Raw genomic sequence first — 144179 nt, forward strand, 5'->3', positions numbered from 1 at the left:
GCATCACATCGCGTCGGTCCCGGCGCTCATCAACAGCTGGGACCCGCGGCTAATACCACACATCACCGATCGCGGCAATGTGCGGTATTAACCCTTTAGAAGCGGCGGTCAAAGCTGACCGCCGCTTCTAAAATGAAAGTGAAACTATCCCGGCTAGTCAGTCGGGCTGTTCGGGACAGCCGCGGTGAAATCGCGCTGTCCCGAACAGCTTACAGGACACCGGGAGGGCCCTTACCTGTCTCCTCGGTGTCCGATCGACGAATGACTGCTCCGTGCCTGAGATCCAGGCAGGAGCAGTCAAGCGCTGATAACACTGAGCATGAGAGATCAGTGTGTGCAGTGTTATAGGTCCCTATGGGACCTATAACACTGCAAGAAAAAAAGAAAAAAAAAGTGTTAATAAAGGTCATTTAACCCCTTCCCTAATAAAAGTTTCCCCCTTTTCCCATAAAAAAAAATAAAACATAGGATGTCCCAAAGCAGTCCCTGGCGTGGAAAAGAGCAACCATCAGGAAAAGAGGAAGAAAAGCACCACTGCTGAGAAGTGCTACACTGGTGGAACCGCCACACACCAATAAATAGGAATCAGGGGGAATGCCCTTTCATATCAGCCCATACCTGAACAATCCCCCGAGACAGAGGATCTAGTAGGTTTTGGCTATGTAGGAAACAGAAACCCACTAACTCCAGATAATAGATTGTTCAGAGGGAGGGCTGACAAAAGGAGAAGAGTACGCAATTTACAAGACCAAAAGCCAATGTACCAAGGAACAGAAAGAGCAAGAGACAAAGGCCACATGGAGAGGAAGAAGAAACTGCCTAATGCTAGGGGAAATTAGGAGAAGGTCCACCGTGACATGGGAGAGATGAGATAGACAGCGTATGAGGAAAAAGGCATAGGTTCAGACAATGGAACAATGGAGAGTGTTGTCAAAGGCTCAGATGTAGAATTTCCATGCCAGCCAAAAAGGCAGGTTTGGTCACCAATACTGGGGATCTGAACGTTGTTATGGGAAAATAGAAGTGTACCTGCTTTTAGTAACAAATGAAGAAATTTTTATTAGGAGCAAAAAGATGGCACAATACGCAATCAGTATGGAGTATGAGTTATGACAAAATCATAACAGTACCGAGTTATGACAAAATCAGTAAACATAATTAACCCCTTAAGGACCAAGGGCGTAAACTTACACCCTTGGTCCCACTCCCGTGTCATAGTGAAGCCGGGACCCACCGCTAATAGCGCGCGGCACCGATCGCGGCGCAGCCCCCTATTAACCCTTTAGCCGTGCGCTCAAAGCTGAGCCGCGTGGCTAAAAGTGAAAGTAAAATGTGACGGTTAGCTCAGGGAGCTGTTCGGGATCGCCGCGGCATCCCGAACAGCTATACTTCAGGAGGAAGGTCTCTTACCTTGCTTATTGAAGTCCAATCGCCGATTGAATGATTCAAGCCTGAGATCCAGGCTTGAGCATTCAATCGCCGAAAACACTGATTGATGCATTCCTAAGGAGATGTATCAATCATTGTTAAAGATCAGTACATGCAATGTTCTAGCCCCCCCCTAGGGGCTATAATATGGCATAAGAAAAGTGTAAAAAAATCACTAACCCTTTCAATGATCCCTTCCCCTAATAAAAGTTTGAATCACCCGGCATTTCCAAGAATAAAAAAAAAAAAGTGTAAAATAAGAATAAAAATAAACATATGTGGTATCGCCGCGTGTGTAAATGTCCAAACTATAAAAATATATAATTAATTAAACCGCATGGTCAATGGCGTACGCGCAAAAAAAATTACAAAGTCCAAAAAAGCGTATTTTTGGTCACTTTTTATACCATTAAAAAATGAATAAAAAGTGATCAAAAAGTCTGATCAAAACAAAAATCGTACCCATAAAAACTTCAGATCACGGCGCAAAAAATGAGTCTTCATACCGCACTGTACGTGGAAAAGTAAAAAGGTTATAGGGGTCAGAAGATGACATTTTTAAACATATACATTTTCCTGCATGTAGTTATGATTTTTTCCAGAAGTACAACAAAATCAAACCTATATAAGTAGGGTATCATTTTAACCGTATGGACCTACAGAATAATGATAAGGTGTCATTTTTACCGAAATATGCACTGCGTAGAAATGGAAGCCCCCAAAAATTACAAAATGGTCTGCCATTGGTCAGAACTAAAACATCCCGTCTGAATAACTCAGCCCCGGAACCCCTGCACGTAATGACCGCCATGTTGCGGTTATATACGATCACAGAGCTGGTAAGAAGAGTACGGGACTTGCCTTGCTGAACGCGGAGAGTCTCCAGCAGTTTTCCGCAGCGGCTCCATATATGCTCGGAACCATAGGACGTGGTCACCCCATGGAAAGGTTTAGCCGTGAGAGGCGGTAACCATAGAAACGCTGAACATACAAAGTGAGCGGTGGCAGAGGTGGCAGTTCTTCCCTGCCCAAGGAGATGGCCAGCAGGGGAAATTACATTATTGCCTGCCGGGGCGGGCGTGGGGCGCTCTTGAATGTAAAATACCTGCCATTTGCATGGCTGGTATTTGTAATATGAAATTACCGGCAGCAGGTTTGAAATACCAGCTATGCCACAAATTTACCGGTTGGGTGGCAACCCTACCTGCAGATAGGGATAAGTTTCTACTTGTTTTTTTTGTCCTGCGTCTTTTGGTTTAAAAAAATGCAAGAAAAAATGCCTGACAAAACGGCAGTGCAATTTCCTGCGTCTGGCGTTTTTCTGGCATTTTTTCATTTGTGTGGAAATTACACATTGGCAGTTTTTTTTTTGGTACCCAAAATTTGTTGGGTACCGAAAAGAAAAAGGATGCAGTAGTGATGGAAAAAATTTTATTTAACGAAATTTATATACTTTATAACAAAATTTTAATTAATTGTTAATAAAGTGTGTGTGTTTCACTTTTTTTTCTCAATTTTTTACATTTTTTAGGTAGTACTAATACTCCCAACATGGAGCACACTCTGCTCCATGCTGGGAGCTGTAGTACCTGCATTAATAGACAGATTGCAGCGAGTGTAATTTCTGACACCTGATGCGATCTTTCTATTAGCGCAGGTACTACAGCTTCCAGCATGGAGCAGAGTGTACTCCATGTTGGGAGTAGTAGTACCTGCAGTTAAGGAAAGATCACAGTGGATGTCACTCCTGAGACCCCCTGTGATCCTCCTGTATAATGTATAGATGCGGCTGGAGCTCTTCTATGGTCCCCTGCACTATCGTATATATACACCTATTCATATATCCCACAGAGAGCTGTGATTGGTCAGATGGCTTCAGCCAATCACAGCTCTCTGCAGAAAATATGAATAGGTGTATATATACGTCAGTGCAGGGGACCATAGGAGAGCGGTCGGCCACATCTATACATTATACAGGAGGATCACAAAGGGCGATCTGTCAATTAGTACAGGTACTACTACTGCCATCATGAAACAGTGTGTTCCATGCTGGGAATAGTAGTACTACCTAAAAAAAATGGAAACAATAAAGAAAAAAGTGAAAAACACACATACTACATTTTTATTATTGTCGGCTACATTTGTAGGTCCCCGCCCGCACACATATATTGATCCCTGTTTTAAAAATTTATAAAAATTTTGTTATAAAAAAGATGAATTTCGTTAGATACTGTTACGCCGAGCGCTCCGGGTCCCCGCTCCTCCCCGGAGCGCTCGCTTCACTCCCCCCGCTGCAGCGCTCCGGTCACGTCCTCTGACCCGGGGCGCTGCGATTCCGCTGCCAGCCGGGATGCGATTCGCGATGCGGGTAGCGCCCGCTCGCGATGCGCACCCCGGCTCCCCTACCTGACTCGCTCTCCGTCTGTTCTGTCCCGGCGCGCGCGGCCCCGCTCCCTAGGGCGCGCGCGCGCCGGGTCTCTGCGATTTAAAGGGCCACTGCGCCGCTGATTGGCGCAGTGGTTCCAATTAGTGTGTTCACCTGTGCACTTCCCTATATCACCTCACTTCCCCTGCACTCCCTTGCCGGATCTTGTTGCCATTGTGCCAGTGAAAGCGTTCCTTGTGTGTTCCTAGCCTGTGTTCCAGACCTTCTGCCGTTGCCCCTGACTACGATCCTTGCTGCCTGCCCCGACCTTCTGCTACGTCCGACCTTGCTTCTGCCTACTCCCTTGTACCGCGCCTATCTTCAGCAGCCAGAGAGGTGAGCCGTTGCTAGTGGATACGACCTGGTCACTACCGCCGCAGCAAGACCATCCCGCTTTGCGGCGGGCTCTGGTGAAAACCAGTAGTGGCTTAGAACCGATCCACTAGCACGGTCCACGCCAATCCCTCTCTGGCACAGAGGATCCACTACCTGCCAGCCGGCATCGTGACAGTAGATCCGGCCATGGATCCCGCTGAAGTTCCTCTGCCAGTTGTCGCTGACCTCACCACGGTGGTCGCCCAGCAGTCACAACAGATAGCGCAACAAGGCCAACAGCTGTCTCAACTGACCGTTATGCTACAACAGTTACTACCACAGCTTCAGCAGTCATCTCCTCCGCCAGCTCCTGCACCTCCTCCGCAGCGAGTGGCCGCTCCTGGGATACGCTTATCCTTGCCGGATAAATTTGATGGGGACTCTAAGTTTTGCCGTGGCTTTCTTTCCCAATGTTCCCTGCATCTGGAGATGATGTCGGACCTGTTTCCCACTGAAAGGTCTAAGGTGGCTTTCGTAGTCAGCCTTCTGTCCGGAAAAGCCCTGTCATGGGCCACACCGCTCTGGGACCGCAATGACCCCGTCACTGCCTCTGTACACTCCTTCTTCTCGGAAATCCGAAGTGTCTTTGAGGAACCTGCCCGAGCCTCTTCTGCTGAGACTGCCCTGTTGAACCTGGTCCAGGGTAATTCTTCCGTTGGCGAGTATGCCGTACAATTCCGTACTCTTGCTTCAGAATTGTCCTGGAATAATGAGGCCCTCTGCGCGACCTTCAAAAAAGGCCTATCCAGCAACATTAAAGATGTTCTGGCCGCACGAGAAATTCCTGCTAATCTACATGAACTTATTCACCTAGCCACTCGCATTGACATGCGTTTTTCCGAAAGGCGTCAGGAACTCCGCCAAGATATGGACTCTGTTCGCACGAGGCGTTTCTTCTCCTCGGCTCCTCTCTCCTCTGGTCCCCTGCAATCTGTTCCTGTGTCTCCCGCCGTGGAGGCTATGCAGGTCGACCGGTCTCGCCTGACACCTCAAGAGAGGACACGACGCCGTATGGAGAACCTCTGCCTGTACTGTGCTAGTACCGAACACTTCCTGAGGGATTGTCCTATCCGTCCTCCCCGCCTGGAAAGACGTACGCTGACTCCGCACAAAGGTGAGACAGTCCTTGATGTCTACTCTGCTTCTCCACGTCTTACTGTGCCTGTGCGGATGTCTGCCTCTGCCTTCTCCTTCTCTACAGTGGCCTTCTTGGACTCTGGATCTGCAGGAAATTTTATTTTGGCCTCTCTCGTCAACAGGTTCAACATCCCCGTGACCAGTCTCGCCAGACCCCTCTACATCAATTGTGTAAATAATGAAAGATTGGACTGTACCATACGTTTCCGCACGGAGCCCCTTCTTATGAGCATCGGATCTCATCATGAGAGGATTGAACTTTTGGTCCTCCCCAATTGCACCTCGGAAATTCTCCTTGGACTTCCCTGGCTTCAACTTCATTCCCCAACCCTGGATTGGTCCACTGGGGAGATCAAGAGTTGGGGGTCCTCTTGTTCCAAGAACTGTCTAAAACCGGTTCCCAGTAACCCTTGCCGTAACTCTGTGGTTCCTCCAGTAACCGGTCTCCCTAAGGCCTATATGGACTTCGCGGATGTTTTCTGCAAAAAACAAGCTGAGACTCTACCTCCTCACAGGCCTTATGATTGCCCTATCGACCTCCTCCCGGGCACTACTCCACCCCGGGGCAGAATTTATCCTCTCTCTGCCCCAGAGACTCTTGCCATGTCCGAATACGTCCAGGAGAATCTTAAAAAGGGCTTTATCCGTAAATCCTCCTCTCCTGCCGGAGCCGGATTTTTCTTTGTGTCCAAAAAAGATGGCTCCCTACGTCCTTGCATTGACTACCGCGGTCTTAATAAAATCACGGTTAAGAACCGCTACCCCTTACCCCTCATCTCTGAACTCTTTGATCGCCTCCAAGGTGCCCACATCTTTACTAAATTGGACTTAAGAGGCGCCTATAACCTCATCCGCATCAGAGAGGGGGACGAGTGGAAAACGGCATTTAACACCAGAGATGGACACTTTGAGTATCTGGTCATGCCCTTTGGCCTGTGCAACGCCCCTGCCGTCTTCCAAGACTTTGTCAATGAAATTTTTCGTGATCTGTTATACTCTTGTGTTGTTGTATATCTGGACGATATCCTAATTTTTTCTGCCAATCTAGAGGAACACCGCCAGCATGTCCGTATGGTTCTTCAGAGACTTCGTGACAACCAACTCTATGCCAAAATTGAGAAATGTCTGTTTGAATGCCAATCTCTTCCTTTTCTAGGATATTTGGTCTCTGGCCAGGGACTACAGATGGATCCAGACAAACTTTCTGCCGTCTTAGATTGGCCACGCCCCTCCGGACTCCGTGCTATCCAACGCTTTTTGGGGTTCGCCAATTATTACAGGCAATTTATTCCACATTTTTCTACCATTGTAGCTCCTATCGTGGCTTTAACCAAAAAAAATGCTGATCCCAAGTCCTGGCCTCCTCAAGCAGAAGACGCCTTTAAACGACTCAAGTCTGCCTTTTCTTCGGCTCCCGTCCTCTCCAGACCTGACCCTTCCAAACCCTTCCTATTGGAGGTTGATGCCTCCTCAGTGGGAGCTGGAGCTGTTCTTCTACAGAAAAATTCTTCCGGGCATGCTGTCACTTGTGGTTTTTTCTCTAGGACCTTCTCTCCAGCGGAGAGGAACTACTCCATCGGGGATCGAGAGCTTCTAGCCATTAAATTAGCACTTGAGGAATGGAGGCATCTGTTGGAGGGATCAAGTTCTCCTGTTATTATCTACACCGACCACAAGAACCTCTCCTACCTCCAGTCTGCCCAACGGCTGAATCCTCGCCAGGCCCGGTGGTCTCTGTTCTTTGCCCGATTTAATTTTGAGATTCACTTTCGTCCTGCCGATAAGAACATTAGGGCCGATGCTCTCTCTCGTTCCTCGGATGCCTCAGAAGTTGAACTCTCTCCGCAACACATCATTCCACCTGACTGCCTGATCTCCACTTCTCCTGCCTCCATCAGGCAGACTCCTCCAGGAAAGACCTTTGTTTCTCCTCGCCAACGCCTCGGAATCCTCAAATGGGGTCACTCCTCCCATCTCGCAGGTCATGCGGGTATCAAGAAATCTGTGCAACTCATCTCCCGCTTCTATTGGTGGCCGACTCTGGAGACGGATGTTGTGGACTTTGTGCGAGCCTGCACTATCTGTGCCCGGGATAAGACTCCTCGCCAGAAGCCCGCTGGTTTTCTTCATCCTCTGCCTGTCCCCGAACAGCCTTGGTCTCTGATTGGTATGGATTTTATTACTGATTTACCCCCTTCCCGTGGCAACACTGTTATTTGGGTGGTCGTTGATCGATTCTCCAAAATGGCACATTTCATCCCTCTTCCTGGTCTTCCTTCTGCGCCTCAGTTGGCTAAACAATTTTTTGTACACATTTTTCGTCTTCACGGGTTGCCTACGCAGATTGTCTCGGATAGAGGCGTCCAATTCGTGTCTAAATTCTGGAGGGCTCTCTGTAAACAACTCAAGATTAAATTAAATTTTTCTTCTGCATATCATCCCCAGTCCAATGGACAAGTAGAAAGAATTAACCAGATCTTGGGTGATTATTTGCGACATTTTGTTTCCTCCCGCCAGGATGACTGGGCAGATCTCCTCCCATGGGCCGAATTCTCGTATAACTTCAGGGTCTCTGAGTCTTCCTCCAAATCCCCATTTTTCGTGGTGTACGGCCGTCACCCTCTTCCCCCCCTCCCTACTCCCTTGCCCTCTGGTCTGCCCGCTGTGGATGAAATTTCTTGTGACCTTTCCATCATATGGAGAGAGACCCAAAATTCTCTCTTACAGGCTTCATCACGCATGAAGAAGTTCGCGGATAAGAAAAGAAGAGCCCCTCCCGTTTTTTCCCCTGGAGACAAGGTATGGCTCTCCGCTAAATATGTCCGCTTCCGTGTCCCTAGCTACAAGTTGGGACCACGCTATCTTGGTCCTTTCAAAATTTTGTGTCAAATTAATCCTGTCTCTTATAAACTTCTTCTCCCTCCTTCTCTTCGTATCCCTAATGCCTTTCACGTCTCTCTTCTCAAACCACTCATCCTCAACCGTTTTTCTCCCAAATCTGTTCCTCCCACTCCTGTTTCCGGCTCCTCGGACATCTTCTCGGTCAAAGAAATCTTAGCTGCCAAAAAGGTCAGAGGGAAAAATTTTTTTTTAGTGGACTGGGAGGGTTGTGGTCCTGAAGAGAGATCCTGGGAACCTGAGGACAACATCCTAGACAAAAGTCTGCTCCTCAGGTTCTCAGGCTCTAAGAAGAGGGGGAGACCCAAGGGGGGGGGTACTGTTACGCCGAGCGCTCCGGGTCCCCGCTCCTCCCCGGAGCGCTCGCTTCACTCCCCCCGCTGCAGCGCTCCGGTCACGTCCTCTGACCCGGGGCGCTGCGATTCCGCTGCCAGCCGGGATGCGATTCGCGATGCGGGTAGCGCCCGCTCGCGATGCGCACCCCGGCTCCCCTACCTGACTCGCTCTCCGTCTGTTCTGTCCCGGCGCGCGCGGCCCCGCTCCCTAGGGCGCGCGCGCGCCGGGTCTCTGCGATTTAAAGGGCCACTGCGCCGCTGATTGGCGCAGTGGTTCCAATTAGTGTGTTCACCTGTGCACTTCCCTATATCACCTCACTTCCCCTGCACTCCCTTGCCGGATCTTGTTGCCATTGTGCCAGTGAAAGCGTTCCTTGTGTGTTCCTAGCCTGTGTTCCAGACCTTCTGCCGTTGCCCCTGACTACGATCCTTGCTGCCTGCCCCGACCTTCTGCTACGTCCGACCTTGCTTCTGCCTACTCCCTTGTACCGCGCCTATCTTCAGCAGCCAGAGAGGTGAGCCGTTGCTAGTGGATACGACCTGGTCACTACCGCCGCAGCAAGACCATCCCGCTTTGCGGCGGGCTCTGGTGAAAACCAGTAGTGGCTTAGAACCGATCCACTAGCACGGTCCACGCCAATCCCTCTCTGGCACAGAGGATCCACTACCTGCCAGCCGGCATCGTGACAGATACAATTTTTTTCCCATTTACTACCCACATATAGTTTTTCTTGGCGTTTTTTCACTCCCATAGACTTCTATGGGAGAAAAACACCACAATTTTCACTAAAAAATCGCCAGTGGCTCAACATGCTGTGATTTTGCCAAACCGCCAAGGAGCTGAAAAACGCCAAAAACGAGTGAAAAAAACGCAAAAAGGATTAAAAACAAAAAGTCAAAGTGAAAAACGGCAAGTGGAAAAAGAATTTAGCGATTTCTCATTGACTTACAGCTAACATCTGGCCGCAGTGTTTTTTGGCCGAAAAAATGCCATGCGGCAGAATTGGCGTTTTTCTTGGCGTTAAAAAAAACAAAAAAACAAACAAGTAGAAACTTAGCCTAAGACTGCAGTACTCCTTTAAGCACATTAACTTTCATACAAAAAAATTTGTAATTTTTTTTACCTGTTCAGGACCCAGGTCGTAATTTTACGCCCTGGCGTTTTACGGCGAGGGAAATCGCCCCTGCGATATGCGGCGATACTGGGCTGATCGGGTCACAGACAGCCAGGACCAAGCCTGCCACCTCCTCCTATCCCCTGTGATTCTTCTGTTAGCTAACCGACCAATCGCAGGGGGGGAGGGGGTTACTTCCTCCCGCCCTGCCCGGCCCCTGGAAGTCCGGAGAGAACGGGAGGAAGACCGGAGGACGCGGCGGGGGTCGGGGGAGTGCTGGGGCCCGGCCCCGGTACTTACCTTGTCCCTGAAGACCCGGATCCCGGTGGAGACGGCGGCGGTGGCGACAGGTGAGTGGATCTTCGGCGGCGTTGTGGGACCTTTGCAGCAGTCCAGACCGCCGTAAAGCGAGCTGGACTGCTCCATCTGGTCCCCTTATACTACAACTCCCAGCATGCCCAGACAGCCCTTGGTGTCTGAGCATGCTGGGAGTTGCAATTTTGCAACATCTGGAGGTCCACAGTTTGGAGACCACTGTGCCCTTCCAGATGCTGCAAAACTACACATCCTTAGAATGCCTTTACTGTCCAGGCATGCTGGGAGTTGTAGTTCTGTAACATCTGGCCCTTCAGATGTTGCAGAACTACAACTCCCAGCATGCCTGGACAGTTTTGGCATACTGGGAGTTGTAGTTTTGCAACATCTGGAAGGTCACAGATTGGGAACCACAGTATTAGTGGTCTGAAAACTGTAGTCCTCCAGATGTTGCAAAACTACAACTCCAAGCATGCTGGGAGTTGTAGTTCGGCAACATCTGGCTCTACTTCCAGCATGCCTGAGAATGTTTGGGAGTAGTGGTTTTTTAACAACTGGAGGCACACTGGTTGGGAAACATTGTCTGTTTCCTAACTCAGTGTTTCCCAACCTGTGTGCCTCCAGCTGTTGCAAAACTATAACTATCAGCATGCACTGATAGACTGTGCATGCTGGGAGTTGTAGTTTTGCAACAGCTGGAGCCCCCCCCCTGTGAATGTACAGGGTACATTTACATGGGCAGGGGGTTTACAGTAAGTATCAGGCTGCAAGTTTGCGATGCAGCAAATTTTGCGTGGCAGCTCAAACTCGCAGCGGAAACTCTCTGTAATCCCCCGCCCGTGTGACCCTAAAAACACTACACTACACTACACTACACTAACACAAAATAAAATAAAAAGTAAAAAACACTACATATACACATACCCCTACACAGCCCCCCTCCCCAATAAAAATGAAAAACGTCTGGTACGCCACTGTTTCCAAAATGGAGCCTCCAGCTGTTGCAAAACAACAACTCCCAGTATTGCCGGACAGCCGTTGACTGTCCAAGCATGCTGGGAGTTTTTCAACAGCTGGAGGCACCCTGTTTGGGAATCACTGGCGTAGAATACCCCTATGTCCACCCCTATGTAAATCCCTAATTCAGGCCTCAAATGCATATGGCGCTCTCACTTTGGAGCCCTGTCGTATTTCAAGGCAACAGTTTAGGGACACATATGGGGTATCGCTGTGCTCGGGAGAAATTGCCTAACAAATTTTGGGGGGCTTTTTCTCCTTTCACCCCTTATGAAAAGGTGAAGTTGGGGTCTACACCAGCATGTTAGTGTTAAAAAAAAAATTTTTTACACTAACATGCTGGTGTTGCCCTATACTTTTCATTTTGACAAGAGGTAAAAGGGGGAAAAAAGCCCCCCAAAATTTGTAATGCAATTTCTCCCGACTACTGAGATACCCCATATGTGGGCGCAAAAAGCTCTGGGGGCGCACAAGGCCCAGAAGGGAGAGTGAACCATGTACATTTGAGGTGATTTGCACAGGGGTGACTGATTGTTACAGCGGTTTTGACAAACGCAAAAAAAACAAAACCCCACATGTGACCCCATTTCGGAAACTACACCCCTCACGGAATGTAATGAAGGTTGCAGTGAGAATTTACACCCCACTGGTGTCTGACAGATCTTTGGAACAGTGGGCTGTGCATATTAAAAACTTTGTACAGCCCACTGTTCCAAAGATCTGACAGACTCCAGTGGGGGGTAAATGCTCACTGTACCCCTTGTTACGTTCCTCAAGGGGTATAGTTTCCAAAATGGTATGCCATGTGTTTTTGTTTTGTTTTTTGCTGTCCTTGCACCATAGGGGCTTCCTAAATGCGATATGCCCCCCGAGCAAAATTTGCTCTCAAAAAGCCAAATATGACTTATTCTCTTCTGAGCATTGTAGTTCGCCCGTAGTGCACTTCAGGTCAACTTATGGGGTACCTCCATACTCAGAAGAGACGGGGTTACAAATTTTGGGGGATATTTTCTGCTATTAACCTTTGCAAAAAATGTGAAATTTGGGGGGGAAACACACATTTTAGTGAAATTTTTTTTTTTTTTTACGTATGCAAAAGTCGTGAAACCCCTGTGGGGTATTAAGGCTCACTTTATTCCTTGTTACGTTCCTCAAGGGGTCTAGTTTCCAAAATGGTATGCCATGTGGTTTTTTTTTTTTTGCTGTCCTGGCACCATAGGGGCTTCCTAAATGCGACATGCCCCCCGAGCAAAATTTGCTCTCCTTCTCTTCTGACTCCTTCTCTTCTGAGCATTGTAGTTCGCCCGTAGTGCACTTCAGGTCAACTTATGGGGTACCTCCATACTCAGAAGAGATGGGGTTACAAATTTTGGGGGGTATTTTCTGCTATTAACCCTTGCAAAAATGTGAAATTTAGGGGGAAACACACATTTTTGTGAATTTAAAAAAAAAATTTTACATATGCAAAAGTCGTGAAACACCTGTGGGGTATTAAGGCTCACTTAATTCCTTGTTACGTTCCTCAAGGGGTCTTGTTTCCAAAATGGTATGGCATGTGTTTTTTTGCTGTTCTGGCACCATAGGGGCTTGCTAAATGCAACATGCCCCCCAAAAACCATTTCAGAAAAACGTACTCTCCAAAATCCCCTTGTCGCTCCTTCGCTTCTGAGCCCTCTACTGCACCTGCCGAACAATTTACATACACATATGAGGTATGTGCTTACTCGAGAGAAATTGGGCTACAAATATAAGTATACATTTTCTCCTTTTACCCCTTGTAAAAATTCAAAAATTGGGTCTACAAGAACATGCGAGTTTAAAAAATGAAGATTGTGAATTTTCTCCTTCACTTTGCTGCTATTCCTGTGAAATACCTAAAGGGTTAAAACGCTGACTGAATGTCATTTTGAATACTTTGGGGGGTGCAGTTTTTATAATAGGGTCATTTGTGGGGTATTTCTAAGATGAAGACCCTTCAAATCCACTTCAAACCTAAACTGGTCCCTGAAAAATAGTGAGTTTGGAAATTTTAAGAAAAATTGGAAAATTGCTGCTGAACTTTGAAGCCCTCTGATGTCTTCCAAAAGTAAAACATGTCAATTTTATGATGCAACCATAAAGTAGACATATTGTATATGTGAATCAAAAAAACATTTATTTGGAATATCCATTTTCCTTAAAAGCAGAGAGCTTCAAAGTTAGAAAAATGCTAAATTTTCATAACATTTTGGGATTTTTTACCAAGAAAGGATGCAAGTTACCAAAAAATTTTACCACTATGTTAAAGTAGAATTTGTGGTCGGTGCTCAATCGTATATAGCGAGCCTACCTGACTAACCTCTTACTAAACTCCTACGTCCTGTAACCTATCTAAGCAGTCTGAGTTATGCCATATACTGCCGCGTAGGAGTACACCTGAAAATAGAGGGCATACCCTGATGTGTAATGATAGTCATGAAGTGAAAATGATATTGAGGGAGGGTTGGGTGGGACGTGACGAACCCGCGGCGTCAAGTGCAGGGACTGCCGCGGGTACTTATAGGGACTCCCCGCCCCTCCCACAAATACAGGCTAATAAATTAGCCTTAACACTTGTGGTCGGTGCTCAATCGTATATAGCGAGCCTACCTGACTAACCTCTTACTAAACTCCTACGTCCTGTAACCTATCTAAGCAGTCTGAGTTATGCCATATACTGCCGCGTAGGAGTACACCTGAAAATAGAGGGCAAAACTCATAATGAGAACAAAGCGCTATTAACACGCGCAATAACCCCGTGACCAATGACTGAAATACATCGTGCAATACTTACTATAGCGCATGTAGTACTGAATTCCCAGCACCCCAATTCCTAACCACGTATGCTGGCACAAAATGATGTGACGTCGGTGCAGCAGCCACAATGCTAAGGGAATGACTGGATATAATGGACGGATCACTATAAAGAATTTAACAAGAATACGTATATGTTTGACAAACAACTTAGCAGTGGCTGATCCCGTGGGATGCTTGACATGTGGAAGCGAAGCTAGCCACACTCGAGCTGAGCGTCACTCGTGGGACTCGGGAGAATACCGTATGATGATAACCTGACAATAACATTTATCTTCTATACAACATCAATACGTAACTATTTACATCCTTGCAAAGTTATTGTAACTACAGCCATGCATCTGCATGTAATTCCCCTAAACCTTAGGAAACCATGACAACTGAAGGACAACGCAGCCTCTAATGTTGAGCTGTCCTGATGTCGCCATGGGGAACTACCCAAGCGTCAGCTAACCAACCAACTAACTAAGCCAGCTGCCAGAGCTGATGGCTAGAGGGCTTGCGACCCTCCCTCTTGCGCACTCACCAGGGCAGATTTGATGGTATGGAATACAAACGATGACGCCCTGTCAGAGCAAGACCACGTGATATTATGCTGGATACCTGACAGATATACTTTGATAGTATTATGCTGGATGCAACGAAGAGTGCCAAAACCCGATAAATGCAAATAGGAATAAAATGGCACATGAGACATCCTCTAAGTATCTAATGTAAAATATCGTGAAAGTATTCCAGGCTACCTGTTGGAAGCTCTGAGCAGCAGACGTGAAAAATCCCAACAGAGTACAACCCTATGCCCGTATACACAACTCAGAGTGCCAACAGCGTGTATACACAAAGACTGCGTAACCACCAACCTAAACCTTTGTCAGGTTACCACTGCAACCCCAGCCTGTGGACGTTAACGGCAATGAAACCACTTTTGCAGCAACATGATGATGAGACTCAACCAACATGTGATTACTATCGTCTTCAACCTAAGTCAAGACCAACAAAACCAACCACACAGAACCAAGCTATGTCCCTAATGCTAAGTAAACATATGCACATGATGACGTCGCCGCCGACCTGAAGGCATGTCAGGTCGCAACTGAACCGCCCTGTAGACGAGACAGGCCGAAACATGAATGAAAGACTCAACCAAACCTGTAACTAACAGTATGACCGTCACCCTGAACCAAAACTGGTCGTAACCATGATATACCTATAGACGTGGCAATTAACAATGGAAACATAAAGCTATCCCTGTAGCATAACCCAACTATTGAAAAAACACAATGTATACAAAAACATTATCGCCAACCCAAAGTCTTGTCAGATTGTATCCAGAATGACTTGCAGATGTGACTGGTCTAGCTTAATTAAAGCCTCAACCAGCATATGACTGCTAGTATCGACGTCAACCTGAAACCGAGACAGGTTGTGACCATGATTGACCTATAGACGTGACAATTCGCATTGGAAAATAAAGCTATGTCCCTGTGCATAACCCAACAACTGAATAACACAACGTATGACGACATAGTCGCCAACCTGAAGTAGTGTCAGGTTGTCCCGGACTGATCTGTAGATGTGATTGATCTAGCCGAATTGAAAACCTCAACCAATGTACATGACTATTAGTATCGACATCAACCTAAAGCAGAAACAGGTCGCAACCATGCTTGACCTGTCATCTTAGCAAGTAATAAACGATCCCCAGCTTTATTTACATAAGCACGACTAAATGTTAATAAAATGGTAACCCACGGAATTATCCGTGCAGATTCGCCCAAAGCCATGAAACCCACGCAGTATCATAGACACGGGTGTATAATCTAAATACCGTAACATAGCACAACAAAATATCATGAAACGTGTACCTGGTGAACCTATGAATCTATGCCAAATAGCACAATCCTGCCCCAAGAATATATGCTTTGCATGACTTCTTGATCCACACGCAGACCATAACAATATAAACATGAGCCCGGCATAATCATCAAGGCAAGATGCACCTCACTAACACCACAACCACATGCTCAAACAACTCACGACCGTATACACAGTCAAAACTATATGGGCGTATGTATAAGCTTTGAGCCCATACACCAAACAGACTATAAACGTGTGGCTAGAAAGAACTGCACAAGCGAGCATATGCACTGAACAAACTATATGAACAAATACATGGAGCAACTTATCCACACAGTCAGGAATAATGAGTATGCCACCGCCTATGTGTCAGTAACAACAATTATGCAACGTACATCCCTGCCGCCGAGGCAGGCATAATGAGTAAACAACACCTATATGTCGTAATGTTGTTGCTCTGAAGACGTGTCAGTAACAACAATTATGCCATGTATCCCCCTGCAGACATGGCAGGTATAATGGGTATACACCACCTGTGTGTCATAACGTCGTTGCTCTGAAGGCGTGTCAGTAACAACAATTGTGCAATGCAACGCCCTGCAGACGAGGCAGGCATAATTAGTATACACCACCTATGTGTCATGTTATTGTTGCTCTGAAGACGTGTCAGTAACAACAATGCAATGCATCCCCTGCAGACGTGGCAGGTATAATGGGTATACACCACCTATGTGTCGTGTTATTGTTGCTCTGAAGGCGTGTCAGTAACAACAATTGTGCAATGCAACGCCCTGCAGACGTGGCAGGCATAATTAGTATACACCACCTATGTGTCATGTTATTGTTGCTCTGAAGACGTGTCAGTAACAACAATGCAATGCATCCCCCTGCAGACGTGGCAGGTATAATGGGTATACACCACCTATGTGTCGTGTTATTGTTGCTCTGAAGACGTGTCAGTAACAACAACTATGCAACGTATCCCACTGCAGAGGTGGCAGGTATAATGGGTATACATCACCTATGTGTTGTGTTATTGTTGTGCTGAAGGCGTGTCATTAACAATAATGCAACGTACCCCCCCCTGCAGGCGTGGCAGACATGATGGGTATACACTACCTGTGTGTCGGGTTATTGTTGTTCTGAAGACGTGTAACTACTATGCCATGTATCTTCCCGCCTATATACAGATGTGTATAGAACGACTATGTGCGAAACTGTCGTATAACAGCTATGCATGGCTGTACCACTAAACGTGATGAACCTATACTCAGGCCAACTATATGCGCCTAAGCACCACCAAAGCGTACGCTCGTGCGGCCAACCACAACTGATGACAAAGAATATGAATGCATGAAGTAACTATTATGACCACATACCTGCGCACAGGGCCACACCCCATGCGCTGTGCAAGTGTGTGCGCAGCACAAACGCTGCGAGCGTGTGAACCTCACGAACACCACAAACGAATGTACAGCACACGTCACGAGCACATGCACAGCATGATTCCCGTGAGCCCATATATAAAACAACCCTACGAGCATGCACGGTATAATCTTACGAGCGGGTGTGCAGCACAATTCTTACGAGTGCATGTACAGTATGAATCCTACGAGTGCGAGAACCATATAAATCTATGAACATGTGCACAGTATAATTCCTACGAGCGCGTGTACAGCATAAATCCTACAAGCGCATGTGTAGTATGAATCCTACAAGCGTGTAAACAGTATAAAACCTATGAATGCGTGTACTGTATGAATGCTATAAGCGTATGTACCGCATGAAACCTACAAGCGAGTGTACAGTATAAATCCAACTATAGTGTGTACAATAAAATCCTACAAGCGTGTGTACAATATAAATCCTACAAGCTTGTCCAAGCTTGTGTACTGTATAAATGCTGCGAGTGAGTGTACAGTATTCAAGTCCAACAAAATCCAACAAGCGTGTGTACGGCATATATATCCAACAAGCGTGTGTACAGCATAAATGCTACCAGTGTGTGTACAGCATAAATCCTACAGGTGTGTGTACAGCATAAATCCTACAAGTGTGTGTACAGTATGGATCCTACAAGCGTATGTATAATATAAATCCTACAGGTGTGTGTACAGCATAAATACCAGCATGAGTACAGCATAAATGCTACAAGCGTATGAACAATATAAATCCTACAAACGTGTATAGTATAAATGCTACAAGCAAGTGTGCAGTATAAACACTACAATCATGTGTACAACATGAATCCTACAAGCGTGTGTACAATAAAATCCGACAAGCGAGTGTACAGTATAACCACTACAAGCATGTGTACAATATAAATCCTACAAGCTAGTACACTGTAAAACCACTACAAGCGTGTGTACAGTATAAATCCAACAAGCAGGTGTGCCGTATAAACGCTACAAGCGAATGTACAGCATGAATCCTACCAGCGTGTGTACAGCATGAATCCTACAAGTGTGTGTACAGTACTACAAGCGAGTGTACAGTATAACCTCTACATGCGAGTGTACAGTACAACCACTACAAGCGAGTGAACAGTATAACCACTACAAACGTGCGTACAGTATAACCACTACAAGCGAGTGTACAGCATAACCACTACAAGCATGTGTACAGCATAACCACTACAAGCGTGTGTACTGTATAAATCCTACAAGCAGGTGTGCCGTATAAATGCTACAAGCAAGTGTCCAGCAAGAATCCTACCAGCGTGTGTACAGCATGAATCCTACAAGCGAGTGTACAGTATAACCACTACAAGCGTGTGTACAGTATAAATCCTACAAGCAGGTGTGCCGTATAAACGCTACAAGCGAATGTACAGCATGAATCCTACCAGCGTGTGTACAGCATGAATCCTACAAGCGTGTGTACAGCATAACCACTACAAGCATGTGTACAGTATAAATCCTACAAGCAGGTGTGCCGTATAAACGCTACAAGCGAGTGTACAGCATGAATCCTACAAGCGTGTGTACAGCATGAATGCTACAAGAGTGTGTACAGTACTACAAGCGAGTGTACAGTATAACCTCTACATGCGAGTGTACAGTACAACCACTACAAGCGAATGAACAGTATAACCACTACAAACGTGCGTACAGTATAACCACTACAAGCGAGTGTACAGTATAACCACTACAAGCAAGTGTACAGTATAACCACTACAAGCGAGTGTACAGTATAACCACTACAAGCGAGTGTACAGTATAACCACTACAAGCGAGTGTACAGTATAACCACTACAAGCGAGTGTACAGTATAACCACTACAAGCGAGTGTACAGTATAACCACTACAAGCGAGTGTACAGTACAAGTCCTACAAGCGAGTGTACAGTATAACCACTACAAGCGAGTGTACAGTATAACCACTACAAGCGTGAGTACAGTACAAGTCCTACAAGCGAGTGAACAGTATAAACCCTACAAGCGTGTGTACAGCATAAATCCTGCAAACGTGTGTATAGTATGAATGCTACAATCGTGTGTACAGCAACTACGAGGGCATGTGCACGGAACAACTATATGATCGTATGCGTAGGATAAGTTATTGGGATGAACAAATTGTACAAACATGCACAGACCAACTTATATGCACTGTAGATGGACTAAATAACAAAGTAGATTGACAAAGCAACAATACAAATGCTGTTGTGGCTTGAAACCGGCTCAGTAACACAGTCTTGATGACAAGGAAACAGGCGGAATCATCTGAATCCATATGATTTGGACTATACTGACAACAACTGCCACCTTTTTATTTTTATTTTTATTTTTATTTTTTTTTTACTAGCATGAACCATGGCAAGAAGGGAGGAGCGAAATGAACAGCCTCATATACTAAGACGTGCAATACTGGTGGCCACATACAGTTTTATATTGCCACACATATAGCCTGGGTTTAGGAAAGAGAAGGGGGGGTTTGGGACTGGAAATGCAATGACCCCCGACATGACACACACACCTCTCCCTGAAGAAATGGGGCGTTCTGCTTTTAACTTGATCCAGATATGCAGGGCTCGTGGGGGGAGCGAGGTCTTGCCATAAGACATCCCCTTCTAAATACCTAAATGCGAGCACCCAAGATGGCTCCCGATGCTGATTACATGCGCTATCAGCTGCCAACGGGGCGCACCCACGAGCCATGAAGCACGTGGAACGCCGTGCTAAAACCAGGGCCGGGGCTGACCGAGGGTGCCCTACATACTCCGGCTTACCTCCGGAGAGAGGGCTGCGGCGGACGCCGCCACCACGGCCGGCCCCGGCCGCTTACCATTACGCTGAGCCCGGAACTGCTGTGCATCAGCTGACTCGCGTGTCAGCTGATCCCCTGTCACGTGACGAACCCGCGGCGTCAAGTGCAGGGACTGCCGCGGGTACTTATAGGGACTCCCCGCCCCTCCCACAAATACAGGCTAATAAATTAGCCTTAACACATGTCACGAAAAAACAATCTCGGAATCAGAATGATAGGTAAAAGCATTCCAGAGTTATTAATGTTTAAAGTGACAGTGGTCAGATGTGCAAAAAATGGCCAGGTCCTAAGGTGTAAAATGGCTGGGTCCTTAACCCCTTAATGACCTCGGACGTAAATGTACGTCCTGGTTTGGCGGGACTTCCCGCACCAGGACGTACATTTACGTCCTGTGTATGACTGCGAGCATCGGAAGGGTAGCTAGCAGCAGCCGGGGATCCGCCGGTAATGGTCGACATCCGCGACCACGTGGATGTCCGCCATTAACCCCTCTGATGCCGTGATCAATACAGATCACGGCATCTGCGGCATTTTGATTGGATGATCGGATCGCCCGCAGCGCGGCCGCGGGGATCCGATCCTCCAGCATGACAGCCGGAGGTCCCCTTACCTAGCTCCAGCTGTCTCCCTGGGACTTCTACTCTGGTCTGCGATCGAGCAGACCAGAGCAGAAGATGACCGATAATACTGAGCAGTGCTGTGTCCTATGCATAGCACTGCACAGTATTAGCAATCAAACGATTGCTATAGATAGTCCCCTATGGGGACATAAAAAGTGTAAAAAAAAAAAAGTTGAAAAATGTAAAAATAAAAAGTGAAAAAAAAGTGAAAAATCTCCACCAATAAAAATGAAAATTGTCCTTTTTTCCCATTTTACCCCCAAAAAGCGTAAAAAATATTTTTTAATAAACATATTTGGTATCGCCGCATGCGTAAATGTCCGAACTATCAAAATATAATGTTAATGATCCCATATGGTGAATGGCGTAAACGTAAAAAATTGAAAAAGTCCACAAATCCTGCTTTTTTGTCACATTTCATTAAAAAAAAATTATAAAAAAATTATCTAAAAGTACAGATGACGGTGCAATAAATGAGCCCTCATACCGCCCTATATACGGAAAATTGAAAAAGTTATAGGTGGTTAAAATAGGGCGATTTTAGATTACTGATTTTGTACAAAAAGTTTTAGATTTTTTTTAAGCGGTACAAAAATATAAAAGTATCTAGCCATGGGTATCATTTTAATCGTACTGACCCACAGAATAAAGAACACATATCATTTTTACCATAAAGTGTACAGTGTCAAAACAAAATCCTCCAAAATGTGCAAAATTTTGGTTTTTATTTAAATCTCCTCCCTAAAATTTTTTTTTAGGGGGTTTGCCGTACATTTTATGGTAAAAGTAAAGGTTTCATTACAAAAGTACAATTGGTCATGCAAAAAACAAGCCCTTATATGGGTCTGTACATGGAAATATAAAGGAGTTATGGATTTTAGAAGGCGAGGAGGAAAAAACGAAAACGCAAAAATAAAATTGGCCTGCTCCTTGAGGTGAAAATGGGTTTGGTCAGTAAGGGGTTAAAGTAGTAAACGCCAAAAGGATAAAAAAAAAAAAAAAAAGCCAAAATGAAAAACGCCAAGTGGAAAAAGAATTTAGTGATTTCTCATTTATTTACAGCTAACATCTGGCCACAACGTTTATTGGCCGAAAAAACGCCATGTGGCAGAGTTGGCGTTTTTCTTGGCGTTTAAAAAAAAAAAACTTAGAAACTTAGCCTAAGACTGCAGTACTCCTTTAAGCATATTAACTTTCTTACAAAAATTTTTTATAATTTTTTTAAAGTAGTAAAATAAATTAAAACCTATATAAATTGGGTTTCGTTTTTAATGGTATGGACCAATGGAGTATAGCTACTTTTACCGGAAAGTGCTCTGCGTAGAAAGGGAAGTCGCCAAAAGTTGTAAAATGTTTTTTTTTTCCCCCGACTAAAATTCTGCTACAAAACTACAACTCCTATCATGTCCTGAAAGCATGATAGGAGTTGTCGTTTTGAAGACAGTTTCTTTTTCGCATACCATGTCTTTCCCGCCTCCAGAGCGTCTTCACGTTAGCCCCGCCCAGTCTTGCCTCCTCCAACATGGCGACGTGCCTAGGCCGGCGTCGGCGGTGACGTCACTTTTCTGCGCCCAGACTGTATTCTCCAGCTCCCCCTTGTCTCCTGTCTCCGGACGGATCGTCTTGTACCGGAGCCGCTCTTAAAGGGGCAATGCACCGAGACCGAGCCCCGACAACCGGCCGGGGGGGTGAGACGTGGGGCTGTAGAGTGGGGGGAGGCGCAGGAGAGGGGCAGATGTGGCACTTTTACAGCTGTCACTGGGAGGGAGGTAATAGTGCGGGGTAACGGGGCAAGTGTATGAGCGGGGCTGGCTGTGTGCATGGTGGTGGTCGGGACGGGGGTGGCAGGTGCCAAGGCTGGCACTGGCTGTGTGTAGGTGAGGATGGGCATTGTATACACATTGTATACCCAGAGTTGTGTCCATAACACCTACAACTAGTGCACTGTCTCCCAACCAGGGTGCCTCCAGCTGTTGCAAAACTACAACTCCCAGCATGCCCGGACAGCCGAAGGCTGTCCGGGCATGCTGGGAGTTGTAGTTTTGCAACAGCTGGAGACACCCTGGTTGGGAAACACTAGCATTGAGAAGGGTTCATAATTCTGGTTCATAATTTATTATTTTGTTTTTAGTATTTTTATATTTTTAGTAATATATGCGACCCTTGTTTGCGATAGGAGCCTCTCCTATGTAATGCAGTGTACCCCAACCTGCGGCTCTCCAGCTGTTGTGAAATTACAACTCCAACTATGTCCTGACAGCAGCCAACTGTTAGAACTACAGCTCTCATCATGCTTGGACAGCAGCCTGCAGCTAGCAAAAAAAAAAAAAAAACAATTTCCATCGTGCTCGGACAGCTTGCAGAACTACAACTCTTATCATACCCTCAACAGCTGTCAACTATTAAAAATACAGATCTCATTATGCCTTGGAAAGCTTTAGCAAAATAAACTACAATTCCCATCATCCTCTGACAGAACTTCAACTTGCAAAACTACAGCTCCCATCAGGCCGGCTGCAGCTTGCAAAAACTACAACTCCCGTCATCATCTGACAGCCTTCAGCTAGCAAAATTAGAATTCTCATCATACCCCTGACAGCCGACTATCAAAACTACGGCTCTCATCATGCCTTGAAAGCCTTTAGCAAGCAAAATTACAATTCCCGCCATTTTCTAACAGCCTTTGCCTTTTAAAACTACAGCTCCCATCATGCCCAGTTTTTTCAGCTGCTGGAGTATATATATATATATATATATATATATATATATATATATATACTCTTTATAATATAGATAGAGAGACTGATATATAGTGAGAGATAGAGGTTTGTTTGCGTAAACAGTCATGGCCGTAAATGTTGGCACCCCCTGAAATTTTTCTAGAAAATGAAGTATTTGTCACAGAAAAGGATTGCAGTAAGGCTGGGTTCACACCACGTTTTTCAAGTACGTTTCCCGTATACGTTTCCATTATTGAAAATGTATGGAACTGTATTGAAAACCGTATACATAGACAAATAATTGAAAACCGGATGCATCTGGTTGCGTACGGTTTGCTTGCAATGAGGTTTTCTCCCGTACTCAAAACCGTAGTTGACCACAGTTTTGTCTCCGGTTTAAAAACCGTACTGGAACCACATACGTTTTTTTTTTTTTAACATGGACCTCAATGGGAAACGCACATGTATACGGTTCCATACGGGAAACCGTGTACGGTTTTTACTTTGCACATGCGCATTTGCATCCTAAAGTCTCCACCCAACACCCCTCCCATTAAAAATGGACGAAAATTTCAAAAACTTAGGTTTTTAAAATAAATAAATAAAAACGGACGGAACTGTATGCACTTTTAAAAACGCATACGGTTTACTTTTTACCATACTGTTCCATCCGTTTTTTTGTCATACGGTTTTCTTTAGAAAAACTGATTGAAAACAGTATGGCAAAAACGTGATGTGAACCCAGCCTAACACATGTTTATTCCCTTTGTGTGTATTGAAACTAAACTAAAAAGGGTGGGGAAAAAAGCAAATTGGACATAATGTCCCCAAACTCCAAAAATGGGCTGGACAAAATTAATGGCACCCTTTCAAAATTGTGGAAAAATAAGATTGTTTTAAGCATGTAATGCTCCTTTAAACTCACTTGGGGCAGGTAACAGGTGTGGGCAATATAAAAATCACACCTGAAAGCAGATAAAAAGGAGAGAAGTTCACTTAGTCATAGCATTGTGTGTCTGTGTGTGCCACACTAAGCATGGACAAAAGAGAGGAGAGAACTGTCTGAGGACTTAAGAACCAACATTGCAGGAAAATATCAACAATCTGAAGGTTACAAGTCCATCTCCAGAGATCTAGATTTGCCTTTGTCCACAGTGCGCAACATTATCAAGAAGGCTGCAACCCATGGCACTGCAGATAATCTCCCTGGGCGTGGACGGAAGAGAAAAATTTATGAAAGGTGTCAACGCAGGATAGTCCAGATGGTGGATAAGCAGCCCCAAACAAGTTCCAAAGACATTCAAGCTGTCCTGCAGGCTTAGGGAGCATCAGTGTCAGCGCGAACTATCCGCCGACATTTAAATGAAATGAAACGCTATGGCCGGAGACCCAGGAGGACCCCACTGCTGACACAGAGACATAAAAGAGCAAGACTACATTTTGCCAAAATGAACTTGAGTAACCAAAATCCTGTGACAACATCTTGTGGACAGATGAGACCAAGATAGAGATTTTTGGTAAAGCACATCATTCTACTGTTTACCGAAAACAGAATGTGGCCTACAAAGAAAAGAACACAGTTCCTACAGTGAAATATGGTGGAGGTTCAATTATGTTTTGGGGTTGTCTCTCTGCCTCTGGCACTGGGTGCCTTGAATGTGTACAAGGAATCATGAAATCTGAGGATTACCAATGTATTTTGGGTCGCACTGTACAGCCCAGTGTCAGAAAGCTGGGTTTGCGTCCGAGATCTTGGGTATTCCAGAAGGACAATGACCCCAAACATGTCAAAAAGCCCCCAGAAATGGATGGCAACAAAGTGCTGGAGAGTTCTGAAGTGGCAGCAATGAGTCCAGATCTAAATCCCATTGAACACCTGTGGAGAGATCTTAAAATTGCTGTAGGGAAAAGGCGCCTTCCAATAAGAGACCTGGAGCAGTTTGCAAAGGAAGAGTGGTCCAACATTCCGGCTGAGAGGTGTAAGAAGCTTATTGATGGTCATAGGAAGCCACTGATCTCAGTTATTTTTTCCAAAGGGTGTGCAACCAAATATTTATTTAAGGGTGCCAATAATTTTGTCCAGCCCATTTTTGGAGTTCTGTGTGACCTTTATGTCCAATTTGCTTTTTTCCTCCCTTTTTTGGTTTAGTTCCAATACACACAAAGGGAATAAACATGTGTATAGCAAAACATGTGTTACTGCAATCCTTTACTGTGAGAAATACTTCATTTTCTTGAAAACTTCAGGGGTGCCAACATTTACGGCCATGACTGTATAGATTGTGTGTGTTCCTGTAGAGCGCAGTGGTGTATTCTAATATCTGTACCCTTATCTTTTCCATGAGGGTAAATGCAAACTGTACGGATTTGTGTGCAAAAAGTATGCAGTGGTCTCCAAACTCTTGCAAAACTACAACCCCCCAGCATGCCCGGACAGCCGTGGGCATGCTGGGAGTGTCAGTTTTGCAACATTTGGAGTTCCGCAGTCTGAAGATAACAGGTATAGTGTGTTACAGTGGCAGCAGATCTCATCCTTTGGTGTAAATTGTAGCACGGCCAAAATGTGTTAACTTTTTATTTTTTATAAAGCTTTATGAAGCTTTTTTTTTTTTCACAGAAGCAGATGGTAGTGCTGGGTTTTTTCTACAGTTTTGGTTGAAGAATTGATCTCAGAGGGTTGTTGGTGATGGTGTGTATTATGAGCAGAGACTGGTTATAAGTGGTGGCCACTAGGAATCGACCGATATTGATTTTTAGGGCCGATAACCTGTGAACTTTGAGGCCGATAGCCGATAACTTATTCCGGTATAAGTTATCTGCTATTCCCCCCCCCCCCTGCCTCCGGCCCTGCAGAAGCCACTGCAGATCAATTATTTAAACTGGGCGCTTTAAATCAATGAACTGCAGCGGCTTTTGCCAGAGACCGCCGCCACCACACGCTTCTCTCTCCCTGCCTGTCCTGGGGTCCTAAGTCCAACCACCACCACCGCTGCCCCCCCCTGCCTATCCACTGGCCAGAGACTGCCGCCGCCCACTTCTCTCCCCCTGCCGGTCCTGAGTCCAACCACCACCGCTGCCCCATTGCCTCCCCCATCCCCGGCATTAAAATTACCCTACCCGCACTACTTCTGGCTCCGGCGGAGTCCTGCGCTGTCACTGTGCGCACTGACGGTGACGTCACGTTGATGACTTAATCCTTCCAAATTTATCAGCTGCTGTATTCTCCACAGGAAGTTGTATAGTTCTTCCCAATTTGAACACAGTGCTCTCTGCTGACACCTCTGTTCCTATCAGGAACTGTCCAGAGCAGGATAGGTTTTCTATGGGGTTTTGCTCCTACTCTGGACAGTTCCTGACACGGACAGAGGGGTCAGCAGAGAGCACTGTGGTCAGACAGAAGATAACTATACCATTTCCTCTGGAGTATACAGCAGGTGATAAGTACTGGAAGAATTATTTTTTTTAAATAGAAGTAATCTACAAATCTGTTTATTTTTCTGACACCAGTTAATTAAAAAAAAAACACTTCATAGGGCTGCAACTTACGAACGCGGCGTGTCTTAGGACTAAGTCACGGTGTGATCTAAACTTTTGACATGTCAAAAGCTTTTCCAAATGACTGTCGCGCTTTATTGGAGAAGTCACATGCCAATCAGTACAGAAAAACGTATCCCCTATCCACAGGTTCTTCTGTATGGAGCCCCGGCTCTCCCACAGAGTGGTGCGTCATGGCCCCCGACCCCTTCATATATCTCTATGGGAGAGCTGTTTGTCTATATTAGGCTATATTACAGGAGATCGTGGGGGTACAGTGCTCAGACCCCCCCCCCTGCAATCTAAAATGTGTCCCCTATACGTTTTTTTTGTACTGATCGGCATGGGACTTCTTCTTTAAAGAGTTAAATCTGTACAGGATAGGATCAAAACTTTTACATATGGTAAAAAAGGGCCAGGAGGGAAGAGTTATTAATAAGATGCTAAATACAAGAACTAGGGGGAAAATCTGAGGTTATCAGGGGAAGATCAAAAGTAAAATATTAACTGATAGGATGGTACTTGGAGCAAACGCACTGCAGATTTTGTTGGTAAATTCACAGTATGACCCGTTCAGTCGGACATTTTACAAACAGCAGGTGTAGACAGTCAGGCAGGTACTAGGACCGCTCGGAAATGCCCCTTCTCTGTAGACAGCAATGCATTACCAGGCGTTCTTGCAGAGAGAATGAACATGTAAGGCTAGGTTCACACTATGGAATTTACACCTGCAATTCCGCTTTGAAATGTTTTCTCAGGCTGACTTTATTAAAAGATGAGCCGATGAGCCGATCCATGCGGGATGTGCAGGCTCAGACAATCGTATTTCTTTTTATTTTTTATTTTTTTTAGCTCATTTTAATCTGTTAGCACACAGGTTAATGCACTTATTGATAGATATATATTTATATAGTGTCAATAAAAAAAAATCTTATTTGGGATTTAAACAAAAGTGGGGAAAAAAATAAAAGCCTTGTTAAAGAAACAGAGAAACAGTAAATATAAACCTAATACATGATCTGTAATAAATGTAAGTCCCAATACATAAAATAGCGATAGTTGTCTAAGCAAAGACATCAACCTATAGCTGCACCCACCATAAATCCATCCACCTTTCTATCCAAACTTAATCCAACTTTTGTACTTTCTCAAGGCATTAACTACATATAGTATTGCCATTATAGTAACATAATTTTATAGTACTGTATAGTTTTTGGTTGTATAGCGTAGAAAAATAGCTTTTTTTGCATTTTACAACAAAAATTAAGTAAAATTAATGTAAAAGAAACAATAATATATATGTACCAAATAATAATACGTACAAAAAGTACAACTTTCTCCAAAAAGCAAAGCCTCATACAGCCGCAGTGAAGAAAAAAATGAAGACCACTGTAAAAGTAAAAAAAAAATTGGCGTTAAACGGATTATCCAGCCTTAGAAAACTGAAGGCCTATGTTCAGAATAGGCCATTATTACATGGTGCACGGTGAACTCCCAGAACCCCCTACCTCCACCCTTCAACTATTTAAAGGGGCTCTGGGCTCTCGAAAATGCTGGATCTTCTTCAATGTTTACCAGGGCTTGCACCAAAAGTCTCTGTATTACTAGTAACATGTTGCATGTACAGTGGTGTTGGCCTTTTTAAAGTGAATGGGAAACACTGCAGGTATGAGCATCGGTAAACATTGAGGAGGCTGCGGCGTTCGCGCAGGGGCCATGGTCCCTTCTAAAAGCCGATCAGCAGGAGTGCTGGAAGCCGGGCCTCCGCCTCTGTAATATTGATGGCCTGCTCTGTGAATAGTAGTTATGGGGCTTCTAAAGCTACAATGGCTTGTAGAATAGCCTACAATAGACATACATGGGCTATTCAGTGTGGGTGTGCGAGTACACTCCGGTGTTATGTCTACTCCGGGTTCTGAGGCGATGCTCCAGGACACTTGAGTTCTCTGCCTGTGTCGTGCTCCACCCTTCCAGGCCCCATCACTAGACCCAACATCGCGTATTATTTCTGGCCTTAAAAGGGGTACTCCGCCCCTAGACATCTTATCCCCTATCCAAAGGATAGGGGATCACATATCTGATTGCAGGGGTCCCGCCGCTTTTTCTGGACTGCTTCTATTTATATATAGGAGATAAGAGATGGAAATGATCTGCACATAAGGCACACTATGTTCTCACTGATCTCTCCTGAGGGGCCTTTGGGTTCGTCCATGCCATTGCCGCTTCCTGAATTAATGGACTGCATTCCATATGCATGGCTGCTTCCGTGTAATGTGTCTCAATAGCTGATGTGTGGATAGCATTCTCCTGGCACAACCCAAGAATTGCCAGCAATTATTTTTTTTTTTCTCTTTTAACCTGTATTGAATTGTTGTTTTTTTATTGTATGTAACTTAAGGAAATTGACTAGTTTATAGGCTACTTGTAGGGTTTTACATTATATGTATCTATTAACTCTCTCCTGACATCCATCATATAAAACCTGTGCTTTCAGGAAATACTGTCCATAACCCGCTGTATACTGACTGCACAGTACCTGATGCCAGGAAGCAACAGCCGGGATCAGAGATTACTTTGATTCCAGCCATAGGGGCTGCGGTCCCTAGGTGGCAAGTCAGAGGGCATGCTCTGTCACCTCTTTGGCCCCCGTGACACATTTACAAAGTGCCAAGGGGTTGTCAGGCCTAATGAAGACCTCCAGATCTGCCCTCTTAGTCCTCATGTTAGGCCCTGGTACTAAGTTTTGTATTGCTATAATCGAACTGACCTGCAGAAAAAGTTATTTATAAAGCGCAAGGTTTTAAATTGTAATTTCTCCACAGAATAGGGAATATCTCATCAGGGTTTCTGACTGCTAGGTGCCCTGAGTAAGTTCAGTCGCAGCAAGCCTGCTCAAGATGGTTCCATTCGTTCTCTATCCGATTTCAAAACATTGCTTAGAATCAACTCAGCAACGTTCGGAAGTCCCAGAGTCTTGACTGGAGCAGTCGCTGTACATCTGACCTGCTGCTCCACTCAATCGGGTACAGTTGACCTTTCTTTTTCAGTGGGGGTCCCAGCAGTCAGACCCCCTCCAAACATCTAGTATAGGCTTTTAGTCTTGGGATAACCACTTTAAAGTATCTCTTATCAGAAATTGACCGATTGTTTAAAGGGATAGTCCAGGGAACTGAACATTTTAGACACTTATCCCAATCCTCAGGGGGGGTGTCTTGCCTCTCGGACCCCTTGTGATCTCCTGTACGGGGCCCTATCTGTTTACCTGTTCATGGCATTCTCTGTCCCCCAACTTCCTAGATGAGCACAAGTGATGGCCCGCTCAGCCAACAAACAGCCACAGCCAGTGATTGGCTGAAAGGACCCTCGTTTACACTTGTCCAGGAAGGTGGGGGCCAGAGTGACTGAGGATCACTTTCCAGCAGTCTCTTCCTTATCATTACTATGAAATATGATATGTAGATAAAACAAGATCTTTACAATAGGTGATTCTCTGAGCTCAGCCTCCACCTACCTATTAAAAGACTTCTGCATAGGTCGCAGAGCATGCCTAGAAACCCCTTCCATACAAATGAATAGGGCCTGCTCTAGACGATTGGGCTAAATGTAAACAGCTCCGGCAAAATGGCTGCCACATAATAACGTACAAAAATATGGAATGAAAAAATTTGTCTGAAAATGGAAACAGTTTGTATGAAAAAAAGAAAAAAAACACATGTTTCAGCATCTGGTTCTAATCAGTTAAAATAATAATAATCTAGGTGATATATTAACTGTTAAGATCTGTTCTTCTAAGTCCAGTCCTATATTTCGGGTAATTAGATTACTCCTCAGCTTGGCCAAATACACACGCTTACCCTACAGAAGTGAGAAAGATGTTAGCGCCTGTTACATATCACTGTTTATCTTATGGGAGAGAAAGATCTGTACTAGAAAATCAGAATTCCCTTATCTACCATTCCAGCTGGCCTTGGAATTGGCCTTTTCGTGAACTCTGTAGAAGATTGCAAGAAAATGCTAAGGTGCCACCAACCAATGGCTAAAGGCTATAGAAAGCTTTAGAGAATGTATCCAGGATGTATTTTATGTTCATTTCCCGACATCACAAATCCCATAGTAGTGCATCAGTTTTGATCACTAAAGGGGTAATACACTGGCCAGTGTGGAACTAAATGTTCCGAACGTTGTTTTCCACACCCCCTGAATGCAAGTCTATGGGGGGGGTGACAGACCTCACAAGGGGAAGTGGCCGACCTCCAACACCGAACCCCCCCCCCCCACGCGAAAACAGGGTTCGGAACATTTAGTTCCATGCTGGCCAGTGGAGTACGCCTTTAAAGTATCCCTATCATTAAAAAAAATAAAAACTTCTGACACGTCACAGACACAAGTGAGAAGTTATGATCGGTGAGGTCACTGAGACCCCCAACGACCAGGAGACGGAGCAGGGAGAAGTGTGCTGTTTTGCACTTCACTCCCTGACTCTCTTCGATCTCCATCTGGTTCCATTATAGTCTATGGATCCCGCCTAGTGAAACTGAGTGGAGATCTGTGAAGCACCCACTAGTGATTGTCTCCTTGTCTGTCCATTCTCAGCACTGAGACCCCAACCAATCAAATGTTTTGTCATGTCTCTGTGAGTGTTTTTGTTTTTCTTAAAGGACACTTTAAACTCGAGATGAACCTACCTGGTGGGGTTTGTTCTTTTTCTTTTATAATGTGATATCTTGTCTAGACTAGCCCCATTATAGAAACTTCTTGTTCTGCATTCCAACTGGAACTTGACTCAAGTGCGCTACATACTTCTGTATAAATTCTTCAGGGAAGAACAAGAGGTTTTCCCTTGAAAGGAATAGAATGCACAAAGAAAGCATGAAATTGCCTTGTAGCATAAAGGTTGCCTATACATGTAAGGGCAAAGTTGGACAGACAGACAGACTGACCAACTATATTGTGTTTGCCGACATACACACTCACTCATGTGATGTTGGAGGAATGAAGGATCAGACATGTTGAATTTTTATTGCCCAATCATTTTGCTCTTTAAGGGGTTATCTAATTTTTAACTATGTTCCTTCAGCTACTCGCCTCCTGCACTGCCGAGGTGCTTCTGGTATTGTCCTCCAGTCCCCGGTGCAAACCTCTTCATGGATTCAGCATGTCGCGCTGCATCTCAGCGAATCACTGGCTGTAGCCGTGTCTTACCTCGGCCAGTGATTGGCTGAGCGGCAATATGATTTATTGGCTCAATGTGTTACATTGCAGATCAGCCAATCACTGGCCGAGGTAGGACACTGCTGCAGCCTGTGATTCGCTGACATACAGCTTGGTGTTTTGGGGCTCCGGAAACAGGAAAACCATCACATTGGGGACCAGAGGCACCGTAGTAGTGCAGAAGGTGAGAAGGTAGAGAAATGGAATAGCTATAATAAAATATAATTCACTATAATCGTATATCTCTGTAGACATGATCAGGTTTAGTTCTAATTCTTTGCCTCAGGTATGCGAGACGGAAAGGGGAGGGCACACTAAGAGGCAACTTCACCTGTATACGATGCGGAGTTCAGTCCCGGCGACCTGAGTCAATACCTCCTGCGGGGTGCATATACTACAGATGAAGTACCAATAAGTAGAGTAACAAAGAAGTGTATGTGCACTCACCACTCAGCAGAGGTCAATGTGTCCTGGGGTCCGGATCACGGGGTGCTGTGTCACAGCATAGGTGGGTGTTGTTAACGCATGAAGTCAACCCCGGCAGTTTCGCACATAGGTGCATGCTTCTTACGGCCTCAGAGAGGCTGGAAGAAGCACGCACCTACGTGCAAAACTGCCGGTGTTGCCTCCAAGCGCTACCAACACCTGCCTATGCTGTGACACAGCACCCCGGGATCCGGACCCATTGACCTCTGCTGAGTGCACATACACTATGTTACCCTACTAATTCTTTGTCTATCGTTTTTATAACTTTTTGCTGAAATAATGATGACGTTGATCTTGACCTATCTTCCGAAACAAAGAATATACAGATTGTAACTTTTATTATAGTACAGTGTAGTAAAAAGCAATATAAAGCAAAACAAAAAATTCTAATTTTTCCTATCTTCTTTTTCCCCTTTCCTTTCACTTTTTTTTTCTTTTCCTTTTTTGTCTTCTCCATCATGATCCATCTTGTAGATCTCTCCTATTCTTGACTTTTATTTCACTGTGGTGCTCCGGGACCCTACTTTCTTTTTGTTGTCCACCATTTTGTCTTTCTGGTCTTCCTCTCCTAAATCTTCCTCTTCATGGAGGACATTCCCTCCACATACCTCTCTGGACAGGACGATGTGGATAATTTACCCTACCAACTGACGTCTATTGGGCAGAATGAAGCCTGTGCCCCAATGCCATGCCCGGGAGGTGTGGAGATTGTTCTTGTGGGAAGCGGAGAAGCCAACGTTGGGGCATATCCCGAAGAAGGTGGTGTCCTCACATCCTACCCACACATGGGATATAGAGAAGACAGCCGAGAAGGTGAGTGGTGTATGTCATTTGGTTGACGTTTATTTGTTTTTCCTTATAGTGTTACATTTTTATATGTTGATCATGAATTTCTTTTTATGTTGTTCTCAAACCCTTAAAGGGGTACTCCATTGGCCGGTGTTCCGGCTGTGTTTGGAACATTTAGTTCTGAACATTGTGTGCGCGTTGCGGGGGTCGGCCACACACCCTCAATGCAAGTCTATGGGAGAGGGCGTGACGGCTTAAGGGGAGGGGGCGTAAATGTATGGTGCTGCAGCGAGTAGCTTCGCGCAGTGCCTTACATTTATGGCGCTGCTATGAAGCGAGTGCAAAAACAGCACTCGCTACGTAGGGGGTGAGGTCAGATAGCAGCCGGGAATAGCAGATAATGTCGGACATCAGCAATCACACTGAAGTTTTTTATTAACCCCACAGATGCCGTGATCAATGCTGATCACAGCATCTATAGGGAAACCAGAGGTTCTGATGGGCTTAACGGACTCCTGCTGTGCAATAGTGGGGGTCCATTAAATGCAGATGGTCACTGGAGTTCTCCTTACTCTGGATGGTGGAGTGTCTTTTGCAGCCTGGAGAGCCAGGTTGTTTGAGAAGATCACCATAATACTGATCTGTACTGTGTTATAATATAGTACTGAACAGTATATAGCAATCTAATGATTGTTATTAATAGTCCTCTAATGACTGAAAAAAAGTATTTAAAATAAAGGCTTTGAAAATATATAAAAGCACCTCCCCCAATAAAAATATAAATCACCCCCTTCTTAAATTGAAAAAATAAAATAAAATTAAAAGGGGAAATGTCCGATCGATTAACCCCGTAACGACACAACCCATGTTGAGCTTAAAGGGGTACTCCTCCCCTAGACATCTTATCCCCTATCCAAAGGATAGGGGATAAGATGTCAGATCGCCACGGTCCCGCTGCTGGGGAGCCCCTGGATCCCCGCTGCAACACCCCGCTATCATTACAGCACAGAGCGAGTTCGCTCTGTACGTAATAACAGGCAATACAGGGGCCAGAGCATCGTTACGTCACGGCCCGCCACTTTCAATACAAGCCTATGGGTGGGGGCGTGGTGGTCGTCATGCCCCCTGCCATAGACTTACATTCAGGGGACGGGCCGTAATGTCCAAAGGGCCGGAGCCATGACGTCACGCTGCTCCGTCCCCTGTATCGCCCGTCATTACGCACAGAGCGAACTCGCTCTGTGCTGTAATGATAGCGCAGTGCCGCAGCGGGGATTCCGGGGCTCCCCAGCAGCGGAACCTGGGCGATCTGACATCTTATCCCCTATCCTTTGGATAGGGGATAAGATGTCTAGGGATGGAGTACCCCTTTAAGGACGCAGAAGTTTTTTGCAAATCTGACCTCTGTCACTTTAAACATTAATTACTCTAGTATGCTTTAACTTATGAATTTGATTCAGAGATTGTTTTTTCATGACATATTCTACTTTATGTTAGTGGTAAATTTTTGGCGATACTTGCATCATTTCTTGGTGAAGAATTCCAAAATTTCATGAAAAATTTGAGAATTTAGCATTTTTTTTTTTAAATTTGAAACTCTCTGCTTGTAAGGAAAATAGACATTCCAAAGAAATTATATATTGATTCACATATACAATGTCAACTTTTTTTTTCCTCATAAAGTTGACATTTTTTTTACTTTCTGAAGACATTAAAGGGCTTCAAAGCTTAGCAGCAATTTTTCAAAAAAAATTTCAAAATCAGAATTTTTCAGCGACCAGTTCAGTTTGAAGTGGATTTGAGACCATTCTGTGAGAAATACTCCAAAATGACCCCATTATATAAACTACACCCCTCAAAGTATTCAAAATCACATTCAGAAAGTGTGTTTCTCATGAATACCAGTGAAGGAGAAAATTCTAAATCTTCAAATTTTACACGAACATGTTCTTGTAGACCCATTTTTTGAATTTTTACAAGGGGTAAAAGGAGAACCCCCCCCCCCCCCAATATTTGTAACCCAATTTCTCTCGAGTAAGGAAATGCCTCACGTTGATGTAAAGTTCTCTGTGGGTGCACTAGAGGGCTCAGAAGGGAAGGAGCGACAATGGGATTTTGGAGAGCAAATTTTGCTGAAATGGCTTTTGGGGGATATGTTGCATTTAGGAAGCCCCCATGGTGCCAGAACAGAAAAAAGAAACCCACATGGCACACTATTCTGAAAACTACACCCCTCGAGCAATGTAACAAGGGGTACAGTGAGCCATAACACCCCACAGGTGTTTGAAGAATTTTCACAAACATGCTGGAGTTACCCCAAAGTTTTCATTTCTACAAGGGTTAATAGGAGAAAAAGCCCCCCACCCCCCCAAAAAAAACCATATATGGATGTAAACTGCTCTATGGGCGCACTACAGGGCTCAGAAGAGAAGGACCGCCATTGGGCTTTTGGAGAGAGAATTTGGTTGGAATAGAAGTTGGGGGTCCATGTGCGTTTAAAAAGCCCCCGTGGTGCCAGAACAGTGGAACCCCCCCCCCCCTCACATGTGACCCCATTTTACACCCCACTGGCTTATGACAGATCGTTGGAACAGTGGGCTGTGCAAATGAAAAATACAATTTTTCATTTTCACAGACCACTGTTCCAAATATCTGTCAGACACCTGTGGGGTGTAAATGCTCACTGCACCGCTTGTTACATTCCGTGAGGGGTGTAGTTTCCAAAATGGGGTCACATGTGCGGGGAGTCCACTGTTCTGGCACTATGGGGGCTTTGTAGATGCACATGGCCTTCAATTCCAGCCAAGTTCTCTCTCCAAAAGCCCAATGGCGCTCATTCTCTTCTGAGCCCTGTAGTGCGCTCGCACAGCATTTTACATACACATTTGGGGTATTTCCTTAATCAGAAGAAATGGGGTTACAAATTTTGGGGGGCTTTTTTTTGTTTTACTAATACCCCTTGTGAAAATGAAAACTTTGGGGTAACACCAGCATTTTAGTAAAAAAAAATCAAATTTTTCATGTCCAACTTTAACGAAAATTTGTCGAACACCTGTGGAGTGTTAAGGCTCACTATACCCCTTGTTTTGTTCCATGAGGGATGTCAACAAGCGGCTGTCAGTACATGCTGGGAGTTGTTTTGCAACAGCTGGATGCACACTGGTGGGTAAACACGGAGTTAGTCTGTTACCTTATTCAGTGTTTTCCCCACCAGTGTGCCTCCAGCAAAACTACAACTCCCAGCATGCAAAGTCTGTCAGTTCATGTTTAGTTGTAGTTTTGCAACAGCTGGAGGTCGTAAACTCATTTTACCCCTTATGAAAATGAAAAATTGGGGTCTAAATTAGCATGTTAGTGTAAAAAAAAATGTCATTTTTTACACTAACATGCTGGTGTTGCCCCATACTTTTCATTTTCACAACAGGAAAAAGGAAAAAAAGACCCCCAAAATTTGTAACGCAATTTCTCCTGAGAAGATCTGGAGGGCCACAGTATAGAGAACGCTGCGCAGTGATTTCCAAACTGTGGCCCTCCAGATTCTGCAAAACTACAAATCCCACCATGTCCAGACAGCAAATGGCTGCCTGGGCATGCTGGGAGTTGTAGTTTTGCAACATCTGGCGGACCACAGTTTGGAGACCAATACACAGTGGTCTCCAAACTGTGGTCCTCCAGATGTTGCAAAACTACAACTCCCAACATGCCCAGACTGTCTGGACATGCTGGGAGTTGTAGTTTTGCAACTTGTAAGGGCGAGGGCACTTACCCCCAGTATCATGGACACTGTACCTCCGGACACCTGCCACTCCTGTTGATCCCGCCACACACCGCTGATCTGGTTAATCAAATGGGGTATCGGACGGGAGTGGTCTCCCGTATATATATATACACGTCGTTCTGTGTGAAGGGGTTAAAATATAATGTTTTTGTCTCTGGCAGGGGTACGGTGTGAATGTTAAAAAAAAAATTAAAAAAATAGCTGCATTGCTAATTTTTGGTCATATCAATTTTACATTTTTTATTTTTAAATTAAAAAGATATCACAAAGTCTCATCCACACAAAAATGGTATATATGAATTACAGATCACGGCTCAAAATATTAGCTATCATATACCCCTGTTTACAGACAAATTAAAGGGGTATTCCAGGAAAAAAAAATTTTTTTTTTTATTTATAAACTGGCTCCAGAAAGTTAAACAGATTTGTAAATTACTTCTATAAAAAAATCTTAATCCTTTCAGTACTTATGAGTTTCTGAAGTTAAGGTTGTTCTTTTCTGTCTAAATCCTCTCTGATGACACCTGTCTCGGGAAATGCCCAGTTTAGAAGCAAATCCCCATAGCAAACCTCTTCTAAACTGGGCGATTCTCGAGACAGGTGTCATCAGAGAGGATTTAGACAGAAAAGAACAACCTTAACTTCAGAAGCTCATAAGTACTGAAAGGATTAAGATTTTTTAATAGAAGTAATTTACAAATCTGTTTAACTTTTTGGAGCCAGTTGATATATATATAAAGTTTTTCCTGGAATACCCCTTTAAATAGGTAAAGGGGTAAAAATAGGGCACTTTTTAACATACTTAATTTGATAATGTTTGAGTTTTTTGAAAAACAGTACAATATTATTAGTAATGCATGTAAACGTGGGTATCATTTTCAACATATTTACCCACAGTATAAAGAAAACATGTCAGTTTAACTGTTAAGTGTACATATGGGTCTGTGGATGGGAAAAAAAAGGTATGGCTCTTAGAAGGCGAGGAGGGTAAAACGAAAATGCTAAAATATTGTCTGTGTCCTTAAAGGGGTACTCCCCTGGAAAAAAAAATGTTCTTCTTTTAAATCAACTGGTCCCAGAAAGTTAAACAAATTTGTAAATTACTTCTATTTAAAAATCTTAATCCTTCCAGTACTTATCAGCTGCTGTATGTTCCAGAGGAAATTCTTTTCTTTTTGAATTTCCTTTCTGTCTGACCACAGTGCTCTCTATTTTATGAACTGTCCGGAGCAGGATAGGTTTTCAATGGGGATTTGCTCCTACTCTGGACAGTTTCTGACATGGACAAAGATTTCAGTAGAGAGCACTGTGGTCAGACAGAAAGGAAGTTCAAAAAGAAAAGAACTTCCTCTGGTACATACAGCAGCTGAAAAGGGTACTGGAAGGGTTAAATAGAAGTAAATTACAAATCTGTTTAACTTTCTGGCACCAGTTGATTTTACAAAAAAATGTTTTCCAGTGGAGTACCCCTTTAATGCCAAAATGAGCTGTGTCCTTAAGGGGTTAAAATTACTGTTCTAAATTTGTCAGTTTTCCATAAATTTTTATACATTAGGCCAGTGTTCCCCATGTTGTAGCTTTCCAGCTTTTACAAAATGCCCTGATGCCATAATGGGAGTTTTGTAACAGCTGGAGAGCTACAGGTTGGGCATTAGCCTAGTAAGGCTGCATTCACATAACATTTTGTAGTTACGGTGACCGGATGCGGTTGGGAAATGTGGAAAACTGGGCGCTCCCGTATCCCAGCCAGGTCCGGCCCGCATCTCATTGATTTGAATGAGCTTACCCGAGTCAGATAGTGACTCCGGTTTGCTCATTTTTGCCCAGTATACGGTTTTCTGGCCGGATTCGGTCACCGTAACTACAAAACGTTATGTGAATTCAGCCGTAGATCGACAGAAAACGCATATCTTGGTGTCAAAAATGTCAAGTGTAAGAAGTAGATTCCAATTGTGTGTTTCCTGCTAATAATTCCCTCTATTTTTTTTTTTTTTTTTTTTTTAAGAAGATAAAGTAGTCAGGGAACATCTATATTGTGTCATTGTTTATGATCTTGCTACACATTGGTTTCTTTTATGCTTTAGGCATCAGAGTGACCCAACCAAGGGATTCAGATGACATCAACTGTGGCATTATGGGGCGGTAAGGACTATTGTGTGGCTTTGTAATTTGTGTGAAGTTTATGGCTATTGCCTTGTGGCAAAGTAAGCCTGTGCCTTATTCCAACTTTTGTTGTATTTTCAGTTGTTTCTTACCAGGTTCAGAGGGATTGGCCAATGTACATGGGGTCCTTCTCACTCTCCTTGATGGCAGATGTTGGGGAGTGAAGGATTAGCAAGTCCAATCCTTTTGCTCTCAGTGGCGATGAACTGTCACCAGAGTTGTGTGGCAGTAGCTAAATCCCTTTCCTTATCCAGGAAACATACACGCTCAGCAGAGCCGAGTGTTCAAGTATACAAAAGGAAGGGGGTGTTAGAGAGAGCGGTCAGTAGAATGTAGAGTGTTTTGGCTGACAGCTATATGAAGGTTTATGGTTAAGTTAAAGGGGTACACCGCCCCTAGACGTCTTAACCCCTATCCAAAGGGCTGTCACGCCCCCTCCCCCATAGACACGAATGGAGGGTGCTTGGCATGAGGTCACATCTCCCATCGCGGGAACCCAGTGTTCTAAACATACTGTTTAGAATGCCAGGTGCTACACGGAGATCGTGGGGGTTCTCATTGGCGGTTCCCCCACGATCAGACATCTTAGAAATCTAGGGTGTAAGATGTCTAGGGACAGAGCAACCCTTTAAGTGTTGTCCATGCCTAGTAAAAATGTTCTGTTCTTTTAACACTACCTTTTGCACTACCTTCATCTGGTCAACCTTTAGCCACAGGTCCTCTGACTAAAGCGGAAACCCATTAAAGTGGTACTGTCATTGCATTTAAACTGTTACTGCATAGATCAAAAATACAAGCAAAAAAAAAACATTTTTGCACTATATCTTATTAGACAAAATTGCTTCTTTTTCCTGTTATCAGGCTTTTTCCTTTTCTACCCCCATCCTCCCCAAAACTGTCAGGTAAGTTTTGTTCTCTGTTAAGGCTGCGTTCACACGGCCGTCTAGACCCGTCCCGTTCTTCTCCCGTCAAAAATAGAAACAGACTTTTTTTTTTAAATGAACAATAACGGATGCAAATGGATGTTATCTGTTTGTATCCGTTTAGATCCGTTATTGTTCAGTTAATAAACAAAAAAAAACTTTTTTTTTTTGTTCTGAGCATGCTCAGAAGTAAAAACGGATCAAAAAACCGATTGAAAATACAGATGCAAATGGATGACCTTAAAGGCTCATTTGTTTTCCATAGACTTCAATGTTAAATTTACTGTATCCATTTTTTCTTCCGTTTTTTTTTTAAATACTGCATGTGCCGTTTTTTTTTTCTGCCATCAATTAAATGGAAATGAGTGCAAACGGGTACAAACGGGTGTAAACGGATTATAAAAAAAAATAAAAATCCCATTGACATGAATTAAAACTGATTTTAGTCAGTTTACAGCCTGCAAGAACTGATCCGAAACGGAGACAGATGGCTGTGTGAACGCACCCTTATCCTGCGGCTCACTTAAGTATCAGATTGCAAGCAATATAAGTCTATGGTGGGAGATGGGAGGGGTGTCTGGGAACACACAAGCTGAAGAGAGATAAAGGGGTTATCCAGGGAAAAAAACTTTTTTATTTATTTTTTTTTTTATATATCAACTGGCTCCAGAAAGTTAAACAGATTTGTAAATGACTTCTATAAAAAAAAATCTTAATCCTTTCAGTACTTATGAGCTTCTGAAGTTAAGCTGTTCTTTTCTGTCTAAGTGATCTCTGACACATGTCTCAGGAACCGCCCAGTTTAGAAGAGGTTTGCTATGGGGATTTTCTTCTAAACTGGGCAGTTCCCGAGACACGTGTCATCAGAGAGCACTTACACAGAAAAGAACTCAACTTCAGAAGCTCATAAGTACTGAAAGGATTAAGATTTTTTAATAGAAGTAATTTACAAATCTGTTTAACTTTCTAGAGCCATTTGATAGATAGATAGATAGATATAAAAAGTTGTTTTTTTCCTGGATAACCCCTTTAACCCCTTAAGGACGCAGGACGTAAATGTACGTCCTGGTGCGGTGGTACTTAACGCACCAGGACGTACATTTACGTCCTGTGCATAACCGCGGGCATCGGAGCGATGCCCGTGTCATGCGCGGCTGACCCCGGCTGTTGATCGCAGCCAGGGAGCCGCCGGCAATGGCCGACGCCCGCGATCTCGCGGGCGTCCACCATTAACCCCTCAGGTGCCGGGATCAATACAGATCCCGGCATCTGCGGCAGTGCGCGATTTTGAATGAATGATCGGATCGCCCGCAGCACTGCTGCGGGGATCCGATCATTCAGAACGCCGCACGGAGGTCCCCTCTCCTTCCTCCGTCCAGCTCCCGGCGTCTCCTGCTCTTGTCTGTGATCGAGCAGACCAGAGCAGAAGATGACCGATAACACTGATCTGTTCTATGTCCTATACACAGAACAGATCAGTATTAGCAATCATGGTATTGCTATGAATAGTCCCCTATGGGGACTATTCAAGTGTAAAAAAAAAAATGTAAAAGTAAAAAAAAAATGAAAAATCCCCTCCCCCAATAAAAAAAGTAAAACGTCCGTTTTTTCCTATTTTACCCCCAAAAAGCGTAAAAAAATTTTTTTATAGACATAATTGGTATCGCCGCGTGCGTAAATGTCTGAACTATTAAAATAAAATGTTAATGATCCCGTACGGTGAACGGCGTGAACGAAAAAAAAAGTCCAAAATTCCTACTTTTTTAATACATTTTATTAAAAAAAAAAAATTATAAAAAATGTATTAAAAGTTTTTTATATGCAAATGTGGTATCAAAAAAAAGTACAGATCATGGCGCAAAAAATGAGCCCCCATACCGCCGCTTATACGGAAAATTAAAAAAGTTAGAGGTCATCAAAATAAAGGGATTATAAATGTACTAATTTGGTTAAAAAGTTTGTGATTTTTTTTTTAAGCGCAACAATAATATAAAAGTATGTAATAATGGGTATCATTTTAATCGTATTGACCCTCAGAATAAAGAACACATGTCATTTTTACCATAAATTGTACGGCGTGAAAACGAAACCTTCCAAAATTAGCAAAATTGCGTTTTTCGTTTTAATTTCCCCACAAAAAGTGTTTTTTTGGTCGCGCCATACATTTTATGATATGAGTTATGTCATTACAAAGGACAACTGGTCGCGCCAAAAACAAGCCCTCATACTAGTCTGTGGATGAAAATATAAAAGAGTTAAGATTTTTAGAAGGCGAGGAGGAAAAAATGAAAACGTAAAAATTAAATTGTCTGAGTCCTTAAGGCCAAAATGGGCTGAGTCCTTAAGGGGTTAAGGGACAACTTTGTAACAGATCCCACCCCATGGCTTTATACATAATCTACACTGCTCACTACTGATTTATCATGCCTTCCTGCTGCTAATTCTCATAGTTCAGCAAGATCTCTTCTGTGTGTATTGTGTATGGTAGACACCATAGTCGTTGAGTTCCTTCCACAATCTCTGGGAGAACTGCAAATAATTCATGAAGCCTGCAGAGCAGAAATCTTTTTAAAAATGGCATACGAAAGTTATATAAATGTCCAGAAATAGTGCTTCTTCTAATGTACACTCAAAGTGCAGCTATATCCTGAACATTTTCCTGCAAAAAAAACTGGTGCTCTTTATAAAAAACTTTTGGTACATTTGAAACGTTTTGAATGTTCATGTCTGGGTGCGGAGATGCCCACCGATCAGGAGAACAAGCTTGGGAGGATCACTCTGCTAAATCCTTCTATTCCTATCCTTGCTGCAGGAGACAGGCCCATAATCTTACTATAGAATCAATCTCCAGCATGGAGGAAAGATGCATGGAGAGAAGAGCTTCGCTAAGTGTTCCTCCCCAGTTGTTTTGTGATCAGTGCGAGTCAAAGCACCTAGACCCTCAAACTGCTCATAAAGTTAGTCATAAGTTGTTTTTAAGTGACAGTACCACTTTAAGATAAATGTTGCACTGAACCTGTTGATTTCAGTGAGACTGGTTGTCGAAGGGGGACTTGCATATGTTGGGGATAGGAGGATTGGGCATGTTGGATTTCACTGCTCACTCCTTTGTTTCCACAGGTGCTGCTTATTGTCCTCTCCCTTATTAAAATGACCTTTGGTTGGAATAGCAGTTGACTGAATAGTTGTTGTGTGACAGCTGTTTCAGGTGTATGGGCAGTGTGTGGCTATTTACACTCATTAACAACAAAAATAATGCACCCAGATGGAAATGTTGGATTGCAGAAAAACTTGCGCCCAGTTTTCCGCATGCCATTTAGTCTCAGGCATATATGTAAATATTTACAGATGTGGGCTGCTTAGACACTGGGTAATGCCACAAGAGGGTGTGAAAGTGCATCCTCCCCTGCCCTATAAAACTGCTCTAAGAGGCTTCTTTTGGGTAGTGTACATCTTGGTAAGAGATCATGGACTACTAGCTACTGGTGTTATGATCTGGGGAGCCATCTCAAAGTACAGGCCGTCAACGCTAGTAGGTAGTTATATGAGGGTCAGCGATATCTGTAGGACATCCTGGGGCCACATGTGTTGCCTCTTATGGCTTCAGCTGCCATTTTTCAGGAATGTCTCCCCCACATAGTATCTTTCTAGGCCTGCCTGGATTTATCGCCAATTGAGCATTTATGGGACAAGCTGGGACACCAGCTTGAGCAATCTAAGAGTGTACAGTATAGGATTCACATGCCGGTTGCAACATTTTAGGGAAACTATGCCACAGGATGCCATACGGAAACCTGTATGCCTCCATTTGCAACCGTATCTCATCTTGTATTCAGGCTAGAGGCCCCCAATGGGGTACTAGAAGCTTCTTTGAATTATCACTTAAATATATTATCATTACATTCATACACAGAAAGTTTAACTCTGTTCCAGCTACTCGTTCTTGGTGCATTTAAAAAAAAAATTTTTTTATATCAATAAGTGTACATGAGATGTCCCCACTTTTTACCTAAGCCATTTTCTTGGGCATGACCATGTTAATAAGGACCGGGTATTATGTGATTGGTTAGAAATCTGTAACCGTTTTCAGTATTTTGTTGCTGGGAAAACATTGTAGTTAGCATGAAGTCCTCCTCGAATTACACACAGTTTTGCTTATTTTGTCTGCCTAATATCTTACAGCCCAGATCAAGACCACCGTTCATCTTCTAAATATACTCTTCCACCACCTGACCATCGCACATTACACCATCTTGGGTCTCACCAGGCTGGCACCAACACCACACCTTGGGGGTATTCAGCTTCAGATGCTCATGATGAAGAAGTTGAAAGGGAATCTGATGGAATGACTTCAGAAGATCAGTACAGAAGGTACGAGTGGTCTTCTGGTTTGGATGATGTAGAAGGACATTCACAGTTAATGATGATCCGAACAGACCCACCGCCTATTAACATGCCAGCTTTTAGAAGAGCCCTGCAGCTGGGAAGAGCTCATGAGGCCTGGCAAGGCGGAAACTATTCCGAAGAGGATGCACATGTAGAAGTGGAAGAGGAGGAGGAAGATGGTTCAGTTTACACCTGCATCGAGTGCAACATTTACTTCAAGAAAAAAGCCCATCTTTTGGAGCATATGTTCCAGCACTCCCAGGAAGGAGAAACAGAGGGGGTGCAGGCAAGTGAAGGATCTCACACCTGTGGGGAATGTGGAAAGGCATTTATAGATGAGGAAAGTCTGGAGTCTCACCAACATCTTCATCAGGAGTCTAGACAAAAAATAATGGAAGAAATTAGTAAACTGGAGAATTTAGCAGATGAAGGACGTGATGCCCGTTTGCAGTGTCCCAAATGCCTCTTCGGCACAAATTCTTCCAAAGTTTTTGTACAACATGCAAAGACCCACGTGAGGAAGGTCAGTGGGGAGACTCGGGGAAATCCAACATCTTTCAGACAATCTTCTGAAATTCTAGAAGGAGGCAAAACCACTGAAATGGCAAATGAAGGTATGTGGAAGAGTCCAGAAGCAGAGGCTACAGCTGAACAGGGATGGAGATCCAACTTAGACAAACCTGGAGTGCAGGGACCCAGTAAAATAAAGAGAAAAAATTTGGCTAGAGAAGACTCTGAAAATTCTATACCAGAAAGGCTTTATACCGAGGGAGAGAATAGTAAGTCTACTAAAGCTTTCCGACTCCCAGAGGCTGCTGTAGAGCTAAAAAGGAAGTTTACAAAAGCCCTGCGATCAGCTGGAGGATGTGAGGAAGACAAGAGGCAGCAGTTAAGAGATCAGGTTGCTGTAGTCATCCTGGAGAATATTGGAGCCAAGAAGAAGAAACCTAAGGGACATCAGCCTTTGAGTTATGGAAAAAAGCTTACAGCAGGCAACAAAGGACCACTGTCACGTTTCGAACGCCGCCTAGCCAGTGATGACTGGGAAGATGCGGAAGAGGATGTACCTCTAGATGCCCTCTTAATGGATCCCAAATATGCAAGCCAACTCGAAGCCCTTGGGCTGAGGAGTGAGGAAAGAGAGTGTCCGTATTGTCCAGATCGGTTCCACAATGGGATCGGTCTCGCCAATCACGTCAGGGGCCACCTGAACAGAGTGGGAGTAAGCTATAACGTACGGCACTTCATATCGGCAGAAGAAGTCAAGGCTATTGAACAGAACTACTCCTTCCAGAAGAAACGCAAGAAAGGTAAGACAGGCATGCATGCTGGTCATTGAGCATACCTAAAGTTTTTATGAAGATATTAGTATGTTGATGTAGGTTAATATTGTCAAAGCCGACAAGCTGGCTCTATAAAACTATACATTTAATTTTATTAAAAATACAAGCATTTCTTAAGTTCTGCCCTGTGCTATTCCTCAGTTATTCCTCCTGGAATTGTATGAATAGTTGTCCATAGGATTGTGAGTGTCCATAAACATTGTCCAATCAGCACTGACACACCCCACTGATAATGGGGAAGAGTAATGTCAGACTGTTCACATATTTCCAGGAAGATTAACAAATGGGTAGCACAATACAAAGGTCTAAGAAAAGAAAATTTAGAATTGTTTGAGGATTTAGTTTTTTGCTAAAACGAACTGCTAAAAAAAAAAAAATTAAAATAGAAAAAAGTTGGTTCATTGCAGAAATGGCATGCTTTTTTTTTTATAAAGCTCTGCCTTATTCGAGCAGACTGGATTGGTGCTGTTTCTGAAAGGAGACAGTCATGCTTTTTTTTTATTTATTTTTTATCACAATTATCCCCAAGATTCATATTCTTAAAGGGGAGTTCCACTTTTTTTTAAACTGTTTGCAGCATACCATAGTAAGTACAGCATATGTGTTGTGGAGTCATTTGTGAATACTTACATTTACTTGTCTTTTACCATGGAAATTTCTTCTCCATTTATTTCTAAAGCTAAATTCATGTTCAGATGACTTTTTGTTACCAGAGAGCAGTGCATTATGGGAGTTCAGATAAGTTATACAGTTAGGTCACATGTCTGACAGTGGATATTCTCTTCTGCCTGTTTCCATAGGATAATTTTTCAATGCATTTAAGCTGTTAAAGGGAAAGTATTGCCTAGATTTTCTTTTTGGCCCTTAGGAACAGATACTGAAAAGGTTATTTTTTTTGTTTTTTGTTTTTTAAATCAGATTCAGTTTTCTAATATTTTTTTTAACTTTATTATTTTTTTTTTGTACTTAAGAGAAATGCTTTATAGCAAGCCCCGCCCCATGGACATAGGCAACAATAGACAGGAGGAGATTACTGGGCGGACTCTGTGGTCTGTGCAGAGGTCATTCTAAAGAGAGGGGGAGGCTGAGCTATAAGCTTCATCTATTGTCTGCTCTATCTACGAGTATCACCTTTTACTGTAGTGCTAAACAGATCACTTTCCAGCAGCCTCCTTCTTATCATTACAGACAGAACAGGAAGTCTCAGCTTAGTATTTGGCCTAGTGGCATGATTTCTTGATTTTATAATTCAAGTGTTTTCGGAAGTGGAATTTCCCTTTAACCTATATTTTTTATGAATAGTTTTATAGAGTCAATTTGGGCATTTCATCTGATATATGAACATTTGATATTGTTTTTAGTGTAGTTTGTCTTTTTTTTAAATATTTAATGGAATATTGTTGTATCTGTAAAAAAAAGTATATTTTTCTGTAATGGCTATAATACATATTTATTATAGATATTATAGAAAAATGTCACGTTTGTTGCAGATTGCTGATGATCATTTTGTCATGTTATGCATTGAATACCAAATTAAGTATTATGTATGGGGCTCCATAGAGAACAATAAAATAGATTGTGTAGTCAGGATACCTGTGTACAGGGAGGTATGTGTGCAATGTATGTATCTCAGGGCTAGTGGCTTTTAAAAGTGGAAAAACTAGTCCAGCTACAAAAATGAGCATTTCTACCTTAAAATGAATACTGATATATTGCTTTATACTGGGGGCAAGGACTGAGGGGAAGGTGCATGACACAGGGATCCTACCTGTTCTAGAGAACCCTGACCAACTGTTGGTATGTTTTGTATGACGTTGGAGAGCGAGCATACAAGCTTGGGTCACAATAATTGTTGGATCATTGATTTTATGGTGAAAGTGACTTTCCATAGATGGTGGAGAAATGGAGCGAGTGAGGCAGATAGAAGAAAAGCAAGCCATATGTTTAGAGGTCATGGGTCTGACCTGATTCCATGATCAACATGGAACATCCCCAGAAAATACAAATAGCCTCCAGTGGAGACTTTGGGCATGGGCACATAAGAGAAGATTTATCAAACTGTGTGAGAGACCAAATAAAGGGATTTTTCCACAACAACCAATCACGGCTCGGGTTTCACTTTTCCAGAGCTTGTTAGCTGAGCTGGGATTGGTTGCTGTTAGAAAATCACTCCACTTTTTCTCTTACACAATTTGATAAATCTGGGCCATTAAAAGGGGTACTCCGCCCCTAGACATCTTATCCCCTATCTAGGATAGGGAATAAGATGTCTGCTCGCAGGGGTCCCCAGCGGCGGATCTCTCCTTCAGCACCCCCGTTCATGAGCTGCAAGGAGCCAAGATCGCTCCATGGCTGATGACGGGCGATACAAGGGACGGGGTATCGTGACGTCACGGCTCCATATCTTCGTGATGTCACGCCCCACACCCTCAATGCAAGTATATGGGAGGGGGCATGACGGCCGTCACGCCCCCTCCCATAGACTTGCATTGAGGGGGCAGGGCGTGACATCACTAGGGGGCGGTACCGCGCGTCACTATACTCTGACCCCTGTATCGTGAGTCATCAGCCACTGAGCAAACTTAGCTCTGCACAGCAGATAACTTGGGGGGACTGCAGGGGATAGGGGATAAGATGTCTAGGGCGGAGTACCCCTTTAAGTTTACATTGCCAAAAATGCCAAATGGAAATCCAGCCTAAAGCTGTTCATTCACATGACCTGCCAAGTTTGATGGGATCTGCTTCATACTTATGGGGCCTCCCAACTTTTTCTTAATTGCAGATGTCATGGCAAGGAATGGTCTGGCATGTGGGATTTCAATGTGGCGGACCCTTTTGCTCTTGGGAGAAGTTTTTGTCTGCAGCTTACTCCTCTCTCCCCATTCAGAAACCATGCATGCTCTGTTATACAGAGAGGATCAGAAGAGAGAACTATTGTCAGAACATTTGTGTCTTAAATGTATGTCCAGCTTTAAATCGTGAGAATTCCCCTGGGGGCTAAAGAGAGTGGAGGAAATGGTAATGTTGTGTCACTTTCCTTGAAGAAGGATAATATTGTTAAAGGGGTACCCCAGTGGAAAACTTTTTTTTTTTTTTATAAATCAAGTCAACTGGTGCCAGAAAGTTAAACAGAATTGTAAATTACTTCTATTAAAAAATCTTTACCCTTCCAGTACTTTTAAGCAGCTGTATGCTACAGAGAAACTTCTTTTTCTTTACTAATTTCTTTTTTTGTCTTGTTCACAGTGCTCTCTGCTGACACCACTGTCCGTATCAGGAACTGTCCCGAGCAGCATAGGTTTACTATGGGGATTTTCTCCTGCTGTAGACAGTTCCTGATACGGGCATCAGGCATCAGCAGAGAGCACTGTGGACAAGGCAAAAAATAAATTAAAAAAGAAAAGAATTTCCTCCATAGCAAATAGCTGCTCAAAAGATTTTTTAATAGAAGTAATTTACTAATTTGTTTAACTTTCTGGCACCAGTTGATTTAAAAAAAAATAAAATAAATAAAAAATTTTCCTCCGGACTACCCCTTTAATGCGGATGGAAATTTTTATGATGTACCTTCCAGAATTGTAGAGGTTTTGTCTTGGTTAGACATTGACAAAAGGAATTCTATCCAGCCCAGGGGAGATGGGGAGAAGGTTTCATGTGTGGGTTTGAATGGAACTCATGGTAGAGCAGGAATTGTGTTCGCCACCAATTTATAATGTATAGCACCAGTGTTGAAGGACCTAAGATCAGGTAAAGGGAAGTCTTCCTTTGTCTCAGAATGGCTTAGTAGAGATCTGGGAATTCTAGCAGGTTTACTGTGCCTTCCAATATAATCTTGGTGAATAAAGACCTAAGCGACAAGATAGTTGGGAGAGATGCTTAAAGGGGTACTCCCGTGGAAAACATTTCTCTTATGTCACGACCACAGTGCTCTCTGCTGTCCATTTTAGGAACTGTCCAGAGCAGGAGAAAAATCCCCATAGCAAACATATGCTGCTCTGGACAGTTCCTAAAATGGACAGCAGAGGTCAGCAGAGAGCACTGCGGTCGTGACATAAGAGAAATCCAGAAAGAAAAACATTTTCATTGTAGTATACAGCCCCTCAAAAAATACTGGAAGGATTAAGATTTCTTATTAGAAGTAATTTACAAATCTGTTTAACTTTCTGGCACCAGTTGATAACAAAAAAAAAAAGTTTTACCACTGGAGTACCCCTTTAACATCCCTAAGAATGGAGCAATGTCCAATCGATTTAAGCGATTTTGTCTAGGAGACTATGGGGGAGATTTATCAAAACCTGTGCAAAGGAAAAGTGGTCCAGTTGCCCATAGCAACCAATCAGATGGCTACTTTCATTTTGCAGAGGCCTTGTTAAAAATGAAAGAAGCGATCTGATTGGTTGCTATGGGCAACTGGGCCACTTTTCCTCTGGACAGGCTTTCATAAATCTCCCCCTATATCTGTCCTAAATTTGCTGAGTATAGGAAGAAAACTGCCGTAAACAATCTCTCTCCTCACAAGGATTCCCTGAGAGGTGATTGAGTCTCTTGACCTCTTAAACCTGAAGCAGCCTTGCGTGTCCTCCTCTAGAAAGGAGGGAAGAGAAACCCCCCATATACATTAGACATGTGTCTGCGAAATCAGTCGGGGGAGATAAGGATCGGGTGTGTTGAATTTCAACTGTCTCACCCTTTTGTTTTCAGGAAAATAAGCCATCACCAAAGGAGTCTGGCATTAGCTTACCTATTTCTCTCCATTCAGAACACATGAACGCTCAGCTTAGTGTACATGTACATGAGGGACGGGTCAGGAGAGAGAGCTCCCGCCAACCAAGTATTTGGCCAAAGCTATTGGTTGTGTACGGTCAGCTGTAGAGCCCCTGACTTTTGGAATGAGAATTGTGATTGTTCAGCTCCATGGGCAGATTAGGTATAGAGATTCAGGGAAAGGATATGATCATCTGTATGTTCCACAACTTTTAGATGGCTTTAGAGTATTTTGGCAATATCTGGTTTTTACAGGTCAGACAGGAGGTTCTAGACAAAGTATGAAAATATAGGGGGGGGACACTGCACCGCCCTGCAGGGTGCCAATGGAAATAGAGACAGGTTAAGAGGGATGGCATTTTTTTTCTTTTTGCTTTTTTTTTTATCTCTGTGTCATGCATCTTGCCCCCATGCTTTAGACTAGGTATATTTAAGTTTTGATAAATCGAAGTATGAAGCATGTGATGTCCTTGGTCTGAAGGCCAGGGTGGGCTGGTAGGCTCCAAATCCTCACCTGAGTAGTTTTGCTGCTGAGCCTTTGGCTACCCGTGATTGCATTTAACAATAAGCCCCATATTGCTTCCACTACACTACAGTCATTCGGATCAGAGACCAGGATTGTTTCATAAGTGAACCTAGTCTTTATTTTTAGGTGGAAATGCTCAATTTACATAGAGAAATCAAAGGTTCCATAAGGTGAGGGATGTATGCTTAGGAAGGGGTCTAGTCTGACTAGTTCATTGCTTATACAAAACTGCTGCATGAGGTACATGAGGGCCATTGTGGCACCCTAATAGGCGAGCAAAGGACATATAGAGCAGTGATGAACACTGAAGGTCAGGCAACTGAATAGCTGAACAGTGTCTGGCATCAGCCTGGATGAGGCACAGTTTATCTTGCATATGAGCCACTCTGGTATGTAGGACACTTTTTGCTATAATAGATTGAGTGTTATAGAGGAGGATGGGGACTATGCTAGGTGGAGAGAGTGATCTGGGGAGGAAGGTAGGAGGGCTAATCTAGGTATGGTGAGTTTGAGATGAGGAGGATGGTTGGGGTCTATGCTAGGTGGAGTGAGTATGCACTGAGGAGGATAGTAGAGAGCTATGCTAGGCGAAGTGAGTAAGATCTGAGGCTACACTTCATGGAGTAGTCCAGAGCTCAGGAGGCTTGGGGAAAGTTAGGTGGAGTTAGTGTGAGCTGAGGAGGAAGGAAGGGGGCTATGCTAGGTGAGTCTGAACTAGAAAGATAATGGGTTACACAGTAAAGTTATAGTAAATCTGATCTGACAAGGGGCAGGGTAAGCTAATAGGTAATTACAGGATGAAGGTGACCCCAGCTTTGTAAAGGAGTCTGGTTGCCTCATTGGTTAGCACAGTTAGAATAAGGTGAGCAGGGTCTAGTTGCAGAGGAGGCCGGGTGAGCAACATTGAGACGCCAGGTGATGTCATCTCCCCCTCTGCAGTGGCGAACTTCGACCCCAGTACCTTCAGCCTGATGCGGTGCGAATTCTGTGGTGCTGGTTTCGACACTCGTGCTGGCCTCTCCAGTCACGCCCGTGCCCACCTGCGAGACTTTGGTATCACCAACTGGGAGCTCACAGTGTCTCCCATCCATGTCCTTGCTCGACTGCTAGCCCGCTCACCCGGTCATCCACTGCCACCCTTTCCACCTTGGCACCAGGACACTGATACAGACGGTAAGAAGCCTTTGTGCCTGTTTTACAACATCACTGATGACATCATATTGCATCATCACCAGCCTGCAATCAGACCCAAGTGTGTATCCTGGCTTTTTCCCTTGTACCTTTCTCTAACTACCTTACCTGTTGCCGTGCATTGTTCCCTTCTACCCTTGATCTCCACTTGCAGTGATAATGTCACAAGCTCTTGCATTGCTGGTGGCATCATCACATGGCCGTCCTCCTGCTTCATCCCTGGCTCACAGAAAATTAAAGATTTACAGCCATTTTGGAAATCATAGGCATTTTATTAAATTATTAATATGGAAAGAGTGATAGGATGTCCAGATAAACCCTGTCTTTGCTGAACATTTAAAAAAAAAAAAAAAAATTCTAAAAAAATCAGTGTGGAAAATAAAAATTCCAATTCTTAACACACCCTAAGAAAGTGTTGATCTGCTGGCACTAAAAGGCTTGCCCATTCACACTGTCCCAGTGACTTTCATGACATGGGACAAGGTTTATAGGTTTATACTGACTAGTAGGTCATATTGTTATCCTCATAAAAATCTGTACCACAAAGGCCATCTGCATGGAAATTCTGCAGAACACCTGTGTGCGCATTTTACATTAAACTTTGCAGTGTAGACTGGGAAAGAGTCTGCAAAGGGTAACGGACTTAAAGGGAACCTGTCACATTGAAAAAGCAGTTCAGTCTGCACGCATTTTCCTTTCAAAAACAGCATGATGTAGGTTGGCATTTTTCAGGCAGTTTGTGGTGGTTTTCTCCCATAGTGCTCCATTTTTTTCTTTTGTTATTTTTGTTTGGTGTTGGGGGTGTCGTCATTCTAATAGAAATTCTAGAATCAAACATGATTTGATATGGAGAAAATAGTTTGGCAATTTTTACTGGAAATTTACTAAACAATGCGGTGGTCTTTGTGTGTTATACATTTTTGCTCTACAGTAGAACTTTCTTTTACTCTAAGTATATGTGTGTAAGTTATTGGTTGCCGGAACCTGTCCTAGAAGATCCATAGTTATTTCTCATTGACTGAGATGTCACATATAGTATCCATGTACTTGTGATGAAGGTGAGGGGGGCAGCAGCTGAGCACTGATCAAATAAACTGTACTTGGTATAGGGTAGTAGCTTGCTTTAGAAATACCACTATGTTGCCTGCACCGTAGGTTTACTGCTCTCATGTATTTTGCCTGAAGCCATAGTAGGACACCCATTCGATTGCATGGGGCCTCTGCTGTAACCCTGTATGCTTCAAGTTTTGGGGCATGCCACATCTACCAATTGAGTCTGTCGCCCATTGTACCGGGCAAAGACCTGTAGCTTCTGTTATAAACCAAAGCCGCAATAAAGATGTGAGGAGACATAAAGGACTTTCCGGCAAATACAGTTGATGGCTTATTATCAGGATAGGCTGACACCTGGCTCACCCACCAATGAACTGTTCGGCATAGTCGCACAACTGTGCCGAACAGGTGCCAAGTGTGGGCACCCTACCACTTAGTTATTGCCTGTGCCTGTCTGGAGGATAGGCTGTCAGTTGTATTTGCACAGAAAACCCCTTTTTAACAGATGTCCAAATGAGTCCAGAAGTTATCTAGACAGTGATAACTTCACCTCTACACCACCATAATGATGTAAAGCAATGCCATCAGTAGATGTAGACTTTTAGCTTTAGTTCAACAGGGTTAACAAAAATCTTGTATTATCCATTTACAGCCATTTGTTTACATAGTCCTTCCATTTTCACAGTTCGTTGCATAAACTTTCATAAAAATAAATAAGGATTATGGTTAATACCAGAAAGCAAATACTTTAAAAACAATAGAACAAGAAAGAAACAATGCGGGGGCACTCACGTTTGAGGTGATCAGGTAGGATTCTTTATTTTCTTAATGCAAATAAAATCAATGCATAGCGGGGCGTCAGAGGACGATAGCTATTTCATGCTGCTCCCGGCACTTCTTCAGGTACCCTGAAGAAGTGCCGGGAGCGGCACGAAATAGCTATCGTCCTCTGACGCCCCGCTATGCATTGATTTTATTTGCACTAAGAAAATAAAGAAGCCTACCTGATCACCTCAAACGTGAGTGCCCCCGCATTTTGTTTCTTTCTTGTTCTATGTATGGACTTTTGTTTCCTTTGGCGGGTTGTGCACCAAGGTGCGACGGAGAGAGGGCTCCGAATTATAGCCTCACTGCTGAGACCGGCATATCTGATTGCTAATCAGACGCATACATCCACACCAAAGCAGTGCCAGCCATCTGATGTTCGATTGTTGACTTTATAAACAATGGCTGGCTGAAGTCTGAAATGCGTGGAGATCACCAAATGCTTTGTTTCCTCCATTTGCCTTTACCGCACCTGCCTTTAATCGCTGGGTTTTTCTGCTTCAGTTTTGTCTTCTTGCCCAATCAGGTTGATGTCAGATGATCAAAATGTTCAATTTCTTTAGTTTGCTTTAAAGGAAAACGGTCACCCCTTCATCCACACTATAACCCGATACACCTGGTCACGTGAGCGCTCGTGCCTACTGAGTGTTCACCTGAACGGCGCCTAAGAATATTTAAATCTAGCCGACGGGCCCGTCTCCAGAGCGCAAGTCAGAGCTGGAAGAGGGGGACCTTCGGAGGATCAGGGCTCTGGACTGCAGGTAGGTATAGCAGTCCGAGACCCCGCATCGGTCTCCTGTTCACCCGCACTATAACCCGGTGTATCAGGTTATAGTGCGGGTGAGCGGTTGACCGTTTCCCTTTAACCCCTTAACGACGCAGGACGTAAATGTACGTCCTGGTGAGCTGGTACTTAACACACCAGGACATACATTTACGTCCTATGCATAACCGCGAGCATCGGAGCGATGCTCGTGTCATGCGCGGGAGGTCCCAGCTGCTGATAGCTGCCAGGGACCCGCCCGTAATGGCGGACATCGGCGATCGTGCGGATGTCCGCCATTAACCTCAGATGCCGTGGTCAATACAGATCATGCTATCTGCAGCATCGCGGTACTTTGAATGGATGATCGGATCGCCCACAGCGCTGCCGCGGCGATCCGATCATCCATCATGGCAGCGGGAGGTCCCCTCACCTGCCTCAGCTGCATTCCTCGGGTCTTCTGCTCTGGTCTGCGATCGAGCAGACCAGAGCAGAAGATGACTGATCATACTGATCAGTGCTATGTCCTATGCATAGTCCCCTATGGGGACTATTAAAGTGTAAAAATAAAATTAAAAAAAGTTTTAAAAAAATTTAAAACCCCCCTGCCCAATAAAAACGTAAATTGTCCCATTTTCCCTATTTCACCCACAAAAAGTGTAAAAAATAAAATATATATATATATATATATTTTATATACATATTTGGTATCGCCACGTGCGTAAATATCCCAACTATTAAAATAAAATGTTTATAATACCGTACGGTGAACGTAAAAAAAAGGCCAAAATAGCTGCTTTTTTTAAAACCTTTTATTCCCCAAAAAATTTATAAAAGTATTAAAAGTTTTATATAAGCAAATATGGTATCTATAAAAATTACAGATCACGGCGCAAAAAACTTAGCCCTCATACCACCGCTTACATGGAAAATTGAAAGCTATAGGTCTTCAAAATAGGGGATTTTAAACGTACTAATTTGGTTAAACAGTTTGCAATTTTTTTTTTTTAAGCGCAACAGTAATAGAAAAGTATGTCATCATGGGTATCATTTTAATCGGATTGACCCAAAGAATAAAGAACACATGTCATTTTTACCGTAAATTGTACGGCGTGAAAACGAAACCTTAAAAAATTGCAAAATTGCGGTTTTCTTTTTAATTTCCCCACATAAATAGTTTTTTTTTGGTTGCGCCATACATTTTATGGTAAAGTGAGTGATGGCATTATAACGGACAGCTGGTCATACAAAAAAACAAGCCCTCATACTAGACTGTGGATGAAAATATAAGAGTTATGATTTTTTGAAGGCGAGGAGGAAAATACTAAAACATAAAAATAAAATTGTCTGAGTCCTTAAGGGGTTAAAGGGGTACTCCCCTGGAAAAGATTTTTTTTTTTTTTTTAAATCAACTGGAGCCAGAAAGTAACAGATTTGTAAATTACTTCTATTAAAAAATCTTAGTCCTTCCAGTACTTATCAACTGCTGTATGGTCCAGAGGAAGTTATTTTCTTTTTTAATTTCCTTTCCGGTCTGACCACAGTGCTCTCTGCTGACACCTCTGTCCATTTTAAGAACTGTCCAGAACAGGAGAGGTTTGCTATGGGGATTTGCTCCTACTCTGGACAGTTCCTAAAATGGACTGAGATGTCAGCAGAGAGCACTGTGGTCAGACAGAAAGGAAATTCAAGAAGAAAATAACTTCCTCTGAAACATACAGCAGCTAATAAGTACTGGAAGGATTAAAATATTTTTTTAATTTACAAATCTGTTTAACTTTCTGGCAACAGTTGATAATTTATTTTTTATTTTTCAAGTGGAGTACCTGTTTAAGTACCGGTATATCACAAAACAATTCCTACGCAGAGGGAAATAAGTAAAACAGAAAACTAGGAAAAAGTCATGACAATAGGCGGCAGGGGGCACCAAAAGACCCCTTGCCAAGAGGGCCACAATAAAATAACATAACGCAAATGCCATCTGTAAAACGGGAAAATCCAGGCACAAAGAAAGGATTAGAGCGGGGATCGAGGGAGACTGGGTAATTTTCCATCTATAAGTGCCGTTTTATCAGTATTTGGCTGAATGTGAGCATAAAGTCTCCCCTCTATACACTTCATAATCCATCCTGCTCCATCTATACACAGCCACATCATCAATGAATACCAGTGAGCCAGTCCCATTGGCACCATACATGCCCATGTCATAACATCACCTCCACCATGTATAACACATGATGTTTTATACTTTCCCACCATTCTGGTCAATGTCATTTTGGTTCCATTTGCCCAAAAAATCTTGCTCCAAACCTGGGTCGCATTTTTTTTTTGTTTGTTTTATAGATGTTTTCTGGCTTTTCTGTTCTTGAGTGATACCAGTAGATTGTATAAATAATAGGAAAGAGCTAGGCTGCTTTAGGCCGCGCCATCTTTCCTCTAAGCCCCACCCACTTTCAAAAAATTCCAAGTACAATGTAAAACTGCTTTTTATAGGTTTGGAACTTTGTATACAAGCCATAATAATTATGCTCCCCCCTGTCTTCTCTTGGTTGAATCTTCCTGCCCTTTTCTTCCATGTCCACTTATGTACTGAGTTAACCCTTTAACAACCCAGGACATTAACATTTTTGAATTTACATTTTTTTTCCTCCCCTCCTTCTAAGAGCCATTACTGTTTTTCTGTCTACAGACCCATATGAGGGCTTTTATTTATTTATAAATGTGTTTTTTTTTGTGGTAACCACACCCTTCATTTTACCATTAAAGGGGTACTCCGCCCCTGGCATCTTATCCCCTATCCAAAGGATAGGGGATAAGATGTTAGATCGCCGTGGTCCCGCTGCTGGGGAGCCCTGGGATCGCCGCTGCGGCACCCCGCCATCATTACTGCACAGAGCGAGTTCGCTCTGTGCGTAATGACGGGCGATACAGGGGCCGGAGCAGCGTGACGTCATGGCTCCACCACTTGTGACATCACGGCCCGTCCCCTTAATGCAAGTATATGGCAGGGGGCGTGACGACCGCTGCGCCCCCTCCCATAGACTTGTATTGGCGGGGGCGGGCCGTGACATCACGAGGGGCGGAGCCGTGACGTAACGATGCTCCGGCCCCTGTATTGCCCCTCATTACGTGCAGAGTGATCTCGCTCTGTGCTGTAATGATAGCATGGTGCTGCAGCAGCGATCCCCGGGGTCCCCAGCAGCGGGACCGAGGCGATCTAACATTTTATCCCCTATCCTTTGGATAGGGGATAAAATGTCTAGGGGCGGAGTACCCCTTTAAATGAGGTCAAATTGAAAACAAATGCAATTTTATAATACCAAAGTTGTGTCGTTTTTGTTATATTTTACTACAATTGAGTCTTGGCATTGAGACCCGACTGCTAAAAACTTTTTACATGTCTCTGACACTTATTTAAATTGAAATTTTCTTACCCCTTTAACTTAATTTTATGTTTCCATCTACAGAGCTATATTGGGACTAATTTTTTTGTGCCTTAATTTTTACTTTTAGAGGTACCATTTTGCCATTGATCTGACCTTTTTTAATCGCTTTTTATTCCATATTTTAGTGACTTTGGATGTGGTTAAAAAAATCCTGCAACTCCTGCCATTTTGATACTTTATTACGTAACGTTTTGATTACGTGTTATTTTAATAGTTCAGACATTTTCACACGCAACAAAGTGATTGTGTTTTAGTTTAAAAAAAATAAAAATGGGGGTGACTTTAATTTTTGATATGGGGGTATTTAAAACTAAAATTTGTGTTTACACTTATGTACAAGCATACATATATACTAAAAGACCATGATTGGTTCTGTGAGGTTACACATCTGTAACCTCCTGATGGCCACCCGCTGAGACCGGACAATGGGGGACACCTCATACCTGCACCTGACAGTGTAGATGCTGTAGGCGCTCCCTGCTGGGCCCCAAATTATTGTAAACATCCAGATCTGGGGGAGGCCTCTAGAAACTGCCCTTTTCAGGTACTTAAGGACCTGAGTTAGGAGTGTGAAAAGAGTATTCAGGTAGAGCTAGTACGGAGGTCATGCTCGAGCCATTGCTTTCTTGGAATAATTGAAACGCCATTGCCTTAAAGGGGTACTCCACTGCCCAGCATTTGGAACAAAGTGTTCCGAATGCTGGAGCCGGGAGCTCGTGACGTCATAGCCCTGCCCCCTGAGGACGTCACACCCCGCCCCCTCAATGCTAGTCTATGGCAGGGGGCATGATGGCCGTCACGCCCCCTCCCATAGACTTGCATTGAGGGGGCGGGGTGTGATGTCATGAGGGGGCGGAGTTATGACGTCACTAGCTCCCGGCTCCAGCATTCGGAACAGTATTTTGAGCAGCGGAGTACCCCTTTAAGGCCGTGTAAGTTTGAATATACAGTTGATTTTAAAGGGGTACTCCGGTGGAAATTTATTTATTAATTTTTTTTTTTAAATCAACTGGTGCCAGAAAATTAATCAGATTTGTAAAGTACTTCTATTAAAAAAAATCTTAATCCTTCCAGTACTTATTAGCTGCTGAATACTACAGAGGAAATTCTTTTCTTTTTGGAACACAATGCTCTCTGCTGACATCATGACCACAGTGCTCTCTGCTGACATCTCTGTTCATTTTAAGAACTGTCCAAAGTAGGAGAAAATCCCCATAGAAAACATATGTTGAGATGTCAGCAGAGAGCACTGTGCTCGTAATTCAGCAGAGAGCACTGTGTTCAAAAAAGAAAATAATTTCCTCTGTAGTAGTCAGCAACTAATAAGTACTGGGAGGATTTTTAATAGAAGTTATTTACAAATCTGTTTAACTTTCTGGCACCAGTTGATTTAAAAAAAAAAAAATAAATAAATAAAGTTTTCCACTAGAGTACCCCTTTAAAGCCAACATCCCGAAAAGGTTTGAGAACTTTGCCATCTCCTGTGGCCAGTAGGTAGAGTTTACCAGTGGCCTGGTGTGCTGCAGCATTAAATGCCCCACTTATATTGCCACCATCATGTGATCAGGTGACACAGTACAACAAACCACTAGTTTTGTATGAAGTCTTATAATAATCCATTTTTAGGCCTCATTCCCACATACTAATGAAGCATTAGGCCAAAACCACTTCCTTTTGCGTTCACCAATGGCCATGCGATGTTGCCAATACTTGATGAACGCATAGGGGCACAGTTTTGGCTGCATGTGGGAATGTGCCCTTATTTTATTTTGGTATACCGTAGTCTTTGTGTTGTCACATTATGGCACTGAGCGGTCTAATGCTTTTTAGCAATGACCTACACCTTGTAGGCCCCCAGGTTATGGGACATGTCTTGACCTAGGCTTGGGAATGTAAGAATCCCAGAATCTGTCACCTTATCGGAGGTGTCATCTGGTTTCATTGTTTTATTAGTAAATTTTTTGATGGTTTTTAAATGGGTTTTGGCTCAAGTGCCCTTGGTTTTTGAACTTCATAAACATGCTGTTATCTTATTTAGTTGTGTACAGTTCTATTGTGTGTTGGTGAGCTGACTGCGAGTCGTATGTTTACACAATTGTTGAACCTCGTTCATATGTATTAAGTGGCGTTAGTTTTTTACATCATGAGATAAAGCCCCTGGATTTACATTTATGAAGACATCTCTGGATTTTAGGCTAGATTGTGACAACGATAGGCCTTCCTCCTTGAGGATGTTCTTGAAGAATTGAATTCATTGCACAAAAAGTAAAAGATAAAAATATTTGTAAATAAAATGTGTGCAAAAATATAGTGACCAATTCATAAATACTCAACACTAATAAATAAAAAATATTAATATATTAATTGTATGTCAAATTTATACCTGTATAAACTACAATAAATGTACACATATATTGCCCTAGTGACCAGTTCATAAATAAATATTAAATAAAAAATTAACCATGACCCACAATAAACATTATGACTAAACGTTTCACATAATGTGATCATAGATGAATATATATCAGAATTCTTGAAATATAGGTGAACCAAAAGTCATCATGCATAATTGGTATGAATATTGGTGTGAATATCCTACGATGTGTCATCTGGAAATAAAGCTGCAAATGTATCAAATGTCACAGGTTGTCTGAACAACAATAACAAAAAGAAAAAAAAATAATTTAATATACCGTATATACTCGAGTATAAGCCGAGTTTTTCAGCACGATTTTTCGTGCTGAAAACACCCCCCTCGGCTTATACTCGAGTGAACTCTCCACCCGCAGTGGTCTTCAACCTGCGGACCTCCGAAGGTTTCAAAACTACAACTCCCAGCAAGCCCGGGCAGCCATCGGCTGTCCGGGCTTGCTGGGAGTTGTAGTTTTGAAACCTCTGGAGGTCCGCAGGTTGAAGACCACTGCGGCCTTCGATATCATCCAGCCCCCTCTCACCCCCCTTTAGTTCTGTACAGTACTCGCCTCCGCTCGGCGCTGGTCCGGTGCTGCAGGGCTGTCCGGAGAGGAGGTGGTCCGGTGGGATAGTGGTTCCGGGCTGCTATCTTCACCGGGGAGGCCTCTTCTAAGCGCTTCGGGCCCGGCCCCAGAATAGTCACGTTGCCTTGACAACGACGCAGAGGTACGTTCATTACCAACGTACTTCTGCGTCATTGTCAAGGCAACGCCTCTATTCCGGGCCGGAAGCGCGGAGAAGAGGCGCCCCCGGTGAAGATAGCAGCCCGGAACCACTATCCCACCGGACCACCTCCTCTCCGGACAGCCCTGCAGCACCGGACCAGCGCCGAGCGGAGGTGAGTACTGTACAGAACTAAAAGGGGGTGAGAGGGGGCTGGATGATGTCGAAGGCCGCAGTGGTCTTCAACCTGCGGACCTCCGGAGGTTTCAAAACTACAACTCCCAGCAAGCCCGGACAGCCGATGGCTGCCCGGGCTCGCTGGGAGTTGTAGTTTTGAAACCTCTGGAGGTCCGCAGGTTGAAGACCACTGAGGGCGGATGATGAGAAGAGGATGATGAAGGGGGGGTGTGGGATGATGACAAGAGGATGATGAAGGGGGGGTGTGGGATGATGAAGGGGGGGTGTGGGATGATGACAAGGGGATGATGAAGGGGGGTGGGGATGATGACAAGGGGATGATGAGGGGGGATGTGTGGGATGATGACAAGGGGATGATGAAGGGGGATGTGTGGGATGATGACAAGGGGATGATGAAGGGGGGATGATGACAAGGGGATGATGACAGGTGATGATGATGAGGGTCTGGATGATGACAGGCGGTGATGATGATGAGGATGTTAATGACGGGTCTGGATGATGACAGGGGGGGATGATGTATTTCCCACCCTAGGCTTATACTCGAGTCAATATGGGATTTTGGGTTGAAATTAAGGGTCTCGGCTTATACTCGGGTCGGCTTATACTCGAGTATATACGGTAATACATTTTCATAACTAACCCTAAAGGACTTAAGCCCACTCACTTCTACCTGAAAATTTAAACCTAGCCCAAGTATGTAAATTAAAACACTATTAGCAGTGAACCTACAGAAAGCATGAAAAATTGTATCTTCATTTAATCCCAAAGGTGATGTAGTCTTCAACAACGCAATCCACTCACATTCTGAATGAGTTGTCTCCAATGGCCAATATATCCTACCCAGAAATGTCGAGGTATAGGTTGAAGTTTTTCTATACCTTCTTGATCCTATAGTTCCACTCTGTATGTTCACACGAGGAATAATTTCAGTCAGTAAATTATTGCCTTCTGTCATTTTATCCATCAAGTGGAATTCGAGCAGAATTTCCATGAGGGAATGCAGAGGAATGAAGGAGGAGGCTATTCAATTCCACTTTTCTGGATTCTGCTTGAATTCCACTTGAAATGGATTTAGTCAGGAAAAAAAAAATCCCATTGACTTCAATGGGCTTCTACTCAAGGATTCCGCCTGAAGAATGAATTCTGCTAGCAGAAATTCCTCAGTGTGAACAGGGCAGTGGGAAGTCCATTAAAGTAAATAGAACTTTCATTGTAATATGATTTCGAGCAGAATTACTCGAGTAATTTCCTCTCCAGTTCCTCAGTGTGAACATACCCTTAGGCTGAGTTCACATTGTGGAATTTCTGGGCAGAATTTCTACTGGAGATCGAGCCGGCAGCACTAGGATCACGCTGACTACATTGCCGTCCCCATAGATGGCAATGCATTTCTGAGCAGATCTCCCAAAAGATCCACCCGGAAATGCATTGCAGTCTATGGGAGCAGCAATGCAGTTTGCTCGGTCCTAGTGCTGCCAGCTCGATCTCCGGCAGAAATTTTCCAGGAAAAACCCAGCTTTGATGGTCACAGGGGACAAAGTTTTTATCTACAGCTTCTAAACAAAAATCACAACCAATGTGGCAAAGGACATTCTAAACCTGTTCGGTAAACTGTGTATGGCTTATCTAGTTATAGAAGAATCTCCTGACCTCATGCAGGATATTAGAACCATGATTAAGGATGGAGCCTTTCAGCTTTATCAAATACTTCCCCTGACTCTATGCCAAGTCCCCCCCAGTAAGAAATCTAAGACTGTTTCCTTCTCTGAATCTAAGGACAATTGTTCGTTGTTCGAGGTGGAGGAGAACATAATGAAAGTCCCACAGAGGAGGAGGATGTGGACTTCAAAACATATCTTTTTAATGTGGAAGATACTGAGGAACTTATGGCTACCATAGATTTTTAAGGAGTCCAACTATTCACATGCTTGCCTTTCCTGTACCTAAAAATATTCACAAGGTTATCATAGGTGAATGGGCAAAATCAGAAAAGAGTGCTTTTCTGCCAAAGAGTTTAAAAAGTGCTACCCCTTTTTAAGAGTGAGAAATGCCAGGTTGGGATATCCCTGTGGCAAAAGTTGCCAGACGTACCATCCTGCCCTCTGAGCATTCTACCCATATTAAAGACCTTATGGACAAAATGTCTTCTCGTTCTTTGGCTTAAAGGGGTACTCCGGAGTAGAAGAAATGTCTTCAACTCAACTAGTGTCAGAATTTTATACAGATTTGTAAATTATGTCTTAAAAAAAAAAAAAATCTTAATCCTTCCAGCACTTATCAGCTGCTGTATACTACAGAGGAAGTTGTATAGTTTATTCAAGTCTGACTACAGTGCTCTTTGCTGCCACCTCTGTGTCAGGAACTGTCCAGAGCAGGAGAAAATCCCCATAGCAAAGTATACAGAGGTGGCAGCAGAGACTACTGTGGTCAGACTGGAAAGAACTATACAGCTTTCTCTGGAGCATACAGCAGCTGATAAGTACTGGAAAGATTAAGTGATCTACAAATCTAACTTTCTGGCCCCAGTTGATTTGAGAAAAAAAATTATTTCCTCCGGAGTATCCCTTTAAGTCATTGTCTGGAAATATGGCCTCGAAGTATAAGCTGTGCTTCCTCTCTTTATGGTCTTCAAGATCCTGGAAAAGGGTTTCCTGAAGAAAAATCTAGGGATAGAAACCCTTCTTTTTGCTTTTCTTGACAACCAGACCAAATGGGTAGAGGAGGTTAGATAGGCGTTGGCCCTATAAAAAGGGAGGAACGGAAGGAATTTTATTTTTGACCCCAACAGTAGAGGTGCTGCCTCAAAGTAGTGACTCAATGTGGGTAGAGTATCTTTTTACCCCTACTTGAGATGACCTAATCCACAATCCTTGGATAGTCGAGGTAATCTGGAAAGGTTATCACATAGCATTTAATTCTCCCCACCTTCAAACTTTGTGATAACACTTCAAACGTCAACAAACTTGTCTGGAGTGCAGGATCTGATTCGGTAAGGAACAATTCATTCAGTTTACTGAGGGAAGGGCATTAAAGGGGTACTCCGCTGCTCAGCGTTTGGAACAAACTGTTCCGAACGCTGGAGCTGGGAGCGTCGTAGCCACACCCCTCATGACGTCGCGCCAGCCCCCCTCAATGCAAGTCTATGGGAGGGGGCGTCACGCTATTTCTATCCAGGGAGGATATCAAAAATTACTTAGTCATGCAGCCTCATCCTAGTGGCTCCACTATAGCTTAAGAGGGCATAGTCCTTCGTTCTGAAGGTTCTGTCCCAGGATGATCATCTTCCTGGTCTTTCAGGATGTCCTATCTCAAGGCCCAGTTTACACTTACACCCAGAACCTACACCTCGACGTTGAGAAGTCCACGTTTGTAGATAGGGGTTTCACACAGAAGGTTATTTATCAAGGCCACAGAGAGAATTAGGCCAAGGTAGAGGAACCTTTGCCCAGCTAGGTATTTCAGTGTAGTTCTGGAAGGTCGTTCTTTTTAACCTTTTGAGCTCCGGACTCTTAAAGACAGTATTCTTATAGGCAGTACAATGTGCCTGCAGAGATAGTAAGACCCAGGTCTTGTCCATCCAAGAACCATAACTGAGGATCTTCTCTTTTAGTTAGATCCAAACTTACTACCCAAAGTTTAATCTTCATTCCATAGATCTCAGGACATTGTAATTCCTTCTTACTTTGGTAATCCTAAAAAATTAATGCGAAGGAAACTTCCACAGCTTGGACGTAAGGCTAAGTTTCCGCTTGTTTTTTTTTTTCCTGGCAGTTTTTTGAAAACAGCCACTACAGTTTTTGAGCCAAAGCCAGAAATGTATTCAAAAGGAATAGGACATATAAAGGAAGGACTTGCACTTCTCCTCCCTTTATGGATCCACTTCTGACTTTAGCTCAAAAATTGCGGTGGCAGGACTCCAAAAACTGCCAGGTAAAAAAAAGAAGTGGAAACTTAGTCTAAGTGCAGCAGTTCTCCATTACAGTGGAGGAAGGACACAAATCTTTTTCTTCTGGTTGCAGGTCCTATTTAAGGCTTCCACAAGCTGTATATCTTGATGGGTCAGGTCTATTATTACTGAGGCCTACAGAGCCTGGGGTAAATCTCCTCCCCCAAGGTTAGAGCCAATTTGGTCAGTTTCTTCCTTTTTGGACAGAAAGGGCTTCTGTTGAGCAGATTTATCTTTCAGCTACCTGGAAAATATCCATACCATTATATATTGAATGTATTGTCCAGGATATGGATGTAACGTTTTCTCTGATGTTGTCTCTCCATAAATGTTCTTCGATACTTTCTCAGAGGCTGTTTGTTAGTTTCTCACATGGGTTGCTTGGCTCATTATAGTGTTTTCACCTGTTAACGTTCCCTTACCAAAGACTGCTGTATGACCATGTCTGAATACAGCCTACGGCTTGGTCCATAGACTTATGCAATATTTTAAGGCAACTGGATAATGCAGTCAGTTTTGAGTCTGCTGAAAAGAGCATATGGCCCGAAAAGTGTTAGCAGTGATTCAGTTTGGCCTATTGGAATGAATGGCATCCAGTGCCCTCTATTAGGATGCATTCACACATTTCAGCCAGACAGCAGTCGGATCTGTCGGGCACCGGACCTGTGCTGCATTTCATTAATTTGAATGTGGAGTCAGATTGATTTAACTTGAGTCGGATAGTGACTCTGATTTACTCTTTTTTGCACCATGTCCGGTTTTGTGGCTGGACTGAAAGCCATGGTACGCCGTTGCACATTTAAATGAATGAGATGCAGCGCAGGCCCTGCAGGGATACGGCCACGGCCCATTTTGAAAGTTCCCCACCGTCTGGCTGAAACGTGCTGTGAAATCAGTATTTGTAAACCAGAACCAGAAGTGGGTTCACAACAGGAAAAAGGGAAAATCTTTCCATTACAGTTTTACTCTGGGTAGGCTTCACTCCTGCCTTTGGCTTACAAATACTGATAAGAAATACTGGCCGTATACTGCTGTGTATATGCAGCCCAAGGCTAAATTCATATTGCATTTATTCATACATTGCCATAGCCTTGCTCTGCTTTCCTATCCAGTAAATAGAAGGTATGATGTCGCCTTTTACCCTAACGGAGGCCACACAGGACACACTTTAGTTTGTGGCCTATGGCTTCGTTCAGCATATGATGAACGTGTTCTCTCAAACATGGTATGAATGCTGCCTTAGTTTTCCTCTCATTGGAACAATGGACACCTAGTGGACCCATTGCATATAAGTGAGTTTCATTGGGTGGTGTGCAACAGATCCATTACTGTGTTGTGGCTTCTGTTTATAACAGGCAAAGAAGTGGATGGGGTGAGACCTGTGCACTAGGGATCAACCGATATCGATTTTTTTAGGGCCGATACCGATAATCTGTCACCTTTCAGGCCGATAGCCGATAACTTATACCGATATTCCGGTATAAATTATCGGCTATTTCAACACCCACTCACCCCCCCCCCCCCCCCCCCCCCCGGTGGGGCAGAAGCTGTTGCAGATCAATGATTTAAAGCGGGTGCTTTAAATCAATGAACTACAGCGGCTTTTGCTGTGCCATGGACCGCCGATGCCCGCTTCTCTCCCCCTGCCTGTCCTGGGGTCCTCCCTAGTCTAACCACCACAGTTGCCCCATCGCCGCCGCCGCCCCCATCCTCTGCCCACATGCCCCATTGCCCCCTCCCCGGTGTTATAATTACCTGTTCTCGGGGGTCCGCGATCCTTCTGCTTCCGACGTCACTCATCATTCCACAGCGCAGAGCAACAGCTCAGGAACCAGAAGGATCGCATTATTGGCATATCGGCAAGGTAATTACCGATAATGTCCAAAATCGCGATTATCGGCCGATTAATATCGGCAAAACCGATAATCGGTCGATCCCTACTGTGCACTATATATCTGTGTCTCCCTTTTTAATTTGTATTGGATGAGATAGAAAGGCTTTCAGTTTTTGGATAGCTTCATGGTAGTAAGGGTAGGTCCACACTGCATTCCTACCCCTGTTAATTGAATCTGTCAGCATCCTGGGAAAAACAGGATGTGACCTATACTGTTTAATGGGAGCAGCGGACCTAACTTTTGAAATAGGGCGTATGTCCTGAAAAGGAGTTACTAGGTGACCGCGTTCAGCCATAGAAGTGATTGGGGTTGGCTACTTATGTTAACAGTATATGTCGGCATCCCGTTTTTGTCGGGATGCTGGCTGATATGGTACCCGGTGGCAGGAATGCAGTGTGGACCTACCCTTAGGCCAGTGGTCTCCAAACTGTGGCCCTCCAGATGTTGCAAAACTACAATTCCCAGCATGCCTGGACAGCCGTAGGCTGTCCAGGCATGCTGGGAATTGTAGTTTTGCAACATCTGGAGGGCCACAGTTTGGAAACCACTGCCTTAGGCAGTCATTTCGTTTTTGAAAAGCTATAGAAACAAAAGGTAACTTCAACCAAAAATAATAGAGACAGTTTTAGATTATGCCAGACGAGTACTGGTGTAATAAAAGGTTGTGTATCCCATATAACCTAACAATATGTAAAAAATACTGGGGGTACACACTCCTCAAGCCTGGGCTTGAATAGACCGGTGGTATAGTGATCTAACCATATGAGGTATAAGATATAAAATGACAGATAAAAGGCGTCCACTACTACTTTACAACAATTTATTATACAATGTATATCACTTATTGTGGTGTCTTCTGCAGGGCCCTTGCATCAGACAAACCACAATTATATGAAATAAGATAAAATCATATAGAATTATTATGTAAATGCTCATTAAAAAAAAATCTTGTAAATGTCCATAAATAAATGCTCTTTAAAAGTTCATATGATAAGAGTACCCCAATTGGCAAGTCCATTAGTAAGTGATACACTAGTAGCCCTATATATGTACAGAACGGGGCTTCACCGCACTCTACTAGCGGGATGTAGTGTCTATCAGTTTGAGATAACAAAGTATTTGTTCGGTAGTCTCTTGCAGAGATACTAGCATTGAGCAGGGCCGATGAACGTCAGGCTAATGCGCTCTACAGCGCTGGAGACCCCTTATCAGTTGCCCACTGTACCCTGAAGTAGTGCTGGGCGGTATACTGGTTCATACGGAATACCGAAATTTTTTCCCCTCACAATATGACATTTTCCCATACCGCAATACCAGTTGCCCTCCCTCGAATTATTTATCTATCAGCCACAGCATGCTGTCCCCACATCGGGGAACCAATCATATGTGACCCGCGGGCGCTGTGCTGCTTCTCTTCCCAGTGAAGTCTCTCTTGCCTGTATTGCTCAGGGTGTTTTCAGATGTTACATCTGCTCATACCCCAATACTGGCAAGCCTGACTATCCCCACCACTACAAAACGGACAGCAAGAATTGAAACGGCACTCCTGGGATCGCATATACCTCACTGGTAACATCTTCCCCGGTTGGAGATCTGAGTCCGGCGACAACTTACATTGGCAGTACTGGTAAGAGGCACTGTGTGCCAACCCACTTGAGACTTTACACCTATTATCCCTGTGCTATCAGGGTAAAGTGGTCAGCCAATAGGGGGTCTCCAGCGCTGCAGAGCGCACTAGCCGAAAACACCCTGAGCAATACAGGCAAGAGAGACTTTACTGCAATCCCCATCCCGCTCACAACTTACCGTCCCTGCGCCGTCAGGGTAGAGTGGGCAACTAATAAGGGGTCTACAGCGCTGTAGAACACATTAACCTGACGTTCATCAGCCCTGCTCAATGCTCCTAATTTCTGCACGGTGCCATTCAAAGCATCTCTGCAAGAGACTACCTAACCACTCCTTTATTTCGAACTGATAGACACTAGAGATGAGCTAAGTTACAGTAAATTCGATTTGTCACGAACTTCTCGGCTCGGCAGTTGATAACTTTTCCTGCGTAAATGAGTTCAGCTTTCAGGTGCTCCGGTGGGATGGAAAAGGTGGATACAGTCCTAGGAGACTCTTTCCTAGGAATGTATCCACCTTTTCCAGCCCACGGGAGCATCGGAAAGCTGAACTCATTTACGCAGGATAAGTCATCAACTGCCGAGCCGAGAAGTTCGTGATGAATCGAATTTACTGTAAGTTCGCTCATGTCTAATAGACACTACATCCTGCTAGTACAGTGCGGTGAAGCCCCGTTCTGTACATATATAGGGCTACTAGTGTATCACTTACTAACGGACTTGCCAATTGGGGTACTCTTATCATATGAACTTTTAAAGAGCATTTATTTATGGACATTTACATGATTTTTTTAATGTGCATTTGCATAATAGTCTATATGATTTAATCTTATTTTAGAGATGAGAGAAGTTACAGTAATTCGATTTGTCATTAACTTCTCGGCTCGGCGGTTGCTGACTTTATCCTGCATAAATTAGTTCAGCTTTCAGGTGCTCCGGTGGGCTGGAGACTCCTAGGACTGTATCCACCTTTTCCAGCCACCGGAACACCAGAAAGCTGAACTAATTTATGCAGGATAAAGGCTGCAACCGCTGAGCAGAGAAGTTCGTAACCAATCAAATTACTGTAACTTCGCTCATCTCTCATTTTATATAATTGTGGTTTGTCTGATGCAAGGGGCCTGCAGAAGACACCACAGTAAATGATATTGTATTATTCGACACCTTTTTATCTGTCATTTTATATCTTAGACCTCCTATAGTTAGATCACTATACCCCTGCTCTATTCAAGCCCAGGCTTGAGGAGTGTGTACCCCCAATATTTTTATTTTTTTTACATAGTTTTTGAATAGCTTCATGGTAGTAAGACATTTTCTAATTGTAACGTTGAAGCATTTAGGCTAAGATTAAATTTTACCCCTACTCCCAGGATAGGGGACAACTCGCTAATCCATGGGGGTCCGACCAGTGGGTCACAAGAACAGAGGCCTAAATGAACAGAACTCGCTGTGCTTGCCGGGCCAGCGCATCATTTATTCTCTATTGGGCACTGCAATATTTGGAAGTCACATGGGTAGCGGCTTTTGCAGGCTGCTATTCCATTCACTCATTGACTTCTATCCTAGGGATTGGTGGGCAACCAACCCATCAGTTGGACCCCCTCTGATCAGCTAGTTATACCTCCCCTATCCAATAGATTTTAATTTTGATATATATAGATTTTAATTTTGATATAATTCCCTACATTCTTCTCCTACTAAAATTTTGATTTTCAATTCACAGACAGCAAGCAGGGATGTCGTAAAACGGTGAAAAATTAAAGGGGCATTAGGTCACCAATGACTACGATTTCCGAGACCCCCTGTAGATTGTGAGGATGGATCTCTGGATCTATCAGGGGGTTTCCCAACCAGGGTGCCTCCAGCTGTTGCAAAACTACGACTCCCAGCATGCCCGGACAGCCATTGGCTGTCTGGGCATGCTGGGAGTCGTAGTTTTGCAACAGCTGGAGGTATTCTGGTTGGGAAACACTGCATTATAGGGATGGCAGTTTCTGTTCAACAGGTGCCAAGGTGGTGGGGTGTGATCTCTAGGGGGTGTCTAGTATTGATATCTGTAACCAGCCTCAGCAGGAGAGACGGCCAGCCAAGCTCAGTGCATTCTATACGGAGACTATAACGCCCACTCTCCGTGCTGGGAGTTATAGTCCCCCAGCAGCCGCAGCTCTTTGATGCACTCGATTGCTCTGCGCTCCATTGCTCCCGCCTGCTTTGCTGTGTTGTATATGTCAGTCCTGCATTCTCCATCCGCGCGCCCTTCCCTCTGATTGGTTGCTCCGCGCTCCCCCCCCCCTCGATTCTCGGCGCTCGGCTGAGGGGGCCTGTTCTCGCGCCCCGCCTCCTCCTCCTTCCTATAACACATCATGTCTGCGCCCTGCGAGCGGACAAAGGAGGCCGGGCCGGGCCAGTCACGGGAGAGCGCGGCCCTGCGCGCCACCGGCGGGTCAGGGGGGAAGCTGGGGACACCGCCGGAAAGGAGGGGCCAAGAGGAGGAAGAGCTCGGCGCGGCGGGAAGAGGCGGCCGCCCGTGGCAGCGGGAGGAAGCGGGGCCTGCGCTCTGGGGAGAAGCGGACGAGGCCGACGGGGATGAAGGGTCTGACGGTGAGGAGGAGGCGGGGGGAACGGGCAGCCATGATTGGGGGAACGGGTACACGTGTGATCACCTATGTGAAATAAACTCACTGCGACATCCTGTAGTATATAATATATATCCATCATGTGATATGGACTGTGACCTCCTGTAGTATATAATATATATCCATCATGTGATATGGACTGTGACCTCCTGTAGTATATAATATATATCCATCATGTGATATGGACTGTGACCTCCTGTAGTATATAATATATATCCATCATGTGATATGGACTGCGACCTCCTGTAGTATATAATATATATCCGTCATGTGATATGGACTGTGACCTCCTGTAGTATATAATATATATCCGTCATGTGATATGGACTGTGACCTCCTGTAGTATATAATATATATCCGTCATGTGATATGGACTGTGACCTCCTGTAGTATATAATATATATCCATCATGTGATATGGACTGTGACCTCCTGTAGTATATAATATATATCCATCATGTGATATGGACTGCGACCTCCTGTAGTATATAATATATATCCATCATGTGATATGGACTGTGACCTCCTGTAGTATATAATATATATCCATCATGTGATATGGACTGTGACCTCCTGTAGTATATAATATATATCCATCATGTAATATGGACTCAGTGACCTCCTGTAGTATATAATATATATCAATCATGTGATATGGACTGTGACCTCCTGTAGTATATAATATATATCCATCATGTGATATGGACTGTGACCTCCTGTAGTATATAATATATATCAATCATGTGATATGGACTGTGACCTCCTGTAGTATATAATATATATCCATCATGTGATATGGACTGTGACCTCCTGTAGTATATAATATATATCCATCATGTGATATGGACTGCGACCTCCTGTAGTATATAATATATATCCATCATGTGATATGGACTGTGACCTCCTGTAGTATATAATATGTATCCATCATGTGATATGGACTGTGACCTCCTGTAGTATATAATATATATCCATCATGTGATATGGACTGCGACCTCCTGTAGTATATAATATATATCCATCATGTGATCTGGACTGACCTCCTGTAGTATATAATATATATCCATCATGTGATATGGACTGTGACCTCCTGTAGTATATAATATATGTCCATCTTGTGATATGGACTCAGTGACCTCCTGTAGTATATAATATATATCCATCATGTGATATGGACTGCGACCTCCTGTAGTATATAATATATATCCATCATGTGATATGGACTCAGTGACCTCCTGTAGTATATAATATATATCCATCATGTGATATGGACTCAGTGACCTCCTGTAGTATACAATATATATCCATCACGTGATATGGACTCAGTGACCTCCTGTAGTATATAATATATATATATCCATCATGTGATATGGACTCAGTGACCTCCTGTAGTATACAATATATATCAATCATGTGATATGGACTGTGACCTCCTGTAGTATATAATATATATCCATCATGTGATATGAACTGTGACCTCCTGTAGTATATAATATATATCCATCATGTGATATGGACTGTGACCTCCTGTAGTATATAATATATATCCATCTTGTGATATGGACTCAGTGACCTCCTGTAGTATATAATATATATCAATCATGTGATATGGACTGTGACCTCCTGTAGTATATAATATATGTCCATCTTGTGATATGGACTCAGTGACCTCCTGTAGTATATAATATATATCCATCATGTGATATGGACTGCGACCTCCTGTAGTATATAATATATATCCATCATGTGATATGGACTGTGACCTCCTGTAGTATATAATATATATCCATCATGTGATCTGGACTGACCTCCTGTAGTATATAATATATATCCATCATGTAATATGGACTCAGTGACCTCCTGTAGTATATAATATATATCCATCATGTGATCTGGACTGCGACCTCCTGTAGTATATAATATATATTCATCATGTGATCTGGACTGCGACCTCCTGTAGTATATAATATATATCCATCATGTGATATGGACTGTGACCTCCTGTAGTATATATATATGTCCATCTTGTGATATGGACTCAGTGACCTCCTGTAGTATATAATATATATCCATCATGTGATATGGACTGCGACCTCCTGTAGTATATAATATATATCCATCATGTGATATGGACTGTGACCTCCTGTAGTATATAATATATATCCATCATGTGATATGGACTGTGACCTCCTGTAGTATATAATATATATCCATCATGTGATATGGACTGCGACCTCCTGTAGTATATAATATATATCCGTCATGTAATATGGACTCAGTGACCTCCTGTAGTATATAATATATATTTGTCATGTGATATGGACAGTGACCTCCTGTAGTATATAATATATATTTGTCATGTGATATGGACTGCGACCTCCTGTAGTATATAATATATATCCATCATGTGATATGAACTGTGACCTCCTGTAGTATATAATATATATCCATCATGTGATATGAACTGTGACCTCCTGTAGTATATAATATATATCCATCATGTGATATGGACTGTGACCTCCTGTAGTATATAATATATATCCATCTTGTGATATGGACTCAGTGACCTCCTGTAGTATATAATATATATCCATCATGTGATATGGACTGTGACCTCCTGTAGTATATAATATATATCCATCATGTGATATGGACTGTGACCTCCTGTAGTATATAATATATATCCATCATGTGATCTGGACTGACCTCCTGTAGTATATAATATATATCCATCATGTAATATGGACTCAGTGACCTCCTGTAGTATATAATATATATATATCCATCATGTGATCTGGACTGCGACCTCCTGTAGTATATAATATATATCCATCATGTGATATGGACTCAGTGACCTCCTGTAGTATATAATATATATCAATCATGTGATCTGGACTGCGACCTCCTGTAGTATATAATATATATTCATCATGTGATCTGGACTGCGACCTCCTGTAGTATATAATATATATCCATCATGTGATATGGACTGTGACCTCCTGTAGTATATAATATATATCCATCATGTGATATGGACTGTGACCTCCTGTAGTATATAATATATATCCATCATGTGATATGGACTGTGACCTCCTGTAGTATATAATATATATCCATCATGTGATATGGACTGTGACCTCCTGTAGTATATAATATATATCCATCATGTGATATGGACTGTGACCTCCTGTAGTATATAATATATATCCATCATGTGATATGGACTGCGACCTCCTGTAGTATATAATATATATCCATCATGTGATATGGACTGTGACCTCCTGTAGTATATAATATATATTCATCATGTGATATGGACTGTGACCTCCTGTAGTATATATTATATATCCGTCATGTAATATGGACTCAGTGACCTCCTGTAGTATATAATATATATTCATCATGTGATATGGACTGTGACCTCCTGTAGTATATAATATATATCCATCATGTGATATGGACTGTGACCTCCTGTAGTATATAATATATATCCATCATGTGATATGGACTGTGACCTCCTGTAGTATATAATATATATCCATCATGTGATATGGACTGTGACCTCCTGTAGTATATAATATATATCCATCATGTGATATGGACTGTGACCTCCTGTAGTATATAATATATATCAATCATGTGATATGGACTGTGACCTCCTGTAGTATATAATCTATATCAATCATGTGATATGGACTGCGACCTCCTGTAGTATATAATATATATCAATCATGTGATATGGACTGCGACCTCCTGTAGTATATAATATATATCCATCATGTGATATGGACTGTGACCTCCTGTAGTATATAATTTATATCAATCATGTGATATGGACTGCGACCTCCTGTAGTATATAATATATATCCATCATGTGATATGGACTGCGACCTCCTGTAGTATATAATATATATCCATCATGTGATATGGACTGTGACCTCCTGTAGTATATAATATTTATCCGTCATGTGATATGGACTGTGACCTCCTGTAGTATATAATATTTATCCGTCACGTGATATGGACAGTGACCTCCTGTAGTATATAATATATATCCATCATGTGATATGGACTGTGACCTCCTGTAGTATATAATATTTATCCGTCATGTGATATGGACTGTGACCTCCTGTAGTATATAATATTTATCCGTCACGTGATATGGACTGCGACCTCCTGTAGTATATTATATATATCCGTCATGTGAGATGGACTCAGTGACCTCTTGTAGTATATTGTATATAATATATATCCATCATGTGATATGGACTGTGACCTCCTGTAGTATATTGTATATAATAAATATCAGTCATGTGATATGGACGGACACTGACCTTGTGTAATATATTGTATATAATATATGTCCATCATGTGATATAGACTGTGACCTCCTGTAGTATATGACTGTATATATGATATATATCCCCTCATGTTATATGGATTCACTGTTACCTACTGTAGTAAATGACTGTGTATGCCACCAGATATATGACTGGATTTTTATATCTTCCCTCATGTATGTTATGGACTGACTGTGACCTCCTGTAGTATATGACAGGGTGTGTGCGTGTGTAGAGAGATATATATATATATTCTGCTCATGTGATATGGGCTGTAACCTTGTGTCGTATACTATATACAGTCATGGCCATGAATGTTGGCACTCCTGAAATTTTTCTAGAAAATGAAGCATCTCTCACAGAAAAGGATTGCAGTAACACATGTTTTGTTATACACATGTTTATTCCCTTTGTGTGTATTGGAACTAAACCAAAAAAGGAGAGAAAAAAGCAAATTGGACATAATGTCACCAAACTCCAAAAATGGGCTGGACAAAATTATTGGCACCCTTAACTTAATATTTGGTTGCAGACCCTTGGAAAAAAGAACTGAAATCAGTCACTTCCTATAGTCATCAATAAGCTTCTTACACCTCTCAGCCGGAATGTTGGACCACTCATCCTTTGCAAACTGCTCCAGGTCTCTCTTATTGGAAGGCGCCTTTTCCCAACAGCAATTTTAAGATCTCTCCACAGGTGTTCAATGGGATTTAGATCTGGACTCACTGCTGCCGCTTCAGAACTCTCCAGCGCTTTGTTGCCATCGATTTCTGGGGGCTTTTTGACATATGTTTGGGGTCATTGTCCTGCTGGGAAACCCAAGATCTCTGAGCCAAAATCAGCTTTCTGACACTGGGCTGTATAGTGCGACCCAAAATCCGTTGGTAATCCTAAGATTTCATGATGTCTTGCACACATTCAAGACACCCAGTGCCAGAGGCAGCAAAACAACCCCAAATCATCATTGAACCTCCACCATATTTCACTGTAGTTCTTTTCTTTGTAGGCCTCATTCTGTTGTTCGGTAAACAGTAGAATGCTGTGCTTTACCAAAAAGCTCTAACTTGGTCTCATCTGTCCACGTTTTCCCAGAAGGATTTTGGCTTATTCAAGTTCATGTTGGCAAGATGTAGTTTTGCTTTTTTATACACACAGCAGTGGGGTCCTCCTGGGTCTCCTGCCATAGCGTTTCATTTAATTTAAATGTCGGCGGATGAGCCTGCAGGACAGCTTGAATATCTTTGGAACTTGTTTGGGGCTGCTTATCCACCATCTGGACTATCCTGTGTTGACACCTTTCATCAATTTTTCTCTCCTGTCCACGCCCAGGGAGATTATCTGCAGTGCCATGGGTTGTAAACTTCTTGATAATGTTGCGCACTGTGGACAAAGGCAAATCTAGATCTCTGGAGAGGGACTTGTAACCTTCAGATTGTTTATATTTTTCCACAATTTTGGTTCTCAAGTCCTCAGACAGTTCTCTTCTCCTCTTTCTGTTGTCCATGCTTAGTGTGGTACATACTAGGGATCGACCGATATCGGTTTTTTAGGGCAGATACCGATAATCGGTGGAGGTTAGGGCTGATAGCCGATAACTTATACCGGAATATCGGTATAAGTTATCGGCTATTTATCCCCCCGCGACACCGCTGCAGATCATTGATTTAAAGCGGGCGCTTTAAATCAATGCACTGCAGTGGGTTTTGCGGTGCCATAGGCCGGCCCCGCCGCCACCACCACCCGCTTCTCTCCCCCTACCTGTCAGGGTGGTCCGGGCCATCCATCCTTCCTGTAGTGTCCGGGGGCCTTCCGGGTGAAGGGTGAACCGGTCCGGGCTGTCCTTCTTTTCCGGCGGTCATCTTCTCCACTCCAGGCAGGCTCCGTTGGCTGTCCAGGCATGCTGGGTGTTGTAGTTTTGCAACATCTGGAGGTCTGCAGGTTGTAGACCACTGTCCTATACTTTCCATTGCACGGATCCCTCAACCTACGATGATCCATTTGGAACGGATTACCATCGTATGTTTAGGGACCACTGTACCTGGCCACCTCTTATATGATGTTATATACACACAGGGGGAGATTTATCAAATCCTGTCCAGAGGAAAAGTTGCTGAGTTGCCCATAGCAACCAATCAGATTGCTTCTTTCATTTTTGAAAAGGCCTCTGGAAAATGAAAGAAGCGATCTGATTGGTTGCTATGGGCAACTGGTCAACTTTTCCTCTGGACAGGATTTGATAAATCTCGCCCCAGTGACTGTATAATATACCTGATCATCTCGTATATCACGTCATATACAGACATATACATTGCTTGACATTTAGCCCATCATACCGCTCTCCCTTAGTATACAGAAGTTATTTATTGAAGGCTGAGGCTACACACTGATGGTAAAGATGTGAAATCTGTATTTTCCGTCATTTTAGTTTTTTTTTTCTAGTTTGACAGATTGGGACCCACATACTACAACTGGGGGAAATCCTTCTAGTCTCCCTTAGTGATCCTCTTCGGTATTGTTTTGTTCACCCCCTCAGCAGGTCCCGATATGTTTACACCATGTATATTGCACAATATGTGGTGCAAGATCAGGACTGTGCAGTACAAGAATGTTTTTTGTGTATTGTTGTAAAGAAAGTGGTGACACCCGGATACATTGTTACACAAGTGATAAGATCTTTGTGAAAACTGGTTGTACAGCCTCTTTGTTCTACACTGGGGGGGAGAGAGAGGACAGTTTGTATAGGATAAGGGAAGGTTATACATATAATAGCTAAACCGCTATTCCTTTTGATTACCCCCCCCCCCCCCCCCCAATTCTTGTCCCCTCTCAGGATGGTATTTTAAATAGAGAGAGGAGTATAAGCTGCTGCCAGACTCCTGGTTGCTGCTCATCTCCCACAAGAACAGTGGATTGGGGTTGGTAAAATTAGGGTAACCAAAAAAAAAAAAAAAAATGTGGCAGTACATAATTGTATAAATAATGATAATGTGCCAATATTCCAACATACAGTGACCAAGTAGTGTTATCTGGTCTGCAGAGCTTGCACGCGGCTCGTAAGTGATTACAGTGACTCTCGGGTGTGATGTCTTCTCTGGCCCAGACCTCCATGAAAACTTTTCCCAGCCAAAACCTTTCTCCACAGATTCTGTCAGACAAGCATTTTGGGCTACATTTTCCAGCACAATGCCCCCTCTTTACAAGCTCCCCATGTGCATTCGCCCACACAGTAATAGTGCCCATTTTGTGCCACCATATATAGTTGAAGGCCTCTTTGTGCCCCTATATATAGTAGTTAGACCCCCTCTCTGCCCCCATATTTAGTGGTTAGGTCCCCTCTGTGCCCCTGTATAGTTGTAGGTAGGCTCATCTGTGTCCCCTTCTAGTTTTTAGTTGTAGGCTCCTCTATTTCCCCATATTTAGTTTAAGACCACCCCCCCCCCACCTTGGACTCATAGTATAGCCCCCCTCTGTGCCTCATATATATAGTTGTAGGCTCTTCTGTGCCACTTTAAGAACAATGACTTTTAGAGCAGTAGCAGGGGCTGCTAAAGAAAAAAACAGAACATCCCGGAGTCCTAAAAAATAATTTTGGGATGCAGGGGAAGTGAGGGAGATTTTTCAAAACCTGTGTGGTTGCCCATAGCAACCAATCTTATAATTTAATTTTGTTATAGCTGATTGCTACAACAATAGTAGATGCAGTCTTCTCCCCATGATAATCCGGTGACTGAGATAGAAGGTGCAGGTAGTAAACTATCTCAGGATGTACCGCCTACAGTTTACAGCTGTTTAATGTAAAATAATGCGTTTGAAATTTAAATTAGTGTCACATGCTAGGGGAAAAACTAACAGATGAATGCTGTTTCTTTTCCCTGTGGGTCACATTGGTAACTGGTTTCTTTTGGTTGCTGGGGGTGTATACATTTTGTGGTCTCTGCGTGTCCTACCTTTGGTGAGGGTGTGAACTCACTTATAGCTTTTAAGTATTCCGCTATACGTAACTGAATGGGAGGGAGGGGGTTACATTATTCTAGTCCCTCGTCTGTGCATTTCTTGCATTAGGCGATTCTGAGTTAATAGAGGGGGACTTATGCTCTTCTAGTCCTTATTCTTGCACCGGTGAACTCGGCACATCAAGATATAAAATGACTCTCACAAAATATAAATCTATTAGTTATCCTGTGGATAGGAGATAAATATAAGTCATTGGAGAACTCATCGCTAGAACGGTGGGGGAGTCCTCAGTTCCTGGTACTTCCCAGTGTATGACCATTTTATTCAGCCCCGTTGAATCAGAATGGAGCAGCAGCATCCATGCTCAGCCAGTACTCCACTCAAACTCGTCGCATGACCCTTCTGGGGCTCTGTTGGTTATATATTTACCACCTATCCCCTGGTTAGGTGATGAATGTCTTTTGTTGGGAGCCCTTCCTTAAAATTGTTTCGAAGAATGAAGAGTGTTCATGGAACACAAAGAAGGCGACACAGTACGACGCTAGACCCTTTTATTCTCAGGGTTGGTGGTCAGACCATCATCAGTCATAAAGTGATGGCATATCCTAACAATATGCCAATAGTACCGGAAATAACGATACAGGGTATGTCTGTATTGCGATGGGGTGTGTGATCTGTAAACTGTTTAAAGGACATCTATAGTACTAAATAACTTATCCCCTGTCCTTCCGACAGGGGATAAGTTATAGATCGCGGGGGGCCGAGCGCTGGGGGCCCCCGCAATCTCTGGTACGTGGCAGCAGCAATATACAGGAAAGGGGGCGTTCCATCCCCACATGACGCGGCGGCCGAGACGCCCTCTCCATGTACCCCATAGAGATACATGAAGGGGGAGTGTCTGCCGCGGCTTTCTGCTGGGGACGAAACTTCACTTCCTGCAGACTGCCGCGGCCCCGTCCAGGAGATCCCGGGGGGCCCCATCGCTCGGACCCCTTGCCATCTATAACTTATCCCCTATCCTTTGGATAGGGGATAAGTTATTTTGCGCTGGAGTACTCCTTTAATGTAAATGCCGTCCATCCTGGCTTGCCACCCATCTGCTAGTGGATAGGGAAAAAGTGTCAGATCGCGGGGATCCGACTGCTGGAATCCCCCTGCAATTTCCTGAACGGGCCCGGACTCTGAGAGGAGAGCGCGTTGTGGTCATGTGCTCTGTTCATTCTCTGTACTCATGCGTCTCAGGTGCTCCTATACAAATGAATGTTGAGGCCCGTTCAGGAGATTGCAAGCAGTCGGACCCCCTGCCATCTGACACACATCCCCTATCCTCTGGATAGGGGATAAGTTACTTTTTCACTGCAGTACCCTTTTTAAGACTGGAGAAATCACTGCAGATTACGGAGTGTGATCTCAGTAGTTTGCCTTCCATAGGATAGGGCAACATAAGTTTGGTGACAGATTCCCTTTAATGGTCGCTGCCTATTCCATTACATTAGTGGGAGCTGTGAATTTTTAATTTTTTTCTCTGCATGCCACATGCCATTCAAATTTAGTTGTTTTTGTGTTATTTTGTGTGTTTGTTTTTCCTGAGCGCCGAGAATTGTGGGAAACCAATCACTAACTCCCCTTGCCCTCCTCTGTACTGATTCCTGGCGTGCAGCTCTCTGTTCTTTACTGCTGGTGGTAATTGTATTGTCTATGTTCTTTCTCACCCCTTCCACCCCCCTATCCTATATTTACGTGTTTCTCAGCATTGTCGGATGAGGATGATGGGACTCCATTAGATCTAGGACGACCGCAGATCTCAAAAGCAGATCAGGGCCGAGTAGAGAAAATGGCATCGGATCAGAGTGGAGAGAAAACCGAAGAGTCTAAAGGTACGTGATCTGTGTGTCTTATGTAGTGCTGATATAAGGCAGTGTCTAACAGCATGGCCCTAAGATTACATTCACACTTCATTTTTGGAGCAATTTTTGAGCCAAAGTGCCTCATGATTACCTGATCCTTCTGAGCCAGTCAGCAGCTCCGATCATGAGACATACTTTAAAGTTGTGTTTAGAAATCAGGGTGTGAGCGGCACTGTGCAAGGACTCCAGGTCCAAATGGCGTGCTCAGCTGGCCTAGGGCCCACAAATGTCCAATATCCACAAAAAGGAGAAAAAAAGCAGCACTCCTATATTCCAATCAAAAAAAGTGACTTTTATTTACACAGCGCAAAGTGCAGTGTTTCAACTTTCTCAATGAGGTCTTAGGCTGGGTTCACACCTCGTTTTGTACTTACGGCTCCCGTATACGGCTGGGAGGAGGGGGGCGGGGCTTAATTGCGGCGCCTGCACTCAGCAGTATAGGGGAACCGTATTTAATGCATGTCTATGAGCCGACCGGAGTGAACCGCAGCCTCCGGTCGGCTGCGTTTTCGGCCGTATGCGGTTTCCCGGCTGTAGGCAAAAACGCAGTCGACCACGTTTTTGCCTGTGGTCGGGAAACCGCATATGGCTGAGTGCGGGTGCCGCAATTAAGCCCCGCCCACCCCTCCTCCCAGCCGTATACGGGAGCTGTAAGTACAAAACGAGGTGTGAACCTAGCCTTGGTGAACAGTATCAGGTTTATATAAGGACCTCATTGAGAAGGTTAAAATGTTGTAGTTAGACTGATGTGTGAATAAAAATCACTTTTTTGATTGAAGTACTTAAAGGGGTTATCCAGGAAAACACTTTTTTTTTTTTTTTTTTATCAACTGGCTTCAGAGAGTTACAGATTTGTAAATTACTTCTATTAAAAAAACTTAATCCTTTCAGTACTTATGAGCTTCTGAAATTAATGTTCTTTTCTGTCTAAGTGCTCTCTGATGACACGTGTCTCTGGAACTCTGCAGAGTAGAAGCAAATCCCCATAGCAAACCTCTTCTACTCTGTGCAGTTCCCAAGACAAGCAGAGATGTCAGCAGAGAGCACTGTTGCCAGACAGAAAAGAACTCAACTTCAGCAGCTGATAATTGAAAGGATTAAGATTTTTCCATAGAAGTAATTTACAAATCTGTTTAACTTTCTGTAGCCAGTTAATATAAAAAAAAAAAAAAAAAAATTTCCCTGGAATACCCTTTTCAGTGCCGCTTTTTGCTTCTTTTTGTAGATTTTAAAGTTGTGCAAAAGTATCTTTTCCCCTTAATCCTTTTTTGACACTTTGGGAGGCTGAATATTGGGTGGTGTCCCCAGTAGTTATAACCATCATATTCATGTCCTTTAACAGCTGTTCTATAATAAAGTTTTTTTTTTTTCATTGCACACATTATGACCTATCCAAACAATATACATAAGTAATAGTGAGCGTGCAGGCACATCTTTCCCAAGAACAGGACTAGAGATGAGCGAACTTACAGTAAATTCGATCCGTCGCGAACTTCTCGGCTCGGCAGTTGATGACTTTTCCTGCATAAATTAGTTCAGCTTTCAGGTGCTCCGGTGGGCTGGAAAAAGTGGATACAGTCCTAGGAGACTCTTTCCTAGGACTGTATCCACCTTTTCCGGAGCACCGGAAAGCTGAACTAATTTATGCAGGAAAAGTCAGCAACCGCCGAGCCGAGAAGTTCGTGACGAATCGAATTTACTGTAAGTTTGCTCATCTCTAAACAGGACCTAGGCCTACTTATAATTGGGCTTGCGATCACTCTCCCCTCACACACTTATTGTTAGCGTCATTAACATAAACGTTTGAAGTGTCATCCAGATATGTCAAAAGTTAAGATTGCATCAGGTCTCAGGCACACTGCGATCATGAGTAGTTTCTGGCTGAAGTGCATGACAGTGAGCTCTTAACCCCTTAAGGACGCAGGGTTTTTCCGTTTTTGCATTTTCATTTTTTCCTCATCACCTTCTAAAAATCATAACTCTTTAAATTTTGCACCTAAAATTCCATATTATGGCTTACTTTTTTGCACCACCAATTTTTACTTTGCAGTGACATTAGTCATTTTACCAAAATATCCACAGCAAAGTGGAAAAAAAATAATCATTTGACAAAACTGAAGAAAAAATGCAATTTTGTAACTTTTGGGGGCTTCGGTTTCTACGCAGTGCATTTTTCAGTAAAAAATATAACATCTTATCTTCTGTAGGTCCATACGGTTAAAATGATACCCTACTTATATAGGTTTGATTTTTTATTACTTCTAAAAAAAAAAAGAAATTATAACTGAATTCAGGAAAATGTATACGGGCCGTTATGAGGGCTCATTTTTTGTGCCGTGATCTGAAGTTTTTATCGGTGTAATTTTTATATTGATCGTACTTTTTTTTTTAACGCTTTTTATAAATGTTTTCATGATATAAAAAGCGACCAAAAATACGCAATTTTTTCCCCCTGGTGGCTATTTCACTGCACATACACAGATCATTGCTGTTCATTGACACGGCAAAGATTAGTGTAATCGGAGGTCGATTGCTCAAGCCTGGATCTCAGGCTTGGAGCAATCAATCGCCGACTGAGCTGCCGGGAAGCTTTTGCTTTCATTTCAAGACACCGTGATCAACTTTGAATGCTGCATCTAAAGGTTTAATAGCGTCCTGGCTGTCATTAGCCACCGGGACCAACCCGGTATGACACAGGGTCACGGCGTAACTTCGCATTTTATACCGGGCTCAGGGCGTACTGGCACGCCCTGCATCCTTAAGAGGTTAAAGGGGCATTCCAGGAAAATACTTTTTCTTTTTCTTATCCACTGGCTCTAGAAAGTTAAACAGATATGTAAATTCTATAAAAAAAAATATATATATATATGAATCCTTCCAATAATTATCAGCTGCTGAAGTTGAGTTCTTTTCTGTCTGGCAACAGTGCTCTCTGCTGACACCTCTGCCTGCATAGAGTAGAAGAGGTTTGTTATGGGGATTTGCTTCTACTCTTGACAGTTCCAGAGACACGTGTCATCAGAGAGCACTTAGACAGAAAAGAACAACTCAACTTTAGCAACTCATAAGTACTGATAGGATAAAAAAATAATTAATAGAAGTAATTTACAAATCTGTAACTTTCTGCAGCCAGTTGATATATAAAAAATTTATTTTCCTGGATAACCAGTCAAATCCTCCAAGTCTATGGAGGGAATCGGTCATATATGGCAGCTGCCAGGCTCTTCAGCCAGCTGTCACCCACAATCGCAACGCATCTCAGGGCTGGGACCCGATGTGATCTAAACTTCTCACATGTCTGGACAGCGAGGGAGATTTATCCAAACCTATGCAAAGGTAAAGTTGCCCATAGCAACCAATCAGATCGCTTCTTTCATTCTGCAGAGGCCTTGTTAAAAATGAAAGAAGCGAGCTGATTGGTTGCTATGGGTAACTTTTCCTCCACACAGGTTTTGATAAATCTCCCCCAGCATGTCGAAAGTTTTATATTTTAAATGTCTCTATTGACAATGCTCCACTTTATGCCATATTATCTGTATTTAAAGAGGACCTGTGGCCAACCCAATAAATATGATCTCGCCCCTTTTTACAGTTTCTTGATCCTCTCGTTTCCAAGATATGAGGGTTAAGTTTGTCTGATAATTCAGTGAATGTCAGATGAGCATGAACTTAATTTAAATAGGCCTGACTATCAGGTGATGGGTGGGCTTACAACAGTGTTTTCCAACCAGGGTGCCTTCAGCTGTTGCAAAACTACAACTCCCAGCATGCCCGGACAGCCTTCGGCTGTCCGGGCATGCTGGGAATTGTAGTTTTGCAACAGCTGGGGGCACCCTAGTTGGGAAGCACTGGCTTACATAGTCAGGGGTGTGAATGTTCTATATTGAGGTGTGTATGCCTAATGTGCACCCTATGACTATAATCCTGCCCATCACCTGATGTCTAAAAGGCATATAAAAAAAAATAAAAAATAAAAAAAAACCTGTGAAAAGGTGTATCAGGGCATCCTGAACTTTTTAATAGTGACCTCTCCTTTTTGGAGAGGGTTGGCCAAGGGTCCTCCTTCAATATTATTTCGGCACTAATGAACACCTTGCAGGCACTTGTTTCACCAGGACTCTTACTAGAGCCGTAACTTTACTTTCATACTGATCTTGTGTGTGAAGTTTTCAGGCCATAGCCCACAGCAGCAGTACACAGACTCATCAGGTGTCACCCATGTGGCTTCTTCCCATAGCAGTGAATAGGGAATGAAGTAGTGATTGTGCAGATCCCTAGGAGCTGCCCCTTATATACAACCAATATGGCTAAAGGTAGTGCACTGCTGTAAATATGCTGAGAAAGGAAGGGTATGCCAAGGCTAACGATATATATATATATATATATATATATATATATATATATATATATATATATATATATCTATGATTTTTTTTTTTTGCTCTGTTTGTTGCTCTGCATTAGTTGACTCTGTGGGTCACTTTGAGCAGATAAGGGCTATTACGTTTTTTTAAACTGATGCCCTATTTTTACGGTGAAAGACCGCCAGCACACCCACCAAACAGTTCACAGGGGACATGACATTCCGGCAAGCTCAGTGTCGTCTTTATTCACCAGCCAGAGCTCCCTACTTTCGGTAGCAGCCATATTGGATATTACAGATATCTTTGGCTAAGTTCCATTCAATTATGGTAAATAAGATGGAGCTGTAATGTCAGACTATAAACAATTGAGTGGGATTTATTTACCTATTGGCAAATTACACGTTTAGGATCGGAAAAAAAAAAATTTAAGCGAGAGGGTCCAATTACTGGGACCCCCACTGATGTGAGGATGGAGGTCTCTTGTGTCTGCATTATTTAAAGGGTAATCCACTGGAAAACTTTTTTTTTTTTTTTTTTAAATCAACTGGTGCCAGAAAGTAAGATTTGTAAATTACTTCTATTTAAAAAATCTTAACCCTTCCAGTACTTATCAGCTGTTGTATGCTCCACAGGAAGTTCTTTTCTTTTTGAATTTCCTTTCTGTCTGACCACATTGCTTTCTGCTGACACCTCTGTCCGTGTCAGAAACTGTCCAGAGCAGGAACAAATCCCCATAGCAAACCTCTCCTGCTCTTTACAGTTCCTGACATGGACAGAGGTGTCAGCAGAAAGCACTGTGGTCAGACAGAAAGGAAATTAAAGAAGAACTTCTGCGGAACATACAGCAGCTGATAAGTACTGGAAGGCTTAAGATTTTTTTTTAATAGAAGTCATTTACAAATATGTTTAACTTTATGGCATCAGTTGATTTAAATAAAAAGTTTTCCAGCGGAGTACCCCTTTAAGCTTGTGTCTGCTCTCTCCAGCAGTCCCATAGCATGCATGCTGCCACTCAAGTCACCAGGGACCCCATTCTTGCAATGTTTGGAGTAGCTATAGATAGGTGATGAGATTTTTTTTTTTTCTTAAATTTTGGGATAACCCCTTTTAATATATATTTGTTTATCTACTAACAATTAACAAGTTCTTTTTTTGGTGGTTTTGTTTTCTAGTAAACAAAGGAGTCATCTTTGCATGCAAAGTACATTCTTACCTTATCTCTTGGCTATGATGTGTTAGGAAATGCTGGGTTGCATAGAAGAGCTTTGATCTGTTCCATCAGGATTTCTGTCACTTTTGACTGCATAAGGCTGCATTCACACCATGTTTTTGCAATACAGTTCCCGTATCAGGTTTTTGATGAAAAACTGATTCCTCAAAACCTGACTAAACTGTATCAAAACATGTGTACAAATTTTAACCCATATACAGTTAAAAACCGTATACGGTTTAAAAAAATTATTTCCGGTTGCATCAGTTTTTTAAGGAAAAAAAAGTATACGTTTTTAACTTTTCACTCCATTATGAATAAAGTTTCACTTGTTTGATTGAAATTCCAAGAAAAAAAAACTGCAAAGTCAAAAAACCTATGGTGAAAACCGGATGGAACTGTACGCACATACAGTTCTGTACGGATCCCATTGACTCCCATGTTAAAAAAAAAAAATAAAATAAAAAAAGTGTACGGTTTAATAGTTTTTCACCCGGACCAAAAACCGTGGTAGACTACGGTTTATGGGTACGGGAAACAAACTGACAAAACCGTACAGGATGCAAAACGGACACAACCTGATGCATCTTTTGGCATACGGTTTTTCAATACGGTTCCGTACGGTTTACACATAGAAAACGTATACGGGAACTGTATTGCAAAAATGTGGTGTGAATGCAGCCTCAATTGGAGTAACATGCCTAGTTCTCGCTGTCAAAAATACTGAAAACTCTGAACTGACCAAAACCACTGACTAATAGGTGCATTGAACGCTCTGATCTATAAAATTACAGCTAGTGATAAACAGGGCCTAAAACACCTTTTTTCTTAGGGTGCATTCACATCACGATTTTACCATCCTACTTCTTCTTCTCACGATTTTTAACTTTGAAATCGTACAAATCTGCACGCCAAGTCGTATACATTGACTTCCATTCATTAATGATAGACAACAAATGAATCAGTTTTGATCCGCATCCGAATTTGCACAATTTAAGATCGGAGGTAAAATCAAGGTTGACCACGATTTTTCGTCCAGATCCAAAATCGGATCGAAATAGTGTCCGATTTTTTATTTTTATTTTTTATCCTTGATGTCTATGTAAATCGCATGGAATCGGGATTAATCGCGCACACTTTTTTTTAAAATTTAATTTAATTTATTTTTTTGTACGCATGCACATACACTTCAAATATATAAAACTTTATTTCCATTGGCATACGTATTCATTTTAAAAACAGGATCAGATTTTTATTGAAAATTGCATGGAATTTTAATCGCTACGATTTTTGGATACAATTTTAAATCTGATAGCAAAATATTTTTTTACGTACGATTTGTATACGATTTTTTGCAATCCCATTTCGTCTGATAATGGGATGGTTAAATCGTGATGTGAACCTAGCCTTACACATACACCCACCATAAATAAGTGTGAAAGTGTTGGCTGCGTGCACTCATTTCTGTGTGGATCTAAGCTTTGTGACGCGCTTGTCTTGAGGATACCACTAAAGTGTTAACTTTCCCAGCAAGCCCCAGTGTTCCCAGGTATTGCAGCATTTTCCCAATCAGCAGAGGCTGCTGTGCTCTGAGGAACCCTGTAGCCCCTTTATGACTTATCCTGAGGACAGATAATCAGGCTTTAGGGTAGGGCAGTGTTTCCCAACCAGGGTGCCTCCAGCTGTTGCAAAACTACAACTCCCAGCATGCCCGGACAGCCGAAGACTGTCTGGGCATGTTGGGAGTTGTAGTTTTGCAACAGCTGGAGGCACCCTGGTTGGGAAACACTGGGGTAGGGTCACACACATACGCAGCATATTTCACACTGCACACAATCTGCTGCACAGCAGGCAATACGCTGCGTAGTCTTGTCAGCAGACACACAGGCCACCTCCAAACCTCACTGCGCACTAAGGGCTGGTGCAGGTAGCCCTGTGTGTCTGCTCATAGAATAATATGCTGTGTTTTTTGCGCACTGAATTACACTCCGCATACGCTACGTGTGACCCCACCTTAAAGTTGCACAGTTTTATAAAACTCTTAAGCTGCATTCACATCTCGTTTTTGCAATACTGTTGCCGTATCCAGTTTCTGTTAAAAAAAACGTATGTAACCGGACCGAAACGTATGCAACCGTATATGCCTCCTCACGTTTTTAAACTGTAACCGGTTTAAAAACTGATATACGTCTGCATACATTTTTATACGTTTTTCTTGAAAAAAAATATATACGGTTTTAAAGTTTGTCAACATTTTAAATAAAGTTCTTAAAAAAAAACCAAAAACTTATTGTGCAAACCGGATGTAACCGTATGCACATAGGGTTATACGGTTACCATAGAACTCCATTTTAAAATAACCGTATACAGGTTGGATACAGTTTTTGACCGGGACACAAAACCGTAGTAGACTACGGTTTTGTGTACCGTTAAAAACCGTATCCAACCGTAAATGATGCAAAAACGTACACAACCTGATGCTACGGTTGGCATACGGTTTACAATGAAATGTCTATATATATATATATGTATGTATGTATGTGTGTGTGTGTTTGCACTACGGTTCAATACGTTTTTTAAACCAAACCGGATACGGCAACCGTATTGCAAAAACGAGGTGTGAATGCAGCCTAACATGCTTGCTTTTCCAACCATCTTCCATTGTTAGATACCTTAAACTGGTAGTGTTAACCACCTTTTTGTATTGGAAAGGGGTAGTTGTAGTTTTTGCACAGTTGTTTATTTGTATAGTTTTATTAATATAATTGCAGACACCATTTGGATAGCTGCTTGGGTATGAAACCAAACTACTTTTTCCTGGAGCTGATGGTGGTTACCTTTTTATTTCTCAGCCAAGTGCCAAGGTGGTGGGCCCAGCTTCTCAAGTCCTTCTTTGCGCTCCTCTATTAGCACCTCCTTAAAGGGGTTCTCTGGTGTAAAACTTTTTTTTTTTTTTTGTATTTTTTTTTTTTTTTTTTAATCAACTGGTGCCAGAAAGTTTAAAACTATTTGTAAATTACTTCTGTTTAAAAACCTTAATCCTTCCAGTACTTATTAGCTGCAGAATAGTACAGAGGAAATTCTTTCTTTTTGGAACATGGAGCTCTCTGCTGACATCAGGAGCACAGTGCTCTCTGCTACCTCTCTGTCCATTTTAGGAACTGTCCAGAGCAACATATGTTTTCTATGGGGATTTTCTCCTACTCTGGACAGTTCTTAAAATGGACAGAGATGTCAGCAGAGAGCACTGTGCTCTTGATGTCAGCAGAGAGCTCTGTGTTCCAAAAATAAATGAATTTCCTCTGTAGTAGTCAGCATCTAATAAGTACTGGAAGAATTAAAAATGTTAAATAGAAGTAATTTACAAATCCGTTTAACTTTCTGGCACCAGTTGATGGTTAAAAAAAAAAAATTTCCACCGTAACCCTTTAACTAATGTACAGGAGTTGCACGTCAGTCAAGGAGGGGCTTAGAGGTAAGGGTGAGCAAGTAGGCCAGAATTAGAAAAACGCTGCTTTTTTTTTGTTTAATTTTTTTTTTTTTTTTCACAACAGCGTTACTCCTGTCCGCAGGTTGTGTAGTTCTGTAAAGGAGTCCCTTTCACTTCAGTGGAGCTGAGCTGCAATACCACACACAACCTGTGGACAAAAGTGATGCGGTCTTTGAAAGAAACTGCGTTTATTTTTTTTTTATCCTGGACAACCCCTTTAAGCAGCTTTCTGTGCTTTCTTCCTTGACACTTGCTTAAGAAATAAAAAAGTGAATTTATAAGTTTGGCGACTTCCATCAGCTTATCTGCAGCAAGTCTATAACAAAATGAGCAGACTTCTACTTTGTTACTCTCCAGCCATTGCAAAACTAGAGCTCCCATCCTAATGGTACTTGTAGGTTTGCTCACGGCTTTTAGATATTGTATTCCCCTGCAGATTATACCTTTTACGAATCCCCAAGTAAAATCAGCAGCACAACTGTCCCATGTGAATTCACCCCTAGTTCCAAAGCATTTAAAAACCTTTATATCTGACATTTAATGTCTTGATGACTCTTGATACATGATGCATGAATTGTATGAACTAGTGATCGGCATGTGTGTGTTCTCATCAATTAGAATTATTCTGATTAGTCTTGCACTTATCACAGGATTAAGAAATATAAGCAGAAGCTTTATAGTAGAAATATTGAGCCCCCTTCCCCCCCGAATTCTTATGTGCCCACTTAGTAATTCAGTTTGTGATTGGTACCCCTTGCCAGGCCCAGGTTCCACTACGTGTGAGTTATGTGGAGCATGCTTCGAGACACGGAAGGGCCTATCCAGCCACGCACGCTCCCACCTGCGGCACCTCGGGGTGCCTGAGTCGGAGAGCAGTGGGGCTCCCATTGACCTGCTGAACGAGCTGGCTAAACAGGGCAAGCTGCCGAAAGACGAGAGTTTATTGGGGGCCAAGAAGGTGGCGAGCCCCCAGCCAGGATCCCCCAAGGCCCAATGGGGGGAGGAGGACGGGCCTCTGAATCTGAGTGAGTGGTGTTGGGGGTCACTTTGTCCACAAGGGAAGGGTTTGTCAGGCTTTTTTCAGGGCTTTTGGGTGGGTTGATAGAGGCACATCTTGTACTATATAGCCTATCTTGCCCCTTTCTTACTTCATTCCTTTCTTCTTTCCTTGTTTCCATCCTCTCATGATCTCTGTTGCATGTTACCTCTTTGGTCTGTTCTTCTCTTGCATTATTTTCTTCCTTCCTTATATCCATAAACTTTTATAATTTGTTAATCTTGTATGTATACATTTACCATGCATCATCCTTCATTACTCACCCATTTCCTCATTTCGTTTGTGTTGTCTGTGCTCCCCCCCCCCCCTCCCCCTTTCCCGTTTTTGTGTGATTCCTTCATTTCACAGCTGTAGAAGGTGAAACCAGCAGAGAAAATGACTGTCAGTTTTGTGGTGCTTGGTTTGAGACTCGAAAGGGCTTATCCAGCCATGCCCGTGCTCACTTACGACACTTGGGAGTGACTGACCCGGATTCTAAAGGTCACCCAATTGCAGCTCTCAACTCTCTAATCAAAAGCGAAGAGTTCAAGAAGAAACTGTCTGGACACATGCCGGCCAGCGTTGATGATGGTCTTACCAAAGCTGCAGAGGGCACCTCCAAAGAACCGGCTACAGAAGAAAGCCTGGTAAACAGTGCCAAGGTCAAAGAAACCAACATTTTCACAAAGATGGCTGAAGGAACCGACAAAGGGAATGATGACACTTCCTCCGATGCATCTGAAGGCAGTCCTCGCTCTATGCCAGGAGAAAGCTCTGTGAAGTTAGCTGACAGCACAGGACCAATAGAGACTTCTGCACATTTCAAGTGTCCTAGTGGCTCAGGAAACAGCACCCAGATAAAGATTGTTGAAGCTGGTGCCCCACACATACTTTCTTCTGATGTTGGTCCCCGTACAAAATTAATGGAGTCTGGCAAACCCCATGTAAAGCCAGATACTGTCCGCCTTCATGGCAAGATGGAAACCACCAACCGACCTACATTAACTGGGCTCCCCCATCCCAGGCCATCCCCATCTCACACCCCACCTACCAAAAAGTTGAAGATGTCTCCTTCACCCTGTAAACCCAACATGGAGTCTTACTGGTCACCAAAAAATGTCCAAACTCCACTCAATTTGTGTAAGTATAATACTGTCTGATACATGGAGGGAATAGGAAAGAGAACTGGGATAGGCGGGAGGTGTGTGGGCTCCTCAGTGTATTATATTAGTCATCATTATGGGGTGGATGAGAAGTGCTGATCTGTGAGATCAGCACTTGTTTACAGTGTGGGTCCGACCTCCCCTAGAGAATGCATGGAGTGTGTGCTGACCTCATGCTCCACGCAGCAGGGTTACTTGGGGGCCCTGTAGATAGTTTTAAAATTCTGGAGTACCCCTTTAACTAGTTCTCTGGATCAATAAAGGTCCAAGCATTTAGACCCTAACTAGTTGGATAGTAAGGACTTCAGTTCCTTTACAGCTATCTTGTGGTTTCTAATGAATGCAGACGACAGTGCAGAGCTGCATGTGTCACAACACAGCAAACCCCTTTAGCTTACAAGGGGGTATGTTGGGTGTGATCATCATACCTATTTTGATGGGGGGGGGGGGAGGATGCAAGAGATTTCACTTCCATGCAAAGGAGGCCCCTGAGGAAGATTTGAGCAACTTATTCTAGCCATATCTTTAAAGGTTAAATTTGGGAAACTGTATCTAAACAGTTCGGTTATGTTTACACAATGACATTTTCAAGCAGGAATTCCGTATTGGAATTCCACACGGAGATTCCAATGCAGCCGCAGAGTCCCATTGATTTCAATGGGATTCTGCTGCACTGTTTACAATGCAGAATTTCCACACCAGATGTTTTTGGAAAAATGAAATTACGTTGTCCGCAGAAAGAATAGAATCGAAATGTCTAGTCTTTCTGTGGACTCCGCAAGATGCATAGCCGTTTGAGACTAAGCATTTCCAAGCGGTCCTAGCGCCGGCATGTTTTGTCAGGGTGATGTCCGCACGATCATTGTGTGAACATAGCTTATGTGTCTGACTGCACAATGACAGTGCACATGCTTGGCTACTGCCCCATTAATTTGCAGTTGAACTTCCAAAGATTGCACAATGCTATACCGGCAATCTTCAGCAGTCCCAAAGTTAGTGACTGGAGTGATGGCTAAGCAGGTGTCCTGCTGCTCCATTTACTAAGAGCACAAAGGTTCTCATGATCAGTGAGTATCTCACCAGTCAAACCCCTCAAAGCCATTAGGATGCATATCAGGGAATTACTCACAATGCAGTTTACTTTAAAGGGGTACTCTGGTGCTTAGACATCTTATCCCATATCCAAAGGATAGGGGATAAGATGCCTGATCGCGGGATTCCGGCGCTGGGGACCCCCGGGATCATGCACACGGCACCCCGTTTGTAATCAGTCCCCGTAGCGTGTCCGCTCCTGGACTGATTACCGGCGACTACAAGGCGGGCAGCCTGTGTGACGTCACGCCCCTGTGTGATGTCATGCTCCGCCCCTCAATGCAAGCCTACAGGAGGGGGCATGATAGCTGTCACGCCCCCTCCCGTAGGCTTGCATTGAGGGGCGGAGAGTGACATTACACGGGGGCGTGACGTCACACAGGCTGCCCGCCCTGTAGTCACCGGTAATCAGTCTCGGAGCGAAACGCTCCGGGGACTGATTACAAATGGGGTGCCGTGTGCATGATCCCGGGGGTCCCCAGCGGCGGGACTCCCGCGATCAGGCATCTTATCCCCTATTCTTTGGATAGGGGATAAGATGTCTAAGCACCGAAGTACCCCTTTAAAGAGTAGCTGCTGGGCCGTCACATACCAATGGAAGCTTCACATAGTTTTCATGGAGTCCCATACTAGTGTTCTTGTACGTATTGGGTGTATTTGCAACTGTGTAACTTTGTACCTTTTCTCTGTTCCACTTTATTCACACATGGCAGCTTTGTAGCAGAAATTTCTGCAACTCCCCAATTAATCTGTACGGAGTTTGCAGGACTCTGTTCACATGCTACAGAAAAGACTTCATCCAGATGTATCAAGCTGACTTTTCAGTACTAGAAATTTCTGCAACAACTCTCCCCGGTGTGAATTTATCCATAGAGTTTACCATCCACCAATGGCTTAGTAATCAGATGGCAGCAGGTTCACGTAGCCTCAGAGGGTTAAAGGAGTATTCCGCCCACAGTCCTCTTATCGCCTATCCAAAGGATAGGGGATGAGATGTCTGATCGCAGTGGCCTGCCGCTGGGACCCCCGCAAAATGTGAATCACGTCTCCCAGAGGCACAAACCCGGCATTCTAAACTTTATTTTTAATTTTATTTTTTTAAATCATACAATTTTCATTGAATTTTTTAAAAAGAAAAAAAACATAAACAAGCACCACACCAGAAAGCATCCATTGTAGAGAATAAGTAGGGTGCTCTCATACAGACAAACATCAACCCGTACACAGGAACCCAGCTCATACACGATCAGAGAATATGGAGACCAGCAACTGTCTAACCCCCAGTAGGGTCAAATTTCCGCACCTAAGGACCCCAAATACAGTCAAACTTTCTTTCCACCTTATGTTTAAGATAGATCCCTTTCTCCAGCTTAACTATAAACTTAACCCGGGCAATCAAATCTGTCACATTCGGAGGAGTAGGCCTAATCCAGTATTGCACAATCCGTTCGGGGCCTGATATAAAACAAGTAGCATGCCAATCTCCACCAAAGAAGGCTCATGACCACAACCAATGAGACCGAGCAGACACACCTTAGGGAGCCGGGATAACATCATACCATACACCATCCGTATAGGATTAAGCACTGCACTCCAATAAGCATCTAAAAGGGGACAATCCCATATCCTATACCGTATGTTTAGAATGCAGGAAGCAGCATGGATGCTGCACGGCGATTGCCGGGAATCTCAGCGACGGGACCCCCGCTATCAGACATCTTATCCCCTAGCCTTTCTGTGGGCGGAATACCCCTTTAAAGGGGTACTCCCGTGATAACCTTTTTTTTATTTTTTTTTAAATCAACTGTTGCCAGAAAGTTAAACAGATTTGTAAATTACTTCTATTAAAAAGTCTTAATCCTTCGAATACATTTTAGGGGCTGTACACTACAGAGGAACTGCTTTACTTTTTGGATTTCTCTGATGTCACAACTGCAGTACTCTCTGCTGACCTCTGCTGTCCATTTAGGAACTGTCCAGAGCAGCTAATGTTTGATATGGGGATTTTCTCCTGCTCTGGACAGTTCCAAAAATGGACAGCAGAGGTCAGCAGAGAGCACTGTGGTCGTGACATCAGAGAAATCCAAAAAGAAAAGCATTTCCTCTGTAGTATACAGCCCATAAAATGTACTGGAAGGATTAAGATTTTTTAATAGAAGTAACTTACAAATCTGTTTAACTTTCTGGCACCAGTTGATTTAAAAAAAAAGTTTTCCCCGGGAGTACCCCTTTAACACGATTGGTCAGTGTTCCAGCTGGTAATGAGGAAGAGTCATTCGTTAGTATTATATTAGCAATATTTAATGCTAGGTTAGGGGTTAACATGTCAAAGGTATGTGATGGTCAGTAGCTAGCAATAAGTGTGCCCTATTTTATGTCTGTAGAGTAGGACTGTTCTATCTGCTCTGTTATGTCACATGGCACAGTCGCCAAATCTTTGCATTGAGGTTTTGCTTTTTCCTCCTTGCTGCATGGGCGTTTTAGGACTTTTTTTGTAATGTTTTATGCATGGGAGCTTTATGGCCTGTGGAGCATTACATATTACCTGCTGCTGACACTAACATTCTTATTTCTGCAACTAATCGTAATGCTTGTCTGATCCCCAGTACATGGTCTTGGCTTTCAATGCTTCCCTACTCCATACAAAGACCTCAAACTCTCAGGGAAACATACATAGGACTAGCGATACAGTATCCCCTTTTAGCATATCACGTTGATGTGATTGCAAGGTGGACTTGTGGTGGGGGAGTTCTTTAGTATTCACATTTACCATTCATAAGATGCGTATAGTAGTTTAGCATTGCATCCACTAAACTGGATGCTATCTTAGGCCACATTTAGACATGTTGGGGGAGATTTATCAACACCTATCCAGAGGAACCAATCAGATCACTTCTTTAATTTTTCAGGGGCCTCATTAAAAATGAAAGAAGCGATCTGATTGGTTGCTATGGGCAACTTTTCCTCTGGACAGGTTTTGATAAATCTCCCCCGTTGTATTTGACCAGATATAAGCACAAATTTAGCTCTGAAATCTGCTTCATATTTGACAATAATCCTCATCCCAGTCGTCTCCAGGATCTTCAGGTCACATGCTACTTTTTCGTTCCCATGGATTCCACATGGAAACACATTAAATGCAATAGGGTTGATTTGCCGCACCTATGCCAGTCAGGCATGCAGTTTGCTGATACCTGTAGGCTGTATTCTCATAGCGTAGTTCATTTTAAATAATTAAAAACGTTGAAAAAAACAACTGAACATCCTACATTGAAACGATTAAATTACCCACTATTCCTGTTCAGAAAACACCCAGGACTTGATGTGCAATGGTGCTCTTGTACACAGCACTACCAGCCACAGCTTGCAATTGCAGGCAGGTCTGGGACTTGCTGCTTAAAACAGTGGTAAACCTAAGTGGAGACCGCCATTATCGGTAAATAGCAAGCACTAGCCATGGCCGTTGGCACTTGTGATGCGCCAATATTTGTTTGCTACAGTTGTCCCTTGTCACTGCTTAAAGTAGCAACTTATTGCCGGTAGCACTGTGTGTAAGAGAACCCTAGTTGCTCCAGAAAATACATAGACTTCTCTAATAATTGTTTAGGGTTGCATGCTTGCCTATATATTCAAGGGAATCGGTCATCAGTAGCACCTGCACTAACCTACTGGGACAGGTTTATAGTGATTACAATGATCTTTACTCTTTTCTGATCTGTGCCTCCATTCCTCTGCTGTTGCAAACTGTAGTTATGCAAATTAGGTGGCTTGATGCACCCGGGGCATTCCCTTTTCCAGAGTGCCCCATGACATCCAGCCTACATCTTTCATGTTAACTCCCTCTTCATGCATTTTCATGTTGGCTCACAGTGACCATCAGGCATGCGCTACAAAGATAGCCACTGCTCTGAAGCTACATCCGGAAGCAGCGAATACTAACGGTACGTGAGATTTCTCTGCTCGTAGGAGAGATCTTACATGAGGAACGTGAAGAGAGCATTAATCTGGAAGATTAACTCTGCATTAGGGGCAAGGGAATGTCTTGGGTGCACCTAGTCACCTAATTTGCATATTCAAATTTCTGGGCACGGCCGAGCAACTGCTGTACAGATTACAGAACTGCAGAGTCCATTGTAATGAGCATCATTAACCTGTACCAGCAGGTTAGTGTGGGTAATGACTATGAGATTCCCTTTTAAGCAATTAAAGTATCAGGCTATGTTCACATTGGCAATATTTTACAGCTATTTGCACTAACACTGTAAAATAACGCAATCAGCAATTTTGCCAAAATTTTGGGAAACCCATGTAAATACAAATGCAGAAGAAACACACTGCGTGAACATAGCTTTGAAGTGAAACTGACAGCTGGCCCACCTGCACTAAACCCAACATAGTGTTAGTGTCGGTGAACCAGACTAAAATGAGATTAAACTTACTATGATCAGTGGCGCAGTTCAGAAGATATAAAGAAGTATTAGGGTCCATTGCTAAAATACTGTCCTACTTTGTGCAATGGAGGCTGAAGCCAGTATACAGAGCTTCCCTGCCTCCTCCTTTGCTAAGATATACCCATCCACCTTGGGTGGGCATATGGGAGCAGAGAGGACGGAGCCAGGGAACCTCTGTATGCCAAATTCCAACTCAGTTGCGCAAAGGGCGGCATTAGCATCAGACCTTTACTTGTATCTCCTGAATGGCAGCATCGATCAGAGTAAGTTATATCTCATTTTAATCAGTGATCCAGCTGTCTGTTTTCCTTTTGAAAATACAACTTGGCACAAACACAGCCTAAAAGTGGGTGAAATCTGCTCATTATGGAGCTTCCACGCCAAATGGGAAAGTGCCACTATGTGATCACTATTACAGCACCACTTAGATCACAAGGCTCTGTAATTGGCCACCAAAGCATATCACTATGAGCATCTGATGATTCGGACCTCATATGGGGGGAAGCCATCGCCTGTGAATCTTGTTGCCAAGGCATAGTGTCACTATATAGGCCCAGCTTCTCCATTAGTGGCCTTGACTAAGTTGCATTGCGTGATCACCTGTTTATATGAATGGGTGCCATGTGACACTACAGGACTAAACCATTGAAAACTGTTAATTCTAGGAGTCAGACCTGTGGTGATTTGGTTTCTGGTGCGGTCAGTTCACTTTACCCCTTTTAAATGATATCCAGTAACTTTTTAGTCACCTGCTATTCAACACATTCTGTAATGTATTATGGAAGATATAGCAATACAAGCAGCAGCTCCTTTTCAGTTATTTTCAGTGTATTTTCTTTTCATATGATGGCTCCATATTAGTTGTCTTGCATGGCTCAAGCGAGCGCCTTGGCTTTATCCTACAGTCCTTGCATCACTTTCTCTGCTTGTAGACAGCTTGATTTTACTCACTTTTTTATTTTTATTATACATAGCATTAGGATGCTAGAGAGAAATAAATTACCGCATTGCTTTGCTACTGACCATTGAATCTTTGAACCTGTAATGTTTTATGGTCTTGCTTGGTGCACACCTAGATGTTCTGCTTCAGACGGCTAGCTGTCCAGCCTGCGGGTGATGTGGGCACTGCAAATTCCTGATCAGTTACTGTGGTGCCAGACTAATAGAAATGTCTAAAATGATTATTAAAGAGTTTTGTGGACATCATGTTATATTAGCGTAGGCTAAACCACATGAGTTTGTGGAAATCCTGTTACTGCCCCATGCGACCCCTTTTGTTTTTCAAGGCAACCATTTATTTGTCCTCCCCTCCTTCCTCAGCCCCAAGTTCGGAAGAAGTCCGCTGCGAGTTCTGCGGCGAATTCTTTGAGAACCGAAAGGGCCTGTCGAGCCACGCACGCTCCCACCTGCGTCAGATGGGTGTCACAGAGTGGCATGTCAACGGCTCGCCCATCGACACCCTGAGGGAGATCTTGGCCACAGGGAACTGCCCCAGATCGGCCAACAGAATTGGAGGCCCCAACCAGGACAAGCTCCTCTCTCATCATCCTCCCTCTTCCCCCTCTGGATCACACCCGTTCAGTGGGTTATCTCAAACAATGCAACGCAAGCCTCAGCTTCCCACCTTCACAGCCAGTGAATGGCCCGGCGATCTGTCACCTCTGAACTTGTGTAAGTGGGCCAGCGATCCTCAAGCTCTACATGTACATTGCTCGTCATCTTCATCGCTTCCCATCTTGTCTGTTGCATTCATCTTTTAGTCAAAGATCCCTTCCTCTATACCAATAATGCTTACCTGGAGTAAGGCTTGTGACTTCAGTTGTTAGCACAAAGTTGGAGAGATGTGGTGGTAGCCCGTGGGCATATTTTGCTTGTGAAGTTTATAGCTGTTTTGCGTTTTTACTGTGCTTTTAAGACTATTAGTAAACTTTTAGGGCAGGGGTGGGCTTGCTTTGCATTCTCCAGTGGAAGTAGACCTTATATGTATAGATAGTTTATTGTTGAACATACTTGTAGTCTATTATGCCAATTTTGCTCATATAGTTGAGCCCCAAAAACAACCAGTCTAATAGAAGTCCGATGAGGGTTCAGGGAAGTGAGCAGTGAGGTGGCTGCATCATGGCATCCCACCCATGCCTTGATATTCAACAATATAACATTTTCTGCTTTTATAGTCGAAAAGTTGGGTAAGATTTGCAAAAATTGGCAATGTAATTTAACCCGATTCCCTTTAGCCAACTCCACAAGGCAGTAATAGCTACCAGAATGTGTACATTTTTAAGGTGAAAGTAAGATTTCTGTCTCTTCGTTGATGCTTTGCTAATCCCGATCTGACTTATTGTGATTGTCGGACCCCTTCGGGGAGCGTGTGTGTGTGTGTGTTCTGAGCTGCATTAGGGAGACTATCTGGCTGCTTTGTGTCAGTCCTGGAGCATATTCTGCTATAGCCCTCTGTATTTTTTACCCTTTTCAGTGTGATCCTTCTCATTTTGCTTTTTCATTATTTAACTGTATTTCGGTCTAATGTCTCTTGTCCTTGCTAAATTTTTATCTTTTCCTCCCTCCAGCCTCTCGGGCAGACCCCACTCGTGACATCCGCTGTGAGTTCTGCAATGAGTTTTTTGAGAACCGCAAGGGACTATCTAGCCATGCCCGCTCTCATCTGCGCCAAATGGGTGTTACCGAATGGCACGTAAACGGCTCACCTATTGACACGCTGCGAGAAATCATACGCAAAAGGCGCCCAACTCCACAGCAGCATCTTAACATTAAAAAGGAACCGCGAGGGGACGACGAACCACACAGTCCATCACAGAGACTGTCTCCCCTTGGCATTGGATCTCAAGGAATGCCACGAGATCTGTCAGTTTCTCCTCATGGACGTCCCCATAACAACTTCCTGTCTCCAATGCCAGCTAAGAGGCCATTGTCTCACGGACCACGACAGCATGATCCTAGGGGATTTGTGAATTTAGAGCCAAAGACTTGCAATCAGTCTAAGTCTTACATGCAGGGAGAGCCTAGGCCAAAAACCTTTATTCATGAGGATGATAGGCCCAGGGCCTTCATTCAAAGTGACGGGAGACCCAAAACATTTCTACAGAGTGCCGATGGAAGGCCAAAGACTTTTATTCATGATGGGAGACCAAAGGGCTTCTTGACAGCAGAACACAGACCCAAGACATTTGTGCACGGGGATCACAAGCCCAAGGCATTTTTACAAAATGACGGTAGACCTAAACCTTTTCTTACTGCAGATGGAAAGCCCAAACACTTCATGCATAGTGATAACAAACCCAAGGTTTATTCTCCAGATGGCAAGCCAAAGGCATACATCCAGACAGAGCTTCCTTTCAAGGTGAAGGTGAAGTCCTCTCCAGAGAAAGCAGTGACATCATGTAAGTAAAACATTTTATGAACCCAGTATTTATATCCTTTATTTCTGTCATCTTTGTAACATCCACATGTCCTCCCACCTCCTTTGTCCTGCCTTGTCTGTCCTTCGATAGTGGAGGCATGCTGTGAACTATGCGGGCTCTTCTTTGAAAATCGAAAGGCGCTTGCTAGCCATGCTAGGGCTCACCTTCGCCAGTTTGGAGTCACAGAATGGTGTGTCAATGGATCGCCCATAGAAACACTACGTGAGTGGATGAAGCAGCGGCCTCAAAAGGCTGGAGCTTACCTCAGTTACATTCAAGGAGGACGTCCCTACACTAAAAAGTTCAAGCGTGCTCTTCAATCACCAAAGCCTGGAGGACCTGAGAGGGAGAGTCCAGCTGTAACCCCAGGGAAGGTAGTGGAAGCCGAACGCGTTGTGGGAGCAGCACACGGGCCAGCAGCTGAAAAGCCGGCAGAAGTACACGGGCACAGTAAGTGCATTGTTAAAGGATAGTCACACTTTGAGAAGTTGGGGGAAAAAATTTGACGTTTTGAGTAAAAAAAGAAAAAAAACAAAAACAAATGCCGACCTATGAGTTTCAGATGAAGTTTGAACCTTGTTTGCTGAACCTCACAAGATTTGATCAATTTATCACTGTTGGCTGCACATCATATGTGCGGCCAATAGCGATCATTTTAAATGGCTGCAAAAAATGTTGGCTGATCTCACTCACTTCCACATGGGCAGATTTATGGGGAAAGTATTCCTAGAAACGCTTGTTTGCCCAATGATCTGCCTGTGTAAAAGGGCCTTAATGTGTACCTGTCATTTGCAAAAGCTTTTAATGTAATGTAGGTAATATTTTGTGTATGCATATATATATTAACCCCTTCATGACCCGGGGTTTTTCCGTTTTTGCACTTTAGTTTTTTACCTTTAAAAAAAAACCATAATTCTTTTAATTTTGCACCTAAAAATCCATATGATGGCTTATTGTTTGCGCCACCAAATCTACATTGCAATGACATCAGTAATTTTACCCAAAAATCTACGGCGAAACGGAAAAAAAATAATTGTGTGAAAATTGAAGAAAAAACACAATTTTGTAACTTTTGGGGGCTTCCATTTCTATGCAGTATTTTTCGGTAAAAATGACACCTTTATTCTGTAGGTCCATACGGTTAAAATGATACCCTACTTATATAGGTTTTATTTTGTCGTACTTCTGGAAAAAAATCATAACTACATGCAGGAAAATGTATACGTTTAAAATTGTCATCTTCTGACCCCTATAACTTTTTCTGCATAAGGGCCGGTATGAGGACTAATTTTTTGCGCCGTGATCTGAAGTTTTTAGCGATACCATATTTGTATTGATCAGACTTTTTGATCGCTTTTTATTCATTTTTTCATTATATAAAAAGTGACTATAAATACGCTATTTTGGACTTTGGAATTTTTTTCACTTACACCATTAACCGTGCGGTTTAATTAATGATATATTTTTATAATTCGGACATTTCCGCACGCGGCAATACCACGTATGAATGTTTTTATTTACACTTTTTTTTTTTTTTAAATGGGAAAGGGGGGGTGATTCTTTCTTTTATTAGGGAGGGGTTAAATGATCTTTTTTTATAATAAAAAAAAAAACTTTTTTTTTTTTTTTGCACTGTTATAGCTCCCATAGGGGGCTATAACGCTGCACACACTGATCTTTTACATTGATCTTTGTTATCCCATAGGAAACCATTGATCAATGATTGTGCCGCTTGACTGCTCATGCCTGGATCTCAGGTACTGAGCAGTCATTTGGCGATCGGACACCAGGAGGCAGGTAAGGGGACCCTCCTCGTGTCCTACAGCGGTTCGGGATGTCGCGATTTCACAGCGGCGGTCCGGCTGAACAGCCCCCTGAGCTAATCGGCATTTATTAACTTTCACTTTAGACACGACAATCAACTTTGAATGCCGCGTCTAAAGATTTAATAGGGCACGGCACATTGATCCTTGGCGCACGCTATTTGCCATGGGTCCCGGCCGTTACTAGGTGCTGGGCCCGACCCGCTATGACGCTGGGCCACGCCGTGGCCCCACGTTATAGAATGGGAGCCAATCCATGATGTACATGTATGTCATGGGTTGGGAAGGGATTAAAAAAATATATATATATTATAAAATGTTTATTTTTGGATTAAATGCTGTGTTGGCCCTGCAGCTTATGTGTTTCTGTGCAGAGTTAAAATTCAGGAAGTGTGCACTGAGGACTAGCAGGGCTCTGACACATCCCCTGCTCACAACAGGCTGGCTGACAAGCCAGGAGCCTGCACCATGCCCTGCTTTTTCCTGTATTTTGCCTCCAAACAGACACACAGACAGTGGCTGAGGGGACAAAACTGACTTTTTTTTTTTTCACCCAAAAATACACATTTTTAACCATTGTATAGTACAAATATGCATATAATGTTATCTACATTATATAAAAAGTTTTTGCTAACGACAGGTACTTTTACACAGCAGTTGAGGGGGCAAAAAATTTAAGTGGCTTTGTAGTCTGTTACCATAAGAGATACATAGGAGCTATATGCACAAATTGGTAGTCTTGATTTAAATTTGGCAATTTTTACTATTTTACGTATAGTGAAGAGAAATCAAGTGTGTGGTCTTTATGGTTGATTTTCTGCACAGAATTTTGCTGAAAATTACTTTAAGGGCAAAATCCCTTCAGTTTTTCTCTCACACAGTTTGATAAATTGGGGTCAAAATTTTTTATAAATATAATGGTGGCTAAAAGGGTAGATGGAGAAGAGTACAGCCTAATGTGTGTTCTCACTCCATACAGAACCTGAGAGGCGTCATCCTAAGCCTGCCGAGGTCCCGCCTCCTCGGGATGAGACAGTCACTGACCAACCATCCAAATCAGAGGATCCACGACCCCCTGTAAGAGCTCGTCCTGTCCCCTCTTTGGTGCCAAGGCCTCCCCAGACTTCCTTGGTCAAGTTTGTGGGGAACATTTACACGTTAAAATGCAGGTGAGTAATCTGTCTTCTTTTAGCATTTTATCCTGTACACTAAGGCTGCACGATAAAAGGAGTACCACAAGATAGGGGATAAGTGTTAGATCGCAGGGGATCCGACCGCTGGGACCCCGTGTCTTCTCCTGTATCGGCTGTCAACCACCGCATGATGCGATGGCCAACACGCCCGTAGATTCCCGAGTGCACTGCTCCGGCTCTCCCTTAGAGATGCATTGATGGGGCATGTCTGCCATCGCTTTGTGCAGTGCTCGACACGCCCTTTTTAGGACATCCAGTACAGGAGATCTGCCGGGTCGGACCCCCTGCGATCTGACTCATATCCCGTATCCTTAGGAAAGGGAATACATTTTTTTATCCTAGAGATCTCCTTTTAATGGTAAAAACAATCGAAACACAATATTACCCATCTCTGATTATTCTCACTGCAAAGTGCTGCAAATATCACCTTGTAATTTGTTTTGCTGGCCCAACCCTAGACCTGACTCCCGGACTTGGCATATTGTACTTGGCATATTAGATTATTGACTAATGGCATGAAGGGGGGGGAGTGATACATGAAATTGTTGAATCCAACATGAAATTTAGGGTATTTTCACCATTTGTTTATCTGGCAATAACATATCAAAATTGATATATTTACCTCCGTAATTACAATATGACACTTCCCCGAAATCGTGCAGCCCAACTATATACTGTAAATTAAACTTCACTCTTCAGAACTCTTAGCACCTTGACTACCAGACTCATGTTTGTCACGTTAAAACTGAATCTAATTTTAGGGTCAACATCATTGTCCGAAACCAAAACCTTAAATTTTAGAGCCAATAAGGCCATAGTGGCCAAGGTGTGGCTGCAAAATCTGCAACAGTGTTGGCATAAGTCAGTGTTTCCCAACCAACCAGTGTGCCTCCAGCTGTTTCAAAACTACAACTCCCAGCATGCCCGGACAGCCAACGGCTGTCCGGGCATGCTGGGAGTTGTAGTTTTGCAACAGCTGGAGGCACACTGGTTGGTTGGGAAACACTGGCATAAGTACCGAATACACAATCAGTCTGTATATATGTGGCTTCACCCCCAATTCTATATACATAGCATCCTGCTGTAACATGATATACTTATAAAATGTTGAACTGGTTGTTCAGTGTTTTTCTTCTTGTTTCTGCTAATACCTTTTTTTTTTTTTTTTTTTTCCTCTTTCATTCAATCAGGTTCTGTGATATCCAGTTCCAGGGTCCACTTTCCATCCAGGAACAGTGGGTCCGTCACCTCCAGCATCACATACTGGAAACGAACTTCTCGAAAGCCTCCAGCCCACCACATGATCTGTCCTCACAGGAGCAGCATCCTGAGCCTCCCAAAGCTCAGTAACATCCAGCATCAACCCTGCATAGACCCAGATGGACTAATGAACAGGCTGTGTGCTATGGGCTATGGTGGTATGCAATTGGTAACAGGATGGGACTTACGTAAATAGTAGGACCCAATGGACATTTTAGAAGAGTAATATTGGAAAGGTCTGGGCTATGTGTACAGATACACAAAGCAACGTTTTCATGTGACGTTATTGCAGTATGTAAGGAGAGGGGTCATGGTTATGGAGCGGTCAGTATGGGAGGAAGACTAAGGAAGGTTTTGTTTTAATGGCAGGGTCTACTATTGAACTGGTAAGTTATGAAAGCCCCGCTACTTGGCCTCAGGCAATGAAGAATGTTGTTTAATACAATGTGGAAGAATAAAGCTGTGATCTGGTGACTTCTATCTCCTAAGTGGGTGTTTCACTGCCCTTAGAAAGCTCCTTACCATCCTACAGGTCCGTTTTTTTTGTCTTCCCTAACCCTTGACTTGTTAACACATCACCACCTTCTGTATTTTTTTGGGGGAGGGAGGGGAACTTGACGTTAAGACAATTGTATTTTCTGACCAGTTGTAGAACGCAGAGCAGACTGGGATAGGATCTGTAGTAACTTCAGTTCTTAATATGTGGGTTTTTTGCTCATTATTGGAGGGCTGGGTTTTTCATTGCAAATAATTGATATTGTGTATATTCCCCCAGCCTTGTGTGAGGAAGGCATGAACTTAAATTATTCAGTACAGGGTTTGCCCTATACCCTACTCCAGTGTTTCCCAACCTGGGTGCCACCAGCTGTTGCAAAATGACAACTCTCAACATGCTAGGAGTTGTAGTTTTGCAACGGCTGGAGGCACCCTAGTTGGGAAACACTGCCCTGCTCTATAGTTTTCTGCTTGAAACATGCTTACTAGAGCTGAGCGAACTTACAGTAAATTGGCTCGTAGCGAACCTCGCAGCTTGGCTGTTTACTTTAGTCTGCGTAAATCAAATAAAGGGCTCTGGTTGCCTGGAAAAGTCCAGGATGACAGCCTTGGGGTGCATTCACACGATATTTGTTCTTGCGGGTTTTCCGCTGCGTATTTGAAAGTGGGCGGGCTCTTCTCGGCTGTCCGTAGCAGATTTTCTGCGGCAGAATTTACGCTGCGGAAAATCCGTCGCAGTCCCTACTGACTTCAATGGGGCTTGCTGTGGACAGCCGAGAAGAGCCCGCCCCCTTTCAAATACGCAGCGGAAAACCCGCAAAAACAAATAGCGTGTGAACGCACTCTTTGGTCTGTATCCACCTTTTCCAGGCAACTGGATCCTTTGGAAAGCTGAACTAATTTATGCAGACTTAAAGTAATCAGCAGCCGAGCTGCGAGGTTCGCTACGAGTCAATTTACTGTAAGTTCGCTCAACTCTAATGCTTACCCAGTAGTCAGTGTGTGCCCACGTATACTCTTTTTTTTGCAAACACGTGTTAATGAAATTAGGGAACTGGGTCAGCATTTTTTATGGAGAGAGCAAAAAAGTATACAACTCCTATGCAAATCTTTTTATCACAGACGACAAATAGACAATGTGGAGTCTGATCCTGCTCTATTCTACCTTAGCGCCCTCTCTTGGTGGAAGAAAGTAACGTAACTGCAGGATCTGACCACACAGGTGGTAGTCTGTAACCATGGAGATACATCCATCAGCATAGGAGCTGTAAACACAATGTAGGATGTTTTTAATTTGTTATAATCTACAAATTAAATCCATTGCACATTTTCTTTAAATGTTAAAAATAAAGACCCCCATCTCCATGTTGGGACTGCCTTTTAGAGCAGAAATAACTTGCGTAGTGAAGCCGTGTGCCCTACAGCTAATCTGTAGGCAGAATTATCTGCTGTGACCAGACCATGCGAAAGTCACATGGCATTGTACAAGCAACAGCACCATCCCAAAAAGCAGAATGCTGTGTGTGCGGTCACCAATCAGAATAGAACATACAATCCCAACACAAAGAAGTCATTTAATTCATGGAAGTTAAATACCGGTATTTCATTGTAATGTCTCGTTTCTTACAGAATCTCCTTAAGAAATAAAGTTGCTTCCCCCCCCCCCCCCCCCCGGTTTTTCTGTGCAGCAGGGGAAAAAAATCACAAGATTATGGTCTACAGTCAGGGTCTCCTTGTCTTATTGACCAAAATCACAGCTGTCAGTGAAAGGAAAACATTTCACTGGGTGATGTAGAAGCGACCAGGGAGTCTGTCATCAGGTTGGTGATCTCCTAACCATAGGCAGCATGAACCTGTAACAGAGACTCTGATATCAAGCTGGTATTATTTCTGTCAAATCAGCATTTATTGCCTGAGACTACACAGCAAGTTTTGTATAATTGATATTGATAAGCTGTTGCTTTGGCCATCTACTGTACATCCTTTTGCCTGTGCACACTATTGACAGATGTAACCCAGGCTGTTTCCTGTCTATGGATGCTCCTTCTCTAGTCCCAGCTAGTATGTGTTTTTGTTTAGTTTTGTTGTTGCAAAAATAAAACCAAAATGGGCAACTAACATGGCTCCTGAATCAGGACCTCTGTCACTGGGTTTTTGCTGCCCTTAGACAGCCGATAGAGATGAGCAAAGTTACAGTACTTTGATTCTGCACGAACCTCGCGGCTCGGCGGTTGCTGACTTTATCCTGCATAAATTAGTTCAGCTTTCAGGTGCTCCGGTGGTCTGGAGACTCTCCTAGGACTGTATCCACCTTTTCCAGCCCACCGGAGCGCCTGAAAGCTGAACTTATTTATGCAGACTAAGGTCGGCAACTGCCGAGCCGCGAGGTTCGTGCAGAATCGAAGTACTGTAACTTCACTCATCTCTAGCAGAGTTAAATTTCCTTTTTAAAAGGAATGGTGAATGTGTCATCAGAAATGACCTATTGTTTAAAAGTCTTAACTATATTTTTAAATAATTTTGGTGACTTTTCTAATTCTCAATTTTAGTCTTTTTTTTTTTTTTTTTTATAATAATCCATTATTTCCATTATGGCCACAAGGCCTAAAACTAAGCTGAGACCTCCTGTTCTGTACGGATCGCTTCCCAGCAGTCTACTCCTCATCAGACAGGATTACTGTGAAAGGTGACACCAGTAGATAAGACTATAGCTGAAGCACAGCCTCCCCCTCCCTATATAATGACCTTGGAAACATTACTGGGCGTGCTTTATGACCTTTTCAAATTCTGTATTGCCTGTGTCCAGGGGTCCTGCTGTAAAGCATATCTCGAAATGCTGGTAAAAACAGATCAGGCAAGATGGCAGCCCCCATAATGACAATTACATTTTAAACTTTAAAGGGGCACTTCACTGGCCAGCGTTCGGAACATTTAATTCCGAACGATGTGTGCACGCCCTGCCCCCTTAATGCAAGTCTATGGGAGGGGGCGTGATGAGTCACGCCCCCTCCCATAGACTTGCATTGAGGGGGCATGTGCTGATGTCTCGAGGGGACGTGGCCAACCACCGCAACATGCGCACACAGCGCTTGTAACTAAATGTTCCGAACGCTGGCCAGTGGCCCCTTTAATAAAAAAAAGAAAAACTAATTTGAGAAAAAATTGTGCTTGGCTCCTGCCTGGCAGTAAGGTTGTATGGTGGATACTTTTCCATGGTGGAGACTATTCCTTCTCTTATGGTGCAATGTTATTTAGAACGGAGCTGCAATACCACACACAGGAAACAAGTGGCGCTGTTTTTGGAAGAAAACGTTTTTTATTGATTTTATTTTTTTTAAATACTGGATAGCCTCTTTAGGGTACGTTCACAAGTAAAGTATCTGCTGCATATTTTCTGAAGCTGGTTTTGTTACCCATTGAAGTCAATAGGTAGCAGAATCCACTGCGTAAAATATGCAGAAGATACGGTACGTCCATCAGGCGTTATTACAGAAAGCTTTTTTTTTTTTTAACTGTTTTACACTGACAGTGTCTTTGAGGTCATGTGCTGCATTGCACCTGGTGATGTGAATGGTCCCTGTGTAATGCTTTGTTTCTTCTGAAATTGAACACCTACAGACAGATTTCCATAGATTACAGCAGAGCTCTGGAGGTTTTAAATTAGTGATCTGCTGACTAAAAATGCATAACTGAGAACATCTTTACGGTTCCCCCTTCAGTTCTATTCTTCTCCCAGTGGGGATAGTAGTGGTTTAGACAGTATTATGTTGTTTCCATGTCCAGCATGCACTTATGTCTCTCCATGGCCAATCTGAAGTTGAAAATTGAGATGAAACCTTTAGTAATGGTTCGCAGTAGAGATGAGCGAACTTACAGTATGTGAAGCGTATGGACAAGGTTTCTACAAACCCCATCCACCCTTCTGCTACTGTAATTAGAGATGAGCGAACTTACAGTAAATTCGATTTGTCACGAACTTCTCGGCTCTGCAGTTGATGACTTATTCTGTATAAATTAGTTCAGCTTTCAGGTGCTCCGGTGGGCTGGAAAAGGTGGATACAGTCCTAGGAGACTTTCCTAGGACTGCATCCACCTTTTCCAGCCCACCGAAGCACCTGAAAGCTGAACTAATTTATGCAGGAAAAGTTATAAACTGCTGAGCCGAGAAGTTTGTGACGAATCCAATTTACTGTAAGTTCGCTCATCTCTAGTTAGCAGCCTAGGAGTGAGGGAAGAGCTGCCTGACGACTTTAGTAAAGACATGTTGGGTAGTTTATGGCTAGTAATCAAATGTAAGATTGGCAGAGAAGTCAGCAGTCACCCCTTCCTCTTCGGTAAAGATCCTTTCCCAGTAATTCCTTCCTTCTCACCACATACAAGGGAGTACAATGAAAGTTGACACCAGTAGGCTACACAATAGCTGCTGTTCCCAGATTAGCTCCCCTCCTTGTAGAATGACCTCTGAAAAGGTCACAGAGAATGCCCAGTGCGGTCTCCAATTGGGACATTTCCTGTCCATTGTTGTCTTTGTTCATGCTTTCTGCCATAAAGTATATCTCTGAATGCTGTTAAATACAGTTCAGGCAAGATGGCAGAGCCCCCCCTCCATAGAGTTTTAGTAGTCATTTGCAGGTACCAGAAATTTGCTGCTTTAAGCAAAATAAATCCAATTGTAAACCCCAAACTTCCATTCTATATGGAACATTAAGTATTTCAGTGAGAAGTCTTTACCAGTATAAAGGTTGGTGTCTGGTTATTAGGTGGAGCTGTCCTTTGAAATATTATGTATTCTTAGAGGACATAATCCAGTGCTGAGATGTGACTGCCGGTTAGAGCCCAGACTTATGTGACAATGAATGGTGCCCGCTAGAAACCTGTAAGGTTGTTGAAGAGCCGGTACTGCTGTGTCAAGGCAGTTTCTTGCCCTCATTCAGTTGTTGACATGGGGACTGGTGTCCTATAAAATACAGGGACAGTTATTAGGCAAGGAGCATATATGTATATAATATATACGTTGTAATATTGTGGTTGTATATCTTGTCACTACACCTTCCCCCACCTTATTTGGGGCACCACATCCATGATTTTAGTTACTCTGCATTTTATAGGATCTACATCCCAAATCTGTTCACCTTTTTTTATATCCAAGGCAAAATATAACCACCACCCCTACCTGAATGTATTCACGGCTCACAAAACAATGTTTTTTTTTTGTTTTTTTTCTAATTACTATCCTAATGTCTGGTTGGGGTGTGAGGATTATAAATTCTCGAATGTGGAGGGTTCTTATTTATTGGGGCTAGATCACGACGATGTTCTCCAGGTCAGACCATGGCACAACCTCCTATATGTTGGGGTAGATGTGATTTCAGCTTCTTTTCTATCATGTGTCTTCCACTGTTCCTATGTTATCAAAGGAAGCTGTTACTGGACCTTTCCTACTCATGACTACAGGGGCGTCCTATTGAGCGGGATGCCCAACACACCCATGATGTAGCTACTTTATACAGGCCTCAAAGTAGGATTTGTCCTCTTTATCACCCCATGAAATGGGGCATTTCATAAATTTTTATATTTTTCTCTCCCTTGGTTCACATCATAGGCTTCAGCTGAAATATTATTCACCTCTTACCTGTTCTGTATGACATTCTTCTTATGATATCCTGCTGTTTAATTTCCACATTCCACAGATCACTTTGATTTACTATGTTAATGTGTAGAATTTCAAGTAAAGCAATGCAGTTTTTACCCTCCACGAGGTGTCTGGTTATTTTCACCAATATACATGTGTCTGTAATACATTTGTTTTATTCCTGTACAATATAGAAAAGAAAAGCTACCCGGAAAACATTAGCAAGCTTGCTAGTTGTAGCAAAGAACCAACAAGATGGTTTACCAATTTTCCAGAACAAATGTAAAGCCTGTCAATACCTGGTTTCCATGTTTTAAAAAAATATTGATTGACCAACACAAAGATGATGATAAATGGATTAAAAGTAAAAACGTCTTACTCATCCTAATCAGCTTCAAAAATTTGGCCTATTGCCTAGATAGGCTATTGAAGTTAGATCAGCAGGGGTCCATCTCCTGGCACCATTGCCACACAAATAGAAATCAAGCCCACCTAAGCCGGGAGGAAAAGATCACAATGGCACTGGCTTGTTCCTCCAGAATATTGGTGGGAATTTTCACGATCAATGGGGAGAAATATATGTACATGAGAATACCTTGTCAGCTGACCGACAGGCCATCTGGATAGTCCGGGTTGTCCCTCTAAAATGGAACAGAATTACCTGATTTTGAGATTGTCCCTGGTTGCCATAATGTCCAGATTTGGGACATCTAACTTTGCTGAAACAGTCACAGTTCTAGACTCCATTCTGCTAGATTGATGGCTTTCTTGCTTAGCCATTCTGCAGTGGTGTTGGATCAGCCTGGGATGTGCACAGCTTTTATGTCAGATTATTTTCTGCCCACTTCTTATACATGACATTCTTCTCTGAGATTAAGCAACTTCATGTCCCCTGTAAGGGACCTGGAACCAGACAGAAATATATAGTATGAATAGATTTTAAATATATAATGCACTCTATAACTCAGGTCAACTTTTAACAACACATTACATTACAGCATATTACTGCTGAAGGTGCTAGATAGGCTCTTACAAGCCTCTCCTTTGACCAAACCTTAGCTTTCGACCTTTTCGTCTCATATGCTAACTTGGCTGATACTACTCCCCTGTGCTTAATGTCCTGGGAGAAAGAGAGCAGAGTGTTACGGAATTCTCATGGTTTTTCAAGATGTATCAAAATACAAGAAAACCACTTTAAATTGGTGTTGCGGTGGTATTGCACCCTGTAGTTGCTCCATCACTAGGCATTCTCTAGCTCAAACAAATGCTGGAGATGTGATGATGTGGGATCCATATCTCACATTTGGTAGCATTTTCCTGCGACAGCCATGTTCTGGGAAGAGGTGGGAAAACTCATTAAACAAATCTTAGGAACTTCTGTGACTTTTAACTTCTTCCATGGTGTTCTTGGGTTTGCCATAAGTGACCACCCCGCTTAATAAAACATCATTGCTAGCCCACCTACTCTCAGCAGCGAAAATGTTCCCGTTGCATTGGAGACAACCTGAACCTCTCACTGTTCAGGAATGGATTCATAAGGTGGCGCAGATATGTAGGTTAGAGGAGCTCTCTAGCTGGATCATTCTTATGACAAATACTTCAAAATTTGGCACCACTGGCTCTTATGGGGGACGGTGTCCTTGCGATACATGCAGTGGCCTTTCTCATGCCTTCCCTCTCCTACCAAATAACTGCACCCTACCACAATCCACCCACCCCCAATTTGACTTTGTTCTTTTCTCCTTTCGTCTTTATCCTGTATAATTTTCGTTATTCTTCTAATCTCCTCTTATCCTTGGCTTCTACAGGGATACTCCGCTGGCCTACGTTAATAAACTATGCTCATGCCGCTACTTGCGCTGACTGTAAAGGCTGCAGTAGCCTTAATGGAGGAGCGGTGTAGATATGCACCTGCGTACAACTCGCATGGCGATTGGTTCGGGAGCTGCTAACAAGAAAGGGCACGTCAGTAGGCCGCAGCCCAAGAAGGAGTGTCCCTTGACTAAGCTTTGATTAATAAAGAGATGGGTGGTGCTAAGCATGGCCAGAAGAAGACTGAACAGTGCACATCAGCCACAGCCTTCCTTTTTTTTTTTTTATCAGAAACTTTTATTGGACTTTTCACATTATAGAAACAAACAACAAAACCCCAAACCCCACCCGCACAAAATAAAAAAAAATTTATGGGAAATTTTTCTTTTTTATGGGAAAAGGGGGGTGAGTCAAACTTTTATTAGGGAAGGGGTTAAATGATCTTTATTAAAGGAAAACTGTCATATGTTTTCTCCTGCACTATCCACCGGTACCGGTGGATAGTGCATGAGACGCTGAACATTTTGAGTTCTACCTTGCCCGGATGCGCTGCGCCGTTCGCCTGTTATAGCAGTTTTTCCTCTATATTTAAATTAGCTGCTAACTGGCACGGGCGGCGTTACTGCCTTCATCTGGCACTGTGACGTAACTGCCGCCCGTCCGGCAGCACCGCCCGGCTAATGAATATTCCTATAATGTCTTACGCTCTCCTTCTCATCCCGGCCGATACTGCGCATGTGCGGGATTTACTTCAGCGCTGCTCCGGACTAATGAAGCAACGCTGAAGACTGCTTCCGGGTATAGTAGGAAATCACGCACATGTGCAGTATCGGCCGGGATGAGAAGGAGAGTGTAAGACATTATATGAATATCCATTAGCCGGGCGGCGGTTACGTCACCGTGCCAGATGAAGGCAGTAACTCTGCACGTGGCAGTTAGCAGCTAATTTAAATTTACAGAAAAACTGCTATAACGGGTGAATGGCGCCGTGCATCCGGACAAGGTAGGGCTCAAAATGTTCAGCGTCTCCTGCACTATCCTCGGGATTCTGTGGATAGTGTGGGAGAAAACATATGACCGTTTTCCTTTAACACTTTATTTTTTTTTACTTTATTTTTGCAATGGTCCATAGGGACCTATAACACTGCACACACTTATCTTTTACACAGATCACTGGTGTGTATTAATCTCAGGCATGGAGCAGTCATTCGCCGATCGGACACCGAGGAGGCAGCTAAGGGCCCTCCCGATGTCCTGTAAGCTGTTCAGGATGCCGCGATTTCACCGTGGCTGTCCCGTACAGCCCGACTGAGCAGCCGCGGTTAGCTTTGATCGCCGCGTCTGAAGGGTTAATACAGGGCATCACCGCAATCGGTGATATCCTGTATTAGCTGCGCGTCCCGGCCGTTGATGACCCCGCGGCACATGGCGGGAGCCAGCGGAGGATGTAAATATACGTCCTTCGTCGTTAAGGAGTTAGACCCAGAGACCACAGGAAGCCCAACCCCAGCAATTATAGGGTTGAGGGGAAGAAGTGCGGGAATGTCCCAATTTATAGCTAGGCCCGAATAGTTGCCAAATGATTCACTAAGACCAATGAGAGGAGTTAGCGAACGCGGTGTGTCACCTAAAAAAAAAAAAAAAAAAAAGGAGCATGTCATCTGCATAAAGAGCAATACGCTCTTGTAGATTTCCATAGCAAAATCCTAGTGGTTCTATTGCGATAGCAAATAAAAAAAGGGGACAAAGGGCACCCCTGGCGAGTGCCACGCCCCAACGGGACAACAGGCCATTGGCCCTAATTCGTGCACGAGGGGCAGCGTATAATAGCTGAACCCAATTTAAAAACACCGGACCAAATCCCATGTGGCGCATAACACTCAAAAAGCTATCAAAAGCTTTGGCAGCATCGAGGGAAAGTACTGCCCTACAGGTAGCATCCTCAGGTCGCAGTTGCAAATTTAGGTAAAGCCTCCTAATATTATCAGTGGACTTTTCCGGCATGAATTCCCATCTGGTCCTCATGAATCAAGGTAGTAATCACCTTCAGCAATCTGTTGGCCAAGACCTTAGCAAGTAACTTAACATCTGAACACAACAAAGAGATCGGTCTATATGAACCCGCAAATAGCGGGTCTTTGCTAGGTTTCAAGAGCAACACTACGATAGCTTCCAGCATAGATCCCGGCAGTCCTTCTCCCTCAACCACCACCCACCAGACATCTAACAATTTAGGCAGCAACACCTCTCGGTACTGCTTGAGATATTCATTAGGCAGGCAATCAACACCCGGTGACTTCTCAGAAGGCAATGCACCTAAGGCCACCTCCAATTCCTCAATTGTAACAGGCTTGTCCAACATGTCTCTCTGAGTCTGTGACAGGGTTGGGAGTGAAATACCAGCTACAACCTGGTCGATATCAGCAGAGTCGCACACCAATTTAGAGGAATAGGTCTCCTCATTTAAGGAGATTAGGGTCGTTAGGATGGTCCAATTATCCTTAGCTAGTACCCCGACACCATCACAGAGACAAGGAATACACACAGAGCCCGATTGAGCCCGGACAGTACGAGCCAGCAGGCGACCCGTACATTCACCACTTTAAAAGTAACGCTGTTGTTGAAAAAAGCGCTTATTGTCCGCCATTTGTAACAAATGTGCGTCCAACAAGGATTGTGGATTCTGCCAGGTCTCCCTATTTAGGTCAGAGGGGTCCTCAAGGAATCTGCGCTCCTCTGAGAACACTTGTCACTGCAGGGAAGTCTGAATAGCCCTAGTTTTTGATTTGCAAGTAGAGATATCTCAAACAAAGATACCCCAGACATAGGCTTTGAGAGAGTCCCAAACCATATACATGGAAGTGCTCCCCACATTAATCTCAAGGAAGGCAATGATGTCGGACATAAGAGTATTACCCACTGAAGGAACCTGAAGCCAAAAAGGATTCAAGCGCCACAGAGAGCCTTGCATTCTGGGATGGAGATCAGGAACATAACGTATAAGGATTGGAGAATGATCAGAAAGAGTACGGGGAAGATATTCCACCGACCCAATTAAGGGAAGAAGCAATTCGTTGCCTAGCGCAAAATCAATGTGGGAGAGCGTGCCATGAGAGCTGGAATAGCAAGAAAACTGGAAATCATTAGGATGTCGCCGCCTCCATAAATCAACCCATCCCACTTCCTCCAGAAACCTAGCTAAGCCTGTATCCCCGGCTGTCCCTGTTCGTGCCCCAACAGGAAACCTGTCTAACACATTATTAAGGTCCCCCCGTTACCAGGAGTGGTGCCTCAGGCAGAGAAGAAAGAAAGGATACCACTCTACGTAAGGCATCTCCCGAGTATGGGGGAGGTATATACAAAGCAACGATCACACAGGAAGGACGGTTAAACGTGCCATATAAACACACAAATCTGCCCTCTGGATCAATCAGACTGGAGATACAAGTAAATAAAATACTAGCATAGATAAGCACACTGACACACCTAGCGTGGGAAGAAAAGGTGGCGTGGAAGGTATGACAAAACCACGGCTTGTTCAACAAATGTATAGTATCTTTGGTGAGGTGAGTCTCAGAGAGACACAATGGCCCTCATTTACTTAGAAAATTAGGTTGTAAGTCTATCCTGCTTTCTTACCCGATTGCTTTTTCCCCCAGGTATTTATTATTATTTCGCATCCTGTTTGTCGCACGTGGGTTTTGTTGGTTCTGGTTTCCAACTCCTCTGAGTTGTCGGGGAAAAATCCACAACAATTCAACAAATTCGGGTTGGAAACCTTTATAAATACGTGGGAAAGCTCAGAAATGTCGGGTTATGCCCCTTTTTCGGGTTTGGGAGAATCCACATCGGGTCCGTAGGGAAAAAATGACACAGACTGCCGCACAATGTCTGCGACATGTCGCAGACAAAGATGCGCCAAAAAACCTGACAAAACAAGTAGGGGTTTAGAATAGTAAATAAGGGCCAATATGGCAAGCTGATGAGGCTTGAGAGCCTGGAAGACAGCTAGACGTTTAGTAGGGTCATTAGGACTCCGTACATTCCACGCCACCACAGTCAGCTGGTTAGCCATGACACCACCAAGGGAATATAAATCACAACCGGAGAAAACACATGGCGAGACCACAGAAAAAATGAAAAACAGGATAAGGCACCAGAAGAAAAGGACTGGGCGAAAGCCGTGAAGAGACAATAAGGCAGAAAGTGGAGGCAGTAACACAGCGCACAGTCCACCAATACACAGAGAAATTAGAGAGGGAGGTACTAGAGAAAAAAGGCAGAGACAAACAGGAACGGGCTGATGTAGAGTTTGAGCAATCACAAGGAGAGGACAAGACTGCACCAAAGAGCGGAAGGGAGGACACCGTTCCACAAAAACACCCCAGACAAACAACGAACCAAACAATCGCAACTTGGGATACATGAGGCAAACAAATAGCCCAGGTAGAGTGAGCAGGTAGCATAGGTAACAAGTAGGTCACGGTACCAACATTCCACGCCCAGGGCCGAGCTTTGAAAAACATAGGAAAATATACGGGGACAAATTGGCAAAAATACAGGGTACCTGATGAATAAAAACAAAATACAACCAGTGAAAATAGTGAAAATGGCAGTAAACATGAAAGAGCATGAGATCACAGGATAATATGTCTGAGATCCAAAAATCACAGCACACCACCACGACCAATAAATTCCAAGAACAGTCCCGAAGAGGCGTCAAGGTCCAGCACGTCTGATCTAAGCCTCATGACCATCCAACCATTCCGCAGCTGCCACAGGAGTATCAAACATATGAGTAGTTCCAAGAGCAACCACCCGGAGGCGTGCAGGGTAAAGCACAGAGTACATCACATTCAATGCTCGTAAACGTCGTTAGACATCAGTGAATTTAGCACGTTTCTTCTGGACTTCAGCCGAAAAATCAGGAAATATGGAGATACGATGACCATCAATAGCAAGAGAATCAATGTCCCTGGCCTTGCATAAGATAATGTCCCGATCTTTGTAGTGGAGAATCCGGATAAGAACGTCCCTCGGCGTTGCCCCAGGTGGAAGAGGGCGGGTAGGCACTCTATGAGCGCGCTCCACAGTGAACAAAGGGATCAGAGTCTCCCGGTCAAAGGTATTAAGGAGCCAACTTTCAAAAAAGTCCCCAGGATTGCGACCTTCTGCCTTTTCCGGAACGCCCACCAGGCGCACATTATTTTGTCTGAGACGGTTCTCCATATCATCCGACTTAGCGGCAAGAGCAGTCAGATGGTTAATCACTTGATGCATGTCCCTCTTGAGCGGGGGGACCTGATCTTCAAAATCTCCCACTCTCTCCTCCACTGCACTAACCCTCTCAGACACTTTCTGCATGCCATGTCGGATAGGGTTAATGTCCTCACGCAAGCTGCCCAGCAACAATTTAACATCCGCATTGCCCTTCGATACAGCCAGGAACACATCCTTCAAAGTGGGGCTAGGAGGAGGATGCAGGAGCAGGCAAATGGACACTGTCCACCCCAGCAGTGGAGGGATTAACACGCACAGGAGTGGAGGGGTTAATAGTCACAGGTGAGGACACAGCACCATCATGGATCTCTAGCAGGGAATCAGCAGTAGCATTTGAGTGCAGGGGAGAAAAGGCAGAGGAGTCCCCATAGACAGCACCCAGATCTCCAGTACAGGCAGGGTTAATGGAGGAGCCATGCACAGCAGCATGCTGCCCAGCTCCCTTACTCACTGCGGGCTCTAAAACTGTAGGGAGGTGCATAGGCGCAGCCAACCAGGCAGACCCGTCACGTTCTTCTGCACTCCAGGAACACTCCTGCTCCATAGCAGGTCTCTCGGCTCGGAGATACGCGTGAATCGCTGCAGGCGCTTCACCACCTGTGTCAGGCAAGATGGCACCGCCCCCCCCCCCCCCTGCACCACAGCTTCCACGTTATTCATCGGCCCCAGGGTCTCTTTAGGCTCTCTGCGGCCAACCATTTGTAGCAGAGCAGGCTCCAAGCATCCTCCGGTGAGAGCAGGTGGGTGTACAGAGGGGAATATGCCAGGTCCCAGGATAAATAAGAGGATGAAAGCGGTGCCTGAGTCAGTGTGACCGCTCACATGCCGCGCTAAGCCACCCCCTAGCCACAGCCTTCCTGACATCATGATCACAAGATGGCCGACAAGATTTATAAAACCTGTGGTCGCCGGTCACAGGAACTGATTAAAACTAAAACTTCCTCCATACAGCAACGGTAAGAGCAAATGTACTTACATACAGAATCCCCCAAAAAACGTACATCACTGTGTTGCAATACATAAGAATAGAAAACGATGGGAACACAAACTCACCCGGAATGGGAGTACCCCTTTAACCCCTTAAGGACCAAGCTAATTAAGCCTGTATGCCCCTCAAAGACCAGACTTGTTTTTTCAAATCTGGGATGTATGTCTTTATTTGAGAATAACTCTGGTAATGTTTTGTCAATGAAAACAATTCTGACATTGTTTTTTTTTTTGTCACAAGTTGTACTACATGAAAATAGTAAAAGTTAATCAATATCATTTGTATTTTTTTATTTACAATGCAAGAAACCGTCAAATTTAAAAAAAACGGATTTTTGTTATTTTGACGTTAATAGGTTGCATATACATAATGTTTATTTATTTTTTTCAAAAATTATAATATGTCCACTTTATTTTCTCAACTTTTTTTTTATTTGAAAAGCACATCTTATTTTTATGTGCTAAGCAAGGTTTGCAGCAACTGAGAGGAGAAGGAGAGGAGCGCCATTTGGCTTTCAGGGCAGAACAGTACCCCCACCCCCCCAAGTGACCCCATTTATATACCGCACCCCTACAAGTTATTGGCTGGACCAGGGACCTCTCTGATTGGTCCTTGGTTGGCTAGCAGTATAACGCATCTGTCTGTGACAGTTAAGGCTCCTGATGGATATATCCGCCATGTTGTGGGAATAAGCACCCGCTCATGGCGAATATATCCATCACTGCTGCGGCTGGGTAGCTCAGTGTGTCCGCTCATGACTGCCAGTGGGAAATCCGCCGCTATGAGTGGACACACAAAGCTACCCAGCCGCAGCAGGGAGCTCATTACCGTGACTGCTGCATAATGTGTAGGATCACATGGTGGACATCCACAGCATATTACATGCTGCGGATGTCTACCAATGCGATCCTACACATTATGCATTTTTTTTTATTAGATTCATTTAATAAATCTATTTTTAATATTTTTTTTTACACTTTTATTACATTTTTATTTATTTTTACACTTTTTAATGCTTTGGAATACTTAGTATTCCAAAGCATTGCAGTTATATGCTGCCTGCCAGTTTTCACTAGCAGGAGATGCTCCGGGGTGCTGCAGGAGAGAGAGAGGGAGCCCCCTCCCTCTGCCAGAACTCCTTTCAGCGCGCGGTCACTTCTGACCGCGGCTGTAAGGGTTAAACTGTCGGGAGTGAAGTGAACTTTACTCCCGGCAGTGCGACAGGCCCCCGCCAGCCGCGGCCACACACAGCACCCCGCAATGCGGGGTGCTGCAGAGGAGACAGAGGGAGCCCCCTCCCTCTGTTATAACACTTACAGCCCAGGGTTAAAACTGCCGGGACCGAAGCTTCAGTCACGGCATTGCAGCAGGGTCCTGGCTGTGTGATACAGCCGAGTCCCTGCCGCGATCTCGTGGGTGCAATAATGGACGAGTATAGACGTCCATTTGCGGGAACGGCCGCCAGACTGGACGTCTATACTCGTCCACGGTCGTTATCAGGTTAAGGTCAACAGTTCTACAGGATGCAATGCATCTCATTGGAGCATTCTCACATTACACCAACAGACAATTACTCCCCCTTGGATTTGGGGTGCACAACGATTTAAGCATGTTTATTTAAGCATTTACCAACCCGTCCTTTGGTGGCATAATTGTTTGTTTCCAAATGTTGCTTGCCTTTATGTGCCTTACGTATTCTTTCATATGTCAAATTTGGATGGATTTTGCTTGTTCACTCATGCATTCTAATCTGTTTATAAAATGTTAATTAAAGATTTGATAAAAAAAAAAAAAAAAACATAAATGCAGAACCACAATCAAATAGCATAAACCAGTAAACAAGTCACAAAAAACATGTAGTCAGAATAGCTGGAGCTAGGAGTATGGAATTCCGCCAATTTGGAACAAATGCCAGGAACCAACAGGTTCTCAGACAATGCCAGGTCATATACAGGAACTTAAAAACAGAAGTGTGCACACCGTAGAAAGAACAAAAAGAGCCAGGAGGGTCCTTTATAAATTGCTCCAGCCTTCGATTAAGTGGAATAACACAATTACCTGCTTTATTAGGTCCAAGACGTAGTGTTACTGTCATTAAATACCACTTTTTTTTATCTAATACTTCTTTATAAACTAAGTATTTTCTTAATTGCTTAAGATGTGAATTTTTTTTTATAAAGCCACTAGGTCTCTGTCTCTTTAATTTTGCAAACAAACCCTGGTCTCCTAGTCCCTTGTATCCTAACAAGAAGTTTGGACCTGTTTACTGACAGGGGTGTGGTTATCTCCGTGTTTGTGCAGGCCTCATGACAAGGGAAGTAAAGAGCAAGTTCATCATGATCTTAAAGAAAAGCCCCCAGCCTCAAGGAGTACCTCCAGAACAGTGAGCTTAGTAACACACAGATCAAAAGGTATTTTACATATAAAAACATACATTGCTCAAAAAATTAAAGGGAACACTAAGATAACACATTCTAGATCTGAATAAATGAATTAATCGTATGAAATACTTTCATCTTTACACAGTTGAATGTGGTGACTAGAGATGAGCGAACTTACAGTGCTTTGATTCGTCACGAACTTCTCGACTCAGCAGTTGCTGACTTTAGCCTTCATAAATTAGTTCAGCTTTCAGGTGCTCCGGTGGGCTGGAAAAGGCGGATACAGTCCTAGGAGAGAGTCTCCAGCCCACCGGAGCACCTAAAAGCTGGACTAATTTATGCAGGCTAAAGTCAGCAACTGCCGAGCCAAGAAGTTTGTGAGGAATCACATTACTGTAAGTTTGCTCATCTCTAGTGCAGACAACAAACACAAAAACTTGAACAGATTTACAATAAAACATATAATTAAATAATTGCCATAGAAACACGAGGGTCTGGTCTTAAATAAAAAGTTGACTCTGAAGTCCAGTTAGCAGCTTTAAGTATATCTGATAGGGATACTCCAGATTGTTTCAACTTAGTACACATGGCTCCTCTAGAAGAGTGAGCTCTAAAGATAGAAATGTCAACGCCTGCCAATTGCATAATTTGTTTCATCCATGTGGCTAAAGAAGGAGATGAAACTGGACAGTAGGGTTTACAGAAAGAAATCAATCCTTTTCTGAAAGGTTTTTGAAAAGATTCAGTTCGTTCATAGGATTGTAGGCAAGAGACTACACAGAGGTGTTTTTGTTGAGGGAAGGGGTAAAACACTGAGTGAAGTTTTAGTACGTGTCTTAATAGAAAAACGGACACCGTCAAGTAAGTACTGTCTATGAGAGATATCAAGAGCTCTAACATCAGAAATCCGTTAAACCCCTTAAGGACTGAGCCATTTTTCACCTTAAGGACTGAGCCCTTTTTTGCAATTCTGACAACTGTCACTTTATGCATTAATAACTCTGGGATGCTTTTACCGATTATTCTGAGATTGTTTTTACGTGACATATTCTTCTTTAACATAGCGGTAAATTTTTTCGTTACTTGCATCCTTTCTTGGTGAACAAATCACAAAATTTCATGAACATTTTGCATTTTTTCTAACTTTGAAACTCTCTGCTTGTAAGGAAAATGAGAATTCCAAAAAATTTTTTATATTGATTCACAAATACAATTTGTCTACTTGGCATCATAAAATTGACCTATTTTTACTTTTTGAAGACATTAGAGGTCTTCAAAGTATAGCAGCAATTTAAAAAATTTTCATGAAAAATTCACAATCTGAATTTTTCATGGACCAGTTAAGTTTGAACTGGATTTGAGGGCCCTTTCTGTGAGAAATACCCCATAAATGACCCCATTATAGAAACCACCCCTCAAAGTTTTCAAAATGACATTCAAAAAGTGTGTTAACCCTATAGGTGTTTCACAAGAATTGCAGCAAAGTGGAGGAGAAAAATCAAAATCTGCATCTTTTACACTAACATGTTCTTGCAGCCCCATTTTTTTTATTTTTAAAAGTGGTAAAAGGAGAAAAAGCCCCCCAAAATTTGTAGCCCAATTTCTCTCGAGTTCGTAAATACCTCATATGTTGACAAAGTGCTCTGTGGGCTCACAAAATGGCTCAAGAGGGAAAGAGCAACTGTAGGATTTTTTAAAACGAATTTTGCAGTCATGGTTTTTTGGGGGCCATGTTGCATTTAGTAAGCCCCCATGGTGCCAGAACATACTATTTTGGAAACTACACCCCTCAAGGAACGTAACAAAGGGGTACAGTGAGGCTTAACACCCCACAGGTGTTTGACGACTTTTCGTTAAATTGGATGTGTAAATTAATTTTTTTTTCCACTAAAATGCTGGTTTTTCCCGAAATTTTACATTTTTAATTTTAATGGTAATTTTTATTAACAACAAACAGGAACCGCCATGGGAACCAGGTTCGCACCTAGTTACGCTCATTTATTTATGTCCACGTGGGAAGAAACATTTGTCACCCCCCATCTAGGTGCGGGCCTGGTCCTATGGTGTAGGTATATAGATGACATCATTTTAGTCTGGCAAAATTATTTGGATTATCTAAACCTGTTTTTAAAAGATATTAACAAAAACTATTGGAATATCTCTTTTACTGCATCCAATGACACTACATCTATTGAGTTTTTACATCTTAAAATAAGAAGCACTGGTAGTAAACTTAAAATAAGTACTTTTCACAAACCAACGGCAAAAAATTGTTTAATTCTTTTCTCCAGTTGCCACCTCCCTAGATGGCTTCTGAATATATCATCAGGCCAATATCGACGTCTTAAACGTAATTGTACTTATGATGATCAATACCAAATAGAAGCACAATCCCTTACAGACAAATTTAAAGAAAGAGGCTATCTCAATTCAATTCTTGAAAAAGCCAAAACTAAAATAGCAAACCAAGATAGAAAAAAAAAATATTTTTTTTTAAATATCAAAGGAAGACAACGAAACACGTCTCATATTACCTTTTAACCAAGAATATCAAAAAATGTAAAACATCCTCAACAAACATTGTCATCTTTTACATCAAGACAAAATTTTTAAATGCTATTTTAACCCCAACCCCCTCCATTATTTATTCAAAAGCTCCTAATCTAAGTTTACAAGTAGCCCCAACAATCCAAAACAAACTAGGGCCATAAACCGATAACACATGGCTTCATTTAAAAGGCTTTTTTAGATGCAACACATGTTCATACTGTAAACTAACCAAATTTCAAAAGAAAACAGAAAACATTTGCTCCACAGTCAATAATTTCTGTTGGGAAATTACAGATAATATCTCCTGCAATACTAAAGGTATCATATATATTATACAATGTGGTGGCAACAAACAATATGTGGGCAGGACAAAAAGAGCAATTAAAACAAGGATTTCAGAACATATTTATAACATAAGAAAAGGAAACACCAAACATCCATTATCATTACACTTTTTACAGCACCATCAACAGGACCCATCTAACATGACATATACAGGCATTCAAAAAATAAAGAAAGATTGGAGGGGAGGCAATTACATTGCCAAAATGTCGAGGGCAGAAGCCAGGAAGATCTATGAATTCAAATCTCTAGTACCCAGGGGCTTAAATTCGGAATTGGAAGTTTTCGGATTCCTGTGATGCCTCCATGTTGGGCCTTGTCCATCGCCCCATCCAGTACCAGGCTGTTTATCAGCGTCTGGATGGGCCCAGGGTCATGACTCACATGGATCATTTCATCTGCACCAGTAGTCCACATTTATGGTCTTATTTATTGTCTAATCTATTATCACATCTAAATTATAGCACCCTATTTTCATTTGGTTTTTCATATACATTTTTACAAAATCAAAATTCTTTCCATATAATTTTTCATATACATTTTTTTTTATAAAGTTTTTGTAAATTTTATATACATTTTTTAGAAATGTTATCCATAATCATTTACTAATTTTTTATATAACCATTGTACCATTTTTTAATACTATTTTTACACTTTTATATTTAGCATCCATTACAATACACAACGATATACTAATTTTTATATGTTTTTTGTTTTTTTAAATATTTTTTATATATTTTTTTTATATATTTTAACATATACAACTTTATATTTACTAATTTTTAATTTTCATATTTCTATATCTCTGTAGCTATATATTGTACATATGTTCATGGTTTCCATCTATGCATATATTGATATTATTTATTAAACGTACTATCTATGTTATCCATTCTATCAACATACTTTATTCATCCACATAAAATTCACACTCTAGATTCTAGAATAATTCATTCTATACCCATATAAACCAATTTTACATCGTTATAATATATCTCTACTTCCATTTCACTTTTCACATTTTTCGTATCGACTAGCAGTTCCTAAGTTATTTCTAAAGACTATGTTTAAATTGTGCATGATCTAGTCCGGGTTTTATACATCACTAACAACCCAGTCCACAGTTTGTAATGAACCTTAAATCAGCCACCAATTAAAGCAACATGGACTATATAAAAAGGGGTCAGTCCCGAAACGCACCCCCAGCATTCAGATCACCATTGGAAGCCTAACATCATCCTACCATTTGCAACAGCTGGAATCCCTTGCTTTTGGGACCACTGTGCATACATGCGCTCTCCAACAGGAGGACGACGTCTTCAGCATTGCTAATCTGCACCTGCATCCACTCACCAGCTACACACCGCATCCTTGTTGCCGTCAGAATTGGGAAATCCTCAGACTTACCACGCAGACATCCACACTGAGCCGGCCACCAAGCCGAGCCAGTCTGCGATACGGAGCCCAGCGAAATAGGGGCTTCCATCCCTGGTTTCCTGCACACAGCGGAGCAGTGAGTGGTGCAGAAGCACCGGCATATACTTTATTTGATACTTTATTTGTTACTATTTTGCTAAACTTCAGTGGACTGCAACACTACCAATATACTTGAAGTATACCCAACATTTGTAAAAGTATCTCTGTGGACTACAAAGCGTTATAACTGTCCACAATTTCCTATACCATTGGTGACTGCCCCATTATTTTATTTTATTATATTTTAATATTTCTTATTTTTTATTATACTTTTCACAACGTTATATTATTTTTAACTGTTTTTGTAAACATTTGTTATTAATATATTTAGTAGATCCATAGCAAGGGCCCTGCTAGGACTCCTATATTTTACATTAATAAACTAATTTTTACTCATGTCATCTACTGCTAGTCTATTTGCACATACACACCTACCTCACATCTCAATTCTAATATTTATCTAATACAATTTATTTAATATATACCTAAAGGTCTGTATACCACTACTTTTTTGTGTGCCCTGGCCGCTGAGTTCTCCCCCACTAAAGTTGTGTTTTCGGTCTTCTCAGTGGCGCTTTAAAGGCAGGTCCCCTCCGCCGTCCGTCTTGCTTTGGTTCCTGTAGGAAGGGGCCTAAGCCCGCCCTCGTTGTTTGTATATTCATTTTCTTCAACCCCACATCCTAATGACATGGAGTCACATGCCCCCTGAGTGCAGCGCCCTGTCTGGACGTGAGAGCCACCTGAAGTTTTTACGCAGTTCTCACGTCCTGAAGTAAAAAGTAAAAGAAAAAAAAAGTTAAAAATTCCCTCCCCCAATAAAAATGAAAATTGTCAGTTTTTCCCATTTCACCCCCAAAAAGCGTAATTTGTTTTTTTTATAAACATATTTGGTATCGCCGCGTGCTTAAATGTCCGAACTATCAAAATATAATGCTAATGATCCCATACGGTGAATGGCATAAACGTAAAAAATAAAAAAAGTCCATCAATTCTGCTTTTTTGTCACATTTTATTCAAAAAAAGATTAATAAAAAATGATCTAAAAATTTTATATATGCAAATGAGATATTGATAAAAAGAACAGATGAAGGCGCAAAAAAAATTAGCCCTCATACCGCCCTATATATGGAAAAATTAAAAAGTTATAGGTGGTCAAAATAGGGCGATTTTAAATTACTGATTTTGTACAAAAAGTTTTAGATTTTTTTTAAGCGGTACAAAAATATAAAAGTATCTAGCCATGGGTATCATTTTAATCGTATTGACCCACAGAACAAAGAACACATGTCATTTTTACCGTAAATTATACAGTGTGAAAACAGAACCCTCAAAAATGTGCAATTGTTGTTTTCATAAAAATTTCCTCCCTAAAAATTTTTTTTTGGGGGGGGGTTGCGTACATTTTAGGCTAAAATGAGAGGTTTCATTACAAAGTACAATTGGTCATGCAAAAAACAAGCCCTTATATGGGTCTGTAGATGGAAATATAAAAGAGTTATGGATTTTAGAAGGCAAGGAGGAAAAAACGAAAATGCCAAAACAAAATTGGCCTGGTCCTTATAGGGGTACTCCGGCGCTTAGACATCTTATCCCCTATCCAAAGGATAGGGGATAAGATGCCTGATAGCGGGGGTCCCGCCGCTGGGGACCCCCGTGATCTTGCATGCAGCACCCCAGTTAAAATCAGTCCCCAGAGCATGTTCGCTCTGGGTCTGATTACCGGTGACCACGGGGCCGGCGGCGTGTGTCGTCACACCTCCGCTTGACGTCACGCTCCGCCCCTCAATGCAAGCCTATGGGAGGGGGCGTGACAGCTTGCATTGAGGGGCGAAGCGTGACATCACACGCCGCCTGACCCGTGGTCGCCAGTAATCAGACCCGGAGCGAACATGCACCGGGGACTGATTTTAACTGGGGTGCTGCGTGCAAGATCAAGGGGGTCCCCAGCGGCGGGACCCCCGCAATCAGGCATCTTATCCCCTATCCTTTGGATAGGGGATAAGATGTCTAAGCGCCGGAGTACCCCTTTAAGGTTAAAATTGGCTTGGCCCTTAAGGGGTTAAAGAAGTGGATAGCCTCTCAGCTTAAAGAGCTTAGTACTATTTTATAAAAAGCATATACAAACTTTTTACCTCCCGGCCCTAAACCCTGAGGATCTAGCTCTCTTAAATGCACCTGTTACCAGGTGGAGTTAAATAGGGTGATGAAGTCCTTCAACTCTGATAAAGCCCCGGACCCGGATGGCTTTCCTGGAGATTTTTTACAAGATTCTCTGGCAAGAAACAGTCCCGGTCCTCTTAAATCTTTTCAATTCTTACCTGCAGGGGGCAATCATACCAGGCTCTATGAATATCGCCTATATTAGGGTTCTCCCAAAACCCAGGAAAGACTTGTTGAGTCCGGGTGGATATCTCCCTAATTAATATAGATCTAAAACTTATCTCCAAGATAATGGCGGATAGACTCTCGACTATTTTACCTCGTTTGATTTCCCCCCCTTCACGTGGGCTTTGTCAAGGGCAGATCAGAGGTGGCAAACATACGTAGGGTAGTCGCAGTTTTGGACGATATCAAGTTAAGATCCCAACTCCATAACACTGACGCAATCTTGTCAGAGGCATTTTGCGGGCCCTTTTTTACATTAATTACGTGCCCTGTACTCCACGCCCCTTGGCAGGATACATACTCCTGGGTTCTTGTCTGACAGCTTCTCCCCACAAAAAGGCACGCGCCGAGGGTGCCCGTTATCGCCCTTACTCTTCAACCTCGCCATTGAGCCCCTTTCCCGTTTCTTATCTACATCTCCAGATATTTGAGGAATATCCGTGGGAGGCACAAGGGTGTCTCACGCATTATTTGCTGACGACCTTCTTATCTACTTAAGTGACCCGACCGCTGACCTAGCTAGAGTCTTTGACTACCTAAGAGATTTTGGGCTAACCTCAGGATTTCGGGTCAGTATAGAAAAGAGTGTACTGTTGGACCTCTCTCCTCCAGAGTGTGCTTTTCTATTGTTGATCTAATCCTAACTCTGAGCAACCCAGTTTTGTCCCAAAGCAGAGGAGCACAGTCCAAGAGAGAACAGTCCTAACACAAACCCAGACAAGAAGGGAACTGACTACAAAAAAACACCCCTGCATCACAGGCGTGGAAACTGGCTGGCCACAAACAAACCAATGGGTGGGTGCTCTGTCCCCCAATAGAAGCTCAGAGAAAGAGATTTTACGGTAAGTCCAAAAATCTACTTTTCTCGAGCGCTTCATTGGGGGACACAGGACCATGGGATGTCCTAAAGCAGTCCCAGGGGAGAGAAGACCACATCCCAGCCAGAAAAGAACTCAGGCAGACGTCTGAACTGCCGCCTGTAAAACCTTGCGGCCCAGACCTGCATCGGAGAACACAAAGCTATGAACGCGGTAAAACTTGGTAAAAGTATGCCGAGACTACCAAGTTGCCACCTTGCAAACCTGTAGAGCCGAAGCCACATGGCTGACCGCCCAGGAGGCCCCACCACACGGGTGGAGTGAGTTGTCACTCGAAAGGGGGGCACCTGACCCTTGCAGCGATACGCCTCCAAAATGGTGGAGCAGATCCAGTGGGAGATAGTAGCCTTTGAAGCCGGGAGCCCCTTGTGTCGCCCATCAGGGAGCACAAAGAGGGAGTCACACCGCTGGAAGGAGGAAGGGACGGAAAAATAGGTTCGAACCGCCTGAACCAAGTCCATATTGTGAAGCTGGCGCTCCCGTGAATGAGAAGGGGATGGGCAGAAAGAAGGCAACACAATCTACTCGTTCAAGTGAAAAGAAGTCACAACCTTGGGTTGAAAAGAAGGCACCGGCCAAAGAACCACCTTGTCTTGGTGGATCACCAAAAAAAGTGGAACGGCAAGAGAGGGCAGCCAATGCCGATACACGGCAAATGGACGTGACTGCAACAAGGAAGGCCACCTTCCAGGAAAGGAAACAAAGGGAAACCTGGCCCAGAGGCTCAAATGGAGCGCTCTGAAGAACGTCCAAAACAAGGTTAAGGTCCCAAGGCGCAGTGGGGGACCGAAACAGAGGGACCTCATGAGCCACACCCTGCAAAAAAGTGCAAGCATGAAGGTCGGATGCAAGAGGGCGCAGGAAAAGGACAGAAGGCACCAAAACCTGCCCCTTGATGGAACTGAGGGCAAGGGGCGTCTCCAGCCCCGATTGCAAAAAGGACAAGAGATTCGGCAGAGAAAAAAAGGTGGGAGAGAGAGAATGAGCCTCACACCAGCGGAAATAGGCCCGCCAAGTCTGGTAGTAAATTCTGGTGGATGAGGGTTTCCAGGCTTTCCTTTTGCAGCGTGATGCGAAGAGATCCACATCTGGAGTCCCCCAGCGGTGACAGATTTGATCGAAGACCTCTAGGTGAAGGGACCACTCGCCCGGATCTGCAGTGGAGCGATTCAGGAAATCCGCCTCCCAATTGTCGATCCCGGGAATGTGCACCGCCGATATGGCTGGAATGTGAAGTTCCACCCAGCAGAGGATCTTCGACACCTCCTTCATGCCCACCAAGCTGCGAGATGTATGCCTCGGCGGTGGTGTTGTCCGTCTGCACCCGGACGGGAAGGCCCCGAATCAGGCGACTCCAGAGAAGAAGGTACAGGAAGATCGCCCGGAGCTCCAGGACGTTGATGGGGAGACAGGACTCCGACAGAGTCCAACGGCCCTGGACAAAAGACACCTCCCCAGCCAAGGAAACTCGCGTCCGTGGTCAGGACATGCAAGAGGGAGCGACCCTCCCGGAGGAAAGGGGACTGAAGCCACCAAATGAGGGAGCGGCAAACTCTGGGTGGGAGCCAGATCCTGCGGTGGAGACAAGGGAGATCTCTTTCACTGAGATAGGATAGCCCATTGGAGAGCAACAGTACCGAAATTGGGCAAAAGGGACCACTTCCATGGAGGCCACCATCTTGCTCAGAACTGACATGCAGGGGCGGACGGGAATCAGACCCGGCCGCCGAAGTAAGCCAATTCCCGACAAGAGCTCCTGGAGCCTGTGCTCCGGAAGCGAGAGGGGAGCCACTGCCGTGTCAAAGCAGATCCCGAGAAACACCAGGGGTTGGGACGGAGCACAGGTTGGATTTTGCCCAGTTCATGATCCAACCGAAACTGGAGAGGGTCTGTAGCGTAAAGTTGAGGCTGACCCGCTTGAGAGAGGGCGCCTTGATGAGTCATCCAGATAGGGGAGTACCGAGACACCCAGAGAGTGGAGGAGAGCTACCACTGCTTCCAGTATCTTGGTGAAGACCCGGGGAAGCCTTGGTGCCAGCCTGAAGGGTAGAGCAACAAATTAAAAAAGACTTGCAGGAACAGCGAACTTAAGAAAACGTTGATTGGCTGAAAAAATAGGGATGTGTAGGTAGGCATCCCGTATGTCCACCGGATCCATGGAGGCGACTACTGACCGTAGGGATTCCATCCGAAATGTCGGAGCCCCACACGACGGTTCGAGAGACGGTTCAAATCGAGAATGGGACGAACTGTGCTGTCCTTCTTGGGCTCTACAAAGAGATTTGAGTAGAACCCTGAAAACTGGTCCCAAGGAGGGACTGGCACGATTACGCCCTGAGATAGGAGAGTGCGAAGGGCCTCCTGAAAAGCTGCAGCAAGAGCGGGAGATCGAAGAGGGCAGGACCGGAAAAAACGATCCCGGGGAATAGGAGAGAATTCTATTTGATATCCCTGGGAAACTACTTCTCGAACATCTCAAAAAAGGGACAGGCGACCCCTCACCTGACGGAAAGAGTCGAATGGAGGTGCACCCTCAGGCAGTGGGAGGCTTGCGAGTCCCGGATTTGGAAGAGGGGCGGTTGGAAAGGGACCCCGACCTCCAGGTGCGGCGAGTCTTGAAAGATGGAGTCCTCCTCTCATGCTTGTCCAGGCGGCCTGAGAAACGAAAGGGCCGCAAGGAAGAAATCTTCCACCATCTGAGTCTGAACGGCGTGTATGATTTTGGGGCAAGAGGGAACTCTTCCCCCTGGTAGCCTCCGAGATGATCTCTTCTAGGCGTTTGACGAATAGACGAGATGCCAGAAAAGGGAGTTCAGTGAGGGAAAGCTTAGAGGCTGCATTGGCGTTCCAAGCCTTCAGCCACAAGGAGCGCCGAAGAGCCACCACATTGCCCAAGGCAAAGGCAGCGCAGCGAGCCGACTCCAAGGAGGCCGAGTAGAGGTAGTCCCCCGCATGAGCCATTTGTTGCGCTAAATCTGCCAAGTCCCCGGGGGAAGCAACTTCTAAGATCCCCTGGTGGAATTGACCAGCCCAAACAGATAGGGCCTTGGAAACCCAAGTGGAGGCAAAAGCTCGGGACAATGCCAAGCCTGCCGCCTCAAAGGTGAATTTCGCCAAATTTTCTATGCGCTTATCTGAGGGGTCTTTAAAGGAAGCTGCGTGAGCCAGCGCTTATCCGGATGCTTCCAAGCTGCCTCTAACAGCTTGTCAAATTCAGTGAGTGGGCTGAAAACCTGGGGAACCCGACAAGTCCGGCAGAAAGACACTTCAGGGGCTGCGCCAGAAGTTCCTGGGTCCTGTAGATGGAAGGTGTCGATGACTGCAGAGACCAGACTGGCCACCATATCTGACATGTGGGAAGACTCTTCCGAGTCAGAGGGAGGCTCCGAATCAGAGTTCACAAGCTCCCCAGGGGACTGGGAGTGTGCCGTAGGAGTTCTGGAACGAGTGGAGGTGGATTGGGAGCGGGGGCGTGGAGATCGGGGGCGCCTGGAGGAGGTGGTAAGAGAGCGGAAGCGACAGTGAGAGGACCCCTCAAGGCCTGACTCAGGGGAGGAAGCAGAGGAAAGGCATCCCAGATGGCGACGGGAGGGGAAACCCACTACCATCTCCCTCCCACGGCAGCCAGGGGAGGACTGGGTTGCAGGGACGCATAGGTAGGAAATGTAGGTTCAGAAGAACCACCCGGCATTTTGGATTTACAGCTAGAGCAGGCATAGTAAGTGACCAGCGCAGGGGCCGCTTGCCGGGCAGGGGGGGTTGGACTTGGGATCCAGGGTACGCCACCAGGCGCTGGTTGGTGGCGAGGAGGGGTTAACGGTCCATCCAGCAATGCACCGTGTTCCTATCTCACATGTAGGGGGATCAGGCAGTGCCATGCTCCTGTCACCCCACACTAGAAAAAAAACAAGAAAGGAGAGAAAATCTAACCAGACACTGATACTAGGAAAAAAACCCTGAAGAAATAAGATCAGGTCTGGAGCGCTCCAGACCTTTGTCTGCCTCCTGTTGACACAAAGCTAAAACTGGGTTGCTGAGTCAGGAAGCGGGTATATCCTGCTGGGAGGAACAGACTTTCTTTTTTTTTTTTGCCTAGTGTCAGCCTCCTAGCGGCAAACAGCATGTACCCATGGTCCTGTGTCGCCCCATGAAAAGCTTGAGAAAAATTTATGTTACCTAAAGAAAAGGGTAGGCTTTCCGGATATACACCATTATAATTTAGCATTGGAGGGTAATTATTACGCGAGGGTAATTATTACTCTAATTATACCCTGGAATCCAGCCTGGTTCACCCATGGACTTTAGCTGGAAACGGGCAGGGATACACACAGTTGGTTCCATGTTTCGTGATACCGAAACAAGATACCTTACTTTTATGGAACTATGCACTAAATTTTCTCTAGGGCCGGTCACTTCCTCTCCTGCTCACAGGTGATAGGGTTTCTTAAGCCTAGTCTCACTGATCTGACGAGGGAGTGGGCAAGAACATCTTTTGATACTTTTGTGTTATCCAATGCTCCATGCCATTCTCTATTGTACTTATATCGTCATGTTAAGAGGCGGGGAGGTGACCTAGTGGCTTCTTCTTTGTTCACACACTGTGAAGGTAAATTGGGGTCTTCTGATTTAACAATACCCGTACTAACTGGTTTGGCTAAGATCAGCAAACCAGTCAATGAGACCTGGAGGGAAACACAATATAAGATACTCCACCATGCCACATACGGTTTTTCCTTCCCCCCACACTCCTGATCATCCTGATCGTATAGAACACTGTCCCAATTGTGGGTCCTATAAAACAGAATTGCTACATGGCTTTGTGTCGTGCCTATGGACGAAAAGGTTCTGGAGGGAACTTTGCTTCATGACAAACTAGGTGTTTCTCTGCCTTTTGAACCTCATTTTCTTTTGTTACACATTGACCCAGATGGCATGACTTATGTTATTGATCCATACTTTTCTTCTGATAGCTAAGAGTTGTCTATTATACCATTGGTTGGTCCACACTATGACCACACTATCTGAAGTCCTCCAATCTGTGAAGAAATATGGGGGAGATTCATGAAAACCTGTCCAGAGGAAAAGTTGCCCAGTTGCCCATAGCAACCAAACAGTTCGCTTCTTTCATTTTTAACAAATCCACTGAAAAATGAAAGAAGCAACGCAGCGGAGACCGGAGTGGGTTACCGGAGGCATCGGGGGAACGACGGAAGGTATGTACCGCTTTATTTATTTTTTACTGCCGGCTGTATGATGGGCAATTTTCCCATCCCGGAGTACTCCTTTAACTGAACTTAGTCGGAACGATCTGCGAAAGGGTTTTTTCATAAGTGGAAAACCGTCATGGTCCATTTTCTAACTGACAAGGAAATCTCTAAGGTGGTGACTCCCTTTCGAGATACTACCTGGTATCTAATGAGGAGCCTAGTGGGCTCTTTAGGTTACCTTCAGCTCCCAGGATAATGTAGATCTCTGAATGATAGGGGTGGGAGGCGTGTGCTTTGAGTGCCGGGATCACAGCTCCCTATATAAATTTTGTTTTCTTTGGTGTCTTCAAATCTGCAGAATGATTGTACGCTGAAGCCTTTATATGAGGTACCACGCAGGCAGTTATAGCTATATATATATATATTTCCATTTGCTCTTTAGGGTATTGCTGTTTTGGGATGGAGGGGTGGGAGAGCAAGGGAATTTTGTTATGATATGTAATAGTACATGATATTATTACTAGGCTGAATTGTGAGTCGCTCACCCTGTGCACGCCCACCTCGCCACCTGTGCCGCAGACCGGCCGGTACCGCCTCTGGCTGCTCACTTGTGAAGGAAAGAACAAGGTCCGGCACTAGGTTGAAGGTAAAAACTTCTTATTTCTTTATTTGAAGATTCTGCAGTACAGGGTAGATATATTATTACTGTATACCTTTTATGAATTCCATTGTTTGAGTTTATCTATTCTATGTACAGTATTTGTATACCTATTCTGGGTTATTACTTTATTTATTTACTTTATATATTGAAAATTCAATAAAATTATGTTAAAAACAAAAACAGAGAGACCCCGATTGAGGGCAGCGGAGGTTACTGACTCCTGCCCTCAGAAGAAGTCGCTTGTCCCTGGGCAGACACATTGGCTGAGGCTGTATTGAACTCAAGGCCTGGGAATTCCAGGGATTAGGATGGAACCAGGGTGGACTTGGCAGTGTTGACAATCCAGCAAAAGTGAGACAGAGGGTCGAGGGGGTTCTGAAGACTCTCCCAATTCTGCGCACAGGAGCCTTGACAAAAAGGTTGTCCGAATAAGAGAGGACGGTCACCCCCTGGAATGCAAGACCACCACAACCGCCGCTAAAACCTTTGTGAAAACACGAGGAGCAGTGGCAAGCCCAACAGGGGAGGGCAACGAACTGGAAATGTCCCTCTGAAACGGTCAAACAGACCCATCCTTTTTGGGAACCACAAAAAGGTTGGTATAAAACCCAGAAAAACATTCTGGAGGAGGAACTAGGACAATGATGCCCTGCAGCAGAAGAGAACGCAGAGTGGAATGATAAAAGGTAGCCACATCGGGAGAGCACAGGGGGCAGGAGTGAAAGAAACGGTCTCAGGGCATAGACGAGAACTCTTATTTTGTAACCCCGCAAGACCGCCTCCTGAAAAAGATGATGACGACCACCCACCCAAGATGGTGACTAGGGAGGGGGCGACCCTTAATACTGAAGGCTGCTTAGCTGTCTTGGAGGAGAAACAGCTGGATATGAGACGTCTGGGCCTTGTCCATGTGGCCCGAGGGCTGAAAGGAGCAAAAAGAAAAAGGCTTACAACGGGCATAAGAACATAGAGTCCCATTCTGAGGCAGGAGAGGTCTGACATAATCTTGTAAAGACGCTTATCAAACAGATATTAAGATCAATTAGGGACTGTTTGGAGGCAAAGTCCGCATACCAGACCTTAAGCCAGAGGGAAAGACGGATGGTGACCAAATTAGGGGAAGCTGTGGCGGAGCACTTAGCTGCCGCCAGAGAGGCATTGCAAAGAAAGTGTCAAGGATGGCTTGAGGTGAGGCATTCAAATTTGAGTGACTGCTGCTGTATATAGCTGAGTGTCGACATAAAGAGATATACACCAGATAGGATGTTGGTATAAAAACTCAGCAAGAAGCTCAAATAGTTCCCAAGTGCTATCCGAGAGTTCTCAGAGAGAGTTCTATTTTAATCAAGGAAGTACATTTAGTTTTTACATTTGACAAAAAAGGGTGGTTAGTTTTGAAGTAAAAATCAGCATGTTACATTTTGATTGGTTAGTTGAGCTTTATCTCTGTATATATAAGCATATTTAGCATCCATTTCTTTCTTGGCCAAAGTTCATTTATGCAGCTCTCTCACTCAGAACTGGAAAAAAACCAGATTGTTGTCCTTCCATAAAATCTGTATCTTCCTCAAATGTTTTGTCTTTTGAGGTCTCTATCTTAATTGCAAGCAAATAGCTGGATATAGGTTAAGAGTAGGTAAAAAATATATTTTTTCAATATTAGAAATGGCATATAAATATTTAAGTATTATATAAGTATTAATATATATATATATATATATATATATATATATATATATATATATATATATCGATCGGCAGTCAGAATAATTTTAATCAACTTGTCAATTCCCCCCTAAAAAGACATCTTTCAGTAGACTATACTCCGACTAACAGTCTCAGGGTTAAGGGGGAAAAAATAAAAAAAAATGGGTATGGGATACTTCACTGGTTTGAGACGAGCGGCTCCTTGTGAACCACCCCCCTTTGTGAGGCGTCTATCCATGTTGATTTTCCTTCCAGTTTCACAGAGGTCGGAGTTGTCAGTAAAACCTGGTAAGGGCCTTCGAATCTAGGTTCCAGCGGCCCCCTCACATGTCTTTCCACGAGGACAAACTCTCCAGGCTGCAGATTGTGACTTCCTGGTTCAGTGTCTGGATCTGGAATGGAAAAGTAAACTGCAACATGTGTTACTCTCAGCTCAGCTGATAACAAACTATAATTTCCTGCACTAAGCTGCTGAGGGTAGTAACATCCTAGCTTAGGGACCCCCCCCCCCAAGAGTGTCTCATATGGGGTTAGGCCTGTTGGCTGTCGGGGTGTGTTTCTAACAGACTACAAAGCTATGGGGAGTACTTCTAACCATGGAAGGGACAGTACTCTACTGGCTTTTAGGATTTTGTTCTTTAGGATGCAATTTAGTCTTTCAACTTTCCCAGTGCTCTGAGGAGGATATGGGGTATGGAGTCCAAGGTCTGCTCCCACCATTTTCCAAAGTTCTCGTAATATCCGCAATGAAAGCCGGTCCTTGGTCGCTTTCAATTACTTCAGGGACTCCAAATCTGCATACTAGCAGTTTCTTTACAGTAGTCTTTGCTGTAATATTAGTGACCGGGTAGGCTTTTGGCCATCCTGAGAACATGTCCACCACTTCTAGCACGTACTCAAACTTTCCACTTTTGGGCAATTGCATGTGGTCAATCTGGATCCTCTGAAATGGATAGCAAGGTTTGTCCATCTGAGTTCAGCTCCTTTTTTCTCCCACATACTCTTTTCCTTGTCCAAGGCTTGAGTCTGGAACTGTTTCAGTGTCCCCAGGGTTTTCATTTTCTTCTGATTCTTTTTTCCGTTTTCTTGTCACCACGTATACCCCTGCTTCCTCTCGAGTAAGGGGCAGTATTGCAGCTTCTTTAGCTGCCTGGTCTGCCAAGAAATTTGCTTTGGCTTCTTCAGAGTCCAATCTTCCGTGCGCTTTGATTTTGATAATCGCCACTTGTTTAGGCAGTTTTAAGGCTTCAATCAGGGTCCTGACAGCTTCAAAGTTCTTTATATGGGTTCCATTTGCACTCATGTACCCCCTTAGGACCCATTTCATTTCAAAGTCCAGCGCCACTCAATTCCCTGGTTGGACTTGATGGACGTATGTCTTTTTTCAACCATACTAACTATGTAACTCCATGCACATAGGCGGAGTCTGTGTAGATGTTGGCGATTTGTCCTTCCGAGAGGCGGCAGGCTTCAGCTAGGGCAATAAGTTCCGCCTCTTGTGCTGAAACACGGGGAGGGAGTGGTCTTGCCAGCAGAACTTCAAACGGGCTAACCACTGAGTATCCAGTGTGGAAATTGACACTTTCATCAGCATATCTGGACCTGTCTGTAGAGAGTAAAAGGTTGAATCATCCATTGGTGTTTCTTGGACCATTGGTAAATGTGATGTCTCCATTTCCATAACCTCTAAGCAGTTGTGCTCCGGATCACCAAGGTCTCCATCATTTTGTTCAGTTTCTTTTTTCTTCCTCATACATCCCCCCCGAGAGAGGAAGCAGGGTAGCTGGATTCAGGATTGTGCATCTTTAAAGAGTGACATTATCCGTAACAGAGTGACAGAGAGCATTGAAGCCTCACTTTTCTTTGCAGAGAAAGTGGATTTATTTGGCATGGAGTTAAAATAGCTTTCAGATCATGTGGAGCGAGGATAATGATAGAATGTCCAAGAATGATGTCCGAGGTCTTGTCCAAAAGGTCTTTAGCAGCTATCACAGCTTGAAGGCAGGTGGGTGCAGTTTGTGCAACAGGATCTAGTCTGCATAAGTAGTATCCCAAAGGTCTCAATTTGTCTCCATGTTTTTATGCAAGGATTTTGTGCAGAGGTGTGGCCCTTTGTTTCAGAGAGAAACAGATAACACAGTAGTTCATAGTTCAGGATGCCAAGTGCTGGAGCAGACATGATAAGGTCTTTTAGGCAGTTCAAACACTGTATGGCCTCCCATGAAAGTGGTTGTTTCTGAGCTATAGTTGGAATGACATCATACAGAGTTTGCATCAGTGCTGAGGCATCCGGAATCCATTGTCCGGCAGTAAATGATCATACCAAGAAAAGCCTGTAGTTGCTTGACAGTTGTAGGTACAGGAATCTCTTGTATGACTTTCTTCCTGTAACACTTTGAGAGATACAATGTCCTAGGAAGACTACTTTTTGTTGTGCCCATTGAACTTTTTCAAGGGACACCTTGCAGTTGATTGAAGCAAGGAAAGATAGTAGATCAACTGAAGCGGTTGCACACTCATCTTGCGATGTGGCACAGAGTAGAAGGTCATCCATGAATTGAAGTAAAGTCACATTATGATGGGCTCCTACCCATGGATCCAGACAGGTAATTAAGGCTTGAGAAAAGTGATTAGGGGAGTTCTGAGCTCCTTATGGCAAGCAGGTCCAGGTGTACTGCCCACCTTGATGAGTAAAGGCAAAAAGATATTGGCAGTCTGGATGCAATGGAACGCTGATGAAAGCATTGGCTAAGTACAGAACAGTAAAGAACTTGGCATTTGGGGGTATAGAACTAAGCAGAGTATGCGGATTGGGAACAATGGAAGTATATATACACCAACAAAAAGAAAACTAGTAGTGAAAAATATGTATTTTATTTAACAAATATAAGAATAACAGACGTTTAAAACATGAAAGAATAAAAACAAGGCACTACAAGAACAACTGCAAGTAAGTGGAGGAGGTACAGCAGGCATAAATACACGGAATACAGGGAAAAATATGTCATAAATCACAATAGAAGATTATAAAATCAGGATATGTATAATAAATGCTAGACAGATAGTATTCACAGGATTATAGTTATAAGTGAAAAGAAGCCATAACATCCTGCCATGCATTGCCTACCTACCAGCTCCAACCCCATCGTACGTTTCGCTTGTGCTTCGTTAGGGGGCGTGTCTAAAAACAAACAAACACGTGGGTATATATATGCTGCTTACACCAATCACATATATGCAGGAATGAGTGGCATATATATATAAGCCACTCAGATCTGCATTAATATCCCTATAGACCTCCTACCTGCCATCCTGGCCAATCATATCTAAGTGGCTCCTACCTCCTCTTGGAGGCTTAACTCGTGCCGACGGCGTCTGACAGCAATAGGAATGGCCGCACCTTTAAATGATGCATATCCGGTGCTGTGCCGGAATGCGGACGCTGTATAGGGGGCGGGCACCACCGCTGGTCATGTGACCGTGGCGTGCTTTGACTACCGCCCCCAAATAAAGACTCGCCAAATGGTGATCCGATGCGCGCATGAATGCCGGTGCATTGCCTTGGAATGAGATTTGCCATAGAATGAGATGGTACGCCTCCATCACATCCTATTGGCTTTCTCTTGTCACGTGACATATTTAAACGTCACGCATCGATGCGCACAGCAGTGTCAGTTTGGCTATCACAGGGAGAGGATCTCCTCACCCTGTGATAGCTGAAGCTGTACGGAGCTTTCATGGCCTCTGTGGCCCGACAGAAGTTCACACACGTACGCAGCTCATACGGCTGCCTCATATACACTTACTCTATTATTACATGTACTGTTGATCCACAGCGCTATCGGGATCCCTATGCCCGATGGCGCTGTCATCAGAATCCCCACGCCCGCAGCTCTACACCCCGTCCCCCGCAGCTGTACTCCCCGTCCCCCGCATCTCTACTCCCCGTCCCCCGCAGCTCTACTCCCCGTCCCCCGCATCTCTACTCCCCGTCCCACGCAGCTGTACTCCCCGTCCCCCGCATCTCTATTCCCCGTCCCCTGCAGCTGTACTCCCCGTCCCCCGCAGCTCTTCTCCCCGTCCTACGCAGCTCTACACCCCGTCCCCCGCAGCTCTACTCCCCGTCCCCTGTGAACGCTCAGGGAGCGATCCACAGCGCTATGGGGATTCCTACGCCCGATGGCGCTGTCATCAGTGTGCGTCCCCGCGAGCGCCCCATGCCCGCAGCTGTACTCCCCGTCCCGTTAACGCTCAGGGAGCGGGGAACAGAAAGTAGAGCATCGGGCGCAGGTAAAGTAGTACTGCGCATGCGCAGCACTACGCGAATAACTTAACCTGCGCCCGATGCTCTACTTTCTGATCCCCGCTCCCTGAGCGTTAACGGGACGGGGAGTAGAGCTGCGGGGGACGGGGAGTACAGCTGCGGGGGGCGGAGGACGGGGAGTAGAGCTGCGGGCGTGGGGCGCTCGCGGGGACGCACACTGATGACAGCGCCATCGGGCATCGGGATCCCGATAGCGCTGTGGATCAACAGTAAATGTATATGAGGCAGCCGTATGAGCTGTGTACATGTGTGAACTTCTGTCGGGCCACAGAGGCCATGAGAGCTCCGTACAGCTTCAGCTATCACAGGGTGAGGAGATCCTCTCCCTGTGATAGCCAAACTGACACTGCTGTGCGCATCGATGCGTGACGTTTAAATATGTCACGTGACAAGAGAAAGCCAATAGGATGTGATGGAGGCGGACCATCTCATTCTATGGCAAATCTCATTCCACGGCAATGCACTGGCAAAGTGTGCCGACGTAACAGATCATGTGACCGCTGGCACGAGTCACATGACCGCAAGTGCCGGTCATGTGATCGCAAGTGCGAGTGACGCGGCTCTGATGACGGGCGCCTAAGGACAGCCCATTCACACACCTCTTATGCAGTATGAATGGCTATTTAGCACGGAGGTCATTTAACCTCTCAGGGGGTGGAAGATATCAACCTTAGCCGGCACAGAACAGACAGACAGACATAGACAGACATATAACATAAAGTCTGAAAGGTGAATGAAAACATGCAAAGGTGACACAGCAAACGTGAGTGAATGGTGATGAGAGAGTGAGATAAGATATGACAGAATGGGAGTAATGTGCGGATAATAGGAGTGGGAAAGAGTGAGTAACACTAGTGGGGGGAATACATAATGGAATAAATGAAAAAAAATCACACAAATGAGTGGATGAATGTGAAAGAAATATATATAATGCCAAAATAATATGCATAAAAATAGTTAAAAAAAAGAGTAAAAAATTAAAAATAAAATAAAAGTGAAAATAACATAAAATAAGATGTGTCACGTCTAACTACGGTCCATCGTCACTTCAAAATGTTTCACAATTGTGATCCCAGTGGTTTGAAGGTGAGAGGGATTGACCGTATCTTTCCGGGAAGTAGGGGCGGTAATTGGAAAATCAAATTGGCTCAGTTAGAGACAAAATGGATCTACTGGCTTAAAACTTTATAGTCCAGGGGTCTCAATGATCATGCCAGCTTTGTTCCGTTTTTTGTAGTTATATATCTCTTTTCAGATATATTTCTGTATATATATATATTTCTACTATTTAAGTTTTCTGGTACTTGTTTATTACCCTCCGGTTGGTGGGTTATCTTGCTTTTAATTTGTCATTGGTTTTAATTCTCTCATTCTTTTCTTTCTGTCTTTTTAGGTTGCTGCTTAG

General features: G+C 43.6%; 1 protein-coding gene across 6 annotated transcripts; it reads left to right on the plus strand.

The window, feature by feature from the left end:
• Positions 1-22128: 22128 nt before the first annotated feature.
• On the plus strand, positions 22129-107227 carry WIZ (WIZ zinc finger). 6 transcript variants are annotated; one of them, XM_056570823.1, is made up of 13 exons: positions 22133-22307; positions 33045-33383; positions 39222-39279; positions 44406-45919; positions 52182-52415; positions 82000-82125; positions 91981-92244; positions 92625-93395; positions 100282-100632; positions 101529-102359; positions 102471-102830; positions 105183-105372; positions 106587-107227. In XM_056570823.1, exons 2-13 carry the CDS (start codon positions 33155-33157, stop codon positions 106744-106746), a joined length of 5088 nt encoding a protein of 1695 aa, XP_056426798.1. In that variant the 5' UTR covers positions 22133-22307; positions 33045-33154; the 3' UTR covers positions 106747-107227. The 6 variants fall into 6 exon arrangements, with proteins under 6 accessions (XP_056426804.1, XP_056426802.1, XP_056426800.1 ...); XM_056570829.1 differs by lacking the exon at positions 100282-100632 and having other exon boundaries at positions 22129-22307; positions 102276-102359; XM_056570825.1 differs by lacking the exon at positions 91981-92244 and having other exon boundaries at positions 22131-22307.
• The last annotated feature ends 36952 nt before the right edge of the window (positions 107228-144179 follow it).

This window comes from Hyla sarda, chromosome 4 (assembly GCF_029499605.1).
Source record: "Hyla sarda isolate aHylSar1 chromosome 4, aHylSar1.hap1, whole genome shotgun sequence".
NCBI classification, from domain to species: Eukaryota; Metazoa; Chordata; class Amphibia; order Anura; family Hylidae; genus Hyla; species Hyla sarda.

Coding starts and splice junctions, on each gene's coding strand:
- WIZ (XM_056570823.1), top strand. CDS start 33,155: ATGGAGGACATTCCCTCCACATACCTCTCTGGACAGGACGATGTGGAT. Junction 45,920..52,181: donor CCAGAAGAAACGCAAGAAAG/GTAAGACAGGCA, acceptor CCCCCTCTGCAG/TGGCGAACTTCGACCCCAGT. Junction 102,360..102,470: donor AGAGAAAGCAGTGACATCAT/GTAAGTAAAACA, acceptor GTCCTTCGATAG/TGGAGGCATGCTGTGAACTA.